General features: G+C 37.4%; 5 protein-coding genes across 5 annotated transcripts; 2 read left to right on the top strand and 3 right to left on the bottom strand.

Annotated features, from left to right (window-relative positions):
* Positions 1–4,612: 4,612 nt before the first annotated feature.
* On the top strand, positions 4,613–7,863 carry LOC117376141 (tumor necrosis factor ligand superfamily member 11-like). Its single transcript, XM_055224234.1, has 5 exons — positions 4,613–4,881; positions 5,486–5,513; positions 5,629–5,691; positions 5,987–6,413; positions 7,797–7,863. Exons 1-5 carry the CDS (start codon positions 4,636–4,638, stop codon positions 7,861–7,863), a joined length of 831 nt encoding a protein of 276 aa, XP_055080209.1. The 5' UTR covers positions 4,613–4,635.
* A 4,827-nt stretch (positions 7,864–12,690) lies between these two features.
* On the bottom strand, positions 12,691–40,849 carry LOC117376677 (endophilin-B2-like). Its single transcript, XM_033973201.2, has 11 exons — positions 40,704–40,849; positions 39,393–39,534; positions 37,036–37,164; positions 30,094–30,227; positions 22,826–22,918; positions 19,385–19,444; positions 17,143–17,166; positions 16,648–16,737; positions 16,102–16,202; positions 15,494–15,695; positions 12,691–14,401 (listed from the first exon to the last, which is right to left on the bottom strand). Exons 1-11 carry the CDS (start codon positions 40,764–40,766, stop codon positions 14,294–14,296), a joined length of 1,146 nt encoding a protein of 381 aa, XP_033829092.1. The 5' UTR covers positions 40,767–40,849; the 3' UTR covers positions 12,691–14,293.
* A 217-nt stretch (positions 40,850–41,066) lies between these two features.
* On the top strand, positions 41,067–47,143 carry dph7 (diphthamide biosynthesis 7). The gene is made up of 10 exons (XM_033973243.2): positions 41,067–41,132; positions 41,413–41,585; positions 42,038–42,171; positions 42,630–42,717; positions 43,206–43,300; positions 43,613–43,770; positions 43,898–43,970; positions 44,055–44,120; positions 44,835–45,007; positions 45,624–47,143. Exons 2-10 carry the CDS (start codon positions 41,451–41,453, stop codon positions 46,019–46,021), a joined length of 1,320 nt encoding a protein of 439 aa, XP_033829134.1. The 5' UTR covers positions 41,067–41,132; positions 41,413–41,450; the 3' UTR covers positions 46,022–47,143.
* A 79-nt stretch (positions 47,144–47,222) lies between these two features.
* On the bottom strand, positions 47,223–96,427 carry slc4a5a (solute carrier family 4 member 5a). The gene is given in 27 exon segments (XM_055224123.1): positions 47,223–47,401; positions 48,460–48,518; positions 48,767–48,943; positions 49,916–50,089; positions 51,828–51,896; positions 52,622–52,694; positions 53,248–53,426; positions 55,784–55,945; positions 56,165–56,278; positions 56,989–57,180; positions 57,296–57,336; positions 57,339–57,356; positions 59,788–60,059; positions 61,169–61,302; positions 63,702–63,876; positions 64,699–64,827; positions 65,498–65,652; positions 68,283–68,370; positions 68,447–68,604; positions 74,027–74,082; positions 74,916–75,038; positions 75,775–75,930; positions 77,181–77,341; positions 78,340–78,472; positions 84,306–84,515; positions 90,038–90,096; positions 96,213–96,427. Coding segments are annotated over 26 exon segments (3,435 nt in total). The 5' UTR covers position 90,096; positions 96,213–96,427; the 3' UTR covers positions 47,223–47,232.
* A 7,520-nt stretch (positions 96,428–103,947) lies between these two features.
* Positions 103,948–122,778, bottom strand: zgc:110329 (uncharacterized protein LOC550500 homolog). The gene is made up of 8 exons (XM_033972847.2): positions 122,484–122,778; positions 116,855–117,040; positions 115,548–115,622; positions 115,365–115,460; positions 113,177–113,293; positions 110,649–110,699; positions 109,190–109,306; positions 103,948–106,224 (listed from the first exon to the last, which is right to left on the bottom strand). Exons 1-8 carry the CDS (start codon positions 122,568–122,570, stop codon positions 105,895–105,897), a joined length of 1,059 nt encoding a protein of 352 aa, XP_033828738.1. The 5' UTR covers positions 122,571–122,778; the 3' UTR covers positions 103,948–105,894.
* Positions 122,779–123,316: the final 538 nt, after the last annotated feature.

Below are 123,316 nucleotides of genomic sequence, written 5' to 3'. Positions count from 1 at the left end.
TGGATCAGGGGCTGAGTCAAGGGTGAGAAATGTGTTTTGCAGCAGTGATTGTCACACTGACCACGCCCCATCTCAAACTGTTTCTATTAATAGATAGAGTGGACACTGAAGCACAACAGTTTCAAAACCAAGACTAATACTAACACTGCAAGTGATAAACGGCCCTCGCAACCCTTGCGACCGCAGAAAGCTGTGCTTCAGCGGGAGGGCTTTCTATCAGACCAGGCTTGATATTTGAAATTGTCACTGTCACATTAGAGAGAAATGTTTCGGTCTCATTTAACTTTGCAGGGGGCACTCAAGAGCAATTTTTAAAGATATAAGTTTAATTCGTATATTATTATGTCAAGTCATCATAACACAAATGCTACATTGAGTTCGTCCAGATCCGAAATGTTTTGCAAAAGAGTTAAGAGCTCGTTATGACCACACCCTGAGACTTATGTAAATTCTTTTAACAACTTTTGACCCTGGATATCTTCTGATGATGCTGCCTTAGTTTGGAGCCTATCGGATTAAACCCCTCGGACAAGTCAGGTCATCTGCATATTTTGATTCAAAATGCTCAGGGTCTTATAAAGAATGACCAAATGTACCAAATTTCATTGGATTACGACAGACTATTTTTTTCCGCTTCTAGTTGACTTTTTTGAGGTGTGGCCATGCAAATGTGGAGAGATAATGTGTGATCTTCATTGGCTTTTTTTATTCATAATCTCATAAAGGCTGTCTGTACCAAATTTAATTTGCATATGACGTACTACATTTTCTTTCCCTTTTTAACTTTGCAGGGAGAGACATTTTTATTGATAGTGGTTTAATTCACGCATCATTATGTTCATCATCCAAATGCACCAATGCTACTTTGCATTCAGATCCTACAGTGTTTGCAAAAGATACTGTTATGGGTCCCAGGCATGGCAATCATAATAACAAAAAGAATGAATCTGTAAAATAAAGGTCTAAAGAATGACAGGAGAGCTTGTATCTTTTCCAGATTGCGTTGTTGTATTATTTCAATATCAACACATTTACAATTTACCTGAAGTGCATTTACTTGACTGTAAAAGTCAAAATAAAAGGAGTTTATTTCCACATGTGCCTGACATTTTTTTTACTTGTTACTGCTATTTACACTCTTTCCTAGCTCTTTTTTGCAGTACAAAATGCATACAGCATCTTTAATATCACATTGTTTTCTATCCAGATCTTGATTTTTGATTTTAGCCCAGTTGTCATCCATGTACGGATACCAATGCATGGGTGGAGTGCCAGTGCATCCTGTTCAAATTGTTCCATGATTTGCCTGTAGAAATTTCCTCTAAACTGGAAATATCTGGTATTTAAACAAATTTCCAGCCATTTGCAGATTTGGTCTGGTGTAAATTTAGTTCTCTCTCACAGCAGTGCTGCCTTCACCACCACTGCTCTTCGGATAAAAGTGAAAAGAGAAACCATGATCTCATCTGAATCAAAATGCAGATGCTTGGTTTTGTTCCCAAATTCTGCTGTGTTCTCCCTAGTTGATCCAAGATGGCGCCACGTACGGTCGCCCTGGTGATTTGGTGCGCTGTGTGTTTTTTGTTTTTGTTCTCCTCTGTGTCAGAACCTCTCGCCATAAGAACAGTTTCGTCCCCTCTGCTGTTTGTCTCATGAACACTTTATAATATCTGCACTAAACTGGACACTTTATAATGCCGGTCACTTTAATAAGCCACTTTGCACTGTTGTTCTGATGCTGTAGTTGGATATATTTTCTCCCTTTAAGTATTAAGCTAGCATATCTTTTTTAACTTTGTGCATGCCCTTATTTGTATTTGTATTTATTCAGTGTGTTTATGTTGCACTTTTTCACCGAATCAAGTTCCTAGTTTGTGAACTGTGTTCACAGACTATGGCAATAAAAGTCTTCTGATTCTGATTCTGATATGGTGCTCCATGTTGCCAACTAGAGGAGCCAGGATGGTCTTCAGATGTTTGGCCACATTGTATGTGATAGAATAAAGCGCTACATACAGTGGGTCTGAGGGGTACTCTTTCTTTGTGGATTCTGGGGAGGCCATAGATACAAGGAATGGAACATCAAGAGATCATCAAGAAATCCTTGAAGAGATCCTTGAAGAGATCCCTGAACGCTTGATTGACATGCTGTCAATCAAGCGTTCAAGGATGTTCGTCATTCCATTGTACTGGGGCTCAAGAAGACTGTTGGGCCTGTTTTCTCTGCCTCTGATTGGCTTGGGTGGTGGTGAAGCAAAGCACGTTGTCAAGGCAAGGGATGCAGCACACATCACGGAGCATGTCGAGCATCACTTCCATGCTCCATTGAAAGGCTGTTGGGGCATTCGAAAGGCCCGAAGGGTATCTCGATTGGTATAGATGCCCCACGGAGTAGTAAATGCTTTCAGGTACCTTGAAACTTCTACAATGAAGCCCTGATGGGAAGCTTTTCTGCTCCAGGATCCAAAATCAGCGGTAACCAAGGGAGTCTGTCAGGTCTTGGATCTGGGGAAGAGGATGTCTGTCTGGCACGATCTTGTTATTTAAAAGCCAATAATAAATACACAGACATAAAGATCTGTCCTTTTTTCTCACACAGGTGACAAGGGTGGCATAGGGTGACTGTGACTTGACTTCCATCGTTTAACAATTAGCTCTTGAATATACTACTTTACTTCCATGTAAAGGGGCTTTGGCATGGAAGCATAGCCCCTCTAGACTGGTGCATCATCTTTGAGTCTGATTTCCATTTGTAGCAAAGGGACACAGCCTATGTCAGTACTGTCACGGGAGAACGCCTCACACTGTGTCATCAGTACCTTTTCATCAAACCTTTGCTTGTCTGAACTCAAGTGACTAAGGTCAACTTATTTGTCCCACTTAACCTAACTTTGTGTCCCACTTTACCTTAACAAACCTCCCAGGGAGAGTTTTTTTTTGGGTCATTTCGAGTGACAGTTCCTAAAATATTTTGTTTCTTAACTAAACCAATAATTAAAATTGACAACAAGACCTAAAACAAACTGAAAACACAGAATACATAATTTTAGTTTTATTTATTTCAAGCACATGTTTTGGGTACACTTAAGGCACATTTCACAAATTAATGCTTATATAAGCTCAAAAAGGAGTGGGAAGATGAAGAATCCAACAGTGTTGGATGTTTTCTGTCGCTTTTAACAAAAAGTACACAGAAAAATCATATCCAAGTCAACCCAGCACAACACTGGGTGAATACTACAGTATATCTAAGCCTAAAAGCTAAAATAAACAGCTATTTAGGAGCCAAAAAAAAACTTTATTAAATTGTTGGTTTTGTTAGAGTAATCAGGATTAACTGAGGTGATTTGATCCAAAATAGATTTTTAGGTTGTTTTAATAATATTATGGTATTGTTGTTGGCATTTTTTGGTTTGTTTTTTTTTGTTTGATTTTTGAGGTGGTGATACTTTCAATATTTTTTCTCATTTTTTTCACTCAAAAATAGAGTTCAGGTGCAATTTTCAATATTTACAATACTTAATTGTCTATGCATTGTTGTTTACTGTTTGATTTTTGAAATGTAAATACAATAGGGCTCTGGCACAAGTCTCCTCTAGAGACTTAATGAGTGACTTATGAACCAAACTGTCAAGGCAATGACTAATGGGGATTCTAATAAACAAACTTATCCCATGGTGCAGGATTGTCTGAATGATAAGATTTAATATTTTATCTAAATATTTTCCCTTATGTAGGTCCTATGTACAAATCATTCAAATGGCTCAGCAAAATCGGAAACGTACAAGAGAAATGCCAGTTTAAACAATGACTTATTGAACAACATGCTAAAATTTTGTTTTAATTATAGAAAAATGTGTGGCCTATATCTGAAAGTGTAAAGACAGCTGACGTTAACAAAATTAGAGTTCAATGAGACAGACTAGTTCAGCCTGCTCTGGGATTGCCAAAAATTCCCTACTATAGTGAAACTATAGCAAGAAACTTGTGAAGAGCCTCATTGTTATTCACAAGTTGCTTGAAATCTCATGGCATTACAAAGGCAAGGCAAGTTTATCTGTACAGCACAATTCATACACACTGTAATTCAAAGTGCTTTAGAGATTAAGAAAGATATTCAAATCACAATACAACAAATCGAAAAATAAATGATCACAAATAATCATCTTTAAATCATAAAAAATCAGTCATATGCACAGCTGAACAGAACTGTTTTGAGCCTGGATTTAAACAGTGTCAAAGTAGAAGCCTGTCTTACATCTTCAGGAGATCTACTCAAGTTTTAGCGGCATAAAACTGAAATGTTGATTCCCCATGTTAGGTTTACAAACGCTCCTGTTCAGCTTTGTGTCATAGGGATTTCATCACCTCTGCTAATTCCTATGTCAAACCTGTGTCACTGCAGCTTTCACTCGCTCATGTGTAATCTGCAGAAAAGCACATGACCAAAAGATAAAAGGTATTGAGTAACTTTAACAAAGCAGGAGAGAAAGTGTGGGCGGCTCTAATCCTGTCCAAGATCACTCACGTTTGGCCAAACCCTGAAACAGGAAGCCGCGCTCATTGAAACTCTTCATGATCTGAGACCTGCCTACAGGAGCATTGTTGGAAACGTGGGCGACGTGGAGAGGATAAATGCGGCAAAGCACAAGTGAAGAGGCCATACTGGGACATGCATACGACACCGACATGCTTTCACACAGATGTCCAAACTGTGTCTACGCTGAGGAGCCAACGACCGAGGTCTCGATCCGCCTCCAGATGCGGATCCTGCGCGCGGCACGCTTAATCTCCGTGTCCATGGTCCTGCTGCTCTTCATGGTTCTGGGGATACTGGCACTGCTTCTGTTTGGATCACCGGCGTTATCTGGCCAAAGCAAGGTAAAGTAAACTCTACGGGAATAATAATCTTACTGTAAACCTATTTTCATCCCGTTTTCATTGTGTAGACTGCAGACTAGGGTCCTGTGGCATAAAACTAGGATACAAGTTAACAGGACAGTGTGGAGAAATCACCCAACCCACTTCTGCCAAATTCTGCCTAAGTTTCTAAACCTAACCCTATCCTAGCACTAACCCCATGAAAAAAATCTGGCTATTATTAAAAATAATTGTTTTTGCATGTCTGGTTGAGTAAACACTTAAACACGTATTTGATGGACAAGGGAAACTAGCCAAACAAGTCCATACTATGGTTGTAATAGTAGCCTTATACACAAATGTTCAGTAAAGTTGTGCAATGTATATAATATGTGTAGTAGGATGGCTTGCAATGATACAAACAGTTTTTATTTATTTAATTTTTTTTTATGTAAAATATTCAGGCAACATTCCAAGCTGTAGTTTATTTTAGCATTGTGGTGAGCAGTGTTAGTAAAAATTAAACTCTAAAATTATATCTGTTTTTTTACCCTATTATTATTATTATTATTATTATTATTATTATTATTATTATTATTATTATATTTTTATTTTGTTTTTTTAGGAACCAGAAAGCCCACCCAATTCACCCGGTGAGTAAAATTTTTGTATACTTACAAGAGGACTCTAAGAATGTCATTATCTACTAGTTATTCCAGTGCTTGCCTTGTAATAAGCCTTAATGCTTCAACTACGGTATTTTTTTAGAAGCTCTAACCGGAAAACAGCAATCGGATCGTGATGTGTCATACCCAAGTGCCCTGTTAACAAGTGAGTTTGTTGAAATTACATCACCTCCTTCAGCGTAATTACATCACCTCCTTCATTTCACTATAATAATAAACACACAGTTAAGAGGATGGAGCGTGAGTCACAGTCTCGTAGCTTTTGTATGCTGCAAACAAAACATAAACAGACTATAATTATCATAATAATACAATATTTTGTTTGCCTATTTTAAACCAGAGGATGATATTTGTGAAATGCTAATAAGATTTCTCATTGTATGTTAAATTAATAAAATAGATTGATTATATGTTAACATTACATTTGTTGTCTCTTGTAGTCACTAAACGAGCACTTTACCCTGAATGGCAGTGGGAACAAGGTAACGCTCACCTACAGAGTATGACTGTGTCCAATGGGAACCTGAGTGTGTCCACTGAAGGCCTGTACAGGCTGTATCTGCAGGTCACCTTTGAGTTTATTCACAAAGCCTATGGAAAGTGCCAAAGGTGTACAGACAGTGAGCCCATGTGTGACAAAGACTTGAAGATGTTCCTGGAGATCTCTGTGCAAAGATTTTCCAACAGTTACAAATCCTTCAGGACTCTGCTGTCCAGTCAGGACACCATGAGTTGCAGCCATGACTGGAGTAAAACCATGATCACAACCGGGGTGTTTTTGCTGGATGCCAACACCAAGCTCCGGGTCAAGTTACAGCATAGCGAGCTTGTAAATAATCAGGACACTCACACTTTTTTTGGGGCTGAGCTAGTCTCTGCTAATAATAATAATAATAATAATAATAATAATAATAATAATAATAACAACAATAGTAGTACTAATATGTAAAGCCCTGACCCCAGATGTCTTTTGTTAGATTCCAAATTCAATTTTGCACAAATGATGCTTTTGAAAAGCATAGGTTATAGTCTATAAATGTATTTATAATTTATAGTAGTATAGTGAAGAATCTCAATTAATTTTGTTTTGGTTTATTTACATTGACAGAGACTTGAAGTTATGAATTTTTTTTCTACACTGGAAATCCAGTCCTGATCATGTTACAAAGTGATGAGCCCTGCCTGTGTTTGTGCACTTTTTGTTTGATAGCTCTGAATACTTGAATGTAAAAATGCTATTTGCTTTCATAAGACATCTGTATTTTTTACTGTCCATAAACTTTGTTACAGTAGGCCTATGTTTTGCAGTGATTGTGATTATAAAGTGCTTTATTGGATTTCATACTCATTAACAAGGCCACACCTGCAGTGTTGGCCTGTCTGCTTGTTATCTAGAGATCTCTTTCTAGTTCAGTGGCATAGTTTTGAAGAAGATGCAGTAAATATAAATGTTAATATATTCATGTTATTTACTATTAATTTACTTATATATATTTTTTAATATTTAAGTTAACATTCTATCAAATATGTGTTTTATTTTTTTTTTATTACATTTTTGCAGTTTTCATTAAAATTAAATCATAAGAAACTAGACTGGTTCCATTTGTCAAACTATTGCTATGGTACTGAAAAGTGCATTCAATCTCCCAAACTTTGACACCTTAATCATATGTTTTTATAATGGCACCAGAACTGTGTACAACAACGTGCCTAAAATGTGTTTGTTTTGTTTTTTTTCTTTTTTAATAGTGTTATAGCAAGATGTCTCAAAAGCACTGGTCTGAAATATAGTTTATTTGGTTAACTTTATTGTTAAACCTATTTGTTGGATTGTCCAAACCCATCTTTTGACTCACTCAGAACACTTTTATGTTTTGTTTTGTTTTTTCTTTCTAAATATTACTTTCTTTGGTGGGATAGAACCTGTGGTATTTATGGTTGTTTTACATCAATGGTTAAGTGGCAGTATGTGAAAAAATTAAAGGCAGTAGTCCTAAAACAAGATCAAGTCAAACACTCAACATGTGAGTGGAGCTTCAGAAAATTAAAAACATACAATTCAAACAGAGTCAGGGCCTGCACCTCCATAAGACAACATGTCCTACAGAGACCTGTGCCTCCATAAGACAACATGTCCTACAGAGACCTGCGCCTCCATAAGACAACATGTCCTACAGAGACCTGCGCCTCCATAAGACCGCATGTCCTACAGAGACCTGTGCCTCCATAAGACAACATGTCCTCTGACAGACCCACTGCTTCACTGCTGTTCAGTGCAGTGAAGAAAGCTGACATCTGTGCAGCCAATGACCCCTAAATGTGCACAAGGGGGTCCACTGTGTTTATCTAATAAGAAATAAAATATAATTATTTTAAAAATATGAATGATTTTTTTTTTTTTTTTTTTTTTTTAAACTCTGTTTTTTTTTTTGTTAGAAGAATTTTTGATCTAGGGTGAAATGATTGAATGTTTAGAGCTGTTTAGAGCAGGTAAACAGCTCGTGTTTGATGCATGTGAAAATGACTCTTAACTTTCCTTTGCCAAATACAGGCTCAGAATGTGTAATTATGGTCAGAAACACACTGACCAAGTTCTGCACAGATTACATGAAAACAAAATAAATGTTTACAAAATAAGACAGGATAAAATATCTGTTAAAGATAAAGTGTGTTATACAGGTGTTGATGTCTGGTGTTAGTGTCACTTTGTGACTGTTTGGAGCCTTGTTTTCCAAACATAGCTGTTGACCAGAGGAAGCTCTCTGTCCATGGGTTTGAATTGTGTTTTTAGCTCCAGTTACATATTTAGTGTGACATTTGATTCCTGTTAGTTCTGATCCTGTTTTAGACAAAGCTTAAGTCCACTGTCCATAGATTTACATGGCCTCAAACAAAAGCTGGTGTTCTGCTGTTTACCTGCAGAGTCAAACAGAACATTCAATCATTTCATAAAAGGTCGTACATTCTGATGTCAAATTCTGTTTTGAAGGATTATTGAAAGGATTCAGCAAACAAAACAAAACAAAAAACACAAAAAAAAAAAAGTTTTTTACATTATTAGTGTAACTTGGGTCTTTTTTCATCCTGAGGAGTTGGTCGTAGAAATGTTAATTTTTAAGGTATACAGGCATAATTATATGTGTATATTTAATTTGTAAGCACTTTTAGAGGTCATTGGCTGCACAGATGTCAGCTTTCTTCACTGCACTGAACAGTACAGACCCAGCCAGAGTCTGACAGATGTTGTCTTATGGAGGTGCAGGTCTCTGTAGGACATGTTGTCTTATGGAGGTACAGGTCTCTGTAGGAGGCCCTGACTCTGTTTGAATTGTGTGTTTTTGTTGTTCTACATTTCAAGTCACATATTTAGAGTGATATTTGATTCCTGTGTTAGACCTGATTCTGTTTTAGACACAGCCTAGTTCCACTGTCCACAAATGGCCCCAAATATGAGCTGGTTTTCTGCTGTTTACCTGCACTGTCAAATGGCTCTGAGCAGTCAATAATTTCATCAAAGATCATAAATTAAGATGCAAAACTTAGTTTTTTATGTTTTGTTTTGTTTTGTTTTTTAAAAAGAAATGTGAGTCAAAAAGCATCTTTTTCCAAAAATAACGGTGAATTTGTGAGGAAAAAAACATCATCTGCCTATATATAAACACGTGTTTTGCAGAGGTTTGGGGGCCTTAAAATCATGAAAAAAATGGTAAATCCAAAATCAGGAAAATATTCATGTAAATTAGATCATATGAGATGAATATTTCATAAAAGTTGTCAGTCTGAAGTTTGAATGAAGTTGGTATGAAAGGCCAAACACAGAAATGTAAGTAGGAGTCACTAAATCTCATTGAAATAAATGAGAAAATGGCAAGGCTCATTGGAACAACATAAATTTTTGCTCACTTTAAAAAATCTGGCATTTTTCATAGACAGTACCTACACTAAATTAAGACCCCTTCCACTTTCTAATTCACCAAACTTTTGTCAACTTTGGTGAATAAGAAAGTAGCACTTTTTTGGGTACTTTTGTCAAGCAGTTCTGTAATTTCAGTGTTATAAGGCCTTATAATGTCAAAAAATGTACTTATTTCACATAATCAAGGCCTATTGGTACTAAATATATGTAAATGTGGTATCAGTACATCAGTCTAGAGGCACAAATTATATATATATATATATATATATATATATATATATATATATATATATATATATATATATATATATAGTTTCATGGCTGAGTTATAAGAGAAATAAATTGGTATCAAATTGACCTCAAAGGAACTTCAGCCTAAGTTTTTGGTCTGTCAAAATAATAATAAAAAATAAAAATAAAAAAATAAAAATGTGTTATTGTAGAAGAACTTCAATGTAAGATTTTTTCATACAGCCCTTATTATACAATCAGAACTTTTCAAATTTTCATTTTTGATTATCGATTCATCAAAATGAACAACTGGCACATAAACGACTCCAGGACAACACAAGGGTTAAAAACAAAAGAGATGACACAACAAAGGTTGCTTGGTTGTTTACTTTCATAATAGTCAGTGTTCTACTTCCTTCTTTGCACTCACTCTTGCTTTCACTGATAACTTCCACCAACTCGATACTGAATTCTTCTAAATCTTTTCCTTATGCCTTTCATTATTGACATATTTCTATCTCAACATTCTAAAATTCTAAAGTAAAATTACACTGGCTTACCTTCCTGAAATCTGCAAAAGGTGTTTCAACGAGAATATCAACTGCATTATATATATATATATATATATATATATATATATATATATATATATATATATATATATATACACACACACACACACGTGGCCAAAATTGTTGGTACCCTTCGGTTAATGAAAGAAAAAAAAAAAAATCACACAATGGTCACAGAAATAACTTGAATCTGACAAAAGTAATAATAAATTAAAATTCAATGAAATTTAAACAATGAAAGTCAGACATTGCTTTTCAACCATGCTTCAACAGAATTACTTAAAAAAAATAAACTCATGAAAAAGAATGATAGTACCCTTAACTTAATATTTTGTTACACAACCTTTTGAAGCAATCACTGCAATCAAAGAATTCCTGTAACTGTCAGTGAGACTTCTGCACCTCTCAGCAGGTATTTTGTCCCACTCCTCATGAGCAAACTGCTCCAGCTGTCTCAGGTTTGAAAGGTGCCTTTTTAACACTGGCCAGCACATTTGTCTCTAGATTCCCTTGATAGTCTTGAGATTTCATTGTACCGTGCACGGATTCAAGACATCCTGTGCCAGATGCAGCAAAGCTGCCCCAGAACATAACAGAGCCTCCTCCATGTTTCTCAGTAGGGACAGTGTTCTTTTCTTGCTACGCTTCATTTTTCCGTCTGTGAACATAGAGCTGATGTGCCTTGGAAAAAAGTTCCATTTCTGTCTCATCTGTCCATTCTCCCAGAAGCTTTGTGGTTTGTCAACATGTAGTTTGGCAAATTCCAATCTGGCTTTTTATGATTTGTTTTCAACAATGATGTCCTCCTTGGTCGTCTCCCAAACCCCTCATCAAACAGCACGGTGACCTGTAGCCCTGGATATAGACCCACTGACTGATTACAAGATTGTAGACACCTGTGATGCTAATTAGTGGACACACCTTGAATTAACATGTCCATTTGGTCACATTATTTTCAGTCTTTTCTAGGGGTATCACCATTTTTGTCCAAGCCTGTTTCATGAGTTTATTTTTTTTAAGTAATTCTGTTGAAGCATGGTTGAAAAGCAATGTCTGACTTTCATTGTTTAAATTTCATTGAATTTTAATTTATTATTACTTTTGTCAGATTCAAGTTATTTCTGTGACCATTGTGAGTTTTTCTTTCATTAATCGAAGGGTACCAACAATTTTGTCCATGTGTGTATATGAATTCAACATCAATTATACAATTGATTAATTATACATAGATATCATTTATAATAATCAACAACACACAGTGACATGATTTGTGATTGATAATATCACTCACATATTTGTAAAGTATTAAAGTAGATTGGTTAAATTAGAAACCCAAAAGAAAGGAAGAAATTCTTGACATTTTTTCATTAAAAAGCCAGCCTGTTTTGGGCAGCCATTTTCTGTTGTTATGCCATCTTGTAAAATAAACAACAGCAAAATTATGCATAGTATTAATCCATTTCAACCAATCAATCGATCACAATTGTGACCACCAAAACATTGTGTACTTTAGCAGCTCTTTTGTTTTTTACTGTGTATATTTTCAATGTATTTTTTTTTCTGAAAGAATAAAGGGTTAGAATGATATTGCAGAAGCCACTTTCACTTTCTTTGTATTAGAGACGTTTCCTCAGTTCCAAATCATACAACAAATCCTTGCCTTTACATATTCATCGTAAATTTGTAGTCTACACCAGTAGTATATATTTATCCACATGTTTTACTGTATGCAATTAGATATGACAAAAAATGAGATTTTGTACCTATAGTCACCAATAATGAAATCAACATTTCAGAAATTCACATAATCACAATATGCGTCAATCCCATAACTCATATAAGTTAGAACTTACAGCAGAGTACTTCAACTCTTTCTTTCAGAGAACTACTTCATGATTGCCCTTCAAAACATGTCAAATTGAAAACCAGGAACATACGTATTTTTAAAAAATAAAAAAGGTTAAGATTAAGAAAAAAAACAAAAACTGTTCAGTCTATTTAGTAAACTTTCTTTTGTAAAATCCTGTATTCTATTATATATTCTGCAAACACACAATAACCTGTGAAATCCAGTCCACTTGAGATGAGTGCTAAATCAGTCACTGATTAAAAAAACAAAACATGTTTTGAAACTGCACAGGCTACAAGCTGGTGTGTTTCAGTGTGCCTGGTACACACCCACAGACACATTGCAATGAGTAATTATAATTATAAACTAAGGAGAAAGCTGTGGGTGGCACCTGTCCTGTCCAAGATCAAACACCTTTAGCCAAACCCAGAAACAGGAAACTACGCTCAGTGAAACTCTCTAAAAATGCTAACTGCCCGACCTATTGAGATTTTGAGATATAGCACACCTATAAGCTTCTCTCTTTTGATTTCTTGTCATCATAAAAAAACAACAAAAAAAAACAAAACACACTAGTAAATCTGTTTAGTCTTTAATAGATGCAAAACGCATTGTGTGTTTCAAGAAACAGGCAAGAGTTAAATAATACAAACAAACCAAGATGAGGTACAGAAATTATGAAACTTGTAACAACATATAGGGTGTATATACTGGTGTAGTAGAACCGTTTTATGACATTACATTCATGAATGTGCCAAAGTGACATTCTACTCACCCACCACCTATTTGAGCTTTAGGTAAATATTTTACAATTTGAGGCATTATTGAAGACATTGTGACGTTTGAGTGCATGCATGTATTTTTAGTATTCCCAACTGAACAAACTGTTAAGCGATAGCACATGCAGAACAATGACAGACATGATGACAATTTCTTCATTAAAGAAAACACAGGCACACACAGAGTTGGGCACAAATAGCTCCATGCTGTAACTGTATTATATAACATTACATAACTCATTCATTTTGTTTGGTCATTGTAAGGCAGGTAATGACAGGTGTTGTATTGCTGCAATTTAATGACATCTTCACTACTTTTTTATTAAGATCGTGTCAGTATGGGAATTTTAAGGCAATTCTGCTTTTCCCATCTTAAATATCTACCAAATATTACTCTTACTGGGCTAATATTTAAAAAGCAAGGCAGTCAGTGTAAGTTACAAGTATAAAGCAGGAGTGGGATGTACCAGTTTTGCCCATGTACAATTGTATCTCTATTGGATTTAAAGATTATAAAAAAGATACCTTTTGGGAGGTTTTTGACAGTAATAAAGTAGTACGACTGGCTACATTGGAAGATCTGCAGGATTAAGTAACAATGCCATCATTATTGTGGGATATGGGAATACCGCTCTTTTTTAAGGATTTGGGAATGTTGCAAAATGCAGTACCATCAAACACTTCTTGTCCTTGCATGTTTTTTCCATTTGTTGCAGTTGACCCAACCTTCCTTCCTTCCTTGGCCTGCAGTTTTTGGGTTGATAGTACTAGACATAATAATCGTGAAATGTCCACAAGGAGCACAGCCAACATACTTTCGTCATGCGCTGTGTGATTGCAGAGCAGAGTGCTGCAATAATCCCAGCTATGCTCAAAGCTACGACAACAAACTGACAGTGGAGTTCATATTATTATGGAAGTTACTTATTTACTACTGGTAAGTGTTACTGGAAATTATAATATTCATAAAAGATATATGAGATTTGTTATTGCAGTTAAGCTTATAAAGTCAATCAAAATGTGGCTTTAAAGATAGAAACAAAAAAATATGCCCTTCTAGCAGCGGTCAACTTCAGCAGGTTTAAGACACCAACAAAAAGTGCAATAGGGCCATTAAAAAAAACATAATTAGCTTTCACTAACAATAAATACAAGGCATAAATAAAGCATCAACAGAACATATGCAAAAATGGCAAAAAGGAACGCAAGGAATACAAGAAATCTACAGTGAGGGTTTTTCAGGGCAAACAGGAACAAAGTCACTATTATAACAACTATAGCCAGTGTTGCTCAGTCAGAGAGGGAAAGCCAGTGAACTACTGGGGATATACGAGGATTGAAAAGCACGGCCATGGCTTCAGTTGTGCCCACACATGTTAGATTGTGTTGGAATCAGTTTCTTAGGTGAGCATCTCCAGGTACGTCCAAGGCACTTTTCCTTTTTGATTTCCCCTCTCTCCGATTAGCCAGTCTGAGTCCATCCCTGGTACGGTGTAAACTGTGATAAGCTGTAATAGACAGGGCAAAACCATGGAGAAATAAATAAAAAATATGTTATATCCAATCCAATCCACTTTATTTATATAGCACATTTCATAAACAAATTGTTTCCAAAGTGCTGCACAGAGACAAAGTGACATAAAAAAATAAAATCAATAAAATCAATAAAACACATAAAAATAAATAAAATAAAATAAAAACACAGAGGACCACACAACTCACGCGGTGTTAAAAGCCAGAGAATAAAAGTGGGTCTTAAGACGAGACTTAAAACACTCTACAGTGGGAGGTGTTTGAACGTGGGGGGGCAGGGCGTTCCACAGTTTAGGTCCAACCACAGAAAAGGCCCTGTCCCCTCTGGTTTTAAGTCTGGTTTTAGGGACCACGAGCTGGAGCTGGCCCTCAGACCTCAGAGCACGCACCGGGGTGTTATATGTTTCTGACTCCCTGAAAACAATTGTTACGATAAAAATCATCATCATCTTCCCATCACACAAAAACACAGCTGAGAATGAATGTGAAATTTCCCACAAGGGAATAAATGATTGCATCATTGGATCCAGTTCCCTCATAGCGAAACAAAGAGGACATTTACAGTGTTTTATACAATGGAAAGTATGAACAGTCAATAAAGTAGAAAAAATAAGAACAAAACTCAATTGATCAAGTCAAACATGTTACCATAGTGGTAATTTGAATAGTTATAATAATTTAGGTATGGAATTATGTTTCAATTGGGCGATGTGAACCAAATCTCAGTTTAAAAATATATACATTGTTATTATTATTATTACTATCATTGTTATTACTATATTATTATACTATTATTATACTGTACCAGCTCAGTTCTTATTATCATCAAAGGTATAATATTCCCTACAATGGAAGCATAGCTAGACTGGACTATATGAGACTAGAACGGACAACACTATCACAATGTCTTGGGGGTTCATGTCTCCGGGTGCTGGGTCCCGTACTGACGGTCAATAAACGTCTGCGTTAGAACTCCAATGACATGCTTCTCTTCAATTCTTAGACTACTACAATTCATTCTACAACAATTATTATTGTCTTATTTCATTTCAATGACGTATTCTTACCTCATCAGCTAGTAATGACAGTTCACTCGAGTCGGCAGCATCATAGTCATACAAAACTTTGGCTTTGCGGGTTCCCGTAGCTGGGGCCTGCACTTCCTCAATCTTTAGTGTATCTGTTTCTATAGGGCTCTTCTCACCATCTTCTGCGGAGCCTCCAGCCCCCATGGAGTGAATGGAGTTTATGGCAAAGGCATTAGGAAGTCTGTGAACAGTATTATTGTGCATCAATTAAACCTACTCCAAAAAGTAGAGAACACACATGCCTGTCATTCCCATTCCCCAAAAATCACTTTACCATTTTTTTATTTTTTTTTTACTTTTCTCTTACAGAATATGGTGTGACTTTCTAATTACTTGGTACTGGCAAATTTCTAACTAATAACATTCACAGACTAAACATTATAATTCAAGTAGAAGGCTTCACTGCAAGAATACACAGCTCTTACTCACCATTCTTTACTGAGAAATCACAAGACAGAAAGGAATGTCATTGTCAGCATTGTCAGTTAAACTACTAAAGCATACCATTCCTTCATTGCATAGCAATGCGGTGAATATAAACAGTAAATTAATAACCAAAACACAGTACATGTCATGATAGCTCTTACTTTCCCAGTTCCTTTTGGAGTTCTTGCATATGGAGATGGCACTGTTTATAGTAAACTGCTTGGGCCTCCACAAACTCATTCAGACACCGCAAATGATTTACCTGTAAAATAAAACCAAGAAAAGGTAGAGTTTGTAGCCTGCTCTAAAAACTACAACCACAACTGAACCTGTTTTTTCTCATTCTCAGTATATGAACACTCTGTGATTCATGTGAAGGCTCAGAACCACCAGAATTCCCTCACTGAGCTGCACAGCCTGCACTTGCCTTAATTAATGATGGCTGCAGGTGCTGGTGTTTAGGTAGTAAGGATTCAGACCCTTTATTATAACTTTATTCACACACAACACTAGAACATTAGCCAACACCAGAAGATCATGTAATATCACACAGGCACGCACACATACATACACAAAAAAGGGTGCACCAACCACCACCAGATCAAATACATTTATACTGGCATCACTGACAGACAAAACATTTCACCACACTCCTGTCAAAGGGCACTAAGGCAGTATGCCAATAGTACTGTTTTGATGCTTCTTACATGTGTACTGCTGATTCCCTCCAGCAGCAATCGAGTAACTTCAGCTTGGCGGTCGAACTCTGTCTGGGCCACTCTCAGTTCCTGTTCAGCCTGAAAAATGGAAGCAGTATGGACAATTGTGATTTAGAGCCTTCTTCATTCATTTGCATTTTGGTTCAAGTATATCTAGGTTTTGGTAATGGCCTTTTGCGATTTATTGCTAGTTTCTGCCGTTGTGTACCAGCTATTAATAGGAGTGTACAGCAGATGAGGAGACAAAAAATGAAGTGTATTTACTGAAGACAATATGATCTAATAGTGAGTTGAGAGTTCAAAGCCAGGCCAAGCAGAAATATTCAAAAGGCTAGTACAAACATAACTTTACATGGCCCTGGGTTGGCTTTGCATAGTGTTTGGACTGCATAATAAATGCTGTACTATTTATTTATGGTAGGCTTAAAACAATATATACTGATATAATGTACTAATGTTTACAATAATCTCTCCTGTACTCACCTTTTCCACTTCTTCAGTCCATAGCTGTACATACAAACAGAAGACAAGTATGAAGTTTACTGACAATTCAGTACATTTATGACAAAGTGGACCTATGAGCTTTTGACCAAGTTTTAATGGTTATCCATCTGGCTTTTTCTGAGTCTTATTTTGGTTGATTATAGATGTTTGAGAGATCCTCATTGTCAGTATGCACCCATCTCAAATACGTAGGATTCAAAAACATTGTATATTTTCCAAAAATAAAAACAAGTTCCTGGGAATTGGCTGCTTGCTATGGTGAAATGTATGAAAAGAGAGGGGGCTCCCAGACTTCCCTCACCCCAGACACATCCTCCTCCAAGAGGTTCCCAGGCCAACCAAGAGACATAGTCCCTCCAGCATGTCCTGGGTTTTCCCTGGGGCCTTGTCCCGGTGAAATATGCCCGTGACGTGTTTTGTTTTTTTAATTCCTTCATCAGAGTGAGAACAGTTTAGAGATCTGAAGATTTTATGTTCGGCCTTTGCTATGCTAAAATAATGAAGATAAATATGCTGCGTCTCCGAATGAAAGAATGTAATAATTTAAGGCAAATTATGTAACATTTCTGCTGGAGGGTCCGGCACCTGCTTTCCTGTAATGTAAAACTTTAACATTTTTGAATTTATATTTTACATTTAAAAATGTAAAGGGTTTTAAAGGGAAAAGGGTTAGAAGTTGGAAACGCACTAACTATTTATTAGGCTAGTTCAAACAAAAGCATTTTTAATCTATGATTGTTGTATGTCATTATTCGATGAGTAAAACACGTCTTAGTCATTGCTTCTTGCCGTAGGTTCAAAGTTAATTAACTTTTACTACAGCACTCTGTGACCAATTTGCACTGTCAAGAAGGAAGAAACTTAACCCTGAAAATGACATTGTTTGTTTATACTAAACAGACGGCAAGCATCTTTGCTTTGATGATCATTTCTAATACCAATTTATTTCTCAGCTTGTTTTAGACTATGGGACACATATAGTAACCATAGTCTCCTCTATTAAAGTAAAACACAGATTTATTTTTACATTAAGTGCATGTGACAGGTGAGACTATTCATTTCACTAAAACATAGTTAAATCTGAAATATAATTGAGTTAACTCAAATCTTGACTTTTTTTTTTTCTAGTTTTCTGATTTTGGAAAGTTTATAACTTTACCTCCAGGCTGGCCATGGGAAGCAGATATAGATGTAGAGGTAAATACATAACCATTACATAGCAACGGCAATGTTTACAATCCCAAACATGAGGCGTAAATTGCACAGTAGTTATAACAACGCTAGTAAAGACAAATTAACATAACTTTATTTTGTGTAATCAGAAACATATCCCCGCATTTTGGATTGAATTTTCCATGTTCGTGATAAAGGTAGGTATTCTGTTTTAGAACTCACCACTTCTTTATGTTTGTACTTATGTTTTCCTTTTTTCCACAAACTTCCACATAACTGATGTAAAACTATGATCATTATTTATCACCAGGTACCAACCAAGCAATAATGAAAACCTGTCATATGCAACAACATACCTGAATTTGTGTTTATTCACACACATTTGAATAATCCTTTAGTATTAAGTCTGTCTACAGCTCAAAATGCTCTGTTCCACCTTGTGATGTCATGACGTGGCAGTTTTCAAGTTACAGTTACCCTTTACCTTTTGTTCAGAGGAAATGGGAAATTCCAGGGCTGAAATTATCCAAATGACTCTGGTGGGGTTATATGGAGTTTAAAGCACTTCCTGTATTAGCACATAGCGTCACAAGGTGGAAGTGTTTTCTGTTTGAGAAATGACACTCACTCATTCTAATGATGGATCCTAGCTCCAAATTCACCCCATAACCAAGAGCCTCGATAATCTTAATGTGACTGGAGCTGAAGGCTATGGGTAACTCACTTTGTCCACTTTTTTATACAGTCTATGATTCAGATGTTAGCGTGCGACTGGTTCAATACACTGTTTCGACAGTGTCTGCTGCCAAATGTGACAGTTTGTTCTGAGTTTTTGTGGTTGATAGTACATGTGAATCTTGAGTTTTGGTGCTTTTGTGGTGCAGGAGAATAGCCTATCACTTGTTCTGGGTGCATTTGGCGATTTGCGGGCTAAATAAGGAGCCACTTTTTTAACTTGGAAAAAGCAGCATAATCTCCGACAAACCCCTCACCCTCACATTCACTGTTTAGACTATGGGTTGCTGTTTTTTTCATGTTGCAATCTTACCGCTGACGCACTGGCAGACAGGACATAGTTGCGTGGTCTGGTCTCCTGAAAGTCTGGAGCCTGTGCAAAATCAGTCAATGACACATTTGAGAATCAGATCGATGCCAGTTTGAACTCACACACCCAGACACAATCCCTATCCACTAAATGCTTACAATTATGACACTATGTGCTACTTGGACTTTACCGTGTCAGTGGTGACAGTTAATGGAAAACATGGGCACCATACACATTTTTAAAATGTGCACCAAGAAGGTCGTAAAATTCATTCAAATTCCTAAAACACTGATCTAAGTCTGACCTGCAAATCTACAATAACAATACAATACAAATAATACATAAAATACAAACAATATATAAAAAATTTTAATATTAAAAAGGTGAAGCTTGAAGTGAAACCTTCACAATAATTTAAATCAGTGGTTCTTAACCTTGTTAAGACCCACTGATCGAACCAAGGTTAAGAACCACTGATTTAAATAGTAATGAGTCTGTGTGTAATAAAGTGTGGGTGATGTTAGTCACTGTTAGTCAAGCCCATGGGAAGCACAAAGAGGAGCATGTGCAGTAGAATAACAATCAAATAAAGGTTTCAAAACCATGGTTTCCATGGTTTTGAGTAGAACTATTCAAGTTTGTTATTCAATTATGCAAAAAATGAATAAATAAAAGAAATAAAACCTTGAACACAACCACTTAAAAATATATATTGATGTTATACCTTTTAGATGAAATTATAATTCTAGATCAAAGCAATAAATTGTAACATAAAAATAACATGTTCAAATGTGTACAGTCTCGAAGGGGGAATGATTCATTTCTGATATTTTCTTTGGTGGATGGAGGATGGGGAAGTCTACTTTGAATCTGTAACGCGAGGCCAATGTCTGATCTGTCTGAGTTTCTAGTTCAATTTTATAAAGCTACACAGCAGACCACACTTAACAAAAATATAGCAATTTAATATCAAAATAGCACTAACAAAGGGACTTCTATGGTGCGCGGATCCACAGACCAATGTCACCCTACAGTTAGAGTAATTTTTTTTAACCCTACAGTAATTAAGTAATTTGTTAGTTTTTTAATACCAATAAAAACTAAATTAACAGTTAAGAAAAAAACAAAACAAACAATATAAATGAATTTATACTTTTTTTTTAAATTCTACCAGTCAAGAAGTGATGTACTTGTAAATTCTGATTCTTAAGACTGTTTTTAATCTCTGCAATTAGATTATGTGACATAAATCTACCATGCCATCTTGAAATTAAAGTGAAAAGTTTTTATTTTTATTTGTGCTATTTGAGTCACTAACATATGGCAGGTATGTATTACCTATAATAATAGTAATTTATGTCAGTATTATCATTATGTATTAGCCGATCTGATGTATCCAACGGGTGGAGTTAATCTCTCATCATTTAAAAATTGTATGCATTTTCAACTATGAAAACCTATGTCTTATAAGGCTGGTAAAATAATCACACCACTCACTTTGTTGGTTTATGGCAGGGGTGGCGAACAAGTTAGGTACAAAGAGCCAAAATTTTCAACCGTAAGAGTCAAAGAGCCACATGACGCACTGACCTGCCAAGACAGACACAGACACACACACACACACACACACACCCACACACACAATTACAACCATATTATTCCCATAAAACACTCCTCTCCTCTCCTTACAAAACAAAAGTAAGCATTGTACTTCTGTTCATTTCAAGATAAGTGTCCACACAACTACTGAACACACTTCAGAAACACATGTGGGGCCTGTATAATGTAAACTGCTGGAATATTTTTATTTTTTAAGTCTATTTTTTATTTTTTTTTTATTTTAAGCTATTTATATATTATCTTGTTTTATTGCATGTACCATTTTCCTTCTGTTCTTAAACTGTGCGGTACAATATTGTAATTTCCCCACTGTGAGACTAATAAAGGCTTATCTTATCTTATTAAAATATTAACACAAGGATAAGTCAGGTGTTATTTCCAAACCACATCACAGATTTTCTTAACTTGTTGGAGTGATGGGATGATAATCTTTCGCCACTTTAAAGGATGCAAGTGTCAGTTTCTCCATGCTTGTTCCATTGCTGAAACATTTGAGACTGTCTTTTTACCTGGTTTTTCAAGGTGCTCAGTTTGTGCTTGCGTAGTTCAGAACCTTTGGGGAATTCCTTGTCCATATGGGCCTGGAGAGGCTAAAATGAGGCTGAAGATTTGAAGCCTTGAAATGTGATATTGTAGTATTGCAGATTAAACAGAGTGATTTGCCATTCCGTTAAATAAAAAGTTAGCATCTTCCCATTCTTCCAGAAATGTCCTGTGTTCATCCTCATATTTTCGTTTAGTTTTGCATTTTGCCATTTTGACTCGAGGGTAACAGTTTGCACGCGCATGAAATGTTTACTTATTTTCCCGGCATTAGACGTGACCCGCGCAGATGACGAGCGGTCACGTGTCAGACGCAGCGTAAAAAAAGCTGATAAATCCGTTTTTATATATTGATTATTATTTGGTTTAATAAGCCCTGGTGGATTTGAATGTGTTTTAAGAGAGAAAAAAAAAATAAGTGAAACATGAAACAATGCAAAGAGCTGCAGTATATAGAAAATATTATAAGAGGCAAAGAGCCGCATTCCTATTGACAGAGAGCCGCGTGTTCGCCACCCCTGGTTTATGGTGATGAAATTGCAATCATTTATATTCATATGGCTAAATATGTGGCAAAAGTGCATCGACTTCTGCATAGAAATACCATATGCATATAAGTAAATGGAAAGAATGAACACAAAGCAGGAAATGTTAAGGCTGGGGAATAACATTTGTAAACTATAACAATTGCATCTGCAGTTTCAAGAGAAAACTTATTTTGAAATGTACTGAAAGACGCAAGAGTACAGTAAGTCATTCATGCTTACAAGTTTTAACTGTTTAAAGCTGCACTATGTAACTTTTCTAATAAGGGTCTGCCAACTGCTTGTGTCCATGAGGATGTTATTGCTTTGCTTGGAATCTATACAGTATGGGATTAAACATATCCATCTATCTAGCATTTACTCAATAACAGACAATTTTATTGCTCAAAATACATGTATTCTCACGGTAAGTGACTCTCCAGACTTGGCACAGATGCGTCACGTCCTTGCCCCCCGGGAGATAAAGTTCAATGCTAACCATTCTAGACAGAAGCAATAACATCTCCAAGGAGACAAGTTTGACCAGAAAGGTTACATAGTTAAATACAACATAAATTAGGTTATGTTTTCCAGCCATAACATGACAGGAAGAAAATTAAATCTGAGAATATTGCTCATACTTACTTCTCCTTCACACTGGCGATATGAAGGATTAGGATACACAGATAGTCAGCCTATTAGTCACATTAGTGAGACAGTATTTCATTTGCATTTGTAAATAGACAGGAACACATACCGTTGCTTTGGCTTCAGCAAGTTTGGCTTTTTTAAAACGGGCTTTACAGGAATCCAAGTCTAGACGCAGGTTTTCCAGAAGACGCCGCTCTTTCTGGAACAACGGTAGACAACGAGTCACATTACTCAACAGTGGAGACTTGGTTGACCTTTAGTGAATATTTTTTTAGCTACAGCTCATCATATCTGCTCATACAGCTGCACCGGCTCCCCGTTAGTTACACAATAAACTAAGATGTTGTCCATACATCCCCCCCCCAGAGCTACCCTCTGCTGACTTCATGGATGTGCCCAGGACATATTTTAAAACATGAGTAGAAAGGGCCTTCTCTGTTGGTGCCCCAAGACTCTGGAACAACTTGCCTCTTAGTATCAGATCAGCTCAGATTCTTAATTATTTAAAAACTTCATTGAAAACTTACCATTTAACCTTTTTACACTGCCTTTTAATCCTCTGTAGCTGTAATTGTAAATGTGCTATATGAACACACTTAACTTTGACAGTGTAAAGGATGTTGTTCACAACAGTAAGCAAGGCAAGTTTATTTGTATAGCACAATTCGTACATGAAAGTAATTCAAAGTGATTTACAGAATAAGATATTAAAATGACAACATAATCATAACATAAAATAATCACCAATCAAACAAATAATCAGCATAAAATTAAATCATTAAAAGAGAAGAGGTCAGAATTAAAAACCTTTCATCATATGCACAGCTAAACAGAACTGTTTTGAGCCTAGATTTAAACATTGTTAAAATAGAGACCTGTCTCGCATGTTTAGGAAGACTGTTCCAGGTTGTAGCTGCATAAAACTGAAATGCTGTTTCCCCATGTTTAGTCCTGACTCTGCAGAGGTCCTCATAGTGAGAGATGGTTCATATGGCTCTAACATGTTGGAGATGTACTTTGGTGCTAGGCCATGGAGAGACTTGTTCACAAGCAGAGCTGCTTTAAAGTCTATTCTCTGAGCCACAGGAAGCCAGTGCAGAGACAGGAGCACAGGACGCATGTGTGCCCTGACTGAGTAATCATTTCTCCATGGCGCTTTCTGCGTAGGATTTTCAGACAGTATGAGATTCCGGTCTGTTTCAAACCTACAAACACTTTAAGACAGAAACTGGTTCACCAAATGGACAAAACCGCGAGCCATAAACAAAGTAATGTAGTCTACTCCATTCAGTGTAGTGAAGAGTGCAGTGAGTGTTACATTGGAGAAACTAAACAGCCACTCCATAAAAGGCTGTACCAACATCGCCGCAAGAGCTCCTCTGGACCCCAGTCTGCTGTACATCTTCATCTCAAAGCCACTAACCACTCCTTTGAAGATAGTGAAGTTCAAATCTTAGCCAGAAAAAATAAATGGTTTGAAAAGGGAGTTGAAGAGCAATTTTTAGGAAAGACAATCCTTCCTTAAACAGGAATTGGGGCCTGAGACATAATCTCTCACAGATCTATGATTCCATCCTCAGACCCAAAGCAAACAAAAAGAACAATAGGAGGGCCATTAATGGTTGAATAGGGTTGTTAAGGCTGAAACTGGAGACAATAGCTGTGCACAGTTTCAGTGTAGTTAGCCCCTCTCTTCAGATAGATATAAGGCAGTGCCCACCAACAATCTGACCAGAACTGAAGAAGTGGCTTGGATGAGCATGAACATCTTCACTCCTACAACGATTTGTCCAGTCGACAGATTTAAACTTCCATCTTTTGCTATTAAAACATGAGGCATTTTCAAAGTATATCATTTGTTCACACTTTAAAAGTTTTGTCAACACACTGAGGAGATAGAGTGACTTTAGTAGTCTCAAACAGTAGCAAAAGACAAAGTTAAAATCTGTCAACAGGACAAATCGTTGTAAGAGAAGACATTTTGCTGCTCATCCAAACTGCTTCTTCAGATCTGGTCAGATTACTGGTGGCCACTGCCTTATATCTGTCTGAAGGGAGGGGCTAACTACACTGAAACTGTAAACAGCTATTGTCTCCAGTTTCAGCTGAAACTACCCTATTCAGCCCTTAATGACCCTGCTATTGTTCTCATTGTTCTGGGTCTGAGGATGGAGTTATAGATGGGGGAGAGATTATGTCTCAGGCCCCCCCATTCCTGTTTAAGGAAGGATTTTTTTTCCTAACAAAAATAGCGTCTTAAACCATTTCTTTTCTCTGGCTAAGATCTGAACTTCACCATCTTCAAAGGAGTGGTTAGTGGCTTTGAGATGGAGATGTATAGCAGACTGGGGTCCAGAGGAGCTCTCACAACAATGTTGGTACATCCTCTTATGGAGTGGCTGTTTAGTTTCTCCAATGTAACGCTCACTGCACTCTTCACTACGCTGAATGGAGTAGACTACATTACTTTGTTTGTGTCCTTTGGGTGAATCACTTTCTGTGTTAAAGTGTCAGTAGGTTTGAAAAAGACAGGAATCTCATACTGTCTGAAAATTCTCTGACGTTTTTCAGACACACCCACTGTGTAAGGGATGGCAACACCTTTCCTTCTGGGTTCAGATTCCCTGTTGTCCTGTTTTTTAGCTCTCTTAGATCTACTGAAGGCCCACTTTGGATATCCACAAGCCGAGAGGGCTTTCCCCACGTGTTGCTCCTCCTTTACTTTTCCCTCTGTGTTTGTAGGCACCACTTGAGCTCTCTGTTGTAGAGTACGGATAACTCCAAGTTTGTGCTGCAGTGGATGGTGTGAATCAAACAGCAGGTGTTGGTCAGCGTGTGTGGTCTTCCTGTAGACTTCTACTTGGAGTCACCGGTCCTCTCCTATTGTTACTGCACAATCTAAAAAGGCCAGTTTGTTCTCCTTGGCTTCTTCCCGTGTGAACTTGATGTTTGGATCCACAGCATTAATACGTGCAGTAAAGGGCTCCAGATCTTGAATTTTGATTTTAGCCCAGTTGTCATCCACATATCGATACCAATGTGTGGGTGGAGTACCTGGAAATGAGGCCAAAGGCTCCTGTTCATATTGTTCCATGTATAAGTTATCCATAATAGGAGAGACAGGTGAGTCCATGGCACAGCCGTGGATTTGCCATGGCTGCTTTACAGAATAAGAAAGACATTAAAATCACACAAATCAAAACATAATCACCCAATCTGCAACTCTCTCACCCACTCATTTGCACCCTTTAAAAACTCTCTCTCACACTCTTTAAACACTGTCTTGCTTAGTTTAAGAACTTTCCCATTACTTTACAAAAAAACTTTCCTGTCACTTCTCAAATACTTTCCTGTCACTTTACTACGTCTAATAAAAGTCCATCAGTCCATGTTTCTTTTGTCATCATAAATTTACCATTAAAAAAGAAGAGTGCAGAATAAAACCCTTTCAGTCGTATGCACAGCTAAACAGAACCGTTTTGAGCCTGGATTTAAATATTGTCAAAGTAGAGGTCTGTCTCACATCTTCAGGAAGACTGTTCCAAGTTTTAGCTGCATAAAACTGAAACGCTGATTCCCCATGTTTAGTCCTGACTCTGGGCACCAGCAGGAGGCCGGTCCCTGAAGTCCTCAAATTGCGAGATGGTTCATATGGGAATAACATGTCGGAGATATACTATGGACCTAGGCCATGGAGAGACTTATACACAAGCAGAGCTGCTTTAAAGTCTATTCTTTGAGCTACAGGAAGCCAGTGCAGAGACCTGAGCACAGGACTTATGCACTCATACTTCCTGGTTCTAGTCAGGACCCGAGCAGCAGCATTCTGGATGTACTGCAGCTGTGTTAAGGCTCGTTTGGAGAGGCCAGTGAGCAGGCCGTTACAGTAGTCTAACCTACTGGAGACAAATGCATGGATAAGTTTCTCCAAGTCTGGCTTTGACAGTATACCTTTGATTTTTGAAATGTTTTTTAGGTGGTAAAAAGCTGCAGATGTTATTGATTTGATGTGGCTGTTAAAGTTCAAGTCTGAGTCCATTGTTACCCCTAGATTTCTAGCCTGATTTGAAGGTTTTAGAGAAAGAGACTGGAGGTGACTGCTGACACTTTCTCTATGTTTCTGTGGGCCAAAGATGATGACTTCAGTCTTGTCTGAGTTTAGCAGAAGAAAGTTGTTTTGCATCCACACACTGATCTGCTGGATGCAGTGGCAGAGTGAATCCACTGGTCCATATTCACCTGCTGCCAGTGAGATATAGATCTGAGTGTCATCTGCATAGTTGTGGTAAGACACATTATTGCTGCGTATTAACTGGCCTAACGGCAGCATGTAGAGATTGAACAGCAGGGGTCCCAGGATTGAACCCTGGGGTACCCCACAGGTCAGGGACAAATTATCTGATGTACATTTTCCAATTTCAACAAAGTACTTCCTGTTTTCTAAATAGGACTTGAACCAGTTTAGTGCAGTACCAGAGATCCCCACCAGTCCTCCAGTCTCTGTAAGAGGATCCCATGATCCACAGTGTCAAAGGCAACACTCAGATCTAACAGGATCAAGACTGAGACTTTGCCTGCATCAGTGTTCAGGCGGATGTCATTTGTCTCAGTGCTGTGGTGGGGTCTAAAACCTGATTGGAAGACATCAAAGGAGTTGTTCATTTCGAGGAAGTTAATAAGTTGTTGGTAAACAACTTTTTCGAGGACTCTGCCTAAAAACGGCAGATTTGAGATCGGTCGATAATTGTTCAATATTGTGCCATCAAGACTGCTCTTCTTTAGGAGAGGCTTGATAACCGCAGTTTTCAAAGCGCTTGGGAATGTTCCAGATTGAAGTGACATATTAACTATGTGAGTGAGTGGTGATAGCAAACTGTTGAGCACAGACTTTAGAAATTTAGTGGGTAACACATCGAGGCAGCATGTAGATGAACTCAGACTGGTGACAATCTCTTGGACAGTTTTGTCAGTTACAGGTGCAAAGTGAGTCAGCTCTAAGTGTCTAGGTGGGTGCTGGGTTGTTATTTGCGTTGTGGAATTTATGGCATTTTTAATGCCCTGAACCTTGTAATTAAAGAATATTGCAAACTCATTGCACTTAGATGTGGAAATTAGTTCTAACGGCAGTGGAGCTGGGGGGTTTGTTAATCTGTTTACCGTTGCAAACAGGACACGAGAGTTGTTACTACAACTTCCAATAATGTCAGAAAAATACCTTTGCCTTGTTCTACATAAACTGTGGTTGTACATGTGCATCGCTCTATATTAGGTGTGAGGGGAGCCATCTTAATTCCTGATCTGATGAGACTTTCTAGATGGTCGGGAAGGGCCATAGGTGAAGGTGGGGAGGAAAAGGAGAATGAGGAGTCCCTAGAGGGAGTAGATGTAGCAAAGGGGACCCAGGGCTGGTTTGTGGGCAGGGGAGGTGATGTGGGTGCTGCTGCGACTGAAACCTCTGCTGGGGCTGTCATAGACAGGTTCAAGGCCTGTGATGTGGGCCCTGAGGGAAGTGATGCTGGAGATGCATTCTTCACTTTTGAATCCTTCGCTGGGGGAGATGGTTGTGCTGCTGGTGGTAAGTTCTTTGCTGGGGGAGGTGGTGGTTGTAGTTATGGTGCTGCTGGTGGTGCTGACACATTGGCTTGGTCTCTGGTTGGTGCAGCAGGAATGCTTCTCTCATTCCTCTTTTCTCTCACTGGCCCAGGACCTTGTCCAGGCCGGTTTCTCAGAGCGTGGAGGAGGTTATCCGTCAGCACTTTCACTCCACCTCTGCTTAGGTGCGGGCCATTTGTACATGATGGAATCAACACTACATACAGTGGGTCTGAGGGGTACTCCTTCTTTGTGGATCTTTGGGAGACCATAGATACAAGGAATGGAATCACCAGGATAGAGTCTGTAATACAGCTGTCTATCAATGACTTCCTCCTTCTCCAGCTTCTGTAAGCAGTCTATGATTTTCTTCTTGTACCCAGTGGTGGGGTCTCGTTTCAGCAATTCATAGGTGGTGCTGTCACTGAGGAGGCTGCTCAGTTTAGCCTCGTAATCTGCTGAGTTCAAGGTCACGGTGCATCTCCCTTTGTCAGCTGGCAAAATGTTGATGCTGTGGTCCTTTTCTAGAGCAGTGAGAGCCTTCCTTTCCTCTGATGTTATGTTGGAGGGAGGAGGTTTGATGCTGCTCAGTGCTCAGTTTGTTTTAGTGATGCATCTGAAACAGTTCTTTGGTAACCTATCAATTGCAAATAAAATCTATTTTATGTCACCTCTGGTTAACAGAGTTTAATGTTTTGGGGATTTCCACAGATTCATTGAACAATGTTTTTCCAGCCTCCTGTGATATGTTTTTCCTTTATTTTTTACAATACGGACAGACCATGTGTGTCCCTGATAGTCCAATGTAAACCCATCTAAAAACGGGGGGAGATTCACTGGTAACCAAACTCACTTCTACGCAAGTACTGACGAAAGGCAATCATCTTTTCCCAATGGTCAGTAAAGGACCCACACCCATACTTGTTACCAAGTATTGCTGTGCACATTGTATTAAGTTGACCAATTTGTATCACTTTGATATACAGAACCAGTCAAAAGTTTGGACACATCCTCTCGTGCAATCAATCTTGCTTATGTTTTAAGAAGAAAAACATTGAATGAGCGGGTCGAAACATTTGACTGATGTTGTTTAAATATATACAACCAGCCAAATGTTTGGACACATCCTCAGTTTTTGTTTTTTATTTTTACTACTTTCTACATTTTAGATACATACAAAAGACTTCAAATATATGAAGCAAGATATATGGAATTATATAGTAAATAAAAAGTTAAATAACTACTTTCGATAAAACAAAGCATGGCTACATTGAGGATGTGAATATATATATTTTTTTATCTTTTTTGTTTGAGTTTTTTTTTCTTTGCTATATAATTACATATGTTAATATATTTGATATCTTCTGTATGTATCTAATATGTAGAACGTAGTAAAATAAATGAATAAAAAAGATTTTAGATTTTATTGGACAAGCACTGCTTGCCTTAATTGCCCTGACCGCACACCACTGGTTGATAAATCATTGTAACCACTGAAACTTTTGCCAACAGTTTTCTAGGGTTGAGAACATAGTAGAGTTTTGTAAATGGATCCAAAGTGTAGTGAAGCATTAAATCTCTTGATATCTCTCTGAATTTTTTATACAGATCATTATGAGTCTGTTCCCCACACCCTCTCAAGTAAGCTATATGGAATTATGTAGCAATGAAAAAAGGTAAAGAACATTTTTTTAGTTCCACAGAACTTGCTTCATACATTTGATGTCTTGGATAATCAGGCTTTTTTGTCATTCATTCCTCATGTGAGCTGCCATTACTCACCGAGATAGTTCGCCAGTCACCCTCTAAGAAATTTCTCAGTGGGTTCAGAAAACTTATGGACGCCGTCTGGAGGAACTCTCTCTCTGCAGCTCCCAGACGTCTCTCACATTCTCCAACCTTAATCAGTGTGCTACCTATAAACACAAATAATGTAAAATCATTGAGTATAAGACATAAAGCATCTGTTATCAATGTTTTTGTCCGTGAGTACTATTACTTAAAAGTTGCATTGTGTAACTTCACTGGTTCTGCAACCTGTTTTTCTCCGTGGAGATGTTATTGCTTTGCCTGAAATGTTTCAAAGAGTCCCTCTATAAACCTTTTAAAATCCTGTCATCAGAATGGAGGCAAAATTTGTATTATATATATAAGAACCATGGCAAGCGTTAAATGGAGTATAGTACAACATTGTCCATGCAACACTTCTTGAAGAGGAAATTAAACGCATGGTTTTGTGTTGGAATGATTTTTTTGTGTTTCTTCCACTCTGAATCTTGGACTCCAAAGCTGGTAGAAAAGGTTTCAAAGGCAGTCACCTGGACAACGTTTTTGGTCTTGTAAATGCACATAAACCCACTATCAGCACGCACAGGATCAATGTTTTGGAAAATGGCTACCCTTCAATCTGCATGCCATGCCACAACTCCATCAAGCTGATCAAAATCACATGCCAAGGTTGGGAGCAAAAGTATAAACCTTGTAAAGTTTCCCTAGAGACTTTGGGACAAAACATCTTCTGTGAAACAAGCTCCAACAACAAACTTGGCCCCTCCATGTAAGACACAATCTTTCTGGATTTGATAGACAAAGAGATATTCAGGGATGAGTCGAATGACTGGGTCACACCTCTTCCTTTCAGACTTCACCGCCAACTGCTCTTCAACAACCGTGAGTACACCCTGTCTCACCTTTACTTACTGCAAAAGACATACCAAAGAAAACCAAAAGTGAGAGCAATCCATCAAGTTCACCACTTTTATGTTGACGACAGCCTCATCAGTGTGACAACAGACAAAGAAGCCATTAGTCTCAATTCTCTAGGTTCTCTAGAACCAAAGCATCTCTCATTGAGTCTAAATTAAAGCGCACACACAACGCTGCCTCTAAGCATTTGCACCAGAAAACCAAGCTGTCCTCAAAGATCTTGACCTCAGTGGATAAACTACACTAGTACAATGCAGCTTGGGCCTTCAATGGATAACTACTACTGACACCTTCACATTCAAAGTGTCCAAACAGAAAACAGATTTTACATGGAGAGGTGTTCTATCTACAGTGAACAACCTCTTCAATCCCTTAGGCATGCTTGCACCATTGACCACTGAAGGTAGAGATTGCACAGTTTTAGTAAGATGCACATTCCAAGAGCTTAGATCGAAACCTCACTGTCCAAAGCCAAGTACACTGAGCTGTGTGTGTTTTCCGACATGTCCATCAAAGTTATTGGAGCCATGGCACATCTTCGAACTGTTGAAGGCAAATGACAAGTGGACGTGGGATTCATTCTAGGAAAAGCTAAATTGGCTCTACTCTCCCAACCCACCTCAGTTGGGGCTGTATGCTGTATGCAGTACAAGGGCAATAGCGACTCTCATCCATAGAGTTGAGTGTTACAAGCAAAACGAGTCTGGCGGGTGCAATGGATGGCACCACTGCAATCTCCCACTTACTCCTGATGAGCTGGCACAGGCTACATCGATCATCATTAAAACGGTTTTCTCAGGTGACATTGCAGACATGCACACACTCTCTGCCCAAAACCAGTGCATTCCAAAAGCTGAACCCCATTTCAAAGAGTGACTCAATTTTATTTGTATTTATTTATTTATTTTAATTAGGACAGTGCATATTAATCAACATGTCAACAAACAGCATCAATGTAAATATGCCGGAATTAGCACAATAGCTGGTTTACATCCGTTGTCCCAAGGCAGGTCAGAAACAGACAACATTTAAAGAAACACACAGACGAGACAAAAGTGCACATAGACATAACAGCAAGTTAACTACAACAGACCATTCTCTGAGTTTAAGAGGCCCCAAGAAGAAGATAATTTACCTGTGTGTAATGTAGCTAGTCCATTACATGGGCCTATCTTTGAGGCTAGCAGTAAGAAAGGACAATATGCACAAAAGTTTAAAATGTTTTATTGATAAATGTTGTGTCAGTTAATTGATTATAATTGAATTGTGCAAATTTTAATTTACCCATGTTGTCTGCCTTAGGTGTTTTGGGCAAATGAGTCCCCGGGGAGCCGAAGCACCTTAAGAAGGTTCCGGGGCAGACCACTGGGTGCTAACAAGGAGGGGTGTCTTATATTTTAGCTTTTTGGATGTCTAATTAGTGTTCACTGTTAAACTAAAGTAAACATAGAGCTCTATTTTAATTAACTTAATTGAATAAATAATTACACTTTGATTGGAGCTAATTTTTTTTTACAATAGAATGGGATTTGGGAAAAAACAACCTGTAATACAGAGTGGGCTCCGCCAATTAGGGAGGTGCTCTATAAAAGGAGCAAACCTCAGTTGGCTAAGAGAGGGTGCTGTATGTATAGCAGGTACTGCCATGCTGATTCTTTTAAACATTTTCTTGTTTTTTGTAAAAAAAAAAATTGGTGTTTAAACAAATGCACTTGGGTCTGCACTGGACAAACTGTCTCAGTTCTGCTCTGTTCCTCGTTGCACCACTAAGGTTGCTATCTGGGCGATTACACTGTGTGAGCATGTTTGATTATTTTTCAACCAATGTTATGCCAGAGGCAGACTTAAACAGGCAGGACTAAATGCCACTGAAACAAATCCTATCATTTCTGTCCAAGAACAGTCACCTCTCACTGCTTCTAGTAAAGCCCCAAAGCCTCCACTTTACTGAAGAACCCCTCAGAGCATAGGCGGAAAATGACTCATGTCCTCAGTTGTGCACAAATGTGTGATATGCCGTCAGTTATGTCACAAAGCTGAGGTACAGCTCATGGCCAACCTTCCATCAGAACGCAGTGTCTCCGTGGGACGATATTAAAATTTAGACTCACGATTATTGTGACCAAAATAATCATGATTAATGATATTACCACGATAATTATTAAACTGTTAACATTAATAATTATCGTGATAATATATGCAAACCATTTTTGATGGATGGGATGCCGTTCCCGATTGGTAAGCGTGGTTTGTTCTGCTATTGACATAATTGTAGGTAAAATATATCGTGTGTAATCGTGCTCTGGCAGATTTGTCAATTGTTTGAAAGGTGTCGTTTTATTCTGCAGTTTACATTATTGTAGGTAAAAATATAAGATGTACACACATTAGCATCTCATCTGTGCGCATGGGTGAGGCATACTCTGGCACGATCCTGTGGAGAGTTATTGAATTATTTATTGTTGATATCTGGCAGAATATAGTTCAGAGAGTGATAACTGTGCTGCACAAATAGACAGGCTAACAAGTGTCATTGCTATGACAGAGCCCCCCCTCATGGGGAAACACCAGAACCAACATCTAAACATTGTATTGAAACTGCAAACATGAGACAGTTTGGTGCCATAAAGGCAATTATAATTGTGTGCGATGATCACGATTATTAAAAAAGGCCATGAACGATTAATTGCAGACCTTCTTTATAGCGATTAACGATATTATCGCATATTGTCCTATCCCTACTTTTATGTGCGTTGGAGTAGACGTGATTGGTCCTTCTTTGGTTTTCTCCAGGTGCACAAGAGGCGGTCAGGCCAAAAGTATGCAGTGGGTGATGCTCTCCTTTTGCATGAGGTCACAAGTTGTTCACATCGAGATCATTGCCTCCTTGGATACAGCTGTATCAACACATTAAAGAGGTTCTTTGCAGTACATGGACCTGTCAAATAGATAAGATCTGACTGTGGAACAAACTTCCTGGCAGCTGCCAAAGAGCTCGTGCTGCATCAAAAATATCCCAACATCACAATGCAAAATAAACAGAACTGTGAATGGGTGCTCTATGCATCTCATACGGGAGGGTAATGTGAAAGGCTAATAGGCCTCTCAAGATACATCTTAGATGCCGTTTTATTTTGGTACTTCACACCAGTCCGTGGAAGCGCAAGTGTGAAAAATAAGCAAGAGAGATGAGAAGTTAGAAAGTTAGAAAAGAGGCAATAAAACAGACTTGAGCAGCTAAATATTAAACTCCTACAGAAGCAACACCTGTATGTATGAATTTGTAAATTTAATTTGAGTCATTTCAATGGATTATAAATGACTTAAAAACAAACCTGTAAAGTAAAAAAAAGACGTAATTATAGTAGTCAGCCACATTATTTATGCTAACGGTGTTTTTGTGTCACGCAGCCTCATGTAATACACTAATGATAAGCATGGCCTGCAGTAAATTAATTTATTGTTTTCATATTAAAATAAGGCACCTTTTATTGGGAATTTTTGTAATAGCTAGTAAGTTGCAATACTACATGTACTGGAATGTGAAATTATTACAAGCTGTTTGTAACTTTAATTTCTCTTTAGCAGGTTCACTCTGCATTCTTATAAGTATTAAAGTTGAAAACCACAACTGTCTTGTCATTGAATCAGAGCTTAGCTCACTGTCAAGCTGGAAGTGCTAACATCACGTGAGGACAGTACAAAACCTTTTCTACCATGGACCACTTCTGTATGAATGAAGGAGAAAACTGGCCTGGACCAACAATAGTTCCAACAATAGACTGTGTTTATGTTCAAAGTAGTCCAAATTTGCTTGTTGTTGCCAGGAGTGGGATGTGGAATGACAAGGGTTTCAGGAGTAAAAGGCCAGGGTTAATCCAATAATGAGACAACTGGACAGAACACCAACCAAACAGAGTCTGCAGTAAAAAAGAATGTGCACACAAAGGCTACTTGGTTTTTCCTGGATGCCGTAATATTGTGATATTGCGTCTGAAATGAAGAGATTGACAAGTCTAAGGCAGACTGATCCCTTAAAGTGAATATATATAGACTACCCATTTCACTAACTGCAGTAAACATCACTATACTTAGATTTAAAAAAAATCTTGCCTAGTTTTTTTGAGTTTAAATTTTAGTGACTTTTTTTACTAACTGGTTGGACATAGGCAGCAAATATGACAAATGTAGAGGTAATTCTACAGTTGCTTTGTTGAGTCTGTTTGAACGTTTTCTTTTCTTTCTTGGTTTAATTTGGTGTACCTCAAAAATTGTAACTGGTTACATAACAAAAAGTGTGGAAAAATCATTGAGATTCAGTCCAATGACATATTGGTCCTGTTTGAAAGGAGGTACAAAAATGGCAGATCTTGCTCACCCACTGCACTCAGACTAAAGAACCAATAGATTTAAAAGCTCTTTATTCCTACAGTCACCAGCCTCAATAATTGTTAAAGGACTTGTCACTACACTTTACCTATTTAACTGTATACTGTTGTTGTATTTTATGTTCTTCTGATTCTTTCTTGTGTGATTTTCTTATGTGAATGTTTTTAAGCTGCTGGCTGTACCAGAATTGCCCATCGGGGATCAAACAAAGAAATCTATTCATCTAATCTATCCAACTCCTTCCAACAATAACATGGGGTCAAAGACTAATTTACACAATAGCAATGATTTGGCAGATGGAAAATATGTGACAGTACATTTATTTTGAGAAATAAATGCTTAAACTATCGGAATATCAATTTTATGCTATTTAATTTTGAATTGCTAAGTGTGAATTAATTGGAGCTTGGTCAATATTTGAACAATGTGTGATTGTTTCACATGAAAATCAAATTGAATAAAGTCAAGTTGTTTCCATGTGTGGGCTGTTATGTTGTTATGCTAGGGAATTTTGTGCTTAACAAATCATTATACATTAAATAAACCACATCTAACTACCAAACCTTACGCCTCACTCAGACAGCAACCAGTCCATCTGCGACTCCTGTGTCGGACCGGTTTAATTGCAGTGTGACACTCATATGAGAACTGGAGGCTCTGCTGTGCTGTTGTGGTCACTGCCTTTGAAGCAGCATGCGCGAGACCACGTGTTCACGTGATAACTATTTACTTATTAAGGGAAAAGCTTGCGGACAGCTCCGGCATCCGGCAAAAATAGAATCCAATGGATTTGATCCAGAGCTCCGTGACACTTCCGCCGGTACCACCAGACTGCACACTGTGGTGTCTGAGCTCCTCTAACATTTTGTACTGTACGGAATACTTGCGGCCACCAGACTAAAGCTGCATCACGTGCAGTCTCAGCCCGGGACCTCACCTCACCTCACTGAGACACCACACAGAGCAACTGCGGCTGCTATGTTGGAATAGTCTTCTTGTGGAATGCAACTCACATGAAGAGCAGAGCTCTGCTGTACTCATGTGGTCACAGGCTTTGAAAGTTGCATTCACAATATTTTTTATACTCTGTAACCCAGCAGGCTTGACAATCACGCAACCTACATCGACCTGCTGAAAACTGAGGCTGGTGCGGAGCTTGTGCTGTATATGGTGAATAGAGATTACTGGAGTGAAAGACAAAAGGCTCACCTATGGGTGGCCCAAGTAAGTTAGTAAGTAATACGGATGGTATATAGATTATCTGTGATACAAGAGGATTGCCCCAGATATCGGTCCAATATTGAAAATTTAGCTAATATTTTTTTCTGCACTCCTCCAATCTCTTTGTATGTGTGTCAATCTCACTTTGTCCTCATTAGATTTATATTGTTGAGTAAACAAAATTATTGAAATCATAAATTTGTATCCCAGATGAATACATTTTGTTATTATTTTTACAAAGTTAATTAATTTGTAAACTTCACTATAACTTAACATAACTTTGATCTGTACTATAGAATTTAAAAGCTGACAAATATCGGACATCGGCAAAAAAAGAAAAATCCATGTCGGACCATCCCTATTAAGTAAGTATACTCAGTAGTAGAAACACTTGGAACAAGGACTCACCATAAGGACCGCCAGCTCCAAACTCTCGGGCAGCGTCCTCCATGTACTGCCCCAGCAGCTCTGCGTTAGTTACTCTGCATGGAGCCTTTCTGTCCAACTTTTCATAGAGAAACTCTTCAATCCTGGCACCTGTACAAAAACAGAGGAAATGTATTTTACTGTTAAATGTGTGTTAAAAAAATACACTAATCATGGCCTATAATTAATGAATGACTGTAAAACTTTCATGGATCCCTCAAGTGGTTTTGCTGTGGTAAAAAAGACAGTTCTTGCTGTGAATTAGCATCACACAAAAGCTCTCGAACATGAATCAAGATCACTTAACACACTTTTACCACATTCTTTCACTTGGATCACTTTCTTCAAATTGTTTTAGTTTTATTATCTCATTCAATGTGCAATGTAGCTGTTGGGTCTTTTATCACTCTACACACCATGATGTGCTGTAGCTAGTATGCAGCACTTGTGAATAATAATTGGAGAAGTGGATACTAATAATAGTTTGCTGTAGTGCAGATGGAGTATGATGGAGGTCTAATGGTTTTCCAAAGCAAACAGAAGCACAAATGGCAGCTATTACAAGGCCCAATAGAGGCATTGTAGTAAAGGTATACTAGATTCTACTCCTCACCACCACACAAACTACTGACTACTGTATTAAGGTTAAAATGCTATTAATGCTCCTCTCTTGTTCCATTATTACAATCTGGAATAAGACAGAGTTTTAACTGTGCCCCATTTTCTATTAAGTGTTTAGGAGTGGCTAGACAGTAATATGTCTAAAAATCTTAGACTGGTATACTTTGGACAGTAGGGGTCACAGGACTTGATGGAGCCTAAGCATGCATAATGTTGTAAGCTTAAAAAAAAAAAAAAAAAAAAAAAAAAAAAAAAAATTATATATATATATATATATACACACACTTTCAATCTGATTTAAGCTGCTGATGTTAAAAAGCAAGACTTTGGACCCAATGACCTAAGAAGGTGCTACTGAGTCACTATCAGCTCTAGTCAACACTGCCGGTCAAGCCCAAGGTCAAACTAATGTGGTAGTGTTGCTGTGGTGCGTCAATTTACCCCTCAATTACCCCCCTATTAAATAAACAGAAGTGTATTGTTACTATATAGCTAGTTTATTATTGTTGTTATAATGGCCTTGCTCATTATCGCTTTTTGAGAATGCGCACAGGGGTGATTCACACTTCTGGTTTAGTCCTAGTTTGCTTAGTGTTGATGTAGACTTGGTTTGACCCTGGTCTAGTCCAGGATTAGATCTGCATTTAGATCCAGTTTACTTGGACATAGTGTGTAAAAAGTGTACTTGCTAACTGACTCTGGAAAATGTGAAAGAATGGTAACAGCAAGTCTCAATCTTTGTAAAATTAATGTCATGTTGCTCTAAATTATTCCGTGGCAAAATAGGTAAAATAAGAAAAATGTGGAAAGTCAAACCTACTATGCCAGCACAAATTGCCCATTAGCAATAGCATAGTGCCATCGACGCACTTTCTAAAAAAAAGAGCACTGGTCCAATACTTGAACACCTCATTCAACAGGTATGAGAATGCATGTTGACATTTTACATTCACACAGCATGGTACTTCTGTTTGGTAAAACAGCAACAACAACTTGCTAAACTTGTTCAAATGAAGTTCAGCACAGCAGCATCACAGTGAAACACAGAGGTACAATACTTACCAGTGTGGTCAACTGTAGCATGGGGAATCAAAAAGTCACATGTTAGAGGGCCCCGTTAATTATGCTTTCACTTAGTACACGAGCTGTACTTTTTTGATACATTTTTCCATCATCAGGTTTTCCGCTAACCCAAGAAGATTCTCTATAACCATGTAATAGAGAAGCGTCCAAAAAAAGTTCAATTTCCAAATTACAGGGGAAATTACAGGGAAAATATCCCAGGCAGCTGCCACAAAGGAAAATAAGAGCAACAGGCTGTAAAATTGCCCAGGCTGTTTTACAGTTTTTTTTATTGTTTTATTTTTGGACAAATACTAATCGCAATTTGCAATATATTTTTTTTTCCCCACAGTTTTCTTCAGTTTGATGCATTTAAACATTAGGGACGGTTCTGAAATACTCATGGTTAAATTGTACAAGATTTCATATTTGGAGTGGTCGAAAACAACAAATATATTTAGCAGAGGTATGGCATTACCTAAAATCATGAACACTTATGATTTGGTAAATATATTCAGTTAATTTTGAATTTTAATTTAATATCTCAGTGAGTGATGATCTTGTTAATGTGTGCCCTCTACAAAATATGTAAGGTCTCTAAAGATAGCCTATCACTATTTTCCAGTTAGAGTAGATACAGAGATTTGTGATCGTACTTGGGTTTGGTTGCAGCAGGACCTCGGTCTGTCTGTAGATCTTCTCGGTCCAGTTTTTGGTGCAGTCAGCACGGCTCATCAGGTTTTCAAAGTGAGCGTCCAATTCGGTCCTCTCTGCCTGGCCAAGCTTCTCCTCTGTGTACTGTGCAGGGACGGTTTGTAAATTAATGGGACATGGTGGAATGAAATATACATACTTACTTTACTTTAATTTGTCTAGGAGTAAATTTAAATATATTGATATTTTTAGGATTATTACAATAATAATAGCATCATATTTTTACAGTCCATCAAGCAATTGCTAAAAATACGCATGTAGAAGTTGTTGGTATATAAAAGTGAAAACATTTTATACTTGGGAAATGACATGGCAAGTTTCTAAGACTAAGCAACATATTCCAACCCAGTACTGAAGAAGTACTCATGAAAAATGTGGTTGATTTTCTATACAGCAAGTGAATTATTGCAACAGAACTCGACAATCTAGCTTCTGCCAGGTTAATGTCTGTGCACTTTGCAGCACAAACATGTGGTGACCCTCACCCTGTGCTTAGGATATCTACCTGTTATTATCTAAACACCAAATAATTATTGATTAGAAAGTAACAGTCATAACAGAGAGATTTCATTGTCATATATTACATTTGCATTACATTACCAACAAAACAGATTTTCAGCCAATTCAATTCTCACTTATTATGAAACTAAGATTATATTTTTTGTTACAAACCGGTCAAGTCACCCTGCTGGAGACAAAACTGACATTTGCTTGACATCCATAATTTAGTGGTAGCTGTATTAAATATTCATAAAACAACACATTCTATTTGAGTTTGTCTAGATGTGTAGGGCCTAGCATATGACGAAGATGTTTAAAGAGATAAAACACTGGTTTGACAGGCTTGACTGACTGCACCTTAGTTTCAAAACAATTTAGGAAAATCATTCCTGCAAGGTAATGGCAAGTGATCTCGTTGTTGAAATGCACATTATCAAACTAATCATTATTGTCTCATTTAGCATTCGGACTTTTAGTGTAGCTACAATTGATCAACTAGCTGCAGCTGCTAATGATAATGCTAACGACATCGGATGAGCCCCCATCTATTATTTAAGTGCAAACGTAGCCGTTTTTTTTATACTATTTTTGTCTAGTGCAGTTCGTGCTATGCTTTATCAATATAGCTATGTTTTGATGTAGAAAAAAATGTAAATAAAACGTAGTAACAACAAGTACCGCAGTAAGAGAAAACCTGCAATTTTAAATAAATGCAAAGAGCACATTTCTTATCGGTCAAGTGTTGAGTTTACCTGGACCGCTCTTGTGAAGAACAGTCCAGCTCCAGAAGCCAGTTTTTTCACGTTAAAGTCCATTTTGTTGAGTCTGTTGCTGGTGATGTCCACGAATGGCAGCAGACTCCCCCTGACTCCTGCTGACTGACGCAAAGCACGCACAAGTCACGTGGACTGCGGCGACACGGTCCACTAGTTCAAAATTAAATACTACGTATTTCTATTGCATTTTTTCATCAACATGTTTTGTTGTATACTGAATGAAAAAATAAGTAAGCAATACATATTTTTGATTTTCTACAATTATTTTATTACATAATTTCCCTGGTGTCCTTGCGTGGCGTGAAAACGGGAGTGAACTCCACATCTGCACGTTCAACAATGACGCAAGCACGCACAAAACGTGAAATTGTCGAAGCAGCAAGCTGGCAGCCTCGTGTTTGTTGGGTTTGTATAACTATTCCTTAGGTTTTAAGTTATTCAACAAGATCAACGTTACGTTTACTCATCTGTGACATATCTAAACATCTGCGATTTGTTAAAGCAGTCTTATAACGAAACTAACTGTATAACTGCATGAATGCAGCGATGTAAACATTGCTTACTAGCTAGCTATAAACAGATTATTACCAAAGCTAACAGGATTAATGACTGGGGAAAGTGCTTTTTATCACTATAATTTAACTTTCTTATCACTTCCATTATTACTTACCATCTTGTGTTGCAGCTTTGATTTTGCAGTAGCGGTATGCAGAGGAGGTGGCCATGGCTGCGTGGAAGTCTCGGACCCGCAGCCTACAGGTGTTTGACACGGAGCTGAGCGCGGACACGGTAGAGTGGTGTCCCGTCTCCTCCGATCATAACATCCTCGTGTGCGGGACATACCAGTTACAAAAAGGGGTAAGCGGATAGACTTCGCGTCTATCCTGCTCAGTTACTTGGATTGAAAATCAAATTATGCCATTTTTATAATAGGCATTATTCTGCACCACTGCAAAATGTGCAGGGAAGTAGTAGCTCATTGTAAGACATTTTGAAGTGATGTAGTTAAAAATGCAATGGTGGAAAGTAAATACTCAATACTGTTAATATAACTGTGTAGATTATTTGGTAGTTTTTGTACTTGTAAGTGTATTTTTAGACCTGTACTTGTAATGGATTTCAGTAGTAATTTCAATGTGTACTTTACAAAACGCAATTATTGTGCTAATATAAATAAACAATTCAATATAGCACTCCATGAAGCTTTTCAATTGATACAACAGATGAATTAGCCTATTATTATATGGTATTATATTCTTGAACATTCTGTTAATCGGTGTATGGAAAAAAACAACTGTATTCTTCTGCAGACTGGAGAAGTGGATTCTACTCCAAGTCGGACCGGTCGCTTGTACCTCTTTCAGTTTTGCCGAGAGGGACCGATGACCCCACCTTTGACAGAGCTCCAGCACATGGACACAGCTGCTATTTTAGATTTAAAATGGTACGGAACACACTGTACATTAGTTTTGTCATGATACTAAAATTTTAAACTGGACTTAGATATTAAGGAATAGGTTCAGATTCTGCTACCATGGTGATAAAAAACACAGTTTCCTTGGAAAATAGAATGAGATTTTCAATATTAAATAATAGTACTTTCTTTTATATTACCGTGTGGCCCTATGTGTGATTCCTCAGTTGTCCGGGTATGTTCCATAGGGGTCTATGGGCGTATACAAGTCTATGTGGTCATATACTTGTTCTGATACAGCTCAAGATTATTGTAAATCTGTTCAGGAAAAGTTCATTTCTGTTCTATGAATGTGAATTTTTTCTACTTTCGAGACTAGTTTAAGTATTGATTACTATCAGATTTTTGATACTTTTGACGATCCTGCTGTGCCTACTTCTTTACATAATGAGTAAAAGTCAGCTTAATTTCTGCTGGTGATGTTGCAGGTGTCATGTGCCCGTATCAGAGAGACCATTGCTCGGACTAGCAGCAGCCACCGGAGATCTGCAGCTGTACACTCTGAAAGACACTCAGGTGAAGAGTGTGGCATCAGATGAATCATACCAGATTTATTGACACACATATTGTAAGAAATTATTTGTCTCATTAAGTATGAAGGCACTGTTCTCCAGTATCAATATTTTTCTATAGATACTGGTACCCACAATTTTATGTATCAATAGTAAAATGTATCTGGGCAATTTACTTAAATTAATCTAAAACATCTTCACAACAGAAAAAGTATCATTGACCTATTAAAAACTGCAGAACTTCATATTGTTAATTCATAATTGCATTTCAACATTTCCATGTTTTTATTGTTGAAAAATGGCTACGTGACATTGTTTTAGAAACCATGTACTACCTGGAGTCTGAATTTATTTAAAGTAACTACAGAGCAGAACTGTGAGTAAGCTAATGAATCGTGAACACCATTATAACATGGTTTAAAGCTCGTCAAAGTTGATTTGACCCAATATGTCACCTTTAACTGGACACTCAGCTCAATTTGTTTTCAGTAGGAAGGCGGCCGAAGACTGCACACTCTGAGCAGTGCAGCGGTGGGAGCGGATCGGCTGGTGCTGTCTTTAGACTGGTCCACAGGCAGACTAGACGGGTACACTGTCAATGTATCATGTCAAATCTATTACTAAACATCTCATCTTGATGGGTTTTTAGTGCAAAATTACTTCAGATATTTTCTAACTAACCAACTAACTTAAAACTCTATTTCTAATCCTTGTTGCCTCCTTGCTATGTTTTATTTGTAATATTAATAAATATTATTGCTATTTATATGTGATTATTGCTCAGCCTTAGTGTCTTGATCAGAACATGACCTGGCAAAAAAACTGGTTCTTAAACATTCTCCTGGAAGGACAAATGAATGAAAGAGCTTCTATAAATATTCTTCTGTCTCTGTCTGCAGCAGTGACATCCGTGCGGTGTGTAGTGACTCTGCAGGCTGCATTAGTGTCGTGTCACTGGAAGAGGGCGCTGTAACCATTCAATCTCAATGGAAAGCTCATGACTTTGAGGCCTGGATCTCTGCTTTCTCTTATTGGGACACACAAGTCATTTATACTGGTATTACACCTAAACCAAGAGCTTTTGCTGATGCACATGTTTTTATTTTATTTTTTCGACAGCCCTTGCATGAATACCAACCAGATGATAAAGCTGCATTTCTAACCTGAAATGTGTGTTTTTTCAGGCGGTGATGACTGTAAACTCAAGGGATGGGATCTCAGAATGGGTCCTTCCTGTCCCACTTTCACCAGTAAACAGTAAAGACACAAATAATAGACTGAATGTGGAAATGGTGATTTCATTTTATGCTGATTTGTTTTTCATTTTACCATGTTTTAAAGGCATGCAATGGGAGTGTGCAGTATTCACAGTAGTCCACATCGAGAGCACCTTCTCGCCACAGGCAGGTGAGAATCTGAGATTTTTAATTACTAGAAATGTGACGTATAGGGAATGGGGCAAGATCTCATGCCATGAGACCTCACAAGACAAAACTTCCAGAAGATTGTGCACATGTGAATATGTGAAATCTTGATCTTGATCTTGAAATGATCTTGTGAGATTTTTAGTCCTAAACAGCAGTGCTAAATGACAAAATATTAAATAAAAGTTTTTGAGGCCAAAATTATGAAATTTAAAACATTTATTTATATTAAACTATGTAAACATCTCACCTCGTCTCGTTCTCCTCAACCTGATTTTGTGTCTTCTCACGTGGAAATTGTGTCTCATCCCACCCTTTGTAATGTGTGAATATATGTGATATTGGAATATGTATTACAAAAATCCTAGCTAGGGTTAGGAGATATTGACAAGAATTAATATCTCAAGTCAATATTCTTATGGCATATCCCATAATCAAAATACATTTTGGCAAAATGTCTTTACATGTATTAGTTGAGGTTTAAGTATTAAATAGGACTGTAAAATTGCCAACAAAAGGACAGACATTTTTATACCCCTATTTATAAGATTTTTACAGCATTTTGATAAATATGTATATATATTTTTATTATTATAAATAAATATTACAATATAGCTTTCATATTTTTGTAGATTGCATGTTTTTTAGTGTTTTTTTTTTTTTTTTTTTACATAGATTGTGTCTTGTTTTCCTGTAGCTACGACGAGCACGTCTTGTTGTGGGATGGCAGAAACATGCGGCAGCCCCTCAGTGACAGTGCGCTGGGCGGAGGGGTGTGGAGGCTTAAGTGGCATCCCACTCAAGAGCACCTCCTGCTGGCCGCCTGCATGCACAATGACTTCCACATCCTGCACTGCCAACAGGCTTTAGGTATGATGAGGAAATTATGCTGAATTTTCAGTAGATTTTTAAAAAGTTTTTTAAGTTTTTAGATAAAGATTTTATTTATTTTTTTCCCAATGACAGTTATTTGGGTAAGAAAAATGAAATCAGTTTGGAACACAATTTACATAATGTGAAAACTAATTCAATCTGCCACTGTAGATTCAGCAAGTGGGACAGAACAATAACCCATAACAGAATTTTATTGTTTTCATTGATAAAAAACATTGTTGTAATTGTATTGATACCGTAATTAACAGTAGACTATGCAAATTCTTTGATGGGAGGTTTGCCATCTACTTGTCACCCTGGAGAAGTTCTTGATTTGCCTGGAAGGTTTTACAGCAAGGCACACAGAGCTTTTATTCAATTGCTATTTTTTTCTTTATTGCTAAAAAAAAAATACATTGAAAAACATCTAATCTCTCCAAAGATCTGACTACTTGTTTTATGCCAGGCAAAACAATAACATGTGGCCTTCTAACTGGCAAAAATAGTTTTGTCAACAAATAGAAGCCATGAGAAAGAATACATAATCTAAGTGAGCAGCATGTTTTATTATTTTTACTATTATGATATGATCGATTGACTGTGTTTTCCACAGAGGGCAGCAGTGAATCCTGTCCGATTGTGGCCTCTTACATCCTCCACAACTCTTTGGCGTACGGTGCAGACTGGTCCCGCCTCTGTTTGGATGACCCCGCCCCCTGCTCCCCCCTCCCTTCTGCACACGAACCAAAGCTGCCCCTCCCAGAGTCAGGGGTCCACCTCAGAATCCAGTACGAGTCTCCCACAGCCAGCTTTGACACCTCCTTAGAAGACGATATGGGGCGGTACATACCAGACAACATTGAACCCCCAATCCCTAATCCCACTGTCACCCCTGAGCACCCCTGTCCCGACACAGACTCCATGTCCTGTTTAATTGCAAGCTGCTCTTTCTACGATCACATGCTTCACGTGTGGAGGTGGGACTGGACTCCGAATACAGACCAATGTTAAAAACACAAGTTATTAAGTAATTTATCACAATATGCAAATCCTCAAAGCCCTATATTTTCATAACACATTTTTACTTGTTTTCTATGTGTCTGTATATTAAAGTAGCAAGTTTTAGACACTTTTTATAGTTTTCTATGCACTGTGCGGTTATATTTAGGAAAATGTTCTCAAACATTGGGTTAAGAAGGCATTTAAAAAGGAGGTGGAACAAGGGATATATTTTTGTAAAACTATGAAATTGTGCAAACTTTTCACTTTAATTCACATTCACTGTCATTCATTCACATTCACTGATTTTGGAAAGCAGATTATGAGACTTGATTAAATCTTACTTTTGTATTGCTCATAGTGAATGTGCTCACAGCTCACAATACAGTCCTTGTTCTGGCTCTATCACCTGCCTAAGGTCCATAGTTGCTAAGTATTAAGCATCACCACCAGCATCTCTGTCCTTATTTTTATGCCTACCCATGATATAAAGACACTTATATAGTAGACCGATATCTACCACTGTGTGCAAATGTTTTATCAATAAAGAAAACCTCCAATCCATATTGTAGAGAGTAACAGTTTAATAAGTGTACAAATAATCAGTACATCAGTTGTTTTCTTTGAGTTGGGTTCAATAAATCCATCCTTCAGGGCAACATTTGCACATCACAATTTTGGTTGTTTCTTTTTGTTTTGGGTCATAGAAAGTAACACAAAAATAAATGTTTTTAGTACAAGCCATGTTCACATGGGAGAGAAATTAGGCCCAAAATACATTTGTGATTCCAAAGGCAATACATGATGGATGACACATCTATATTATTACATATGTATAAACCTTTTTTTCTACATAATAGATTATATAACGCAGTATATTGGCACTGTACTGCTTACATTTGTTCACATTAAGATGTATCTGATTTGGGAGTTATGGTAGTTTAAAGTAATGTAATGTAAACTGTAGTTGTTACTAGTGTGCGTTTGTGTAGTAATAGTGTTTTGGCTGTACATTAGCATAGTGCATAGTTTGTACTGATGTGTGGAGAAAAATTATTGTCCCAAACCTGTGTAAAAAGATAATTATTTGACATAAAAATACACAGAATATTGTTATACTTTCTCTATTATAAATGCTATATTGTTCAACTTCACGTTCTGGTTTGGTCATATGCCATATATGGTCACTCAGTCCTATAACAGTAATATTCCAGTCAGAGTGGTCACAGAGTGGTCTCACTGCTCATGTCACGCAGCCGGTGGTGGTCCAGGTCAGAATCGTAGTCAGACTCCATCTCGATCTTGACCTGAGGCACTGGGCAGGAGGCCAGGCCTCGCCCCATGGGCACAGCAGGGGAAGAGGGGCACGAGATCTTCAGGTGCAGCGTGATGCTAAGGAGGGAATGGGCTGTTACCAAACACACATATAGACAATGCCAAAGAGCACACAGGAAGTGTAGCCACCACTGGGATTTTAAACCAAAAGACAGCTACAAAAAAAAAAAAAAAAAAATCAATGTGAAGATTGTCTTATAATTATGACTAAATAAACTAATTTACGTACTTTCCATATACAACTACTGACAAACAGCATCTAAAGTGGAATTATTATATAGTATGTGCATGCCTATGGAAATAGGACCTACTACAGCTGTAGAGGAAGGGAAAAATAGCTTTCCAGACCATGCCTCTCTGAGGCAATGCAGACACGAAGGACACTTTGGACTAGTGTAAAAGGAACATCAGAGAGAAACATGTACACAGAAGCTGAGTGCCCTTTCACCTGGTAGCAGAGCCACATGTCACACACAAAGAGTAAAAAGAAACAACCAAAACCTTGATGTCTGTTGCATGATGAAGGTACAGCAATGGCTATAGTACAGCGTGTACTTCGCATGTTATTTATTACCACATTATTATAGCGTTCAAAGAGCAGGTCCATCCCTCCACCCACAACATGCTACATACATGAATAATACATAAGAGAGAATGACAGGAATATACAGGCACAGGCCACACAGTAACAACCCCACAGTATCTGCATTGCCTCAAAGTACACAGAGAGGAGACCATACCACACCTTCTCTATACAATTATTAATACACATCCAATTACATAATGGGATTTGGAAAAAGCATGGTTTTATATTCAAACTCTATGAAAGGCTCACACTACACTTATAAAGATAATTGTTGGTAAGGAAAATGCAAGTCAGTATGATATACATTGTATATATAGTAAGGTAAATCTATGTTATTTGTGTTTGTCTCTATTGGATTTACCATATATACATCTAACATGTAACCATGGCAGAGACCCTCCTTAGAGACCCTGACATTGCCTACACCCTGTGTTTGGGAGAGGGCTGGCAGTAGGCGCCCCACTGGCTCTGAGCCGTGTCGTGGTAGACCAGGTCTCTATAAGGAATATGCAGTTTCAGGACACAGTACCTGCGGTCCAGATCCGACTCGGAGCTTGGGGAGTGGTTTGAATACGACCGGTACTTCTCCTGAAACAGACAGTGTGTTTATCTGCATAACATTACAAAAAATCTGAGAATTTCTATGGTAAATAAGTTAACAAACACAAATATAACTTTTTGACACCTTCATTGGTCAATGCTTTACAACAAGGTTGCATACACCATACAACATAGTACGGAGTCTTAAGTAATGTGTTGATGAATCTCTTTTGATCGCTTAAATCAAAATGTAGTATTGTCCCTAACTACCAGGGGGCAGCAGAGACCCATCTCACCTCCTCCTCACTGTCATCTGCCTTAGATTTCTTCTTCTCCTTTTCTTTCTCTTTTCCCTTCTTCTTGTCATCATCTTTCTTCTTCTCCTTCTCGGGCAGCAGGTCATCGAGCCAGGCCAAGTCGTGCTGAGAGAAGACCATGTCCAGCATCTTCCTGACCACCATCAGACCCAGGATCTGAGGAGGAGCACAGCAGACTAGGGTCATCAGCAAAGAAATAAGGGTTATTTATGCAATCAGGAAAAATAGCCCACTGTGTGCTGTCATACCAGGGAACATTCATTATTGTTGGGGTTTTGTCCCACAAGGTTATGTCAGTTCAATTCCTTGTCCTGACATTTTTTTTTATAGTATTCCTTTTGCACTGGTGTTTTGATATTACATTACTGGTTTTAGGTATTGTAAAGATTGGGTCCTTCTTAGACCATGGAATGGGCTCAAGGCATATATTAAAAACATTGTGTCCTGGTTAAATATCTAATTAATATTATTAATACTGTATTCATCCAGCTTGTTAAGTTAAAGAGGGGGCATTACACTTGTGTGGGGTATTAATTGCTAACACATAACATATTTAGACCACATTATGTTACTTTTTTATTGTTTTTGAAAATGCTATATTCGTCAAAAACAATGGATTAAAAAGTTTGATTAATTATTAATTATTATTAATTATTATTACTCAAAGATGCCTGGAGTGGTTTTATATGTTATTCATGCATGTATTTGATGAGGGAATAACATTATAACATAGAACACTCCAAGCTGCATAACACCCCCTCTTTAAAGCTTGGCATTCTTGAAATGATTTAAAACAACTTTTATACTGACTCCAAACATTAGTCACTACTAACTGAACAAACAGCCACCATGCAAACTGTGAAGCTAATCCAATGGTCAAGCAGGAGGCATTCACTGATTTCACTAAACCAACCACACCACAAAATCTACAAATGAACAATGTTAGCCACCTTCTCAATAAAACACACTACAGGATACTAGAAGACTAGATGTGATTCTATCTGATACTAAGTGCTACATATGAGCTGTATTTCCCATGATACCACCACCTCTAATATTTACACTGAGGTCTGTGGCATTTCCTGATTAAATGTTTCTTGTGTCTAGAGGCATTGGGGAGGGCTTTACCATCACAGGGAAAATTATGGCCAGGAAGGTGGATTTGAGGATCCACAGGACGGCCAGACAGGTGATTTGGACAAGAGTGAAGAGGTGCACTCTTCGCAGAGGTACGTGGCGCAGGTACGTGAAGTCCGGCTGGTGCTTGGAGGGCATCAGGTACAACTTGATCCTGTCCCAGAACTGGAGGGGACAAAGATACAGGAAAGATGAAACTGGATTGCACTACTACTATAACTACTACTACTGGTTGTTGTGGAATTTTGCATCCCTTGCATAGTCTTAGCAAGGGCACTTCCAATTCATTGTTGACATTTACAGAGAAAAGATGTACATATACAACCATAGTTTATGTAGAACTAGGGATGGGATGATATACGATAACATCTCTAATCGCAATGAAAAAGGCGCGCAATTAATCGTGACATTTCTTAATAATTATGATCATCGCACACGATTAGAATCGCCTTTACGGCACCAGACTGCCTCATGTTTCCAGTTAGTGGTTTCCATGGCGAGTGGGCAGGCAGTGGATCTGGATCCCAGTGACGGCGCACATTCCACACATCCGAGTTCAAGAAAGTGGTAGTCGGATGAGTGGAATTATTATGGATTTGAAACAAAAGACCAACAAGGCGAGGAGCCACCAATCTGCAAATCCTGCCGAAAAAAAGTTGCAGCTCTGAGGGCAAACACGAGCAACTTACATGCACATTTAGGAGACAACCATCCTGCATTGTTCGACAAACTTGAGCCAAAAATATCTATCATAAGTAACATAGCATGTAAAATAAACTATTAAATGTAGTTTGTATTAGTTTGGATTTGCATGAATAATGGTGCATATTTGTGTGGACTTTGTTATTGCTAGGTTAGTGCAACAGCATTTAGCACACAGTTGATTGCACAGCTTGCTAGCTGTGCTAGTCCTCCTAGGACCTGGTGTCCACATATTTGGACATTATACTGCCTTGGTTTAATAATTATGATAATATTGTTAATTGCGATTATTTTAGTCACAATAATCGTGAGTCTAAATTTTAATATTATCCCATCCTTATGTAGGACAGGAGATATGTATTCTTTGGACATTATTGTCCATTCTTGTCCATTCTTGTCCATTCTTGTCCTGTTTGCAGTATTCTTAAATGACAAGGTTTAGGGCATTAAAAATGCCATAAATTCCGCAACAACTACTACAACTACTACTAGCAACAGCAGTTGCTGCTCCTTCTATTATGACTACACGACTACAACTATGGCTACAACTATGATTATGACTGGCTACTACTACTACTACTACTACTGCTACCACTGCTACTCCTACTATGGCTACTACTAGTAGTAGTGGCTGACTATTTCCCAGATCAACACCATGTACACATTTAGGCATTAATGTCTTGCCCTGTGACAGTGGTGGTACTAGTGTGCAATTTCTTAAGCATGGATACGTAAGGGTAACAAGTTCTAAAACAAAAGCATTCTTTCTCATGTTGTTCTTTTGTTAAAAATATTTTTTGTTGTGTTACAAATAATATTATTCTACAATATGTTTCAGATCAATTAGTTTTGGCTTTCAAAATTACAGATTAAAAACAAATCACAGATTGTAGTTGCTCTCAATTGAACTAAATCAAACTTGTAAAAATGGTGCGTAGATGTCCAGTTATAATGCACTAAATCTCCCTTATCTTAGCATAGCTTAATCAAGTTATGAAAACATACTGTACTGTTATAACAATATGCAAAAGGTTACTATTCTATTTAGTAGATATCATGTCAGATAATAAAAATAAAAAAAAAATCTGGACTTTTTGTTAATTATAATGTATATTAAGTGAATTGCACATTCACAACAAGCTTCTACTATCTTGAAAAACTGAGAAAGTCAATGAAGAGGGCTATGAGGTGAAGTTTATACCTGTATTCCACTGAGAGAGGCCACACCCATGTACAGAAACACACCGTAAAGCACCGGCATTGGGATGTACTGCAGGGAGAGAGACAGCAAAGAGAAGTTTAGTTAGTTAAGGTAGTAGTGCACAGTAAAAAATAAATAAATAAATAAATAAATAAAAATCCATATTATTGTCATATTATTGTTAAATCTATATGACTTTTTCTTCATCAAAAACATGTGGTGTTGTGTTTGTCTCCTCTCTTAGGGTGGTGATCCAAGTGCTTCTTAGTCCTCTGAAAGTCCATTCACCTTTACTGAACTCAGTCTTACCCCTCAAATTTCCTTCACTACATAGCTGAACACATTTTTACAACCAAAAGTGGGTTAAAATACTGCATTATAAGAAGCTCAAAAGTTAAAGCTCGCCGAGTTTCTGGAAATAAATTTCCCATTTATTTTCCCCACAGAGTTTAAAGGTACCCTAAATGTTTTAGTAACAGTTTGTGACATTTCAGAAACATATTTTTATATCAAATTATATTTTTCGTGGTCATTGCCACATAGCTGATAAGGCCTGGCAACCTTTCAAATTTTTGTCTACGGAGAAAATTAATGTGAAATGAACTATCTATATCCATGGGAAATGTCTCAAAGTATGGTTTTAACTTTCTATTTTTGATTTCTATCACTGTAGTTCCATATAATAAAAATAATACTGGATGCTGGAGTAGCCACTATTGGAATAAGATTTACACTTTTATTATGAAGGTAATTAATTTGGTAGAAGTGATCTGCCTGAGAATGAGCTGTTATACCTTTAGGATCGGAGCCAGGAAAATGGAGACTCCAGTGAGGATAAAGACCAGAAGACCCGTCACTCTCTGCTCTCTGTTTTAAACACAAAAATACAAAACAGTCAAATTTATATTACGTTTATATTCTGGTTAAGCTTTTCACTAAATACTTTCTGATATCTGATCTAATCCTTGACAAAATCACTGTAAGTATTCTCTCAAAAGGTGTTGCTCATTTTGCTCTATATTTACCTTCCAGATTGGCTGGCTCTATCGCATCAATTATACTTGTCATAGATTTTGTATGTGTACTGGTATCTTTTCATAAATTCTTTCGTGACGGTGCCAATTTCATTTCTTATTTTGTGGAAGGAAACTTGTAATACAGCTTTATAAGACATTTGACATATTCAACATTTTTGATTATTAAGATTAGTGTATTTCAAATTGGATTGGTGCAGGTAGTGATTTAACAAAGAAAGATTGTAAAAAAAAGAAAAAAAAGAAAAAAGGGATATATCATGTATAATATTATATTATCACATTTATCGCCCTATTATTAACATGTCGTTAGCCGTGCATTGTGTATCGCATCAAATCAGAATCAACCAAATTCGGTCGAAATACATTTTTGGCAGTGCAAGTACCTGACCCCGAGGAACTGGGGCTGCTCCCCGGGTGCGCTGGACTCACTCTCCATCTTCAGTGAGTCGATGTGAGCGATGGAGATTACTGTAGCAGCCACATACCAGGGCAGACCCATGAAGGAGCAGGCTGCCATCAGGACTCCCACCCACAGAAGGTCCAGGTGATACCCACAGCCTTTCTGATCAGACATGAGAGAGAGGGGGATTACAAATTACACACAGAATTCAGAATGAATATACATAGCATAAAATATATCTATTAGGGATGGGATGAGATACAATTTCCCTTTCAAATTTCAAAGTCAGAAGTTTGCATACAGTAAGATTAACCTATCTTACAGTACAGATACAGTTGTACACAAGCCATCATACGGCTCAAGAAGGAGACGGATTCTGTGTCCCAGAAAAATGTGCATTTCAACCCAAGAACAAAAGTAAAAACCTTGTGAAGATTCTGGCTGAAGCTGGTAAGAATGTGTCATTATCAACAGTGAAATGAGTACTTTACCGACATGGGCTAAAAGGCCACTCTGAAGTCATTACTCCAAAAGGAAGTTGGAGTAATGACTTCAGAGTGCAAACTGTAATTTTGCATTTGCAAAATTACAGTTTGCAAATGCACACAGGGATAAAGACCTTCTTTTTGGGAGACATGTTCTGTGGTCTGATGAAAATAAAATTAGGCCATAATGAGCATCATTACATTTGGAGAAAAAAGGGGGAAGCTTGAGCCGGAGAACACCATCCCAACTGTGAAATACGAGGGTGGCAGCATGTTGTGGGGTTGCTTTGCTGCAAGAGGGACCGGTGCACTTCACAAAATATTAGCATTATGAAGGAAGCCCTCAGGATCTTGGCTCGATCATTCTTCAATATCTTTGGAGGTGTTTCCCACCTTGACCTTGGGGTTTCCAGTCCATACTCTGCACAGATGTTTCTGTACACTATGCCCACCACTTGGTTATGCCGCTCCATGTATGCTTTCCCTGCAGCATCTTACACCCTGCAGTTATGTGCTGGATTGTCGTAACGGGTGAGTGTAGCGGACCAAAGGATGCAGACTTAATATTTACAGGATTTATTGTAGAAAAGGGACAAGGTACAAACAGTGGGTGATCCGGAGGTGAGCAGGTGAGCAGGAACACAGGAAACACAGGGACCGAGGACATGAAGGGACGACAGGAAGACAGGCAGACCAGACGGGCGTAGGGCAGAGCGGGCAGGAGACATCCAGGGCCGGAGCACGACAGGAACACAGGAACGCAGGCACGGCAGGAACAAGTGAGGATGACAAACACAGCACAGACAGGGTGAGGACATGCAGACGATCTCGCACCGAGTGTCTTCGCCCATCTCCTCTTATCCCTGGCAGGTGTGGCGATTAGCCAGATAGACAGCAGGTGCGCGCGGGAGGAGCCGAGAGCTCCGCCCAGCTCCAGGCACAGGCAGGTAAGGGAGGGGGAAGAGCACACAGGGAGAACAGGAAAGGCAGGATCCTGACATGGATTGTCTCAGGGGCCTCTTTGCACAGCCTACACCTTGGGTCTTGTCCGATGTGGTAGATCTGGGCCTCTATCGCTCTAGTGCTCAAGACCTGCTCCTGTGCAGCCAGGATAATGCCTCTGTGCTGTCCTTCAGACCAGCTCTCTCAAGCCATTAGTAGGATTTCTTGATATCAGCCACTTCAGTTATGTTCCGGTGGTACATCCCGTGCAGGAGCTTGTCCTTCCATAATGGTTCCTCTAGCACTTCTTCCTTTGTGCTCCACTGTCTGAGACATTCGCTGAGCACATCATCTGTTGGAGGCTTGTCCTTGATGTACTTATGGATCTTGGATGTTTCTTCCTGGACTGTGGCGCTCACACTCACTAGTCCTTGGCCTCCTTCCTTACGGCTAGCGTACAGTCCCAAGGTGCTGGATTTGGGAGGGAACCTGCCATGCATGGTCAGTAGCTTTCGGGTCTTAACATTTGTGGTATGTATCTCCTCCTTTGGCCAGCTCATGACTCCTGCTGGGTATCTGATTACTGGCAGGGTGTAGCTGTTTATTGCATGGGTCTTGTTCTTGCCAATGAGCTGACTCCTTAGGACTTGCCTTACTCATCTGAGGTATTTGGCAGTGGCTGCTTTCCTTGTTTCCTCTTCAAGGTACTTGTAAGTGTCGTCAATGTCTGCTATTGTTCCTTCTGAGAGTGAGACCCCTTCTGTGTGGACTGTCTCCCCTCTCTTTGTCACCATCTGGATACACTTTCTGCAATCTCTGGCGATCCATGTGCCCATTTATCTTAGCCACGGTGATACCCGACATGAGTGTGTGTGTGTGTACACAAAACTACAAAATCAACCTGAGAGCTAATTAATTTGTACACCATGTAACAAATAAACTAAAAAAAACATACTGCAAAGGACACCTAAAATGTATTGTCATGCCTACAACACATTTGGCTAATGATATGATATAAAAAAAAAAATTAAAAAAAACATTTCTTTTATTTCAATCAGATATGAAACTTTCCATGACATTTTCCTGTCTTACTTTGAGCTTGTTCTCTTTGCGGTTGACAATGACAGCGCTGATCTGTTGGTCCATGAAGATGAGGATGGTCACGAGGAGCGCCGGCACTGCACTGGCCACATAAACCCACCAGGGGTTTTTACCGAACGGCATCACAATCCAGCCACGGCCAGGGCGGGTCGGCTGGTCAAGCACAAGAAGAACAGGTAAAATTTCAGCAATGGCGGACTGGCAAACAAGTTAAGAAGAGGAGGAAAAGGAATGATTGAGTAGGCTGATGGTTCTACTGCTGTGGTGGGGTGGTGTAGATATTAACTGTATATGTATATGTGTATATATATATATATATATATATATATATATATATAAATGGACATAGCTGGACAGAAGTTTAGTGTTCACCTTAAACTCTGTGGGGACGATGAGTTTGGGAGTTTTGAGCCCCATCAACATGTCGAGTCCCACAAACGTCATAATAGACATGAAGATGGAGAAGTCACTGATCAGTTTCCTCAGCTATGGAGAGTTAGAAATAACACAAATTAACATACATTACTTTGGGAGTCAGGTTTTACTTTGTGTCAGTGTACTACAAGTGCTATAGATAACACTGTTTGAGAACCATTGTTTCAGTTCAGTATATTCAACTTCTCAAAGTACAATGAAGCTTGATACTCAGTTTTCAAAAAATGCTAAGAAAATAAAAAAAATAGTAAACAAAAAATTGCAATGACAAAAACTTAATTTCTAAAAGTACTGTGGTGGTAATCATTTGTTGCATTTCATAGTCTGACATTTTTATTTTACTTGTTACTTACTTACTTACTATAACCAAAACCAGAACTGCATCCATTTATCCAGTTATATTTTTGGGCTGACTTAGCTTAGCAAATGTTTGCAATAAAAGATTTGCAAACTAGACATGATGCAATTGGAAATTGGAAACTAGACAACATAGAAGCATTTTTAGATGACACCTTCAACTAAACACTCATTTGTTCAGGAACAGCCCAATGTAGAGAATGTTTCAGAGCTGGACAAAAAAAGTGCTCAGATGATACTTTTTTAGATGTTTTTTTTTTTTTTTTTTTTTTTTTTTTTTTCGGTAGAGGTTGGAATATGGTGTTTTAGGTATAAATATTTAAACAGGGAATTTCAAATAATAAAAAAATAATTAAAAAAATAATAATAATAAATAAATAAAAATAAAGTAAAATCTTCCCCACCTTGGTAGGGAAGTAGCGGCTGAACTTGAACTTTTTCAGGGTGACAGTCATGGAGTAGGTCCCGAAGAAGAGGATGAAGGACATGAGAGCCAAATCTGGGACATATTTACACGATTTCCCAACCAGAGACCCTCCGTACGTTAGGCAGTCCTTTTTACTGAGCTGGCTCCAGTCCACGCCTGTCAAATTCAACTGCCAAAATAAAGATATCAAGACAAAACAACAACAAAAACAAAACAACAATTTTGGGTTTTGTCTAGGAAATAAATTAATGAAAAAAAATTGAATTGAAAACAAAAAAACCTACCCCAGACAGAGAGGAGGTGTTATCTGGCACTGGGACTAAACATGCGAGATCATTGCAGCCACTGGGTAAAAACAGAAGAAAATAATAATGAAAAGGGATACAAGATAAATCGCAACATGTCATGTGAATGGTCACAATTAGTGTACAAAATTATATAAGCATAGAAGCATCAAAGAACAATAAATATACTGTGAATCATGTAAAAAAAAAAATCAATTATTATAAATGGAGGGATTCTTAGGCAGGTAGTTTGGCTACAGTTAGGCCGTTCATATTTTAGTTTTCTCAAATGTGAATACTTCTGGAAGAGTTTAGAACTTGCTCTTTGACTGGAAATCAGATTTTAAAATGAAATTTCCATTTTGTTAGCCTTACAGCATTATTGTCTAGATCATTTTTCAAGGTCTTCAAGAAAAACAAAACATTTAGTGGTTTGCTGTTTGAGCTATATTTCGAGACACTCAAGTAGTTCTACTATGAGGCTAGCAATATCTGCCTTGATTCCTATGAGAAAAAAAGCCCATGTTGTAAAAAATGTTCAGTGAAAGCATTTCCTGTATATTGTCTATGTTGAGGTATTGGTCATTCAAAAGACATTTACGCTAACTTTAAGCCAAAAGAAGGAACAAAGGTAGCTTGGTTTCTTATACGTTCTTACACTTACTTGTAAAAGACAGCCACATTGTTAGAGCATGGCAAAGACAGACAAGACACAAATGAGTTACTGAAATCATTGTCGACTAAAAAAAACATTGCACAGTCAAAGGGACATATTATGCTTTTATGCTTTCTTTTGAATGCTTGAATTAGAGGTCTCATGCCCTCTGCTGAAAATAGTAGGGACTGACAATTTGAAACAGACAATTTAGCAGCATCGCTATTATCAACATAACTTTGTTAAAACCCCCAAACATTTAGCATAATATGTCTCATTTAACCTCTAATATAATTTACTATTGTCTCATATATAGCATATACTGTACAGTTGCATAATTCTCACATTATTGCGAATAATTTAGAGCCAAATGATTTTGCAGGCAGGAGGGATTTTATGTGTGATGGATTATTCTCCCCAAGGTCTACAGACCAGCATCAGTATGTTATTTTGAACAGCGTCATTTATATGAGTGGATGAACTCATATTATGATTCTTTATATCTTTTTATCTGTGTTTAATATAGAGCCAGTCATTTTTTCACCCGCATCTATGCTCACAGAAATCAGTGTGAAGTATGAAACTATATACATTAGCATGCAGAAGAGATAAGGCCTGTCAAAATGACATGTGTTAGAATTCTCTCTGTGTAACTGCTCAACTCATAATGTGCAAAAAAATAAATAAAAATGGGGAAAGCAAAGAGCTTAGAAGGCAAACATTGAATAAGAAATAATTTGAAATGCTAATGGTAAAATGATTATGAATATTTAAAGGTCATTTTTTTGCATATAGCATATATTAAAAATACTTAGATCCGTGATTAATATGACACGATACAATACGTACATACTATAAAAATATTCAACACAGCGAGTTATTTTGTAAATTGTAATTTAGTTTAGTTATGCAATAGGAGTACCACTAAAAACATTTAGAAATAATAATAATAATTATTATTATAATTATTATTATTAACTTTCTTTTTTTTTATCTCAGAGCATCTCTGTGTAATCCCTCAGTTGTCCAGGTCTGATCCATAGTAAAAAAAAAAAAGTTAAATCTGTCAACTGGACAAAAAGTTGTAGAAGTGAAGACATTTCGCTGCTCATCCATTCTTCAATTTTTGTCAGATTGCTGGTGGACACTGCCTATGTATCTGAAAGAAAAACAATATTCCTTGAACAGGAAAGGGGGCCTCAGATATCACTTGCCCCCATATATAACCCCATCCTCAGACCCAAAGGAAACAAATAAGGAAAAGAATAGAGCTAGCCAGTAGACTCATCAAGGCTGAATGTAGGCTCATTAAGGCTGAAACTGTAAACAACAGCTGTTTACAATTTCAGTGTAGTTAACTTCTCCCTTTAGATAAATATAAGGCACTGTCCACCAGCAATCTGAACAGAACTGAAGACACGGCTTGGATGAGCAGCGAAATGTCTTCACTCCTACAACTTTTTGTCCAGTTGATAGACTTAACTTTGTTGTTTTTAATGGTTTGAAAAATGCTCTGGAATAGTAAAAGCCAAATTTAGATGACTACTACTATTTCTACAATCTTTGCTTAACTGATTAATTGCTCTATAATGCTTTTTATACAATAATCATTCAAAACTAAGACATCCCTGTAATCTTAAACCTCATTTGCTTCAAGGTGCTGTACCTAATTTATCTTGATTATGTAATGTACCTGACAAGCCTTAAAAACACTGGTAGTTGGTTCATTTTAAACACTTTGCAGTGCTCCAGAGCGGAGTTTTATACAAGCCGTTTAAAGCTCATTCCACAAGAACCACACTATCTCCTCTTGGACACCCCAGAGATCAGAACTCACTTGGGTCAGGCGCCACGCACTCGCACTTGTAGGTGGTCACGTAGTCGGGCTTGAAGTCTGTGTTGATGGGGTAGTATTTGAATGAGCCCACCATCTTTTTAATGGCATCAGAGATAAAAATAAAGGAGATGAGACTTGAAAAGCCCTCCTCAGTGAAGCGCGTCATGTATTTGATGATGTAGCTGGCGTCAAAGGCCACCAACAAAAAGCACTGCAAACAGGAGTGAATGCCAATCCACAGGCGCAGCTCCATGTAGTCTATACTGTTCTTTCTGTGGGGAGTAGAAAAGACACTGAGTAGATTCCTATATAATGAGCACTAAGGAAAAAAACACATACATACAAATGGTATAGTGGGCTTTTACAAGCTCCTGTAAAACATATTTTGGATTGGTTTTCTTGGTCATAGTAATATTGGAGCTTACAGTTTTAATTCTGAAAAATAAATTATTTCCTACATAAATTGTACAATCTTCCATCGTTTTGTATTGTAATTATTTTTCTTTTTTGCTACAGAGCACTTAAAACAGGGGGTATTGGACTTCTATGAGGTGTTAATTACCAACAGGACATATTTAGTATATTATGTAACATAGGTAACATGGTAAATATATAGTATATTTACTATGTTACCTTTTATTGTTTTGAAAATGATTTGTCAAAAATCATCAGGTTTATTATTTATGATTTTGTATTTTTGTAATTTTGATGAGGAAACAATATTTTAACATGGTAGAAAGCTAAAAAAAAAAAAAAAAAAAAAAAAAAAAAAAAGGAAAGAAAAGAAAACAACGATTTTGCTTAATACTCCCTTTTTAAATACTATTACTCAAATTTGGGTTTCTGCTCTGCCACAGACTTGCCTCTGTAGAGATATTACTGCTTTGCTTGCAATTTTCCACAGTATGTCATCATCTATCATCATTGGGACAAGCAGGTACTGCCACCAAGCTAAGTTACAGGTCAACCCTGTGAAGTCTGCTCACAGTAAGAAATCATGCTTTTCAAGATATTTTTGAAATGTAAAAACACCTGTAATCGAATAAATGCATATAATATTTCAGGCAACATGCAAGTGGCAGACATCCCATAAGAAAATTTTAATTATTAACACAATGAAGCATTCGTTTATCAATTGAACATGCTTTATAAGTTGTAGATTAAGGTTATTGAGAACAAGGCCTAAAAGTGGTATGTTAATTAGCAGTTAAATCATGCTACTAAATATACATTAAATATATAACAAAAATATAGCCTGAACAACACACTTTCCTTGTTTTGCTTTATATTTGTGACAACAACTAATAGATAATTTCCAAAACAAATGTATCTTTTTGGAAGTGACGGTAAACTCTGAGCCACAATTGTGTCTGAAACTCACTTGCTGAATTCATAGAGCAGTTTTTCAAAGATCAGGATTGGACCAGTGGAGCTGAGAATGATGAGAGGCTGTCCTCCAAACAGACAGAAGACAGAACCGGCCAAAGCAGTGCCCAGGAAACTCTCCATCACGCCCTGAAGCAAAGAAACAACAGCAAAATACAGCATTCAATGCACAACAAAGCAGCACAAGCAATGTGAGCTTGTGAAAAGTAGTTTAGAGTAGTCAAAGGGTTGCATTTCAACTTAACATAGGACATCATATCACTACAGCAAATGTATAATTGCATTGTATTGTATTGTAATATAACTATTATATAAACAACACAATTATATTATAGAACAATATATCAATATAACAAGAGTAAATTATGTCCAAATAATGGCCAGGTTCTCCATGGTGTTCAGTTTGTTTTTTTGTTGTTTTGAATTAAAATGATAAAAAGGTATAATTCGCGATTTTCTTGATTTTTCTTGTTTTTGACTTTGTCATGGATGATGTTCAAGTAAAAATAGAAAAATTCTTTTAATATATATATATTTTTTTATTTTATCACTGCAACTAAACTAATTGATTTATTTTTGTATTATATTATTATTGTATCATTTACTTTGATGTATTTGCTAAAAATGTATTTACAATTAATATATTATATATTTATTTATTTTTATTTTATTATTATTTTTTTTTATATGTTATGTTTAATCCTAAATTGACACATATAATTGTAAAATCCACTCATCCCGTCTTTCGTATGTGACAACAGAAGACAAATGTGCACTTGTGTATCTGGACTCAACTGGGGAGTGAAAGACTGCCAGTCAAAGCTCTTATCTCAGACTCCTTCTGTGAACCAGGCTAAAATACTGAGACATTGAGAGACTCAGAAAAACTCAGCAGAGTACCCTCACTTTTGGAGAAATAACTCCCCTAGATAATTTCTAGTAGTCAAGTAAATTTCTACTATTTCTTGGCACACAATTAGCTGTGATAAAACAATACAATATATTAGGGTGGTGTGATTAAAATAGTAATTGAATTAAATGTAATTACGATTTAATTGGTCAAAGATCAACTTCATCTTTTTTATTTGTCAGTAAAAGCATGTGTTTTGAGTTCAGACATTGGAGGTATGAATTTGACATTAAATTAAAAATGAAATTAATATTATAAAGTATTTTTTATTTGTTTTTTGTGATTTTCTTTCCTTTTTTTAATCAAAAATCATAAGCCATCAATATGAGGAAAAAATATTATATTTTTGGCCATATCACCTATCTCTAACACAATACGCTTGACGTGTAGAAGACATAGCTGCAAAACCATGCTTAAATCTAATTAAATCTCTTGAGCATAAATTTAAGGAAATTGTCACTCTGCACAAATAATTGATGAAGTTCCTTGGACTCACAGTATCTAAAATAGGACAAGGTTCTTTATGCATAAGAAGTCAAACTCAATTATGTGTGAGGATGTGTGCTTGTTTTTCATCTTTTTCTGACAGGACATATTAGTTCTGTAGCTGAGATATGGGCCAGATAAATCCAAGACAGTCACTTGTATATGAATAACAGGCTGCACCGGGATAGAGACAGTGAATATGTTTAACCTAAATGGATTAAAATGACATACTAATGACACAGCCCTTCCTGTACAGACAGCAAGTCAATCTCTATGGACTCTGCTTTGACCTAGTTTTACTATATGATGATGATGATGGTGATGATTAAATGCATTAGTATTGTTCATGAAAAAACAAGCTCTAATGAATATTTATATGATTTTATTGGTAGTGTGCACATAGACCATATATTATAATCAAAAGGTTGGTAGTTCATATCTTTGTTGTGTCCACATCTACCATTTCTGTATGAATGTGAGTATAACTGTGCTACAGGTGGTGGTAAAAGAGACAATTAGCACAGTTTAGCAGTCTCTCACAATCCCATCATACTGAGGGCAACTATGTAGTAGTAACCATCATAGAAGAAGTATTAGCAGGCACTAGTAGCAGTACCAGCGGAAACCTTTTTTTATTGTATCTCAAATAAAACAGTGTCATTAATACAGCTGCATAATAATGTCTTAGCAGATTCACAAAGGAAGTTCCTGGAACACAAAGCACCATATTCTGGAGCCCATTCAACAGAAAAGCTTAATTTGGTCTAATATTACAGAACAGGGACTGGAATAGGGTAAAAGAAGGAAAGCGCTCACTTTTAAATGAAAAAGAGGATGCCAAGTTACTAAAAATATTCTCTGAGATTATAATCAACCAAGTGAAATAAAAATTGACTGACTTTATGACACTACATTAACTGAATTGGATTTTTTTATGTTTCATGTTATGGTTTCATTTAGAGTCTATTGTTCATCTATAATGCATTGCTTATGGGACTGCAAAAGTATCAGCCTGGCCTGAAAACAATCTACCTCTGACCTTTTCACCGTGAACCCTGAATGCTAACCACTCTGCCGCTACCGTACACAGTAAATCACTATCTTGTACAAATATGCTGTGTGTCACTCCCACCTGGTAGTTGTCAGTGGCATCTCCCAGGAGACCCCCGAATGTGATGGCGTTGGTAATGCAGCCCAGGTAAATAAAGAGGACCGCTGAGATGGACTGGATGTGGAAACCTTCGTAGAAGTCACTCAGGAACCAGGGCAGTTTACGTTTTATGTCCAAGTACAGGCCACCGCAGAAACTATAGAATAAACAGGAGATGAGCTGGTTGATTATTCAGTAACGTTGGTGTGTTTTAATCTTAAATTAACTAAATACTTCTTCCATATTATAGTACAGTTGAAACCAGATGTTTACATACACTTTTTTTCTCACTGTCTGACATGAAATCAGACTAAACTTTTCCTGTTTTAGGAACTACGATTACCAAAATTATTTCTATTTGCTAAATTCCAGAAAAATTAGAGAAGTATTTTTATACAAATTTTCAACTTTACATATATTTTATTAGTATTTGGTACCATTGCCTTTAAACTGTATGACTTGGGTCACACTTTTTGCATATCCTTCCACAAGCTTCTCACAATAGTTGTTAGGAATTTTGGCCCATTCCTCCTGACAGAACTGGTGTAACTGAGCCACGTTTGTAGACCGCCTTGCTCGCACAAATGAGCAAATGAGAAAAAAGATTATGTGTCTTTTAATATAGTGTGTGTAAATTTCTGGTTTCAACTGTATATACACATGATAAAATTCCAAAGTAAGCTTTTCAAACTAGATGAAAAAAAAGCAAAAGATGACACACAAAATAGACTGTAGTGACTAATGAATTTGGGGAAACTATTGGATGGAGAGTCAAAGTGATGGCCAGATGGAGCATAAATCAGCTCATTCTGGTTGGAAACAATTCGTGACATGGGAAAATGAGTCAGTACAGTCTTCCAAGTTGCAGATTAGACTGTCAGCCCAAGTACTCAGTGGAGGACATAAGTTGGTCCCAGAAGCCTTGTTAAGTTGTTGTGAGAACTTTGACAAGTGCTGCTCCCGTTTACTCCTGACGTACCGTCCAGTGAAGGCCAGCTCCTCCCCAAGCTCGTGCTGTTCGGGCATCTCCTCATCTTCAGACAGACGACCCCCTCCTCCCGCCGACCCGTTCATTTGACCCAGTTCATTTAAGGAGAACACAGACTTCCTGCAAAAGACACATATTAACAAGTTGCATTTTTTTTTTAATTATTTTGTTCTTTTATTATTTGATGTAATCATTATTTTTGTTGTGTTTTTTTTTTTTGTGTGTGTGTGAGTGAGGTGTGTGAAGCTGGGACGGGGCACAGAGCTGTTATTTTTTAAAATTAGTAAATATCCATCCACCCATTTTTGTCTGCTTATCTGGGGCTGGATCATGGGGGCAGCAGTCTAAGCAGGGACTCTCAGCCTTCCCTCATCCCAGACACTTCCTCAGGCCAGCCGAGAGACATAGTCCCTCCAGCATGCCCCATGTATTAAATAAATAATTCTAAAAATCAAGTTGCATAATATGAATCAATTCAACGGCCGATTGAAATAACCTTGACTCAACCCAAAAACACAGATTTCCTATGATTTCAAATAATTAAATCAGTGTATAAGAATTTTATGGTTAATGTTGTCATATACTGTATTTATTGACACATTTTGGTCATCTCCAGTAGTATAGTGTAGAATAATTTGAATAAAACCATAACTTTTAAGTGTTTCCACATTCTTAGATGGATAGTTTTAGTTTCTGTTTAAAAGACCCAGTACATCTTTTTACTGTACACTGTAGCATTACACAAAATTACAGACTTGAATTTCATTTCATTGTGTTGTGAATCCTGGACCTTTTGTCAGCTGAGGGGACCTTCTTGGGGGGCTCGATGCGTATTTTGGGGTCCCACTCTCCAGGAGGAAGGACGATCACCTCATCCAAAAACTCGTCTATTCCAGCGATCAGGTCCTCGCGGTCTCTGGCTTTGTACGCCACGTCACTAAACAGCTGAATGTAAGGAGAGAATGGGGTGAATGAGAAAAGGAGATTCACTATTGACCTTATTCCGCCTGCCTACTTTTGCCTCTAATTGCTACTAAACCACATTTTCTTTGTAAGGGCACTTCCAGTTAAGCGGGAATTCCATTCATTTCACCAGAGAATGTGAATAAAGTTTTGCTGCTAAAATGTGATATGAAGTTGATTATTGTCAACTGTTCAATGTTCATGTGAGTAACAACTCAACCCTACACTGATTCTCTGGAGACTTTAAAACAGCTTTATAGTCTGTATAAATCTTATTTACTGTCAAGATCAGCAGCCCCATGTAAAATAATAAAACCTAAATCACGATGGCACGGTCTACGGTGACTTCCAGAATAAAGTGAATATGGTTAAAACAGTGTAAAAGCTCATAAGGAACAAAATCAGCTAATATGAAAAAAACAAAACAAGCAAAAGAAACGCGCAACATATGTTATAATGTTTTTTGTTTCGTTTTTTTTAAGTCCTGTAAACTATGTTAAAAACACTTAGATTTTCATTTAATTTTAGCCCTAGTATGCTGTGATGGCACCTGTCTAATAAATTTGTAGTAAATAAAGGAATTATTTTTAAATACATATAAAACTTATCACAAGATTCAACATTAATTATAAAACAGATCACTTTTTCATACCATGCAGCTTCACAACCAAATAATAACAATGCATTTGCTTTTGCTAATAGGCAGTTAGGATCTAATTATCCCAGAGAAACCTGGAAGTAAAGTTTTCAATGATACAGACAGATAAAATCAAAGAGTCATACTAATTGGCAGAGTTTGGGCTGTGGGCCAGTGTGCAATTTATAAATGACTCTTCCAGGGGCCTTAGAATAAACTTTTCAAAAGATGAAACTAGGCACTATGCATGCACCAAATTAGAAAAAAGACCTTTCCCCAGAGCCATATGAAATAAAGACATTGATTTTGGCAAACACCAAACTCTTCTTGGGCAGATTAAATGCAAAAAGGTACTATATGTTGGGCAAATATTAGACACAGAATCAAAGTTATCAGTAACTACAGTAATCTGTAATCGGAAATTGATCTAAAAATGCAGGATTTTCTAGCTATGATTATTTGACGTACCCCAGAGAGTATTTTAAACTTTGACTCTCTACTTTCTAACAATACTGTATGGGAAGATCACTAAATGCCACTAAAATAACATTTATAAACCATATACAAGATCTTGTTTAAAGCCAGATGTCTCCTGAATTCACTTGATTAGTATTTCTACCTAATAATAGATGAGGAATTTATTTTGAAAAATGTATTTTGTCCCCGTTGTGTCTTCTGCAGGGTTTGTGTTAAGACATCATCGCAACCACTTATAAAAAGACTGCAGAACTGGTAGCTAAACGATGTACTTGAGCAAGGGTACACTTACTTCATAATCATATCACTCAAGAAGTACAAAGTCATGATCCAAGTTAAGAGTTGCATAAGAGAAACAGCCTGGACATAACATCAGATTTATAATAATAATATAATAATTTATCAGATCATTTGGACTGAACATTAAATAAGAGGATTTTAGGATCACATTATTTTTATGTTTATTGTTAGGCTTTGGATGCTGTGATTTCACTTAAATGCGCATACTATTGAGTATGATGCACAGATACCGATACCAGTATCGGGTGCCAGTATTCGTACTCGTCAATGGGCTGCCGATACCACTGTATCTGTGCTGCCTCTTGTTTGACTCACAGCTCATCTCTCCACAGAGCAGCTCTGGACATAAAGCTGCACATTCACTGTTCTGCACATTAAACACAGCTGTGATCATATGTGACTGTCACATGAAATATATAAGTATTTAGGACTGTTGTGTTACTTTTACCAGGCCACACTTTGTCCGGTATGGACATGCTGTACCTCTGTTAAAAGCTCTGAATCTGCTCTATTCATTCTCAATTATAATAAGTTGCAATACAGCACAAGCAAATTAACCCCAGGGCCACTTAGCTATGTTAGCATGCTGCTACGTAAACACAAGTACTGCGCTGATATTCTGTGTGAACTATAAAAACCTTTAGAGTCCTAAATATTTGTGTATTTCATTTGACAGTCACATGTGATTACAGCTGTGCTTAATGTGCAGAACAGTGAATGTGCAACTTTATGTCCAGAGCTGCTCTGTGGAGAGATGAGCTGTGAGTCAAACAAGAGGCAGCACAGATACAGTGGTATCGGCTCTTGGTATCGACAGTCCATTGACGAGGACGAATACTGGCATCTGTGCAACGTACTCAATAATACGCACATTTAAGTGAAATTACAGCATCCAAAACCTGACCATAAACATAAAAATAATGTGATCCTAAAATCCTCTTATTTAATGTTCAGTCCTTCCAAATGATCTGATTATTATAAAACCCATGTTATGCCCAGGCTGTTTCTCTTATGCAACTTTTAAGTAAGTGTACTCTTGCTTAAGTAGCCTTTGACTAATCTATCCAATTTTGCATTACTTGTGGGAGTTGCTATTTTGATTCTATTGTGAGCCTGTAGATTTTATTTTATTTTTTTACTTTCTATAACTGGTTGAGATGATGACAGTAAAATAATAATAATAAATAAAAGCGCTTACATCATCCACCATTAAGGTTGCTATGGCCCGACCAATCTCATTATAAGACTTGGCTTTTCCTTGAGGGCCCAAAAGGATAAACAGGAATCTGGAGAAAGCAAGAAAATAAGCTCATGATAAAGCCTGTGTTTTGTACAGTGGTGTTCTATTCTGAGTTCATTCACCTGGTGGGTACTGGGACCTCGGTCAGTCCCCCCAGCGTTGCTGCTTGGGCCAAACGCACAAAAGCCACGAAGGGTTTGGTGAGGAAATCCACTTCTCCCACTAAAACATTTGAGGCCTCTGCGTCTCTGGGGATCTTCTTCATGAACTTGTTTTTGAGCTGCAAATAAACAAAGGTACAGTGTGATATAAAAGTGCACTTGAACAAACAAGGTTTTTCACACTCAAATCACACCGCAAAACACCATAAGCAAGAACATTTGGAAAATACAACAGTTATTATCACAGTAAATGTATGATAAACTCCATATCATTTAGAAATAACTCAAGTCTACTAAATCTAAGGAACAGATATGAAAACTTTCTCAAATAATCAGTATCTAAATTACTTTTGAAATAAAGTAATCACAGATTAGATTACATTTAGCATGAGTAATCAGTAGTCAGTAATCAGATTAGTTTTACAAAATAATCTGACAAACACTGTTAGACAGGGCTGACAATTCGGCATTCTGTCAGCGACATTTATACATCTCGTTTAACCCTTGAATTTATTTTAGAATGGAAAATTTGCTTCTATAACCTCAACAGGCTTCAAAGTAGGCTCCATACTTAAACTGTATTGTAAAATCCCTCTAGAACATGTGTGCTTAGTGTTTGGAGATCATCTGTTTGAAAATGCTCTTTAATGGTCACTTACTTTGAAACGAAAAATGGGGGGTTCACTCTCCACTAAATCAAACATTACAGCTCACTAACTATGATAACACTATGCTTATTACATAGATACAAATAAACAAATTTTATGTAAATTACATGGAAAACAATAAATTGCAGGTGCAAAATAATCAGCATAACTATTACCTTTTAACTTGCTCTCCCATGCTAAGCGAAAGCACTGATAGCACTCAAAACTTTTCTCATCTCAGGTCCAGGAAGTTCATGATTATGTAGAATGTGGCCTTTCGGTAGCTCTAATTGTATGTCTGCCATTTTGAAACCTATTTGAATCATTACTCACAGAATTGCAGCTCTTATTACACATCACAATACAGAATGCTGGATTTATTGTGCGACTAAAGGAGGGAGCAACATGCTTAAACCACCTTTGTAATGATCATGCAAAGGTGAGGCAGGAAAGTAGACAATAACATCATCATAATAAAAATAAACACTCGCTATAGCACATTTCCAGTTTGTCCGTCCGTGATCTGTTCCTCTGCATGTGAGGGACAGGACACGAGCCCCATCCTAAATGAGATCCATGTTTGCCCCTTGTCAGTTCAATATTAACACAAACAAATATTGTGGACAGATGCCGCTTATCCATTGTCCCATGTGATCTACTGTAAACCAGTTTCCCCAAAACTAAGTGAGACAAAAAGGCATCAGCCTCAAATCAGATTAAACAAAAGTGAAAAATTACTTTTCTCTTGCCAAAACATGTGGTATTTAAAAAGTGCACTATGTAACCTTTCTGGTGGAGTGTATGCTACCTGCTTGTCTCCATGGAGATATTATTACTTTGCCTGGAAGGTTCCACAGTATGGCATGAAAAACAAATTTATCTCCATGGAGACAAGCAGGTGCTGCCCCAGGCCAAGTTACAGGTAAATCTGTGGAGAGGTGACTCCACTCAAAAATACATGTAAAAATTGTATGTAAAAAATGCAAGACAGATACATTTTTGCCATACTGTGGGATGTTCTGCAAAGCAATATCATCTCCATAGAGACAAGCAGGTAGGATCTCTCATCAGAGAAGTTATATAGATTTAGTTTTGGATATAAAAAATAAACTAATTACCAAAAAATGCACACTATTACACAAAAAGTACACATTAATTTTTATTTATTTATTTTTTTTTTTCTTCAGATAAGTTTTAGATCAATGCAGGAGTAGAGCTGAATTGTAAATGAATTTCCATCCATTTTCTTCCGCTTATCTGGGGCCGGGTCGCGGGGGGAGCAGTCTAAGCAGGGACTCCCAGACTTCCCTCACCCCGGACACGTCCTCCAGCTCCTCCGGTGGGACCCCAAGGAGTTCCCAGGCCAGCCGAGAGACATAGTCCCCCCGGCGTGTCCTGGGTCTTCCCCGGGGCCTCCTCCCGGTGGGACATGCCCAGAACACCTCCCTAGGGAGGCGTCCAGGAGGCATCCTGAGCAGATGCCAGAGCCACCTCAATTGGTTCCTCTCAACGTGTAGGAGCAGCGGCTCTACTCCGAGCTCCTCCTGTCTGACCGAGCTCCTCACCCTATCCCTAAGGGTGCGCCCGGTCACCCTACGGAGGAAACCCATTTCAGCCGCTTGTATCCGCCACCTTTTCCTTTCGGTCATTACCCATAGCTCATGACCATAGGTGAGGGTAGGAACGTAGATTGACCGGTAAATCGAGAGCTTTGCCTTTGGGCTCAGCTCCTTCTTCACCACAATGGACCAATACAGCGACCGCATCACTGCAGACACTGCACCGATCCGCCTGTCAATCTCACGCTCCATCCTTTCCTCACTCGTGAACAAGACCCCGAGATACTTGAACTCCTCCACTTCAACATCATCTGCAAACAGCAGAGATGAAATCCTGTGGTTCCCAAACCAGACCCCCTCCGGCCCCTGGCTGCGCCTAGAAATTCTGTCCATAAATATAATGAACAGAACCGGTGACAAAGGGCAGCCCTGGCGGAGTCCAACATGCACTGGGAACAGGTCTGACTTACTGCCGGCAATGCGAACACAGCTCCTGCTCTGGTCATACAGGAACCGGACAGCCCTTAGCAAAGGGCCCCCATACTCCCAGAGCACCCCCCAAAGGACACCGCGAGGGACACGGTCAAATGCCTTCTCTAGATCCACAAAACGCATGTGGACTGGTTGGGCAAACTCCCATGAACCCTCAAGGACCCAATGGAGAGTATAGAGCTGGTCCAGTGTTCCGCGACCAGGACGAAAACCACACTGCTCCTCCTGAATCCGAGGTTCGACTATCGGTCGGATTCTCCTCTCCAGTACCCTGGAATAGACCTTACCGGGAAGGCTGAGGAGTGTGATTCCCCTGTAATTGGAACACACCCTCCGGTCCCCCTTCTTATACAGAGGGACCACCACCCCGGTCTGCCATTCCACAGGTACTGTCCCCGACCGCCACGCGATGTTGCAGAGACGTGTCAGCCAAGACAGCCCCACAACATCCAGAGACTTGAGGTACTCAGGACGGATCTCGTCCACCCCCGGAGCCTTGCCACCGAGGAGCTTGCCAACCACCTCAGTGACTTCAGCCAGGGTGATGGACGAGTCCGCCTCTGGGTGCCCAGTTTCTGCTTCCTCCTCGGAAGACGTGACAGTGGGATTGAGGAGATCCTCAAAGTATTCCTTCCACCGCCCGACAACATCCCCAGTCGAGGTCAGCAGCTCTCCATCCGCACTGTAAACAGTGTTGGTGAAGCACTGCTTCCCCCTCCTGAGTCGTCGGACGTTTTGCCAGAATCTCTTTGAGGCTATCCGATAGTCCTCCTCCATGGCCTCCCCGAACTCCTCCCAACCCCGAGTTTTTGCCTCTGTGACTGTCCGAGCCACGGCACGCTTGGCCCGCCTGTACTCATCAGCTGCCTCAGGAGTCCCACGAGCCAACAAGGCTTGATAGGACTCCTTCTTCAGCTTGACGGCATCCCTTACTTCCGATGTCCACCACCAGGTTCGGGGATTGCCGCCGCGACAAGCACCGCAGACCTTACGACCACAACTACGAGGCCCAGCCACCAGGCCCTCGCTGCCGAGCACCCACCCCAGGCCTGGCTCCAGGGTGGGGCCCCGGTAACACCAGTCCGGGCGACATAAACGGCCTTGATGATGATGAAGAAAAATATCTTCATGAAGGGCTTCTGAACCGCTCTTAGTCAGACCCGTCTCCCAGGACCTGTTTGCCATGGGTGACCCTACCAGGGCCATGAAACCCCCGACAACATAGCTCCCAGGATCATTCGGGTGTTCAAACCCCTCCACCACGTTAAGGTGGCGGTTCAGGGGAGGTAAATGAATTTGCGCATTTGTATTAGAAGCTAACTTCAATTAACACATCAGTACTGCAAACAAAACAGCAATAGCTGAAGAAATCTTTCTGCAAAATAGACATCTCTTTGGTGAATGTTCCTACATTGCTTTCTCTGAAATCCAAGTTAAGGGAGTGTGAAGCAAATACACTGTGACTGAGTGCAAGCTATAGAGTCAAATGATCATACGTTTCTCACATTGGGACATAAAGACTAAAAAAAAATGTCTTGTACATTTGACTGTTTAATTACATTTTTTCAGTAATCTACTGAAATACTAAATGAGATATCAATTTTTTGTTTTGTTTTTAATTAATTAATTAATTGATCCAATAATTGATCCATTAATTCATTAATTTGGTAAATATAAGGAAAACTGCTGGGGTTAATCCTGGCTCAGTCAAATTGTCAAGTTTATGACCCCTAAATATGTGCAATTTTGTCAATTTTTACACATAAATAATTATGTATATTATGTGTAAAAATTTGAAATTTCATGTGAAAACATCAAATAATGAAAAAACAATACATTTCTTGCACTTATGTAAATAAACTACAGAAAACTTTCAAATTGACAACTCTAAATGTAAAGTTTTTTCCTATTCACATGTAGTGGCTATATAAGTGAAGGTATTGGATTGAATAAAACCTTTGGATGCTATGTCGACTCGGCCAACTATACAAATCCCACCAAAGCGCCTCCTGGTAGTGGCAAGTGTCAGTGAGATTAAAGCCTGTTTATTACAATGCATTTCCAGTTGAGTGAGTTATGCATGTGCACAGCTCTGGCTCGGCTCTCACCTCCTCCAGCAAGCACAGTGAAAGATGGATGGCACTTAGAGACGACACAGGCTTAGCCACTCAACAACAAAACCTCAAATCAACAACCAGCACCACAACATGACAAGAGTGGTAATCCACACAGTAATGGGAAAAACAATGGACAGAGGCGGCAGGACAGGCTCTCAAGACAGGAAGTAATCAAGATTTATTGAATGCAAAGGGCTGTGCAATGTATCGCAAAATCATTTTACCGCATCACCTAATCGAAAATCTTGTAGTGAAACATGTATTACATAAGGATTTACAAAAAAAAATCCATTTGACAAAGAGCTTAAATTAAAATTGTGTTGACTTAAAAATTCAAGAAGTAAAATAATAACAGATTCATATTTTGTGTTGTCAATATTATACTAAACTGACAATAAATGCAATATTGGTATTAGTATAATTTTATATTACAAAAATTAGCATATAGAAATATCCATCGTAATTCAATTTAGCATGTTTGCCTCTTATTGTTGTACTGCTGTGTTTGTAAATCTACTATATGAGAATAAGTGTTCAACAGTGTAAATCACACTAGCAAAATTTGCTCAGTAATGATTTATATCAGCAATTAGGTCTGTGATGTCTCTAGTTCACCACACAAAATGTCTGCACATTAATGACATAGGTTCTTCTTACATACCTATAGAATGGTGTGATCTCATCTAAAACCCAACCCAATCACATGCTTGCCTTGTTGACGTTTACCTGGTCTGTGCTGGGTGTATCTGAAATGTCATTCATGCTGCGACTCTGTGCATGACCTGGAAACATAAAAAGGTCACCATGTATTACGCCGGTTATTGACTTGTTACATTCTTGATTTATGAATTACATTTCACAAATGATAATAAGATGCACTGATAGTGATGCGGACACTATTTCTGGTAAACGGTATTGATTCAGGAATATTAAGTGTGTTATCAGTTCAAGATTAGGACACACAATTGATGCATTACAAGACTATTAATTAATTTCACTGTTGACAATATTATTAGCACATTAGATTAGACAAGGCAGTTGTAGGACTGGATTTCAAAAGGTGACAATAGTGGAACTTAAACAAAACCTGGTTCTTGGTACCTTTAACCAAACAATACATATTTTTGTTGAATTTAAGTCTTGCTCATAGTAAGTTTTTGTCAAACCACTGCCAATTAGGTAATTTTTGCCTGTCCTTGTAGAACCATCTTCTATTGAGCAAAAAATTATATGAACTATGTGCAGAACATGCTGTGATAAACAGCTACACTGTGTGAAGACTCATCTTTGGGTGAGGATAACATAACATAATGCATCTTTCTGTATAAATGACAGCAGAAAGATGTCATCAGGGCTGTGTCAGGCCAAGAGTCCACTGTTCATGGATGTTGTGTACTAACATTTCAATATAACTTCAAATACTGCTGCTGAGGTACTTTTCAGTACCACCATTTTTTATTTTCTGACTGTTTAGTACCATTTAAACAGGCCGATGCATAAAGTTCTGTGCATTGTTAATTCATATTTAAATTATCATTGCTATTGGTAACATTGATATCAGGACAGTAAAAACTTGAGCACTATTGCAATTGTTACTGGCTGTGTCTCCACTCACGCAGTCGGCCATAGTTGGCTGCCTGCTGCTTCATTCGGAGGTCTTCAGTGGATCTGTTGAAACTGGGGGCGGGTCCAGGTCCTGCTCCCGCCCCCCCTGCACCCCTAGGTCCCACAGTCCTACCTACAGCACATCAACACAAACAAAGGCTCAGAGGGCAAAGGTCAGGTTATAATTTGTACTTGTAGGAGATGTGCCTGGGGGAACGCTGCAGCGGTAATGAACTCATCAAACATTAAAAGGTCTGTAGGATATGAGGCTCCAAGAGGTATTTATTTATTTACCAACCAAATGTATGCGTAATAAGTCTCCCACTGATTATATTATCAGAGCACACATTAAACAGACATCAGCACCTGTATGGAGAGTGTGATATAATTTCAAGATATTAAGGACCATTGCATTAAGTACAATGAAATTTGTGTTTATTGATTTGGTAAACTACATACAATTGGATATGATGACATATTTTTTAGCTGAATTAGCTTAACTATTAGTGAGAAATTGTTCACATTTATTCATAAAAATTGAAAATTTTGGAGGGATATTTCTCAAAAAGTGTTGTAATTAACGTAAGTATGCTGGTCCATTGAATGTTACTTCAACTGTAAATACAAATAAGTAAAATAAGTACAATTTCTCATTAATTGTTAACACAAAATTAATTCACTTATTATTCATATGCAATAGTTGAGAGAAAGATCAACAAAGATGTGGTCTAGATTTTCAGGTTAAATCGAGGATTGCAAAGTATATTCCTCACCTACGGCTGGTATGCCGAAGGTGCGAACTATGTGGCAGTGGCAATAAAACCTTATAGATTATTAAGAGCAGGTCAGCTGGTGGGGTGGTTACTAACCTCCGGTCGACGAGCCCGATTTGCCGATGTCCACCAGAGAGCGGTGGATTGGCTTCTTGGTTTGGTGCCGATGTTTTCGCAGCAAAACAAAACTGATCTTGTCCCGTAAATCTGGAGTGATTGTGCCCTCCACGATCTGTCTCTCAATGATGTCATCTGGATGGAACAGTGGGAATATTTACGGAAATTGACAAGAAAAAATGCAAGTTTTGAGTAATAAAATTAATTTGTTGTAAAAATGTCTAAATGAATACATTACAAAACCACCATTGTATAGTCAAAACCCAAATGTGAAAGTGATTTATTTATTTACAGTATGCAACTTTCTGGAAGTGGCAAGTCACTTGACAAGGAAATAGAAAGTCAAAATCATTCTGCAAACTGGAGAAACGTTATAGAATGAACATCTCAAACATTCTTCGAGGAAACATTCATGGATACATTTTATGTTATACTGTGGAATATTATAGCCAAATGGAAGCAAGCAGAAGGAGGCCCTTCAACAGACCAAATAAGAGTCAGGTTTGTGGAGATACAAACCCACTCACAATAAGGATGCATGTTTTTCAGTGCAATAAACTTAAAATAAAAAAAAAATGCTTTTTCCTATTATTTGGCTAAAGAGTTAGATTCTGTGACTTTAATGATTGAATGGTTGTTGTTTGCATAAAAGCATCTGGCCGCTATGAAATTTCCTTGGGGATTGATAAGATTTTATGTATTTATCAAGCTGTAACACATTTGATTTATATTGATAGCTTGAATTGACTGATGGCCTTTGACAACTGCAAGTCCACTTTCCGTCACTATTGCTAAGCATAGTGTGTTAATGATGCAACGTTCAACAACAAAAACACTACAAAAGCATTACTGATCCAGCCATATTTCCACAGTGATTAGGAAAAATAAAAGCAGCACAACATGCTGTCATTTGTTTTAGAGAGTTACCAGATTAAATTGTTGGAACAGCTGCAGATAAACTTAATTGAACTCTTCATTGATTTAGGAAGTGCAGCTAATTGGGAAACACATTTGCAGGTGTGTTTACTGGAGTGTGGATCCTTTTCAAAAATATCGGCAGAGATTGAAAGTCCAGGGTGTGATTGATTGATTGATCTATATATCTATATCTATATCTATATCTATATCTATTTATCTATCTATTTATCTATTTAGAGTAGAGATATTCAAGAGTAAAATTAAAGGAATTGCTTCAGTGGCAACAGAGGCTTTGGTCTGGATAGTCAATGGTTATTTTTTTATTTTTATTTATTTATTATAATAAGCCTGCATAACATTCCATCATGGGGTTATTTACACATTTTATATTCAACTTTATTTTTGAGGTCGTATACGCTATTTCATTGCTAAATTGAAATCACTTTAAGGAAGGCTGGGTCTCTCACCAATTATCTGTGGTAATGAGTATCCATCCAGATCGAGTAGGACAGTTCCAGTTTGGAGACATGTCCTCAGCTCAAACAGACTGTGCAGAGACAGCGTGGACACATGAGGTTTACTCCATCTCTCTCCTCCCTCCTCCACCTTCTCCTCGAACTTCACCCATCTGAAAGAAAGCACAAATATGCATGGATATATACTACTCACCTTTTAAAACGTTATGTTAATGTTTTGTTTCATTCTTCTTGACCTTATTAAAACATGCTTGTATGTTTGATATGTTTCATTCGCTCATGACCAAGGGGTTGTCTTGAAACGCGCTCCAACCTCTTGCCATAATCTGATGTATATCCAGGACCAGGAGGGTTCCCCCAAGTGTTTGACTGACATCACTATGCAGCTCACATCCTTCAACAGCAGGCATTTTTTATAGCCTTGTCTCTAATTTACTTGGCATACAGATTTGATTAAGTTGTAGAAAATTCACATAATTAAAAAAAGAAAGATCTTGGGAGGCATGCATGTTAGGCAGGTGGTCATAGTAGCCACAGAAGATATTGTGTTGATTGTGGAATACAAAGCACTACACAACAACAGTACCATTTGAGCTCTCGTGGTTTTTGTGCCATGGCTTTGTTTGTCAGTCAAAACTCCCTCATAGGAATCAATTTTGTCTTTGTTTATAGCTGTTAGAAAGGTAAGCTATAGCCCTCACTGATGACACTGTCAACATTTACTCCAGGGACATGGATCTAAAAGTAAGTATCTTTTGTCATGTCTACAGATGGGCCTTCCCTCGAGTGCATCTGGCCTTTCACGAAACTAAATGTGCACAGCTCCATGTGAAAAATTACAGACAACAAACTGTTGAATTGTGTTGTGAGAAAACATTTGAGACGAAATATTAAGCATGTCTAAGGTTTATTTTTAAGCTTCTTTTATAAAAACAGCCGGAGGTGTGAACAAATTTTCTTGAAAAGTTGCATTTTCATGGATTTTTTAAATAAATACTGGTGGCCATATGTTTTGTTTAAAAAAAGTACCCCCACTCCTCATCTAGTATAAGGATTCAGAAGATACAACATTATATATGTTGCCTGTTGCCTTGATGAGTTTATAATGAAATGGTTAAGAGTGATGTCTGGAGTGCGTCATGGCCCTCACCTGGCTGACTCCTTCCACTCCAGCTCGTCTCCTTCTCGTTGTAGAGTGTCCATTTCTGTGAAGAGCGTTGGTGTAGGGAAGTCATCGTCCTCACTCAGAATGTAGCGCAGCCTCTCTGCAGCCGGAGAAACTGCTGCAAGGACATAGGACATCACATAGTGAAGGACAGGGCAAAGTGGGTCCGTGCAAACAGAGACTTTCGGCTCTCGGTGACAAGGTTCTGGGTTTTATTCCAGGAAAAATTAAGTACTCCAGTTTCCCTCAACAATATGAATGCAGTCTGGACAAGTTGTGTGCATACATAATCACAGTGGCTTACAACAAAACCTCTGATCCACACTATTCTGCTGTACAACAAACTAGCCTACATCACAACTAAAATGGTCTCAAACCCGGATCAAACCAGTACAAGCGTGACTGCCCCGTCCTCCTTAGTTGATTAGTAGTCATCATTTAGACCTTTATGTAGTGCTGATGGCTGTTCCACAAAAGCAGCTATCCATTTTTATGATTTGTTGCCATTTAAAGGAATCACTTTTCTTGGGTTGAGTGTTCCACTTTCTTGCCTCCATAGAGAAATTATTACCTTTCCTGGTATGTCCCACAATAAGACAGTAAATGTATAATCTTTTAGTGAAAAATCTTTGGAGCATACTTCTCTACAATCATTGGACATTTTCAAACAATCCAGGATCTAACCCAGGGACTAAGAACCACACAAAATAATGTATGAAAAACAAGTACCGGTAACTTGCATAATAACAACACCCATTCTATGTTTATTTATTCTGGGGTTTTTTTCCGTACCTTATTACTGCAATCCACAGTTCTTAGTGACTTGCAGCAACACATAGGCAACTGGATGTGTCCCTTTTATATGGTGGGAGGTCAAAATAATTCAGAAAATGTATAAAATAACATATTCATCTGTAAAAGGGGAAGTGTCTTCGATGTAAATTTGTCCCTGGCATTTAGCTGTTTAATTTTCATTGGAATTTATTGGATGGTTAGGCTTTGCACTGCAAGGCAGACTTGGAAAGCAGTTTGAATAAAACAAGTGAACAGATGTAATGCATAGTAATTATATATTTTTTAAGTGAGCTAAGTGAAACTAAACAAAAATAACTGACTTAATACATTTATTGAAATATTTTGGAAAGGCCTAAATTCTGCTTAACTAAACCCAGCAATTGTTTTCTGAGCCACTAAATGGCAGGGAAACCAGATATATGGATTGGAAAAACTAAAAAAAAAAAAACCCATATATTGGACCTGAAAGGCATCAAGACTCATTAATAGCTTTTTCACTGCCTAATGTTTATAATAAACCCAAGAACAAACACACATAGGAACTTACATTTGAAAAATTGAAAAATTAATATTCCAACCTGAGGCCACCTGTGTAAATGGTTATAAAAAAATCAGTACTTATCACATGTTGCTCATTGAGTTGCACATTAATTTAAGCACCTGAGGGAAGCCAAATTGAATCATCCCACTGAATGTGAGGACAATCCACTTTAAACCTTTAAGCCTCCCATGAACAATGAGACAAGTTTAAATAAAAAGTGAACAAGTGGCATGATTGAGCACATGGATAGCAGACTTTACATGAGTACTGAGGGAATTCTGATATAACTTCAAAGCTGCAGTCTGTAATATGTGTATGCAACCCAGGCTAAAAATCTCATAAAAAGGCATAAATATAACAATACAAATTATCAATAAGTGCCATTTAAGGGGCCTGTACCCATTTTTCCATGTATATCAGCAAATATAATTGTATAAGCAGTTCTTGAGGTCAAAATAAGTCAGCTGCATGTTGTCTGCATCTAATTATAGAGCTTTAAGGTAAGTGAGGAATGACTTTTGACCACTGCAAACCCTTTAAAATGAACTAATTCTATTTTTCCCATTTTAACACAGTAAAGATCTGTGTCTTTACATAAACATAAAATAGCTCATTTTCTTCCTCCAAAGGCTGCTGACCTGTTGATTAAAACAAAGCATATCAGTGACAATTAAATATGACTGAATCTCTTGCGGCATTTACAATCAAAATATATAAGTTCTCTCTGCACAGAGCCTAGTGGTTGTCTATACTTTCATTGAAAAACTTTGGGGATTAACTTGCAATGTAACAAAATTTGACACTTTATCATTGTTTGGGGATTTGGCACATAGGTTGCTAGTGCACCTGCCTTCCAAAAACATGATGGCTGTCAGCTCCCACCTGTACATCATTATCTCACATGACAGAAGTTTTCTCTGGCTTTCTTCCTCTGTCTAATAACATGTGTTAATCAATTTGATATCCAATCCAATCCACTTTATTTATATAGCACATTTCACAAACAAATGCAGTTTCCAAAGTGCTGCACAAATATATTAGAAATAAAAACAACTGGTTAAGTAAATCAACATTTAGACTAGAATCAAATAGCAAAATTAAAATAATAAATATGTATATAAAAGCAATAAAACAATTACCAATAAAACAATAAAATCAAACAAAACAAGCAAATAAAATCAAAAGGAACAGATCCATAAAAGACAACAGAGGACCATACAACTCATGCAAAGTTAAAAGCCAGAGAGTAAAAGTGGGTCTTAAGACGAGACTTAAAACACTCCACAGTGGGAGCTGTTTTGACGTGAGGAGGCATAACATTCCAGAGCTTTGGACGAGCCACAGAAAAGGCTCTGTCTCCTCTGGTTTTAACTCTCGTCTTAGGCACCACAAGCTGGAGCTGGCCCTCGGACCTCAGTGCGCACGCCAGAGTATATATAGTATTGATATGGTATTAATTATTCTGTAAATATGTAAATTTAATCTGGAAGCCATTTTTCTTTTTCCTATTCCTATGCTCATCTACCAACTACTTCCAGACTCTAAACCAATCACATCTCAAACATGTAATTTAATGCAGCCTCTCTCCTCCATAATACATAATCCTGCTTCAAGCCACAGTGGTTGTTTAATCTATTTCCACCGTAGCAGCAGAACTATAAACCTCCTCCACTACCCCATCTCCTTTTTTTTTCTCTACTCCTAGTGTCTAGGCCTGAGGGAGAGCAATCTTCCCAAACAAATTCATCATTCTTTCCTTTCACAGCAATCAGTTGTTCCATGCAGTTTAAGTGTCCACTGTTGCAATTCACAGACAATAACTTCATGGAAACTTCCTGGTTCGAATAACCACCTCCAACACAGAAAATATTATGATCTTTTTTAACCTGTAAAGCTTCATTGAGATAAAGACTTTCTAGTACAAGACCTGGCCCCAAAACGGCAAAGATTTATACGTAGAAAAACTATGCCAAACCTTGCATTTCCACATAACACATTTATACTAATTTAAATGCAAATTTTGTCCCACCTGCTTGTCTCCGCGGAGATGACACTGCTTTGCCTGGATGTTTCACAGTACAGCATTGAACTTATTCATCTCTATGGAGACAAGCAGCTGGCACATTACAAATCAGATCAGTGGAGAAGTGGCCCAGCTCATGGAAAGTTTTTTTTTTTTTTTTTTTTTTTTTTTTTTTTTGTAATACAATTAAAAACCTGTAATTGAGTTGCGTTTAATGCTATACTGTGAAACATTCCAGGCAAAAATATTCACATCTCTATGGTGAAAAGTTGCTTGTTTTGCAAATTTTTTATTGGAATTGTTACAGGTTTTTAGGGGAACAGTATTTACATCAGTTACATGCTATTACATAACAAAGCCAGTTGAATAGAACTTTGAGTGCCTGGTTCATGATTGTATGGATGTAACAGTATCTGCTGCGGGGCTTCCTCAGCACGATAACGCTGCTGTTCCATACATGCAGCTAACATATATCACATGTCCATTGTGTTAATTACTTTACCAGGGTATGTCTTTTAACACTAGTGTCAATCGAAGGTATTGATAAACTGCATTGACAGCTGCCAACAGATTCCACTTTTTCTGAATGAACAACCTACAGCACAATCAATTGTTTTTAAGCAGAAAAAAGTCCCAGCATGCAACAAGTGCCAATATTGATCAATATTATGACTCAGGAAACAACTAAACAGAGAAATATATTTAGTTAGAGATATTTTCTTCTTTTTTGTTTTTATATGACAACCATCACTGAAGCATTTATCCACATTTTCCCAAATTAGTAAAGTAATAGTCTTGTTTTCTGATTTATCACTACCCATCATATTCAATTATGGTCAACTTGTGTTATTAATAATACACACAATACATTGTTTAAAACCAGTAAAAGGAACAATACCAGCAATCAACAAATGTCAATACTGAACAACTGAGATGGACAAAATACATACTGGTATTAATATACATATACCTTTAATGAGATGCTGTAATCCTTCATTCATGCAGGACTGGTTCAGTGTAGAGAAGGTTTTGACAGTGCTCATGTTTTCAAGATAAAAAACAGTCCAGATGACCACCATCAAAACATTCTCTACAATATGCCCTTAATGGTTTCTTTTTAAAATTATATTATATTATGTATATTTTTTACGCTCCTGTTTTAGCACAACTACATGGGCACTTTTAGCTTTTTTTTGTGCTGTTTATTTTAATTTCATGTCAAAAAAGCTTGTCGTAATACATAAAAGTGTGATTTTGCACCATGTCTTCTAACTACCAAAAACGATCCAAAATTTTTTTTGAACAGTAGGATGAACTACTGGATTTTAAAAATAGCTCCACACAATTGCATGTTACGCAATGTTATCCAGAGCCATAATTAAGGATTAGACAAAAAGGCTAATAACAGCTGCAGCAGACAGGCTCTCTTCAAACCACTTCAGACCTGCACTTATCCCCGCACTATGTAGGAGTTAGAGCGAAGTTGTACCATATCGATGCATTCACAAAATAAGATGCAGCTACAACAGGGAGGACAAATGGGAAGAGACAACATAATGATTCGACATTAACCATTGTAAATAATAGCTGCAACTAAACAAGGCTCCTAAATTAACTTGCTCTGGGCTAAAATGTAAAAATAAACCTGCAATTGCATTCTTATGGTAAAAGATTGTCTTTATATGATATGGAGCCAATTACACTCTAGTATTAGGAATTCTGAAATGATTATATTGATGGAGCTAATTAAACATAACACATTAACCACAAAAATAGCCCAAAGGAAGGACATTTTAAGGATTTTTTTTTATTTTTTTTATGCTAAGCTGTTTGTAGAAAACATCCTATTTAAAATGGAATAGGGATAAATTATTAACAGTCACTTGGTATCAGGTTATTTTCATAATACAGCCCATACTGCCTACAACTGTTTTATTTATGGTATTTATTATCTACATAGTGCATACAGTAGAAAATATCATAAACATGGCTGTTTAATTAAACTAAAAATACACTAAAATTGCATACTGAAATAATCTATAATACAATATATAAAAAAAAAGAACAGGAAAGGGCTGTTTAATCTTCCAAAAGTTGGTATAAGGTGATTTGTCTGTCAATTGTCATCCAAAGCCCATTTTTTGTGTGCTATAACCTTCACCAAAACTTGTATTAGCACATTTCTGATGGACTGTCAAAATATCTGATGATTAGAGATGGGACAAGATCTCGTGCTACAAGATGTCATGAGACAAAACTGACACAAGATTCATGAGGAAAATAATTTCATGAGTTTTTTCCCCCCATGTATTCACATTTGGATTGGACAAAAAATCTGTTGTTGAGTCCCAAGAAGCAGTACTAAAATGGCAAATAATAATAAAAAAAAATGTTAGGCCAAAACTGTGAACTGAATCACTCAATTTAAACATAAGGAATTTTATTAAAATCTCGTTCTTGTTCTCATGGACCCACATCTCATATCTCATCCTGTCCCATCCCTACTGATTATCATTATGGAAGAATATTGAGTCATTATTTTCTTTGTTGTAAATATCACCCCCATCTTACTGCTAAATTATTGTCACTTACTACGGCTCATGTCTGCCAGGCTTTGGTCATTGGAGTCCATAAGCCCCTCCTCCAGGTCCACGTCCCGGTAGCGCTCGTCAGGCTGCGGTCTGTGGGTGTGTCTTCGGTCCCGCTCCATGTCAGACGACCCTTCTCGACTGGATCTCCTTCTCCTGCGCTTCCTCCTGTACCCGCGAGGAACTGGGACACCGATGTAGATGGACTGGTGGTCTGGGTACAAAGTATAATTTGTGTCATATAATGTTGTTGGTTTTATTATAAGTTTTACCCGTGGGGTCAAAAGTGGATCCCTCTGGGTTTGTGTATTTGTGACATGCTTGGTAAGGCAAGTTTATTTGTACAGCACAATTTGTACGCAAAGTAATTTAAAGTGCTTTACAGAATTAGAGTCACAATGCAACAAATCAAAACATAAATAATCACAAGTAATCACAGAAGAGTGCAGACTAAAAACCTTTCAGTCGTATGCACAGCTAAACAGAACCATTTTGAGCCTGGATTTAAACATTGACAAAGTAGAGGCCTTTCTCACATCTTCAGGAAGATTGTTCCAAGTTTTAGCTGCATAAAACTGAAATGCTGATTCCCCATGTTTAGTCACCAGCAGAAGGCCGGTCCCTGAAGTCCTCAGAGTGCGAGATGGTTAATGTGGCACTAACCTGTCAGAGATGTACTTTGGTGCTAGGCCGTAGAGAGACTTGTTCACAAGCAGAGCTCCTTTAAAGTCTATTCTCTGAGCCACAGGAGCCAGTGCAGAGACCTGAGCACAGGACTTATGTGCCCGTACTTCCTTGTTCTATTCAGGACCTGAGCAGCAGCATCCTGGATGTACTGCAGGTGTGTTAAGGCTCGTTTGGAGAGGCCAGTGAGCAGGCTGTTACCTACTGGAGACAGATGCATGGATAAGTCTCTCCAAGTCTGGTTTAGACAGTATACCTTGATTTTTGCAATGTCTTTTTAGATGGTAAAAAGCTGCAGATATTATTGATTTGATGTGGCTGTTAAAGTCCACTATTACCCCTAGATTTCAAGCCTGATTTGAATGTTTTAGAGAGAGAGACTCGTGACTGCTGACACTTTCTCTTTGTTTCTGTGGCCTAAAGACTATAACTTTGTCTTGTCTGAGTTTAACTGGAGAAAGTTGTTTTGCATCCACACTCTGATCTGTTGGATGCAGTGGCAGAGTGAATCCACTGGTCCATATTCACCTGCTGCCAGTGATACATAGATCTGAGTGTCATCTGCATAGTTGTGGTAGGACACATTAATGCTGCGTATTAACTGGCCTAATGGCAGGATGTAGAGATTGAACAACAGAGGTCCCAGGATTGACCCCTGTGGGACCCCACAGGTCACAGACATTTTATCTGAGACACATTTTCCCATTTCAACAAAGTGCCATCCAACAAGTTCTAGATAGGACTTGAACCAGTTTAGTGCCATACCAGAGATGCCCACCCAGTCCTCTAGTCTCTGTAAGAGGATCCATGATCCACAGTGTCAAAGGCAGCGCTCAGATCTAACAAGGTCAAGACTGAGACTTTCCCTGCATCAGTGTTCAGGTGGATGTCATTTGTCACCTTGATCAGAGCAGTCTCAGTGCTGTGGTGGGGTCTAAAACCTGACTGGAAAACATCAAAGGACTTGTTAATTTGAAGAAAGCTAATAAGCTGTTGGTAAACAACTTTTTCAAGGACTTTGCCTAAAAATGTTAGATTTGAGATTGGTCAGTAATTGTTAAGTATTGTGGCATCAAGACTGCTTTTCTTTAGGAGAGGCTTGATAACCACAGTTTCACTCTTTTTCATTCTTTCAACTCTTGGAAATGTTCCAGATTGAAGTGACATGTTAACTATGCAAGTGAGTGGTGACAGCAAACTGTTCAACGCAGACTTTAGAAATTTAGTGGGCAACACGAAAGACAGCATGTAGATGAACTCAGACTGGTGACGATCTTATGGGCAGTTTTGTCAGTTACAGGTTCAAAGTGAGTCAGCTTTAAGTGTCCAAGTGGCTACAGGGGTGTTATTTGCGTTGTGGAATTGATGGCATTTTTAATGTCTTGAACCTTGTCATTAAAGAATACAGCAAACTCATTGCACTTAGATGTGGAAATTAGTTCTGATGGCAGCGGAGCTGGAGGTTTTATTAATCTGTTTACTGTTGCAAACAGGACACGAGAGTTGTCACTACAACTTCCAATAATGTCCGAAAAATACCTCTCCCTTGTTCTACATAAACTGTAGTTTATGTACATTTTTTTCCTATGTAAATCCCGTAATGAACCCAGAGGTTCGACTTACGCCATTCCCACTCAGCCCTCCGGCACTCCCTTTTCTGTGCCCTGACTGAGTCATCGTTCCTCCATGGCGCTTTCTGCTTATGTTTAACCATTTTAACCTTCATCGGGGCAGTGGTGTCCAGAACATTCAAAGCATTCAACAAATCATCAACATTACAACATGAGGCATTTTCAAAGTGTATCATTTCCATGATGATTTCCATGTGTTATCATTTATGTGTCTCCTTTAACTGCAGGACCAGCTGCTGGTTTGGGAAAAACAGACAGGTCAGAGAAGACACAGAAATGATCAGACAAAGCAACATCCGCCACATTGACATTTGAAATATTTACTCCTTTTGCAATGAGCAGGTCCAGAGTGTGTCCTCTGTTGTGGGTGGGCTCGCTGACATGCTGAGTCAGACCAAAGGTTTCAAGGACAGAACTGAGCTCTTTAGAGATTCTGTCAAACACATTATCCACATGTACATTAAAATCACCTGTAATGACTAAACCATCAAAGTCTGTGCATACGACTGAAAGCATCTCAGTAAAATCATCAATAAACCTCCCCAGCACTGTCTAAGTAGATTATGGAGGGGAATTGTTTTAGCTCCTTTTTAGAGGAAACATACTCAAAAGATGAAAACACCCTAAATGACAACCTGTGAGTAACTAAATTATCTCTAAAATACACACACACCTCCATCCTTTTTTTTTTGCTCGTGTTTCAGATTCAAATTTGAAGTTGGGTGGAGATGATTCTACTAGAATTGCATTACCTGTGTTTTTGTCAAGCCATGTTTCGGTTAAAAACAAAGTCAATATTAAAAGAAGAAATAAAATCATTAATTAAAAAAATATTTGTTACATAAAGATCTGACATTGAGCACAGCAAGTTTTAGATTAGTTTCAGTAGGTCTAGATGTTATCTTCTTACAGGGAATGTGGTGTCTAGGTGGTGTAACTGCAGATATACCTCCATCGCATCACAGGAACTACGGACTGAGGGACTAGGTGAGGGCCGAGGAGGCAGAGCAGGGGGAGTTTGAGTGAAAGACGAGGGTGGATAGGTGGGAGCGCCTTTGGTGGTGAAAAATGCACAGTTTTGTAAAGGGAAAGGTTCAGCATACTTGATGCCAGAACTCATCATTGTGCTATATTAGGTGTGAGGATAACCATCTTAATTCTTGATTTGATGAGGCTTTCTAGATGATTAGGAAGGGTCATGGGTGAAGGTGGTGAGAAAAAGGAGAGTAAGCTCGGAGGGTATTGTAAACACAGATCCAAAATGCGTTATGGATATTTATTAGCAAACATAAAGCTATCACGGCACAGCAGAGAGGCTGGATAAATGAGACCAGATTGACAAACAGACAAAATGAATGGATGGATAAGTAGTGGGAGCTGAACAAAATTACAGCTACCCCTCCCTGACCTAAAACATCTGGACAACGCACACTCACACACCTGTCCATGGGAGCCCCACTCCCTCTGCACCGGAGCAACACACTTATACAGCCATCTCAAACCATCTCTGAATGAACCTGCATCTTTATTGTTTTAAAACAGTATCTTTATAAACATTAAAGGGCTAATATTACATTACTTTCTGGTCTATGTTATAATGTTGTTTCCTCATAAAAACCTGGAGTTGTGTTTTGTTTCATTCACACATGTTTAACACACCAATCCTGCATATTTAGTTCTTCTCTCAAACTGAAAACACCATGTTCCACCTTGTGATGTCATGTGGTAATACAGGATGTGTTTTCCCACTGTGTTTTTAAACTCCATACACCTTCTCTAGACTCATTTGGATGATTTCAGTCATCACTAAAGGTAAAAGGTAGTGCTTCCCTGAAAACTACCGCTTCATGATGTCACAAGGTGGAAAAGAGCATTTTCAGCTTGGGAGATGTAGACTGCCTAATATTACGGTATTACTAAGACGTGTGAATGAAACAAAACACAGGTCCATGTATGTTATTGATGAGGTTACAACATTATAACCTGGCTTAAAGCTCACAAGAACCAATGTTGTGTAATATAGTACCTTTAATAAATATTGCAACCACTGAAGAAGCTGGTTATTCAAATAAATGTTTGTAATGCCAGTATTTAGCCACTGCAACATGAAGCAGTGTTTTATGAATGTTAAAACACATTGCATTCTTGTATCTTTCAAAGTACAACAACCTGTTCCTTCTCCAGTGCTTTTCCAAACAAGCTCAAATCAAGTCAATTCAAAGACAGTTTACTTTCTTATATATGTATGGTGTAGTACTGAGATTCCTTATATCTATTCCACAACATAAAGCAGGATGATCTAAGTGTGATCATCTGCTTGCAATTAAGGCATGGCTATAAAACTAATTGCGTCTAAAACTCCCTCAGGAATCAGGGAACAGGGAAGAACAAAACCAATATTGTTCGCTTGGCAAAACAGACGCCACTTAAACCAGCTGCAGATAAGTGCCAAGCAGACACAGTATCTGATATTAAAATGCACCTACCACACAAATGGGCTTTACAACAATTTCCCTTCATAATTTAGATCTTATTAAGAGGACGCATCCAGGCAAACTCTCCGTACAAAGGGGCAAATTAGACTAAATTGTGTGTGGGATGAATGCATTTTCTTGAGAAGATTAAATGAGTTGGCTTTACATGTAATTCATACAAATGCAATATGACAAAGCTTTGGTTTATAATGTGACATAGATGTATAAAGGTGAAATTTAGTTCTTTGCATTTGACCCACCTTAATAATTAATTAACAAAAATTAACACTAACTAACCTGTACTGCCCATGATCTCTCTGAAAAGAGTCATAGATCATTTTAACATCTTTTAACCATGCTATTCTTGCTTCCCCTTCTGTATCTAGTCATGCATGTCTGAGTAATCTTTATTCACCTGCATTCCAGACCCCATTGAAAAATATAGCATTCAACTGTGAAATGTAGCAATCCACGCTGTGAAGTATTACAGAAGAGCAGGCAGAAATTAGCTGCTTCAACTAGGAAGTCAGGGGGCTTGTTTTTTTTATCAATATTACATATTATAAAATTATAATATTGCATTAAAAAAGATAAAATGTTGATTCTAATTAAAGTTGACAGGAGTATGCCACTATGCAGGCAATTACATGGAGGTGTACATACAGGTCAGTGAAAATAAATGATATATCAATAATTTTAATACCATACAGTGGAACATTCCAGGCAAAGCAATAAGCAGGTGGCCCGCAAAGGTTACATATCAAGCAGGAAGCACTCAGGGACCAAGGGAGATCAGAAGCTTGGGTTCTTTTTAAAGACAATACAGTAGGAAATGTATTTACCTTGTATAAAAGAAGACAAAAAATTTTGGATTAGGATCAAGGGAGAGTCGGGTTTAAATTTGGAGCACTCTTCTCTCTATATTTTGTGTCTAAAATCCCACTCACCCTCTTCTTCCTCATAGCGCAGGTGTGAAACACCCATCCCTCCATCTCCATGGTCCATCCTGCTGAACACAAGCACAGAAATGACAGATGTATCTTCTTAAGGTGTTTCTGAAAGGGGGCAGAATCTGAGTGGGATTTTTCTCACATGCCCAAAATGGGAACAGTGATAATAGAGTTTCACATGTTTCAGTGGGATATAAGTAAGGGAGAAAATGAGCTGTGGGGCATCTTTTATAAAAGTCTAGGGTAGTGACCGTGAAATACAGTTTGGTAGTTTTTACACATTTGAGACGATTGTTATTTTTACTTTAGGGGCGTCCCTATACTACTCTCCCATGTGTCATGTACTGATCCATTTGCCATCCGACAACAATATAAAATAGATACACCAGACAAGTCAATACAGAACTAAATCTAGCTACAAATAAACCCAGTTTAGACTAGAATCGCTCCTTTAAAACTAAAATAAAAATGTAATTTATCCCTGATATTATTTTTTTTATTCACTTAACTGTTAAAAAAAATAATTAAGATAATAGTTAATAGATAATAATAATAAGTAACAATAATTTATTGGCCAAGGTACAGTTAGTTGGATGTGTTATTAATTTTATAACGCACATTTATATCAAATACTGTTGCTTCTATATTCTTTGCTTTTTGGCCTGCAGTGAGAAATGGGAGACTGAGGAGAGACGCAAATAGTTATCAAAACACTACATTTTGTTTTGTTTGTTTGTTTGTTTTTTACAATTATTGTGGCATATAATCGTATTTAATAGTAAAATCATAGTATTGGCATCCTTATGCCATATTCAAACTATGTTACCTCTATCACTTTGACCTCATAAATTAATACACACATTATGGTTGACATGATTGCCCACATGCATTAGTCATCCATGTTAGCCCTGTGCGCTGGTCCACTGTGATGGCTCAGCAGGCCACGTTGGCACCAGCCTGTTGTGCACTGACCTGCATGTGGGCCACAAATCAATGGGAAAATAATTATGGGGGGCAGCTCAGTGGAAGTGTGCATAATTAAAACTAATGTGAGGGAAAGCTATAGCACGTGGCCAACAATGACACACCAGAGACGAGGGCTACATGATTTTAGAAAAAAATTATCTAATCAAATTTTTTGTATTTCTTTTTCTAATTGTGATTGTGATTTAGGTATAAAAAGTGGGATTCTGTTCAGATTTAAAACATATAAAACAGCACAAATATGAACTGCTAAAATTATATATTTTAGCAGTTCATATATATATATATATATATATATATATATATATATATATATATATATATATATATATATATATATATATATATATATATATATATATATATATATATATATATATATATATATATATATATATATATATATGTTTACAGTGGATATTCTCTTACACGAATAATGGTGCCAAGTGAAATTGTGATTTTGATTCACCTGTGATGAGATCTTGTAAGATCAAATTGCTGTGTGCACATGAGAAAAATGGTGTTGTGAGATTTCATCCTCTGTCTTTACATTTAATACAGGCATGAAAGGGTTACACCTCGCTCCTGTTCTGTAAAGTTGCGCATCTTTGAGTGGCTGTAGTTAAGACTCCTCCACATAGAGACTTATAGCTCACATATTCAGACAGAGAACACTTTAAACTCTGCCCCAGTTTTCATTTCGTAGTGATAGCCCCAGTAATGACGCAAATGCAAATTGCAAACCCAATGGTGGACACTATGCAGTTATTTGTTTTGTTTTTTGTTTGTATTGTTCTGCATTTTAACAAGGCACTCATAAAAAAGAGAGTCTGGTAATCTCATTGGGCACTGCCTGTACAAAAATAAAGGTAAATAAAAATAAATGAATAATTAGTGTGAAATTTGGTTAAAAAATAATAATATAATATAATTCATCCATGGACAGCACTGAATATTGTTTGAAAAATATCCACAAAGAGATATTTAGGGTTTAAAGTAAAAAAGAGGGAGAGAAGCATTCCTCAGTCTGTATCCCTCTCAAAAGCACCATGCTCAAATAGTGCAACAGCAGTGGGCGGGGTGGGGGGTGGGTCTATTTTTGTCTAATCATGTTTTGTGTATTGAGTATATTGTATACTGGGTACATTGTAATAATTAGTAGTGACGCATGTAGGGATTTACACTGCAGAATTTGTGTTTACAGCTTTAGCTTTAAACACAATTATTGTAAATTAGTTCAAAATATCTCTCGTCTTGTGGGCCCTATATTGTGTGTTGTCTTGTGAAAATTGTGCCTTGTCTTAATATCCATGTAAAAAGTTCTGTTTAGCACAAAAAGGCATTTGAAGTTGCAAGCATGACTGCGGATGTACAAGTGACCAGTTGACCAGTAATCAATAAATCCATCCATGCTTCTACATACCAGCCCCTAACTACCCTCAGGCAGCATCTATGGACTGTGACAGAGCTGAGTAAACAAGTGAATAAAATAACAATGTGGTGTCGTATTAATAATTTGATAAGATTCATGATTAAAAAGCATTGTCACAGATAAACATTTACCACCATTTACAGCCATTTTTCCTCTTAATAAAATGAACTTTTTCTGTGCCCAGTGAAATAAAACAAATGCATTCTCCTTCTGGCATCCTCAAAGTCTTTAACAAGAAGCTCCATGGAGTGTTTTCTGACTGATTTTCTAATTAAACAATTTGGCACATTCTCAAAACTAAATCTACTCGCACACAGCAACACAGTATCAAAAGACCCAAATTTTCCCATGTATTTGCACCAAATTTGCCCCAGTACAGATATACAGTATAAGCAGCTCTTGAGGTCAAGTCAGCTGTCTGCATATAATTAGAAAGCATTTTATAGTCTGATAATAAGGCAGTGCACGTTAGCATGCTAGTTGTCATTAGCTTTACTGTCATGGCAAAACTCCACCCCACTTTATTGTGAAAAAAAAATAAAAACTCTATAGTGAATAGTTAAAAAGCTTGGAATGCGTAAAATTAATGTAGAATAACTTTCCAAAATTAACTAGTTTTGTTTTTCAGCAAAATCAGGTAGTCTGTAGCGCCTTTAAGCAACTATAATCATTTCTATATTTCCAGTTTATTAATGCTGGCTTGAGGTATTTGGGCAGAGTGATTATAGCTGTTGCAAAAAATGTTAACGTTGACCAAACTAATTTCTGTTTGATCTAGAATCCATGTATACAAAACTGGGACATGAACAAAGAGCGACTAGGTAAACTTTTGTCCTTATTCACTGACAAATATACAGTACAACCTATACTGCATTACCCATTGATTGTTACAGTGCTCTATCTCTCTTAGGTGCTCTCAAAATGTACTTTTGTTGGAAAGCCAGCTCAACCTTTTTTTTTAGAAAAAAGCAAGATAAATGGTGACAGTAATGCCCACCAACAAAAGGGCAGCCAGTTCTAACAGACTCGAGCTCACTTTGTTGGTGTGCAGAGTTGTTGATCTCGCTTATAAAAAAATGTTACTGGGACAAACAAGCTTACTAAGACAGCAAATTAAACACTAAAATCTTAATGTCTCAAATGACAAAAGCTATACAAAGCTACAATAAAGCTACAATTAAAAGTCCACCTGCTTATCATATTATCTAATGTTTGTGTCCTCAGGGATAAAGCTATTATTATTTTTATTTGTTTAGTTATTATCCAACATCTGGTAGACGGGCATCCCAATGTTGTTCAGTGGCAAGAACAAGACAAGTGTTTCTCAAACCGTGGTACAGGTGAAGCGGTACCTTCTGGTGGGGTGGGGGGGTGATGGTTGCACGATTTGTTCAGATGATACCGGGATCATAATCTGGTTCTACTCCAGACTGGTGGACCACAACATGCCAGTAGTTTAGTATTTTAGTTTAGTCATGTATTATTATTTATTAAAATTGTATTGGAAATTATATATAATTCAGTAGTAGTAGTACATATTTTGCCTCTTACTCTTGACAAAATATAAGCTTTATCATTTTGTTATTTTTATGTTTCATTAGTTTACATAGTCTAGTCTAGTTTGTAAATGTTTATGTTTTCATTGAGCATTTATTCTGTGCTTTTTAAGTCTGAGTTAGTTCAAATTTTACTACTTGATATTAAGCATTTGTAAGCTACGTCTCTGCGCCTCCATGTGAACAAGGCGTTTGCTGGTACCCCAGTGTATCCCAGTTCATAGTTGGGCTTCCTGTTGGTGTAATTAGTGCTGCTGTCACTTCAGTGCCCTTCACAGTCACTACACAGATGGAGGCTGCAGGCTGGAGCGGGATTGATCCTGTGTCATGCCCACAGATCCCTTACCCCCCTCCTCCCTCCCCCTCCCTCCACTCGTGGGACCATGGTGACGCCCGCACGTGCACACAGGAAATGTCCTCGTGTGACTGGGATACAAATGTGGATAGGTGAAAGAATGATTTTTACTTTACTCTTAAATCTTGCGTTGAATACTTTGTGTCTTAAGCATGGAGGTGAGCTTGTTTCTCTGTAAGAATGTGACACATACTTATTTTAAGATGTCTTCACTAGAACCAGCTGCTTCGATCACATGATGCGGGTATTCCTTTTCAGGTTGACAAGAGGTCTTGTAATCCATCTTTTTAGTGACTGCAAGCATCTCTTAGTGACATATTCTACCTCTCTGTGAACAGCTAACTATACATCCCTTTGTGACCTTGTACAGACAGTATGTAAAATGAGTTATGCCCTTATAAGACCTGTCTTCTATAGATAGTACCTGGATGGGGCTTTAAGTACTGGAAAACTCCTCTGAAACGCAACGCATGTGCCTGCTGTCCGTAACTTCATTCATCTGATCATCTGATCATTTGAACTTCTTTCAAATCTCTACCTGGTCTGCAATCTCTTCCTTCATGATTACAATAGGGCTGGGGCTAGAATAGTAAGCAGTAAATTATACTTCAGGTTAGTTTTATGTAGGCATCCTATGTTATGAGTAGTTGGGACTAGTACAAGATCCTGACCGAGAAGGAAACCCAATTAAAAGTAGTGATTTTGTCCTTGGCCCATGTAAGAGACCCTTTTTGAAGTTCTATTATCATATCAATGCCATGTCTGTACAACACACTCAAAAATAAAACAACATATACGATAACTATGCAATGTACATGTGATCAATGTGAAGTATATAAGCCATGACAAAGTATTAAAAGCCACATACTACACAGACGTTCTCAGTGGAAATGTTTACATGTTGTACAGTACTGTGAAATAACTATGACAGCTCTAAACTAGTCAAGTAAGTGTCAATAGTTCTAACGTTGGAAAAAACATAATAATATACTGCCGCTGAGAGAAAAGTTGAACCAAAAAGAAGCCACGAGTCCCAGTACAAACTAACCACATTTTTCACGCTTTCCTCGAGACTCACTGCTTGCCATCAGCTCCTCGCTTGGCCAGTTGATTAGCTTAATGACGTAATTGTATAATAACAGGTTACTGAAATATGATTGTGTCCTACAGTCACCACTGAGTACTATTGAGAAGGGGCAGTGTATTATTATAATTTCTCAATGGGTTTGACACAGCTGATTGTAAAAATTGGTTTGCCACATGCTGCGTACATTAGGAGTAAAAGGAAAAATCATTTCTGGACAGATCTGTGTTGTCAAGTATGCTATCAACAGAGCTAAACACTTTTCAGGAGGCTAAGCAAGAGTGTGAAGGGCTAACTGCAGTCACATTTGCACTCACTAAAACTTGGGACTTACTGGAACTAAACCCAGGACTATTTCAGAACAAAAACCAGGATCAAACCAGGTTTACATCAGGACTAAAGTGGTTTAAATCAGCAAATCATACAAGAGCAGATGATAGAACAATTTGGCAGGTTTAAGTTTTTGACCATTTTTAAATCCAGAGTTAAACCTGGACTAGACTAGGACTAAACCCAGGACCAAACCAGGTCTTTATCAGGACTAAACTGAGCTCAAACCAAGACCAAACCAGGACAAGTGCAAACCCTTAAAATCACTTATTGTAGCCAATTAAATAACAATACAATTTTCATTCAAATATTTTGGGTTTAATCACCAAATACATAATACAATTTGCAAGGTTTAAGTTTTGAACATTTTTCAAAGTACACATTTAAAAACTTATTTTACAGCAAGTTCACATCAGCAGAAAACAGCCTACCTGGATTAGTTTGGAGTTGGAGAAAGTAACCCAGAAAATGGCCTGTGCTTGGTGTAGCGTCGCCTCCACAAAAACATGCCAGAAGAGCTTTGCCGCACCAGAAACACGTCCAAATCCTGCAAAGAGAACAACTCATCTGTATATTTCTGCTTGTCTACTCAACTCTCCCTCACCTCCGGTTCAATACAGACCAATGTAGGACTCGGCATAGGGCTCCAGGCGGGAAGTTGTGTCACAGCATGTTGGACAGCAAGTGCAGATAGAAAATCCCTCAATAGAGCGCACCAGCTCGTCGATACACTGTACGGCCCTGTGGAAAAACACACAGGAAGTTATGGGGTTTATGATGCATACAGTGAAGACTTGTTCTATAGTTTAAATCAATGGGTTTTTAAATACTATGAGGTTCAACTGCACAAATGTATAGTGGGCATGTGTGAAAAGGGTCATTGTATATTGAATATTGAGTGTATTTTACAAGGAAACGTCATATCACACTTAATCATTGTTTGGTGAAAGGTTTGATTTACTTTTTATATAAAAGTTGGACAATTAAATGTATGGGAAACATAGAAGTGATGTTTATGGCTACTGCATGTTATCAAAAGTATAGAAACTCAGATACCAACTGATTTTAAAAGTATTAACAAAACTAGATACTTTTTTGAGCTTGTATCACTATTAAAAAAGCCACATCGACAGGACCGAAATTAACCTTTCCTGAATAGCCTTAGAATGATCTTGAGCTATATCAGAACAAATATAAGACACATAGACTAGTATACACCCATGGACCACTATGTAACATACCTGGATGACTGAGGGATTACACAGATCTAAGGCCACGTGGTAATAAAAAAAATAATAATACTATCATTTTATGTTGAAAATCACATTTTGTTGTTAAAGAGAGTTTTTTATTATTATCATTGTGGTATCAGAATTGGTATTGAGTAAATATATAGTATATTCCTTAGTATTGAAATTGAGTTTTAAAATATTGTGATAACTATACGTTAACAGAAAAAATTGTAGCAACTTCAAAATCGTACATATTATTATTGGTCAGTAGTGTTTTTAGTAATTTTCAGACCTAGTATTGTCCATCAACAACAGCAAAGTTACAAAATGTTTGACTTAACTACCATAACTAACTTATTTTCCTCTAGTCTGAGAAAAAAAATAATAATTCAGGAAGCACTATTTTAATCCTCTCTCATTATGACTGTTAATGATAATGTGAATTTGCCAATGGCCCTGTTAGATCTCCTCACCTCTGTAATTGGGATAATTGCGGCCGGTTTTGTCAATAGCTAATGAAAGTATAGGATGTTCATTGCCCTTATAAGTGCTACTTGCACTATTCACAGACCTGCAAAAGACGCAGGGGGAAATCGAACCTCATGACTTTTATAATTGAATAAAAATGTTATGAGGGAGCAGTGCGGTGGCACATATGGCAGTAGCAGTAAACACTATGCTTTATACACTGTAGTAACATCACAACCTACTTTTAAAATAATAAAATTTCCATGTCTTTGAGCAAAATTTGTCTTGTTCTTGTACATATTGTATAAGCAGCTTGTGAGGCTTAGCGTCTCCATCTAATTATAGATTTATGATCGTAAAAATTAGGTACAGAATAGAAAAATTAAATAAAAATCTTTGTGTTCAAATGCAATGGATAGCAGTTAAACTTTGATTTATCTAGAGAGAATAATCAGGACAATCAAGCGATTAAACAGCTTTTTTCATTTTATAAATGACTGACAGCAATGACTGACTGTTTTTAGGGACCAAAAACCTACTCACTTTTTCATTTCCAATTTGACTTTCACATTGCATAAAGAGAGTCCACGGTTTGAGGATATTATTTCAGATATTAACAGCTGGCAATGTAAGCCTAGTTGCTGGAAAAGTGACAGGAGGAAACAAACTTACCTTCAAACTTTTTATGAGGTAGATGTATCCATGGAGCCATGTGTGGTACCATTTAGCAAGTATTAGCCCTTCAATCCAAAAACTGCACTAGTGCAGTCTTTCACTTGGAAAACAAGTGTGAAAACTTTTTTTTAAATATATATATATACATTTTACAGTTACTACAACCCTTAATATTGCACTGACAATTAAATAATTAGCCTAACTGCTGCACTCAAGTCTTGCCTCTAGTTTCTGAAAACTGTTCTGCCTACTAGGGTTACCAGACGTTTCTATTTACCCAGGACAGTCCCAGTTTTGAGCCTTGCGTCCCAGCAGATGTATCCAAAACCATTGATTTGTCCCAGCTTTATACAAGAAATGACCTAGGTGTCCCTATTTTTGACCAATTTTATACCAGCTAACAGTAACGAGGGGAATAAATTGTCATTTGTTTAGGTAAAATACAGAAAACCGTGCTTGAAAACACAGATAAGCCCAAAAAGCACAGACAGAAGTCGGAATTATTCCGAATGAATTATATTCTGACCAGTCAAGAATAGACAACATTACGTGCTCTTTTCACAATACCCTTACACCTTGCAGTAATATTACCACTAAACTTCACCTCAAAACTATTGCACATCATGATGTTCCACTTCTGCTCTTTTTGTACATATCCATGAAGTGTAGACAGCTTGAAATGGGCTATTAATGCTGTCTAATACACTGAGCTGCGTGCAAAGAGGGGACACGTTCGAAAGTCAACTCAAGTGTGACCAAGCAGTGTGTGGCAATAGCATCTTCGACTATAAGATATCTTTGGAGCAGGAGTGCATGAAGCATTTAGTGTGAAATTGAGTGCAGCAGGCAGCCTCTGTAAGTATACCAATGCGAGGTAATTTGATAAAGGCTAAGGACAGTTATGGGGACATTTATCTGGGCTAATGCTAAAAGTGCAGGCTATTTGTTGTTATGTACTGATATGATGTAGTTCTCAGCATGCACTTGGGTTGACCCATTTGTTAAGATGTACAGTGGTAATAAATCAAGGGTTCAGTGACTCCATATGAGTTTATGTTATACTAAAGTTACATTAAAGATGAAGTATGCACCTTTTTGTTGAAGATATTGCCTTGACTAAAATGTTGCCTGCACAGATTTAACCTATTATTTGGTCAGGTGGCGTCACCTGATTGTGTCCACTGAAATAGATAAGCAAAGCAACACCATCTCCATGGAGAAAGTTACATAGTGCTTATTTAAAGTAAAAAATGTAAGCAAAATAAATCCAATTTACATATACACACAAATTCCAACTATTAGGTCAATCCATTTCTGTTAAAGTAATGACATTTTAATGCAATATTTAAATTACAGCAATTAGGTCTATATTTTGGCTTAGACATGAACTAATATACATTGTCAGTAAAACTGAAATTAACTTATAGCATTATATTTTATATTTATACAATATGACTTGCATAAATTATGCATTGTCTTGTTGTGTTTACAGCTAGTATTAATAAATCAATTCATTCTTGTGTATTCCTCTATATGATCAATTATGTAGTGAATTATGTAGTGTTGACAGTGACTCCAGTGACAAAGAGCATGCAAGGGCCCATCTCAGAAAAGCACGTCTGAACACTGTCACGTCAATGAAAACGTACGAGACAACGCAGATATTTATAGTGTTTATTCATGCCAGGTGCCTCAGGTGTGTTTTTGTGCAATATTTAACTTACTTATGATACGTATGTGCCTTTGTTGGCTAGATGGTATCAGGAAGTGATTCAACTCTAAGGCTAAAACTATTTAGACTACTATTTTACCAGAATAAAAGTCTAGTCTAAAGTGAATTTCTTCCATAACTGAACAGCATACATTTGAAAACAAATTATTTCTGGTGCATTTGTGATAGTGGCTCAGGAGGTAAAGAGGAACACTAAATTCTTCAAGTGTCCTTGGGCAAAACACTACACTGCACAGTTTAACCAGATTTGTAATGCTTCGCCGCTTGAATTATTATGGGCATCATTTTAATTTTTCTGGATCAGTTATTTTGGGTTAATAACAAACATGTAAATTTGTCCATTATGCTGTATATCTCTTGCACTTACTTGTCAGCCTTTCCACTAGTAACATCACCTTTGTTTTCTCTACACACTTCATAGAAAATGATCAAAATAAATACATTGACTTGTCTCTGTTTTTAGCGTAGCCTATAGCAGTTTTGCGGTGGACCTTATGGTGCACAAGAGGGGCTATAATTTGAGCTATTTTGCAACAATCTTGAAAATAACCTATTATTATCATCCCCCTGTCTCTGATCCTAATGAATAGTGGCTCAATGTGTCTCTATAGTGCTTGTCTGATCATAATCGTAGCTTGTCTGTTGGTGTGCGCACATCCTGTACTAGGGCCAACATGCTGACGTAGCCTCGCCTCTTTCAATGATTATTTGTCATATTAGGAATGGCCATTGACAGCAGAGAGAGTGCGGGGAGTGAAGGAAGGGATGTGACCTCACAAACTCAAGTGCTCCTTTGGGCATTTGCATCTACGCACCGGTGAAAGGAGGTGGTTGGTGCGGAATAAACAGCCAAATGTCATGAGGTTGTGCTATGTATTATTCTTTTTTTTATACCTAATTGTTCGTTTTCAGTGGTGGTAATTGACATTTTATAGCTTGAAAAATGCGTATTAGGGAAAAGCGGTCCAGGTAATTGAGTGCCGATTTCTGTGAATGTGAAACACTGTTGCCACGTAAATTGTGAATAAGACTTGTTTTGTTGTTGCTATTATTTTCTCATTTCTTCAGCCATTACTGATAAATATTGTAACAAACCCAAGCTATGCGTAATAAAGTAAGATCGTAAAGTAAGATGTCCTGTAAACCTGATACTGTATGGTTTGTAAAAGTTAGTTCCCTTTTGCAAAACTTTTGTGGATGTAAATTGTATGAACAGCATTAAAATGAGTGCAAATAAATATATAAATAAAATTAATCTGAGAATTTTAAGAAATTGACAGTTTAAATTGAGTTTAAAAGACTGCTGTATTGAGTGCAGACACACAACCCTTACTGAAGTTTTTGTTTGTGTCATTGCATCAAATACAGTGTTAAGTTTTTTTTTCCTAACATAACTCTGGAATTGTACCCAACAAATAATTTTGTAAAAATGAAAAATGTCTGCGTAATCCCCAGGTAGATTTATTAGCAATAGACGGTTGAATTCTGTTAGTTGTATAAAAGACGTTATTATTAGGCCTGAGCCTGGGACTATGTCCCGGCGAGGGACTCATTAAAACCGCGTCCGGAGCATGGAAAATGGCAAAAATCAAGTAGTAAACACGCCCCGACATGGCAGTGAGTGGTGTCAAAAATTAGAACTCGCCGAGCTCTAATTGTCACAAAAGACCCCGAGAAAAAATATCGAAAGCCGACTCGGTAGCGCCACCTCAAACTTTGATTTTCATGGGGCCAATGGGAGCCCGACTCGGAAAAAAGTCAACATAAAAATCTGGAACTCACATCAAAAAATAGTATGTGTCGGGACATGACAAAAATTATATTATGGCCCCGCCCTAAAATGTACAGGAAGTTAGCCATATTGGATCAAACCCGGGAATGACAAAAGTGCACACCCTCACATTCAGGACATTTCCTCGCAGTTTTCATCACAAACACTTCAAATTTGGCCAAATCCCACTAAACCCATGTGTGATTAAAGATTATCAATTACATTTTGATTATAACTTTGGGTGTGGTCAGGGTGAATTTTCAACAAAATTGCAAATTTTGGAATATTTCAAAAAAATATTTCTCTTTCACGCATTTTTTGTTGGGAAAACGCTAATACAGCGTTTATGCACATTTGTGAGTTGAACGCAATGATATGCAAATCAAGGCACTCTCTCACAAAATGGCTCTCTAGCGCCCTCTTCAAATTTCATTTTCAAAAATTCGTAGAAGACAATCGATTTGTCATGGATGTGTGAAAAAATTCACAGGGGCCTTATTTGTGATGGGGCACAATGTGAGAAAGTCACATGACTCTAGCTGTTATGGTTTAGGAGAAAAATAATGGGTGGAAAATGCGTTTCCATTATTATTATTATTTTGGTGGCCGCTTTGAAGCCATTTTTGACCCCCTGAACGTAAAAAAAAAGTCAATTTTATTGGACCCAAAATTCAAGATGGCCAAAAAATTTTGTTTTTTGAAATTCCTACTGAAAAATATTGAAAAATGACTCGGTAGCGCCCCCTAACAACCCCAATTCATTTTTTTGTACAAAGTTTCTCTTAGACAATTTAAATTTGGCACATATATCCTTCTTCACATGCTGATCAAAAAAGCCAATGAGGACATACCTCTATTTGCAACCATGTTACCGTGGCAACATAATAAATGTGTCATTGAAATGAATGGGGTTCAGAGTACTGGACTTTGTTGTAGACTAAATAGATGCTCTACACTCATCAAACTATGGCCTAAAATTCAACATTGGCAAAAAATTTTGTATTTTGATGTTCAAAAAAAATCATGTTTCAAAATGACTCAATAGCGCCACCTCAAAAATCTAAATACATTACGGCAATGAGAGACCTTTTTCATCGTAGACAAATTAAATTTGGTACAAACATAGAACATGTCAAGACAAGTAAAAAATTATATTATGACCCCACCCTAAACCCTACAGGAAGTCGGCCATTGTGGGCGGAACCCCATTTTTTCAAAATTTTACCTCTCACATTTGGATTTTTTGCGCCTCAGATTTTCATTGAAAAAATTTGCAAATTGGTCAAAATGAACTAGACCCATGTGGGATTATAGGGAACTGTCTTGGATTTTTCTACATCATAAAATATGGGTGTGGCCAGCCTGCAAAGAAAAAAGCAATATTTTGAAGTGTTTAAGTGAGCATAACTCACACATGCAGTGTCCTATTTCCCGGCATATACATTTTGTTTAAAATCTTGATCTACATGAAATGATATACAATTTACATATGTCAGAATTTTTTTTACTCCACAGTGCCCCCTTGAACTTTTGAATCGGCCCAAAAAAATTAATTTGACGTAAACATTTGAAATTGGGCATGGACATCCCTATTGCCATACTGAACAAAAAAGCCAAATAGAACATATCTCTATTTTCAAAGGTGTTGCCATGGCAACATCTGACATTTCTCATTGAAATACATGGGTTTTGGTTAACTGGGATGAAAAATAATTACTTTGTCATAGACTATTGAAATTTGGTACACATATCCCTCTCATCATACTGAACACAAAAGCCAATGAGGATATACCTCTATTTCCAACCGTTCAGGCGTGACGTCATAAATGGAATGAATGGAGTAGTATTACTGAGACGCTGATTTTGGGGGGAGGTTGCGATGTAAGCGGGAACGAAGCGCAGGAGCTTCACGGTGGCGTGTACCCCGCGGTCGCAAGGGGTGGCGAGGGCCTTTATCACTGCTTGCAGTTTTAATTATTATTATTATTATTATTATTATTATTATTATTATTATTATTATTATTATTATTATTATTATTATTATATTGTAAATGTCATCACTTATCGGAGTAGCTTCTTCAGCTCTAACAGGACTGAGGGCTCTTGTAAGTCACTGCCATAAATATGTCTCTAGCTCCTTCGTTTTGTTCACTATTGTATTTGCTTTTAAAAATGAAAAGAATATCTATTTTAACAGTCTCAAATGGTGTGTGCAAGTTAAATTATATTTGTAATCCATGACAGGTTTTCTTTTGGAGTACTTTACAAATGTGACTGCAAGGCTTGCATCCGTAAAAACAAAGTCAGCTTTATTGACAGTAGTAGAGTAGTGCTGATAAAGGCAGGAGCCAGGGGAAGCTCGTACTGTGCAGAACTCAGGTATAAAACCATCATAGCGTCGTGTTCACTCAACGGGCAGCTCGCTCTTCGCACCTCCTCATGTAACTTTGAGGTCACTATGGAAGGAATCACAAGTGTCCACTGAAGCCCCCTTCCACGAGAACAGCCTAAACATGTAAACTTTATCATATCATATACGGTACAAAACATGCATCCCATGTTTGTCCACGACTATCAGTCTTACAATGTACACTGTATGCACAAAGTCAGAGATGCAACAAAACAACTAGAGTCTTAAGGTTCAATATGCATTTGGTTTGTACAGTTTGGCTCATTTTTAAAAAATCTTACTTATTTGTTCACACACCCACTCCAGTCACATTAGTGTGGCTCATTGCGAAAGGAAGGGCATCCAGTATAAAAATCTGTTGCTGTGCGAATATTTTGGCCAATGGAAAAAGCAATAGAAACATAATTGTTAATTCAAATGTGTACACAAACCACAGTGGGTCATTGGTCATTGATGCAATTAATTGATATGACAAAAAATGAGCTTTTACGCTGACCTGAGAAAAAAGCAATAAGCAATATTTCAAACGCTGTAGTAAATATCAACTTATATGTAATGGTTTCCTATTCCCTGAGCATGGAATGACAAATACATAAAAAGCTTAAATTGAAGAGAACAAATTGTAGCTTATTCAAATCACATACGCATATTGAACCATTAAGGCTGTACAAATGAGTCCACTTTATTATATCAACATAGTTGCATCTCTACACAAAATCATATCAAAACAATAAAATAAAAATCCACAAACTGTACACGTCCTTCACTAGTCACTATTTTTTCAACCACTGGAAAACTTTTCAAGCTACTTTTAATGTATACAGCAAATCTCCTCGTACTAGTGGGCCATCAAAACAGCCTGAGGTAAGCTTTAGCACATGAGACATGAGCTTCAATTTAAGGGCTAAAAAATACAAAATGATAAAGGACCAGAGATGAATCCATACCAACCATCACAAGACAAAATAAACACTAAAATCTTGTAAACATGTCTATACAAAGTGCCACACTTGATCCCGAATGCCAACTAGATTATCTCAGACTTCATAGACCTATATGTAGTGCAACACAACTTCAACACATGATTACAGTGACAAAAGGCCAAACCCAAAAGGCAAGAAAAGGGTGAAATTATTGTTTTTAACAACGCATACTTTATAAGGTTTTACATCGCGTCCACATATTGTTATTGATTTTTGATGGTTATTGGTGGTTTTCAATTCTTGAATGTGATGATATCATACTCCCAGATGGGGGCAAGAGCCAGTTTTTCCAGATAAGATTTTACTTTGCCATGAAATATCAATAATGGAAAAATCAGGGTAAACAATTGTATATTTACCTTTTTCATAAGAACTCACTGTATTACAACAAAAATCTGCATTTTCACTTTTAAGTTGTGTTTATGTGTAATCACAACATTATAGGATTTGTATAGTTTAATAGTGAGCTGTAGAGCAGGTCAGAATTCTGTGGTGTTATTTACTGTTCAGCTGTCAGATTGCAAATTTGTTGACATGGCTTGTGGTTAATATATAACTGAGCCTAAACCCTGGGACAACGTTCATCCTCTTCTCTGTCAGCATAAATAAACAAAAGTGTAATTATTTTTACACAATAGGTTCTGAAAGTGTTTACACTATTCAGCCCCAAAGATGTGCTTGTTATGTGAGTTATACAAGCCCCGCCCTCCATCTGAAATCATGACATCATCAAATTCTACAACGTGAATGCAGTCTATGTGGCTCCAATGTGTAGACAGAGACGTAAATTCACCAGATTAAAATACACGTTTACAAAAATCTCTCTCCATGTTTTTGGCTCCTCAGTGTTCTCGTTTCTGCTTGCGGCCCTTGTCCACCTCGTCCAGCCCTGATGCTGACCGTTGCATTTCGCGGAGCTGGGAGTGGGTGCGCGGCTGCTGCTTCTTGAGCTTCTCCAGGTGGATGTCGATGGGGTCCAGCTCAGGCTCAGAGGCAGGCACAGGCAGGTACCCTTCATCCCGGGGCAGGCACATGCACCATCCTGCGCCAGCCAGGTCCAGCTCACTGTAGTTAAACTCAGACTTCTTGAGCTTGAAATCCACCATGTCGGCTGACTGGCTCATGTCCACAAGCAGGTTCCAGAAGACACAGCTTAGGATGATGCCCAGGAGCTGTAGAGAGAAATTGGATGGGCCATATTAGGTTGGACAACTTTATATCGAATTGCAACTTTTCTGACAAGCATTACAATCCCAATTAGATTTATATTTTAAGTTTGAAGAGATGGGATTCAGTTGAAAGTTCATATTTCAAACATGTTTACAAAAATTTACACAAATACTGAAACATGAACAAACTGGCAAACTGATACAAGAACCACAGTTCAGAACATGTTTGTACAGATCTAAACTACAGGGTTAGCCATTTTATACAGAATAAAACAGGATATTTTGTGGTTTGTGGAGGAAATTATGGGACATCATCTATCGATTTGATGGCGATTAATCTTGTAGCTCTACTTCCGAGTGTTCTGATAAGATTTGTGTTACTTTTTTTTTACAATCGATACAGTATACAGGGTGCATCTAAAACATTTTTAAGAGCCTTGGCATTCACAGATCAGTGAAACATTATTATTTTACATACATATGCACATATAGACTTTACTGCACACAGGGAAATTTGTTCTCTGCATTTGACCCAATAAGAACTGAAGCAACCAAGCAAGAGCACTGGGCGACCACAGTGCAGTCACTCAAAATATTGGTTAATAATAGATAAAAACTAAATAAAAATGTAATCTTGTATTGAATGGATAAAAAATATATTTTTAGAAAAATATGAATTTTTGTGAACTGTGTGTGATTAACAATTCTCTAAAGCTTGAGTCACACATTCGACTACTTCATCAGGTTAAAAATATCTATGACTGTCCTCCATCACACTAACAAGAATTCCACTGACACGTGTAACAAGCAAGGCAATTAAACCACTGCTGCCAACAGTGACATATTTTAGTTACATTTTTGTCACACATACAATAATGCAGCCATGTTTCTAAGTAACAGCTCACACCCTACCTTGTGATTGTCAGGTACAAGTAGTAATAGTAATAGTAGTAAAAGCTTATCATCTTTAAGAGTTGTCATTTCGTTTATCAAGTTTCCTTTTCCCCAATTCCTATATTTGAATATATATTTGGTTTAAAGGTGCATTATTCATTATGTTATTATTCAGCCTATGTTCTATAGCATGGATTTAATGTATCTACTGGCATGGAGTAAATACTGCCGTTAGGCCAGTTAAATACGCAGCAATAATGTGTCCTACCACAACTCTGCAGATGACACTCAGATTTATGTCTCATTGCAGCAGCAGTGGATTCAATCTGACACCGCTTCCAACTAATCAGTGTGTGGATGCAAAACAACTTTCTCCAACTAAACTCAGACAAGACTGAAGTCATGGTCTTTGTGCCATGGAAACAAAGAGAAAGTGTCAGCAGTCACCTCCAGTCTCTCTCTCAAATACCTTCTCCACCAAAGTACATCTCTGACATGTTAGTGCCATATAAACCATCTCACACTCTAAGGATTCGACAAATGTCTAACCTGATTATTTCCATAATTGATGAGAACTCACTATATTACAACCTGTAGGGCAGGTCAGAATGAATTCTCTGGTGTAATTTACTGGACACAGCTGTCAGATTGGAAATTTGTTGACCTGATTTATGATTAATATCTCTGTAATAACTGAGCCAAAACCCTGGTAAAAAGTTCATCATGTTCTCAGTCAGCATAAAATAACAGAGAGATTTCCAAAAATTTCTCCTTGTCAGTATTCTCATTTCTGCTTGCCGCCCTTGTCCCCCTCGTCAATGACATTTAGAAAAAGAAAAAACAAACAAACTAATATGCAAATATGATTTTTGCGCTCACTGCAGACTAACTCAGGTGGCAGGGAGTCTAACCCCAAAGTCTGTAATGTTAATTGGATTTATTGGAGACAACTACTGGGACCAAACACATTTGGAGGCGAGGGAACAAATATCACAATAAATCTTCTTTAGAAAAGTAATGGCTGTAATTACTTTTCTCTCAATGGTCTGCAGCGCTTGGAGCTACAAACTCATTTAAGTGTCACAAACAAAACAAGCCTTCATTTTAGACCAAAAAGTTCAGTGACGCTTACTTGTCATGCTGCTTTAAAGAAAAATTGGCACACAGCGACTAGGAAACGGGTAAATCACTTGCTTCATTTACCACCTATTTTCAAGATTCACTTTTTGTCACCTCCACTACCAAAATAAACACAGTTATCCTTTTCTCAAATGGATATGAATAATTTGAGAGAAAGCTTTATTTATCCCCAGTCTGAGATAACACATTCACCTTTCTCTTAATTTTTGACGGTAATCTATATCTGAAAAAAAATATGTGTATAATGTGTAATGGGTGTGTCTTGGTCTGATCCCCCAACTCAAAACACCAGTACAAAAGTGTTCCTGAGAAAACAATATGCAATTAAGCCCTGGTTTTGAATGTATTAAAGAAACTGAAAGAAATGTGCCTCCACAATGTATTTTTTTAAAAGAGAAAAAAATACAGAAATATGAGATTTTTCATGCCACTAACGGAAAAGAAAACATTAATTTATCATTTTTTCATGTTGTTTTATAGTAATCCAGCAGTCTACACTTATCAACATTAAATCTACTTCTCTTACTTTAGGACTGCAAAATTACCGGTAATCACAATCGAATCCAGTTCACAAGGCTGAAAAGGGTGCAATTTGTGCAGTACCCTAATTTACTCCATAAACTATAAAATATCCTGTCTTATAAAATTAAAATGGTTAACATCGTAGTTTAAATTTGTACAAACAAGTTTCTGTGATTCTTTTATTACTCTGTCAGTTCATATCAGTCTTTTTCTGAATTCTTCTGGACTCGTTTAAAATGTGAACAGAATCATACCATTAAAACATAAATCGCAAATCTAACCGCAGCTGCAATGCTTGTCAGAAAAATCGAATACTCTTCCCAAATCATCAGTATTCTTCCCAAATCATTCAGCCCTATCTCACTACAATTCAAGGAGCTGTGAGAGCGTAAGAGTACAAAAGTTTTCTGACCTGAGGCAGTCCGATGGCGCAGCACAAGGCGATGGTGATGCCGATGTTGTCGCTCATCCATAGATTGACCGCATGGATACAGCCGCGCACATGGATCACCTCATGTAGAGTCTCCCTCTGAACACACAGGGAGAAAAAAGGTCTTAAAAATTGACTGAAAACCGATCAACCATGCACCCACTGATGATCTTTTGATTTTATCTTGGGCTCTTTTAACTACTGCTGTTTTAGCTGGAAATAGTAGTCATAGTACTGATTTCTTTGTCATGTCTCAGATCTTTTGTCTGAGTGTGTTGATAATGCCTGATGTGTCTATAATGCCTGTAATAATAATTACCATATCGACTTATCATTCAATAAATGAAAGTTGGAATAGTATATGTTAGGGCTCAATGTTTACCGTGTGTACAATTTCTTAGCAATAATGAGGAGATTTTTTACATTTTCATGTAATAAGGTAAGACTTGAACTGTAGAACGTTGAATAAATTACTTATACTATGTATTTGTTACAGCTCATGCCTTTTGATGATATGGTATATTTAAAAATAGGTTCACTAGAATAATCTTGCTTAGTGTCACTGTCGTAAAGTACTTTGAATATTACAGTTTATCGCAATATTTCTCTGTAGCAATATATCGTGCTTCAAAATGTGTTATCATAACAGACCTATTGTCTATTCAGTTTAGTAATACATCTGATGTTGTCTGATGCTTTTACCTGCTTCGGGACAATGAATAAAATCTAGCTATTGTGCTAACTTCAGCATGTATATGTTGAAGCTTCTTGCTTAATATGCACTGTCCTAATTCAAATAAATAAGTACACAGAAAGCAGAAATAAACTGTTAAAGGTGCCATCCAGAGTAATTATTTAAACTGTGTTAACTAAAGACATGTGTAGTACAGTAAAGACTGTAATGTAATCTGCTAAATTAGTTCCTTATTACAGCAATTAAACCACCCGTTACATCCCAACTGTAAGGTAAATGGATCCTCATATGATAAAAAAGCTGTTTTGTTTCTTAATCAATGCAATATTATGAACTCATTGGCATATTATTCAATAGCCACTGAGTTGGATAATTTTCACAGTCCTGAGTAGAATAGTAATGTCTTGCTCAATGTTCCCTCCTAGTGCATCTACTAATCCTTTTTATCCACATAATTAATATTTAAATACTTGAAAAAACAATAATAATTTACATAATGTTTTGTCTAAAGTTACCCTGTAGAGAAGAATACACTTAAGATAAGAAAAAAGTTTTGTTACTCTTCTTATAAAATTCTACAGTAGATTTTTGCCCATACAAACACATAACATTCAAAACAGAATTTCAGATTTTCATAATTGGCAAAAGCAATATCTGTCCTTCAATTCATATATCCACAATCATATAATAAAAGTAATAATAAATATTTTGTTGATCTTGGCAGTCAAAACAAACCACTCCTGTTACCTGCTGATCCAGTGTCCTGTATCCGCAGAGTGTATTGATGACCTCTCCCACCTGTGAAGACAACACATGTTAAAATCATCGTCACCAAATAAAGACTGAAATACACAGATTGGTCACTGCTCTTAAAGCCAGTCCAAACCTGCTCTTTCTGACCCAATGGAGCATGAAGCAAAGTGTGCCCTTGTGACTGCTGTTGTGACAGGTACAGGCCGATAACATGTGAAAACCAATCTACCGTCTCCAATCTGAGTCTAGCATCAGAGCAGTGTGATACAGGGACCCTGCTCTTCCATAGGTGCTGTATGAGAAAGTTTATGAGTAGCTCCATATGGGAATTTTGCGGTATTGAGTGCACATTTTAAGCACATTACGGATGGGTGATATATATCTGTTTTGTTAGTTATAAGGCAGGGTAATTATGTCCATTACCCATACCATTTTCAGCCCAATCTTCGTTGCCAAATCTGCATCAGCAATACTAATTTTGCCTGGCCCCCTCCTCGATGCAATATGTAACCCTACAGAATGTTGTCATTTTAAATCCAATTATTTCTAGACATTCCTACTTCTGCTGCCCCCGACCTGATGAGAGAAGTGGGGACAGTACCATGGACTGGGAGGGAGGCCATCATGGACTGTCATTTCATTTGGAGCGGGAAAACCACCCAAAGCCTGATAACTCTGTAACACATCCTCTGTTTGGAGTGCCAGGGGCTGCTCGCACACATTCAATTCGACAGTAAAGGAGTAATCTATGGGGGCTTTACTGGACCGGATTTCACAGGATAACCCAAGGCTTCTAAGCAAATGTTGAGGTTTACTACGGGCAATGGAAAAACGCAGCAGGATCAATAATTTAACACATTTGATAAGGAATGTGATGATATAAAGTTTTTATGCTGTGGTTATTGTGAGAAGAAACTTAGTTTGTTCAAGATTAATGACCAAAAAACAGAGAAATCCTTCATTTACTTTTTATATTGTCTCATAGATCACAATTCCTATTGCATGTGAACAGAAATCTAAAATCAAAAAGCACTTTAAATTAAATCTATACTCGAAAATAGTAAACCTAAATGTAAACTACTTTTTTGTTTCTAAAATGATCACAATTGTTATTTGTTAGTCCTTGAGATTATATTGTGACCAATTATCAATTAACCAAATAGTCTTGTCATCCCTACATTTGAGACAACAAATTTTATTGTACAATGTGGAGTTTTTATGGCAACAATTACCGTAACCTCAAAATCATAAACTAATGCATTGCCAAAATTACTACAATTTATTGACCATCTCTTTTCCCCCGGTCATTTGCATTGGTTTGTTTAAACTAAAAATATTGGTCTATTCTGCCTTTCAAATACAATATATAAAACATTATTTATTCCAAAATCATATGTAGTTCATGTTTTTTTTTTTTTTTAGATTTCTTGTAATTTTCTTTAATTTTCAGACTTTATATGTGTAAACTTCAACTGTCCATTTTTATAAAAGAGACAAGCTGCTCGAGGTCACTGACAGCCTGCTCGTCCAAATGCCCATGTCCTGTTGTGTCCTGTTATTAATCTGATGCTATTAGCTCTACACAAACTGCTGTCATCAGGCCTGACCTTGTTTTGATGTATGAGACAGAAAAGTGACACAAACACAGTGGCCATTACATTTACATAGAAAGACTGTTCTCTGAAATGGTCCGACCACTGATGACTGGTCTGTTTTTATGTCCATGTGTCCTTCTGCTGCAGATTACTATAAACTACAGCTAATGTGGATGTTTCACAGGGTTCATACCAAGGTCACTGTGTGTCAGGGACAGAGAGAGACTAATGCCTACTGTTCAGAGCTGCCATTAATTTTGTTTTCCTGTTAAAGTTTCAGGATACATTTATTTTAAAATATGGTTTATACTGAGACTATGGTAGTAAGTGGTACATATTCCAATCATTTTATTTAATGTATAAAGTAATAAATGTTGCTTACAACCTCTACTGAAAAAATATTGATTACAGATTAAAGGCAATGTACCCGATTTTTACAGTCTTAGTACCAAGAGACTGCGAATGACAATTAGCATGCTAATCACTTACTTTCTGATTATTGGACCATCAAACAGTTTATATTTAGATAGAGACAGTTCATAGCCTTTTCAGCATGTTGTTTAGACTATGGGGGCCACTATAGTCTAACCATACCAATGGGAAACACTGATAAGAAAAATGCTAAATCTGATTTAAAATATTAAGCTAAAAAAGAACAAGGATAAAAAAAAAAAATCCCCAAAAAATCTTCTTTGTTTTAGACATGTTTTCATATCCATGACAATACAATAAATTAATCAGAGTCGACCTTATTTGATGAAACAGCAAAGAAATCAAATGAATTATCTCAAAATGAAGTAATAGAGGAGCATAATATCTCCAACCAGAACATTACAGTATTCACCATTGTATAGGCTTTATTTTTCAGTGTTAACTTGAATAAATGTGGGTAAGCTTTTGGGAAAAAAGAGACACATCAGAACTCACTTTCCGTCTGACGCAGCATGTATAAGGAACCCCACAGGCCAATGGACCAGTGCCATTACAGAAGTGGTACTGATTCACTCCCCAGTCTTTGTACTCATCGCCTCCACAACAGGAAAACTGCAAGACAAATTGGACATACAAGGTTGTACTGTGCGTTCAGCAGTAATAATATCACAGACTTCAGTACAACTAATTGAGTAGGACATACTGTATGTTGCTCATCACAAAAACAGCATTGTGTAATATTTTACTCCCATTTACAATCTACTTTTCTGATAGAGGGTATGTCGCCTCTTTGTTTCCATGGAGATGTTATTGCTTTGCAGAGGATGTGCCACAGTATGACATTAAACTCTTCTGTCGTCATGGAGACAAGCAAGAGACACCTCCAGCCCAAGTTACAGGTCGGATCTTTGGAGCTCACAGTAAGAATTCAATGATTTTAAGGTATTTTGGTGGAGGGTACACCACCTGTTCATCACAATGGGGTGTTATTACTTTGCAAATGTTCCACAGTATGGCATTAAGCGTATCTATCTAGCATATTTTTCATTATATGTGTTTTTAATGCTCAAAATTACCTTGAGAAACATTGCATTGTTACTCTAAGCAAGGTCGCTGGTCTCCATAAAGATACACGTTTAATGCTATATTGTGGAACATTACAAGCAAAGTAATAACATCTCCAGGATGCTAGTGGCAGACCCTCCACCAGAACAACACTATCTGACCAAGTAAATAAAAATATCCAAGAAGTACTAGTGTCCTAAAGAAACGTATACGTCCTTAAATAGATATTATATTTAAATTATATTCTATCACACAAAGACTGAAAGGATGCAAGTAAGATGCAAGGCCACTATTCTGTGAAAAGGTAACACTTATGGCAATTAAGTCTAGAAACATAACTTAGATATTGCAGAAGACCTCTGTCTCTTCTCAAATGACCTCTACTAGCTCCAGACATGATGTTGCTGTAGTGATAAACCACTTTTATAGCACCTCTGGCTTGAATGTGATAATGAAGAAATGTCAAAAGTATAAATGGTGTAGTTACAAGACAAGATAAACTTCCGGCCCTGTGTATTCAAAATAATGACATCTGATAATGTACTGCTGAGAAATGCCAAGGAAGAGACAGTTCACATTGATTTCTGGACAAAAGGTAAGGTAGGTTGTTTCTTAAGAGACAATATGACAGAACTCCAAATTAGAAGAACCTCTTTTTGCTGTCATAGCTTGAGTCAATATCTGTAATTGTCAGATGAAAAGTTTAAAAAGGCAACAGTTGTTCAAATTACCACTTTTGCTCAAAGTTTAATAGCTTGAACTAGCCCGTGGACATAATAGTTTATTGACAAAACATGTTTTCTCATTTGAACAATTAATTGCACTGTTCTAAGGCAATAGTGCAGAAGGGTTGTCTATTGGGTCCCCACACAGCTTATGACATCTGTGTGTCATTGGGCAAGACACTTTACCAGTATTGTCTTTAAATATGTAATTATCAATGAAAAGAGCTTTAAAATCCATATTAACTTGACTTAAACACAACTTTGTAAATCCAAGAAGCACACCTTTCTGCTCCCTACCTCTCACTGACACATTCATCAGAAAAATTAGCGTTGAGTAAAAGGTTGTGTGCAGGATTTTTCTTGATTTCTTTCATATAAGATTACCACTGCATCCATATGTATTATTGACAATTACAAAACAAGTTACATTGTGTTAAAGGTTTCACCTTTTGCGTTCTAGTTCTGAAGTCAATCTGAAAGGATAATGAGCTCCTCACTTGGGTTGCCAAATTCTGTGATTAAAACCAGGTGCAATTAATCCAAAATGAACCTGCCCTCAATATATGACAGCTATTAGCATGTTCAGTTCATGATCAATGATTGTATTACCAAATAGTGTTGAGTAGTGTTGTCAAAATACTTACATTTTAAAGTTGATTTTGATACAAAGATTTAAATACCAACAAAGTAAAGTTACCTGCTTGAATATCACCATGTGGTCTTTTCTGATTTAGAACAAAATTATATATATATAAAAAAAAAAAAACAACAAACTATTCAGCAAAGGTCCAGTCTTTTATGTGATTTTTTTGTGTCAATACTTGTTCAAATGAGTATTTAGTATATAATATCTGATACAGACCTCAATTACATCTAGCCTCAATTCAACTCACCTTTTGCTGCACATAATCCAGGATGTTTTTGAAGTCCAGATCGTCGTAGTAGTGTTTAATGCCTTCTCGTATACTGCTTTGAAATAAGGCAGACGTCTGAAACAGAGACAGCAAACAGATGACTTTGTTGTTTTGGGTCCTGAGGATGTGGGTAATTTCAGAATAATTGCGAACGTCTCGTACCTTTTTCTCAAAGATGAGAGCTGTGGTGAGAGCGACTGCCTGGAGGAGCAGCAACACGCAAAGAACACAGAGAAACTGCAAAAAAAAGTAAAAATACATTTGTTCAGCTAAGTAGGGTGCATAGAAGGTTTGGTGTATAAAACCTATATAACTAAACAAAAAGAATTATATCTTCACTGTAGCAAAATATGCTTCTTTTGTCATGACATAAGATACTTTACAATATATTTGTTTTGTTTATTTTATTCATAGATGGTCCTATCCCAAAAAAAACATGGTCTAGGTGTGAAGTATATCCTGACAAAATACACTTAAAAAGCCAAGCCTCCATGTCAAAGCCTGATCTTGTCAAATCTCAGAAGCTAAGCAAGGCCGGGTTAGGGTTAGAAGGAAGACCAGTGGGAATATCAGATACCACAGTGGGGCAGCAGTGGCAAAAACTATCATTATGTACTTAGGCAAGGCACTTCACCCACTTTGCCTAGTGTGAAAGTGGTGTGTGTGTGAGTGTTGGTGGTGGTCGGAAGGACAGATAGCGCAGACTTTGCTTTCGTCAGACTGTCCCCTGTATGCATTGTTGTTGTTGTTAGAAAAGAAAAAAAACAAATAAATATTGTCCTGACTTCAATTTTGAGTATGTTTCCAGTATCTTATATGCACAATTTTTCAATGCTTTTTCTTTTGGGGAAGTTTGTCATTACCCTTGACTGATTCTGAATATGTTTTTTAGGATAATCCTCCCACACAGTCACTCCTCCTTTGACTTCAATAATAGAATCTTTTCTAAGTGAAAGTAATTATGAAGCAACAGCTGTGATTTCACCTGTGAGGACAAAACTATTCAAATAGTTCAACATCTGCTGTCTGTTAAAATAATAACAGTAAATTTATACATCGCTTCTTCTAGTCCCCAGATGTTTACCTACTTACACTAGGAAAAATGTCCATAACCAAAGAGGGGCCTACTAATCACAATTCACCTCTGAATGCAAATGAAATGAAAGCATCCATGAATTAAAAAGCCTAACTATAACATAGCTCAAACACAAGACAACATCTTCCACTATCACACATTGAAGGTTTTTTTTTTTTTTTTTTTGTGAAAACTATTATTGAGACATTTACTCTAGCACCATATGGGATGTATACATCCCATTTGCCAAAAGGGCAATCATAAAATCTGAGTTTAACATCATCATCATCATCATCATAATTTATCATTGCGCTAAATAAACATTTACGCATTTAATTCAAGTGTCTTAATACCAATTTACCAAGCCTCATCTTTGCCCCATCACCACCCTTACCATGTGCAGTAGAGTCTTGTTGTCCCGCAGCGATCCCACCATGCCCACCACAGAAACGGTGAACATGACTAGCCCCAGGAGAATGAGCACCACAGCAGGGGCCAGGAACAGCCCCTCCAGGGTCCGGTTCTTCTGCCTTTCCACCTCGGCATATACCCCCACGCACAGCACACACAGACCCATCAGCTGCAATGCAAACACTCTGAGTCAGTACCTTTGATATCCTTTGATACTGTGGAGAAACCGGTTAGTGAGCATGAGATCCATTTTCTGTAACTTCTGATGTGTGTTTTAAAAAGAATATAGGGCCCAGAGCGATATCAATAGGAGTCAAGAGGTTAGTGCGTGTACAGCAGGTTTTTGAAAGTGAGTAAATGTGCAGTTTAGAGTGTCTTTGATGATTTTTGGGAAAGAAAAAAAAAAAAGAATAACCCTCATCCTACACACTTCGAGCCCTTAAAGTGGCTGTACCTATTTTTTCACATAGTAAAGTAAAATCAGTTTTACCCCAGTACCAATATTATAATAGCAGCTCTCCAGAGTTAAAATGAGACCGCTGTGAGCTGTCTGCGTTTAATTATAAAGCTTTTTCATCTGTAAACCAGGAAGTAATGCTGGTGAAGTAAAGCTGGTCCTAATTGGTAGCATTACCGTGACTGCAAAACTCTGGTCTCTGAATGTTGTGAAGAGTGCTTGTAAACTCATAGTGGTGAATATAATTGGATTCCCGGAATGTGTTAGGAAAGTGAGGAATAATGCGTTTGGACTGCTGCAAACAATTGAGCTAGTTCTGTTTTCACATTTTTAAGACAGTATAAATCTGGTGCAGGAACTTTAAGATATAGATTATTATTATTATAATAACAGAAACATCATTGGTGAGCAAAATTACACATTGTAGAGAATATAGCATTTCCAAAACAATAAAAGGTAATATGGTGATCGAACTATGCTTGCATTAACAATTAATACTCTATAGAAATGTAACACCTCCTCTTTAAGCTAGTCCACAACAACATGGATTGTAAAACGATTGCTTTGATGCAAGCAATTTGTGGTTAATATATTATACAATTAAAACATCTTGAAATGTGTCCATCTTCAAAATCTTCAAAACTAAATTCAATATGAAACCATAACTATGTTCTACGATTGGTTTTCTAAAATTACTTTTCAAACACAAGAACATGAGTAATGCATATTCAGATCATAGCCCACAGACTGCCTGCAGCACAACGTTCTCGCGAAGCCCGCTGTGCTGTTTTGGGGGGTTAGGATTTTGGATTAAATTGGAGTTGGTGTAGTATGACCGCATCATTACGGGGCTAAGTGAAGCTGGGTGGGTTTCAGAGCCGGTGGACAGGACATTAAATCACCACGCCTCGCCGAGAATCACTATCTTTAATTAGTTTGACCCTCCATTCAGGCTAAATAAATCCTGCAATACCAAAGGGGTAATGCGTCTAAAGTGGGACCGAGCGGACTTTCCAACTTTAAAGTTAGTCTGGAGGGGAAATAGAAGTTGAATATGGCAATTGGCCTGGCACAATACTATATCAACGCCAAGACATATTCTTGAGGGGTTATCATTTATCGTATGTACTGTCATGAACTTTTTCTTGCTTTTTCTTGTAGTATGTTCACTTTTGAGCTGAGGTAGAATAGTGAAATTGCTTTGTACTGTACCTTGTTATCATGGGACCGTGTTTGTTGAACTGCATTATAAATTAATTGTGAAAATAATCTACAGGCCTTGAACAGTATAAGGGGTATAATATTGTATTCAATATTATAGTAGTAATTATTGTTTTCTGCTGTACTATGTCACACAGACCAGTTATTGTGAGTTTCTGTTGACCTATTTCTAAAACACAGGGGTTACAGTCGGTAAATGAAGTTGAGTTCATTACTGTTTTAATGCAAATGCATATGGCTGGACTGGGCTTACATTTGTTCTATTGATTGTCAATAGAGAAACTGAGGCAATTTGCATTAAGGGAAGGGCCCAATATCTACAGTGTACCTCAGCCACAGATAATGCCCTCCATAAAGCACTATACATTTGGCTCCAGTCCCAATAGCACTCAGCCTTTACTGATGTAGCACAAATTATACTGGACTAGTACCTGTCATTATTTGCAACCAGTTATATTTAGGTCAGCGGATAAGGGCTAAAAGGCTTCAGCTAGTTAACTGTTTAAATACAAATAGACACAGACTATACGCCCATGGACCACTATAGAACCTACCTGGACGACTGAGGGATTACACAGATATAAGACCACATGGTAATATAAAAGATAAAAGTACCAGTCTTATGATTTTATGTTGAAATTGACATTCTATTATCTAAAGAAAGAGCGTTTTTTATTATCATCATGGTATTAGAATCGGTATTGAGTATCGAGTCTAATCCTGAAACTGAAATCGAGTTTGAAATTTTTGTATCGTGACAACATTAGAAAGAATTACAATTGCCTAAACCTACTGATAACTACAATTGATAAAAGCTGCATCAACTTACATAATATTATAATAACATTATAATGTATCTATAGCTTATTCATCTAAGCAGTTTTACTTTTAGAATACATTTTTTGATAAATGTTTCTGAAAATCATCATCACACACAACATTTTTTCACTCTTAAACATTTTGAAAGAACATTGTACAAAACATTGAAGCTGGTTCAAATATGCCTAAATGTCATTATAGTGAATTAGGCTAGAATTCCCTTGGACCAGGAAGCAGGCAAAGTCTAGTATATGACACCCTCACTTAACAGCACTACACTACAAATGGAAACAGATCGATATAAGACACAGAAGTATTCAAGTTATCTGAAATATAGAGACCAAAGCATACCCTTCATAGTCTTAATTACTTTTATACAATGTAGTGTGTGGGTATGCAAAAAGAAAGCTCCAGCTCCAACAAGCAGCATTGACAAAAAGATGATTAGTTGACAAAGATAGCTTTAATTAAGTCTGGGTCTGTGCCTCCAGGCCATCATTGTAATGTGTAAAACTGAACAAGAGACACTGGTGCAGAGAAAGACAGCGAGAGAGGGGCGAGATGGGTGTAGGCGGGTACATAGGCACCTAAATTTCTATTTTCATAATACATTATAAGACCCAGATTTCCCTCAAGTGTCTGGGGTGAGGGAAGTCTGGGTCTGGGAGTTCCTGTTTAGACTGCCGCTCTCGCAACCCAGCCTGGATAAGCAGAAGAAAACTGATGGATGGATGGCATTATAAGGGGACCTTCCACATTTTTCTGGGGACAAAAATCAGGTCCCTATTCCTTTATTATTCAATCAATAACTAGCAAAAGACAGTTTTTCCTATTGATAACATTGTACTGTGCCATGAAATATCCAATACGTAAATTCACAAATGTTTAATATGATGGTTTCTAGCAGTGACTAGAACTCTTAACTTCTTGTATTACAACAAAAATCAGCATTTTAACAACATATATTTTAGCTGCCCCCATCTGTATTAAATCTTATTGGTCTATAGAATATTGTGATGGCATCTGAAACACAGCAATGGTTTAAAATAGGTTAAGAAAGTAATAACTATGGCTAAGATTAGGATAGATCTCCAGGATACTGTAAACCAAGGTAATGTCCCCCAAAAACAGTGCTTCAGGGACTGTGGCCCTAATGTACTACAAATGCTCGTGCTTGGGTCATCTCTGTAATGTGTTGTTTGGGATGTTGCCGATGGGGACGGAGGAATATTTCCTGCAGATTAAAGGCATGTCCGGAACTGGATGAAATTAGGTCTAAATATGCCATTTACTTTGTTTCTGCTGCTTTTCTGCATGGGTTTGTACACATCTCAGCAGCAATGAAAACTAGGATATTGAATAAAGTTATGTATTATTTTTTTTTTAGTTGGATGGATTTTTGGTGATAAAACAGCTGAATTCATCTGTGTTATATTATGAGCGAGAGGTGAAAAATGTATTGATTAATTTCAACTAATTGAATCATCAAAAATAAAGTGGGTAATTGCTAGTATTGCTAGTCTAGCTAATAGAGCTCGACCGAGATCAACCAATACACTCAATACACATATTTTTTGGTCTGATTTTTTGGGGTAATTTAAGAGATGTAGTCAGGTTTGGGTAGTTATCGCTTTGCAATAATGTGTTCAAAAAGTGTTTTCAAAAGCTTTAGGCATCATGTTGACATGTCAGCCAAAACAAAATATCAACCTCTGCTGGAGATTTCAGGCCGACAAGCGCAAATATCAGCCTATCAGTCTATCTCTAGTTGATAATTTGAGGCTTTAGAATTTATGTTATTGTTAGGACTCATGAACCTTTGTCTTCAGATGAAGCTTTAATATTAAACAGGAGTGATGTGGTTATTATACTGTAAGTCATCTTGAGACAGCAGTTTAACATGATGTCTGAAATAAGAATGACTTATTTTAAGACTGTTGACAGTATCTCTGGTGGATCAAGGTATCCATAACAAAAGGACATGTGGGTTTAGAAACAACTAGAATAAAGTAGACCACCATTGGGTATTGTGTGTATACAGATTTAGGAAAATATTTGCAACTATAAGGTTATGGGTCCACTGCCATTTTTAATGTTTAATGAACATCAATAACAACTATAGGCATTACTTGTTTATTTAATCATGATGTCAAACCTGTTGGATTGTAATGAGTCATTTCAGATTTTCGTTGCTGATTTTTTACCACATTAACTAAAATACTATCGCCACAATTACATCATACTACTACTATTACTGTCTGATTCATCAGCTGGTAAAGGACACAAATGGTAAATAGAAAACGTTTCTTTAAAACACACAATGAAAATGGTTTACTGACCTACAAATGCGCCTCTTATTTGTGTCGGCCCACAGAAAAGCCACACCACTATGCCTTTAAATGGCTCCAACGCCCTGCGCCACCGCTGTTTGTCAAAGAGCGGCTTATTGTTATCATTGGACAATAAATGCAGCTAATAAAGACACGATGTCCATTTTAAATGACAGATTACCTTTAACCATTGAACTTACTATGATTTGAGCATTTAGCTGCTGGCAAGTAGGCGATAACCATCACGTTAGCCCTCCATCCACTGCTAGCATTGCATCTACCTTCATTGTAAAAAAAAAAAAAAATCACAACATCCTACAATGTTTTACCACTAAATCATTATCATTTTATCGAAACGTTATTTAGTTGAACCCAAATGTGTGTTATATGGTGTGATTGATTCAAAGGTTCACGGAATTTTAATAAAATTATGGGTATTCCCCGTACTATCAAACGTAATGGTGTTAATGTCAAAAAGCATCTGCAAAATGTGGACTAGGGATTTTTGATTTTTATAGCACAATACATGACCAAATCACGTGTCATCATAAGCCGAATTAAAAAGTAATGTTCATATATTTTAACTGATGTATAAGCATTTTTAAAAAGTGTACGTGTATTAAAATGATAGCTGATTATTTGGATATTTAATATGGCTAATGAATGGGGTTTGGCTGCCTCTCGCTTGAAGCTAATAATGGGTGACTCAGATTGGGACTCATCACTCTCATCCAAAAACTTCACTATTTCTGTACATTATCTATTGAGATTTATCCAAAACTTACCGAAAACAGCATGGAGTATACGTTTAGGGTGAATTTGATGAAGTAGTAGAAGCGATTGCTTTTTCTCATCTCTGAGTAGGGCGGCATGGTGCACACGGGTAAGCTAGCTCTCCTTCGATCACCTCAGGAAACTTCCAAAATGATACAACGTGACTAAAAACGTGTTATTATGAATGAAACACAAGCTAACTGTATTTAAAAACCATCGCAGCTCTCGTTTCTCGCTGCTTGATGTTGTTTAGCGAAGACAAAACCACTTCCGTGCGTCCGCCGGTGCACGCTTTGTTTTGACTACATCCTTAAAGGGACAGCACACACATGTACACTACACTATTACACTTTCATAAACAGTTACTTAAAGCCATTTATTAATCCAGCTGTACAATGTATCAGCACAATTCCAATAATAGGCCAGTGCCATATATATATTATAATTCATACGTTGCATATACATGAGTTTTTACCTAAAACCAATAGCCTTCAATCATTATTAATAACTATCGTATTAATAGTTTAGTCTCATTGTAGACCTGATATAATCAAATTTTAGACCATTAGCCCTAATATTGTATAATAGATTCTCAGAAAGCTAAAACTATTTTTCATGTATTTGGTGTAGAAAGTTTGAGAACTATAGGCCTAGTTTACCATTAGAGCAACATCAAAAAGTCTAAATGTGCTTGTGCTGTAGACTGTCCACAAATTAATATGCATACACAATTTTGTTCCATACAATAAAAAATAGCCTCAGGTAGTACAAAGCCCATTATTTTCTGGAGCCTATTATAATGATAAGGAGATGGGCATATATTATTCACTAATAGCCTACATTT

The sequence above is a fragment of the Periophthalmus magnuspinnatus genome, chromosome 9 (genome assembly GCF_009829125.3).
Source record: "Periophthalmus magnuspinnatus isolate fPerMag1 chromosome 9, fPerMag1.2.pri, whole genome shotgun sequence".
Taxonomy (NCBI): Eukaryota; Metazoa; Chordata; class Actinopteri; order Gobiiformes; family Gobiidae; genus Periophthalmus; species Periophthalmus magnuspinnatus.
The sequence above is the reverse complement of the archived record's forward strand: the minus strand, read 5'-3'. Positions and strand labels throughout refer to the sequence as shown.

Bases quoted from the DNA above. Each gene is read 5' to 3' on its own strand.
- LOC117376141 (XM_055224234.1), top strand. From the start codon at position 4,636: ATGCGGCAAAGCACAAGTGAAGAGGCCATACTGGGACATGCATACGAC. The intron at 5,514-5,628 runs GTGAGTAAAATT...GTATTTTTTTAG, and splicing joins AAGCCCACCCAATTCACCCG to AAGCTCTAACCGGAAAACAG. The intron at 5,692-5,986 runs GTGAGTTTGTTG...TGTCTCTTGTAG, and splicing joins CCCAAGTGCCCTGTTAACAA to TCACTAAACGAGCACTTTAC.
- LOC117376677 (XM_033973201.2), bottom strand. From the start codon at position 40,766: ATGGACTTTAACGTGAAAAAACTGGCTTCTGGAGCTGGACTGTTCTTC. The intron at 22,919-30,093 runs GTGAGTAATGGC...CCGTTGTTCCAG, and splicing joins GTGACTGGCGAACTATCTCG to AAAGAGCGGCGTCTTCTGGA. The intron at 15,696-16,101 runs GTAAGAGCTATC...TACTGTTCACAG, and splicing joins CTCCAAAAGGAACTGGGAAA to ACTTCCTAATGCCTTTGCCA.
- dph7 (XM_033973243.2), top strand. From the start codon at position 41,451: ATGGCTGCGTGGAAGTCTCGGACCCGCAGCCTACAGGTGTTTGACACG. The intron at 42,718-43,205 runs GTGAAGAGTGTG...TGTTTTCAGTAG, and splicing joins ACACTCTGAAAGACACTCAG to GAAGGCGGCCGAAGACTGCA. The intron at 43,971-44,054 runs GTAAAGACACAA...CATGTTTTAAAG, and splicing joins CCCACTTTCACCAGTAAACA to GCATGCAATGGGAGTGTGCA.
- zgc:110329 (XM_033972847.2), bottom strand. From the start codon at position 122,570: ATGCCGCCCTACTCAGAGATGAGAAAAAGCAATCGCTTCTACTACTTC. The intron at 113,294-115,364 runs GTGAGTTGAATT...TTTGTCTTGCAG, and splicing joins TGGATTATGTGCAGCAAAAG to TTTTCCTGTTGTGGAGGCGA. The intron at 110,700-113,176 runs GTGAGTTCTGAT...TTGTCTTCACAG, and splicing joins CATGCTGCGTCAGACGGAAA to GTGGGAGAGGTCATCAATAC.